At 35.3% G+C, this 144,179-nt stretch overlaps 8 protein-coding genes and 2 long non-coding RNA genes across 13 annotated transcripts; 4 read left to right on the plus strand and 6 right to left on the minus strand.

Annotated features, from left to right (window-relative positions):
- Positions 1-8,108: 8,108 nt before the first annotated feature.
- LOC149966309 (exportin-6-like) lies at positions 8,109-17,920 on the minus strand. The gene is made up of 23 exons (XM_090152790.1): positions 17,703-17,920; positions 17,517-17,560; positions 17,364-17,454; positions 17,181-17,293; positions 16,902-17,099; positions 16,559-16,844; positions 16,268-16,488; positions 15,892-16,109; positions 15,689-15,815; positions 15,530-15,627; positions 15,361-15,469; positions 15,198-15,290; positions 14,029-14,360; positions 13,668-13,965; positions 13,416-13,605; positions 12,876-13,031; positions 12,701-12,815; positions 12,577-12,636; positions 12,404-12,515; positions 12,162-12,320; positions 11,949-12,047; positions 11,647-11,877; positions 8,109-9,804 (listed from the first exon to the last, which is right to left on the minus strand). Exons 2-23 carry the CDS (start codon positions 17,517-17,519, stop codon positions 9,703-9,705), a joined length of 3,411 nt encoding a protein of 1,136 aa, XP_090008916.1. The 5' UTR covers positions 17,520-17,560; positions 17,703-17,920; the 3' UTR covers positions 8,109-9,702.
- Positions 17,921-20,868: 2,948 nt separating this feature from the next.
- Positions 20,869-21,401, minus strand: LOC149966310 (uncharacterized). The gene is made up of 2 exons (XM_090171449.1): positions 21,132-21,401; positions 20,869-21,050 (listed from the first exon to the last, which is right to left on the minus strand). Exons 1-2 carry the CDS (start codon positions 21,361-21,363, stop codon positions 20,893-20,895), a joined length of 390 nt encoding a protein of 129 aa, XP_090027575.1. The 5' UTR covers positions 21,364-21,401; the 3' UTR covers positions 20,869-20,892.
- Positions 21,402-25,434: 4,033 nt separating this feature from the next.
- LOC149966311 (exportin-6-like) lies at positions 25,435-31,206 on the plus strand. The gene is made up of 19 exons (XM_090152802.1): positions 25,435-25,656; positions 25,799-25,842; positions 25,905-25,995; positions 26,066-26,178; positions 26,260-26,457; positions 26,515-26,800; positions 26,871-27,091; positions 27,250-27,467; positions 27,544-27,670; positions 27,732-27,829; positions 27,890-27,998; positions 28,069-28,161; positions 28,999-29,330; positions 29,394-29,691; positions 29,754-29,943; positions 30,558-30,713; positions 30,774-30,888; positions 30,953-31,012; positions 31,074-31,206. The coding sequence occupies exons 2-19, from the start codon at positions 25,840-25,842 to the stop codon at positions 31,126-31,128; spliced, it is 2,763 nt and encodes a 920-aa protein (XP_090008928.1). The 5' UTR covers positions 25,435-25,656; positions 25,799-25,839; the 3' UTR covers positions 31,129-31,206.
- Positions 31,207-32,510: 1,304 nt separating this feature from the next.
- LOC149966312 (uncharacterized) lies at positions 32,511-33,033 on the plus strand. Its single transcript, XR_016480288.1, has 3 exons — positions 32,511-32,750; positions 32,813-32,876; positions 32,944-33,033. It is a non-coding gene; the product is annotated as an uncharacterized LOC149966312 (long non-coding RNA).
- A 4,836-nt stretch (positions 33,034-37,869) lies between these two features.
- Positions 37,870-38,722, minus strand: LOC149966313 (uncharacterized). Its single transcript, XR_016480289.1, has 3 exons — positions 38,479-38,722; positions 38,267-38,418; positions 37,870-38,198 (listed from the first exon to the last, which is right to left on the minus strand). It is a non-coding gene; the product is annotated as an uncharacterized LOC149966313 (long non-coding RNA).
- Positions 38,723-53,202: 14,480 nt separating this feature from the next.
- Positions 53,203-102,025, plus strand: LOC149966314 (uncharacterized). Of its 3 annotated transcripts, none has more exons than XM_090171533.1 (3): positions 53,203-53,270; positions 92,621-92,860; positions 101,224-102,025. In XM_090171533.1, exons 2-3 carry the CDS (start codon positions 92,623-92,625, stop codon positions 101,760-101,762), a joined length of 777 nt encoding a protein of 258 aa, XP_090027659.1. In that variant the 5' UTR covers positions 53,203-53,270; positions 92,621-92,622; the 3' UTR covers positions 101,763-102,025. The 3 variants fall into 3 exon arrangements, with proteins under 3 accessions (XP_090027659.1, XP_090027667.1, XP_090027651.1); XM_090171541.1 differs by lacking the exon at positions 53,203-53,270 and adding an exon at positions 66,062-66,123; XM_090171525.1 differs by lacking the exon at positions 53,203-53,270 and adding an exon at positions 84,003-84,144.
- Positions 102,026-104,790: 2,765 nt separating this feature from the next.
- On the minus strand, positions 104,791-111,475 carry LOC149966315 (ADP-ribosylation factor 3-like; the record flags this gene model as incomplete). Its single annotated transcript, XM_090167523.1, has 6 exons — positions 104,791-106,186; positions 106,624-106,749; positions 107,987-108,171; positions 110,404-110,468; positions 110,581-110,666; positions 111,377-111,475. Coding segments are annotated over 6 exons (696 nt in total), but the record flags the coding sequence as incomplete, so codon positions are not given.
- LOC149966316 (NADH dehydrogenase [ubiquinone] 1 alpha subcomplex subunit 6-like) lies at positions 111,025-112,248 on the plus strand. The gene is made up of 4 exons (XM_090152842.1): positions 111,025-111,091; positions 111,605-111,745; positions 111,826-111,941; positions 112,011-112,248. The coding sequence occupies exons 2-4, from the start codon at positions 111,619-111,621 to the stop codon at positions 112,137-112,139; spliced, it is 372 nt and encodes a 123-aa protein (XP_090008968.1). The 5' UTR covers positions 111,025-111,091; positions 111,605-111,618; the 3' UTR covers positions 112,140-112,248.
- On the minus strand, positions 112,216-117,477 carry LOC149966317 (telomere length regulation protein TEL2 homolog). Its single transcript, XM_090152811.1, has 17 exons — positions 117,000-117,477; positions 116,724-116,936; positions 116,492-116,646; positions 116,277-116,424; positions 116,102-116,201; positions 115,963-116,037; positions 115,756-115,897; positions 115,357-115,687; positions 114,398-114,578; positions 114,140-114,328; positions 113,900-114,067; positions 113,743-113,834; positions 113,443-113,542; positions 113,304-113,368; positions 112,498-112,613; positions 112,345-112,427; positions 112,216-112,271 (listed from the first exon to the last, which is right to left on the minus strand). Exons 1-17 carry the CDS (start codon positions 117,356-117,358, stop codon positions 112,233-112,235), a joined length of 2,556 nt encoding a protein of 851 aa, XP_090008937.1. The 5' UTR covers positions 117,359-117,477; the 3' UTR covers positions 112,216-112,232.
- A 333-nt stretch (positions 117,478-117,810) lies between these two features.
- On the minus strand, positions 117,811-119,796 carry LOC149966318 (ADP ribosylation factor 4). 2 transcript variants are annotated; one of them, XM_090152830.1, is made up of 6 exons: positions 119,560-119,796; positions 119,194-119,274; positions 118,935-119,116; positions 118,388-118,513; positions 118,197-118,316; positions 117,811-118,110 (listed from the first exon to the last, which is right to left on the minus strand). In XM_090152830.1, exons 1-5 carry the CDS (start codon positions 119,624-119,626, stop codon positions 118,227-118,229), a joined length of 546 nt encoding a protein of 181 aa, XP_090008956.1. In that variant the 5' UTR covers positions 119,627-119,796; the 3' UTR covers positions 117,811-118,110; positions 118,197-118,226. The 2 variants fall into 2 exon arrangements, with proteins under 2 accessions (XP_090008956.1, XP_090008947.1); XM_090152821.1 differs by having other exon boundaries at positions 117,811-118,316; positions 119,560-119,795.
- Between the last annotated feature and the right edge of the window lie 24,383 nt (positions 119,797-144,179).

Below are 144,179 nucleotides of genomic sequence, written 5' to 3' on the forward strand. Positions count from 1 at the left end.
ATACGCTACCTACGATAGTCAACCGTTGGCGTATAATGGCGGTATCGGTCTAGCTGATTATGGTAATTTGGAGGTCACGGGAGGAACTAGTCTGTACGGCGAAGCTAGAGTGGCCCAGCCAGCCACCTTAGTCACCCACCAAGTACCGGGACACAACGTAGTGCATCAAACGTCCAGAGCCACTCTACATCTCAACAAAGAGGTTTTGAGTCAACCAACAGGCGGCGTTGGTATTTACGGAGGAGTGTCCGTCGAAAACCGACCAGGAGTAGTTGTTGAAAACGGAGGGGCTGCTAGTATTCTCACTGGAGGACAAGCCTACGCCGGAAGCTCTGGTTACCGACAAGTAGGCTATTCCATAACAGACGGCACCGTTACTCAGGAATTTAACGGCAGGGTTGGAGAAATACCAGCTGGACTGCGATCCGACAGCCTCGTACTTGGTGGTAGGGCTAATTACGGGCCAGCCCGAGGACCCAGAGGAGACGAAGGAGTTGCTATATCTACAATTAGCGGTCAGGCACGACCATCGGGGACGCCTCGATCGTACCAGCATTTTATACAATTAGTACCTCAAACTAAAGGAATTCCATCTCCCCCTCAACCCGGTACTCTGACCAATCGTCTTCAGAACGCGGTTGCCGGTTTGCAGGGCGATCTGAGAGCTCCCGTGATACCTTTATCCACCCCGGCGTTGGGTGGAGTCCGAGTTTTGGGAGGTTCGACTCTGTACGGCGAAGGAAGAATCAGAACAGCTCCAAGACCTGTTCCCTCCAAGATAGAACACCAACAACCCGATTTTGTGAGGCTCGTCGATGATGTTTTCGGAGAACCTAAATCCATACACCAACAAGTACCTATTTTGCCAACCGTTAACGTAGAACAAGAAGTTAAATCTATAAATTTGCAACAACCTAATGTTGTTCAGCCGATACGTTTCGAACAAGAAGTTAAATCTATTCATAAAGTTCAACCAGTTAAGTCAACTACCTATCAAACAACTTACGTTCAAGAACAACCCCGACTTATTCAGGCTCAACAACCTCAGGTTGTTCACATCCAACAACCGCAAGTTGTTCAACCGGTGCAGGAGATAAAATCCATCCACCAAACATACGTTCAAGAACAACCCCGAGTCATTCAGGCTCAACAACCCCAAGTCGTTCAACTTCATCAGCAAAAGATAGTTCAACCAGTGCAGGAGGTAAAATCGATTCACCAAACGTACGTTCAACAACCCCAAATAGTTATAGAACAACAAAAAATTGTTCAACCGGTTCGTTTCGAACAAGAGGCTAGACCAGTAGGAGTAAAATCCACAGCTTATCAAACGACCTACGCACAACAACAACCTCAAGTTATTCTTGAACAACAAAAAATTGTTCAACCGGTTCGTTTCGAACAAGAGGCTAGACCAGTAGGAGTAAAATCCACAGCTTATCAAACGACCTACGCACAACAACAACCTCAAGTTATTCTTGAACAACAAAAAATTGTACAGCCCCAAATCGTACTAGAACAAGAAGTGAAGTCCATACACAAGGAAGTTCGACCAGTTGGTGTTAAATCGACGGCGTATCAAACCACCTATGTCCAACAACAGCCACAAGTTCATCTTGAACAGCCGAAAATTGTTCAACCACTTCACTTAGAACAAGAAGTAAAATCTATACACAAAGAAGTTAGCCCAGTCGGGGTAAAATCAACAGCATACCAAACTACTTACGTTCAACAACAACCACAGGTTTTTCTAGAACAACAAAAGGTTGTTCAACCGATGCATTTGGAACAAGAAGTAAAATCTATACACAAAGAAGTTAGACCAGTCGGGGTAAAATCAACAGCATACCAAACTACTTACGTTGAACAACAACCACAGGTTTTTCTAGAACAACAAAAGGTTGTTCAACCCATTCATTTGGAACAAGAAGTAAAATCAATACATAAGCAACCTCAATTGGTTCAACAAATCCACGTCCCACAACCACAAATACCAGTAGTCCAACAAGTCCAAATTTCACAGCCAAAGGTTGTTCAACAGATTCACGTTCCACGACCAAAAGTAGTTCAACAAATCAACGTTCCACAGCCACAAATACCCGTAGTTCAACAAATCCACGTTCAACAACAACCTCGGTTTGTTCAACCGGTTAAATCAACTGCTTATCAAACAACGTACGTTCAACAACAACCTCAAATCATCGCTCAGCCTAAACCGAGAATTCCTCTGGTTCAAGTAAACGTACCGCGAGTACAACCGGTTCAGGAAGTTAAAAGTATCAACTTTGTCAACGAACATATCTCCCCGATGGCTTTCGATTTGGGTCAAAGACAAGAATACTACATGAAACAACAAGTACATCCAGCTTACGGCAGAATTAACTACGGCGAGCCAGCATTCCCCAGAGTCGTCCAACCGGTCAGACCAGCGGTTAGTTTACTACCTCAACCTCAAAAGGGAGACGAAGGCAACGCCCCGAAGCCCCGAGTCACCATCAACTTCAGGGAGCTTCCAATCGCTGTCAAATCTATCCACTCGCTGCCTCAACCGTCGCCGTTCCCGCCAAACATAGCACCTAATACGTACTACAGCTCAGTCCACGGTACCATCAGCCTACCAGGACCCAGAGTGGTCGAAACTGGAAGGGCTAATTACGGTCAGGTAAGATACACTCCTATCAAAACTCATCAACTAACCGAAGACGTGAAACTTTGCCTAACATGCTCGACTAAACCGATTACAATATACGACGCTTTCCAGGCAAGAGAAAAGGCAATACCATTCCAAGATATATCCGGTGGTCAGCAGCTGGAGCCACTCTACGGAGTCAAAATACCAACCGAGCCCATCACGCCCGTTACGGAGGTCAAAAGCATTCATCAGAAGACCGTAGTCCAGCAACCAATAGTTCAAGAAGTCAAGTCCATACATAAAGTACCAGTACCGGTTTCTCAAGTATACGTTCAAAGGGAACAGGTCCCAGTTGTACAACTGCCCAAATCGATTCACCAAGTACCACCACCCAGGCCAATTAGAATAGAACAACTGGTTCAAATAGCTCTTCCACCGCCACCGAGACCACAGTTCGTCCAAGTTCAACCACAACCTAAACCTAAAGTTTATACCGAGTACAAGTCGATTCAACAACCAGTTCACGTTGTTCAAAGATTACCCCCACCGCCTCCTAAGCAGATCGTGGTGCCGGTTCAGCCCGTAGTTCACGTGAAACAACAAGAACCGGTTGTGCACGTCAAGTCCATTCACAGGCCACCTCCTCCCCAACCCATAATTCACGTAAAACAACAAGAACCAGTTGTGCACGTCAAGTCCATTCACAGGCCACCTCCGCCCCAACCAATAGCTCTTGAAATACCAGTACGAAAACAAGTTCACCCACCACCTCCGCCAAAATCGATCGTTCAAGTTCATTTTCAGGCTCCTCAACAGGTTAGACCAAAAGTAATAGTACACACGCCAGCACCGCCTGTGGTGCAACCGGTTATAGTTCAAAGACCACCACCACCGGTTCAGCAAGTTATCATTCAAAGACCACCACCACCGGTTCAGCAAGTTATCATTCAAAGACCACCACCACCAGTTCAGCAAGTTATTGTTCAAAGGCCACCACCGGTTCAGCAAGTTATAGTTCAAAGACAACCAGTACCGATTCAAAAAATCGTACAGCCTGTTCAAGTAGAGGTACCGATACAAAGTCCTCAACCGGTTGTTCACGTTAAACAGCCGATTCAACCAATCCGAATCGACTATCAAAGGTTACCGCCTCCTCCAGTGCAACAAATTAAGGTATTACCTCCCCCACCGGTTCAACAAGTTAAAGTTGACTATCAAAGATTACCCCCGCCACCTGTTCAAGAAGTCAAAATTTTGGCCCCACCGCCAATTCAACAAGTCAAAGTAGTGCATCAACCGGTACAACTACCACCACCAGTTCAAGTTTATCAACCAGTTCGAATACAACAGTCAGTGAAATCGGTGCAGATTCAACAACCAGTCGTTCCTGTGAAAACAATAGAAGCTAGGCCTTTACCACCTAGACCGATCGAAATTGCCGTACCTGTTCCTCAACAAGTACAAATACCCGTTCAAAAATCGGTGCAAATAGTACAGGAAAAGATACCTGTTCAAATTCAAGAATTCCGTCCCCCACCGCCACCCGTTAAAATCCAAATTACTCCGCCAGTGAGACCGGTTGAAATAGTCCAAGTTAAAGAACCGGTTCAAATTAAATACCCGGCACCACCCCCGCAACAAATTCGAGTAGAGCTTCAAAGGATTCCTAAAATTAAAGAACAGGTAGTCGTGGAACCAGTCGTCGAAATACAAAAACCGGTTAGGAGGCTTCCACCACCACCCGTCAAAAGCGTACAATTCGTAGAACCTGTTAAATCTGTCGTTAGAGTACCAGAACCCCCGCCGGTCCCAGTTAAAACCGTTCAGGTCGTCGAACAAGTTAGATTACCAGTCCAAAAAATTAAATCGGTTCAAATAGAAGACCCACCGGTTTTGGTCCAACCACCACCGTCTCCCAAACAGGGCGGAAGAGCCAATTACGGTCCGGCGAGGGAAAGAAGACCCCGACCTCCGCAAAGATTAGAAGAACCGGAAGTTAGACCTGTCAGTTTAACCAATATCGAACGTGTACGGGCCAGACCAACCCCACCGGCTCCTTTAGCAGCCGGACCACAGGAACCAAGACAAAGAGGAAGGGAGAGGCCTCAATCCACGAGTTATATCTTCAGACAGCCACCATCCGGTCCAAAATCGGCTTACACCCAAGCCCCACCTGAAGAACTCCCGAAACCTGTTAACGAATTTGATAATATACCGGCCCCAGCGCCCAACACGGAGGGTGCAAGACCAGTCGGAGGTAGCGCTCTTTACGGAGAAGGTAGGATACGAGGACAGCCGGATAACGGCGACGGAGATGGTTCCCAGGGCCGACCGAAAATCAGGGTCAAATACGGGCAGCGATTGACAAACGCCGAATCAACCGTCGTCGATGGCAAGAAAGTAGTCAAGGTACAAGTACCCAGAGGGTCGTTAAGCGCCGACGTAGTTAGCGTGAAAACCGTCAAGACTTCGGCACCGGTACAAGTTGAAACTGTAGGAAATAGAGACGTTGTAGTTAAAACCATTCGTACCGAACCAGTTCAAGTACCTGTTGCGCGGGTTAAAACCGGTGGTAGATTAACGGAAGGTGGTAATCTCAAAACGGTCCAAAGAAGTCGCAAGAGACAGAGACAACGACAGAGGGTCGATGCCGAACTAATCAAGAGTCAAACATTACCTGCCGAACATAGAGGACAGGATGATCGTTTACAATCTGCACTAAACGAACGAGCGCGTTTGGATCAAGGCGAAATTGGAGTCAAATCGGTTCAAACTGGCAAATCAAGTGATCAAGACTTGCCCGTTTATCGAGAAACGGTCCGCGAAGCCGTAGTCGATGGATACAAATCGATTCAGAGGGAAAATGACGGGAAAACGAACCAAGGTGATAGCCGAAAAGGGTCCCAATCTGATTTGCGATCGACCAAAACGCGCCCTAGAGATCGCAGACCTTCTAATAGCGAAAGCAGTCTATTAAGAGACGACAATAATAGCCAAGGTCGAAGGGATGACCAAGGTCAAAGAGATGGGCAAGGTCGAAGAGATGGGCAAGGTCGAAGAGATGGGCAAGGTCGAAGGGATGACCAAGATCGAAGGGATGACCAAGGTCGAAGAGATGACCAAGGTCAAAGGGACGCTCAAAGAGACAGACCAAATCGTAGGCGACAAGAAGAACGCGGACAAAAATTACGCCAACCCATCGATCAACGCAAACTATTCGAAACGTCGGCCAGGGACGAACCCATAAGTAGCCGAGACAGACAGAGTGTCAAGATCAAGTCCTCTCAAGCGTCCAGCCAAGAAGCCGTCGCGATAAGCGACCAAGAGGCGACACAAACTAAAAGCGGCAAACGATCCAGGTCAAAGAAAAAGGGTAAGAACGACCTTCCGGACTCGGCTTGTACCAGACCGGGTCTTTTCAGACACCCGGACAATTGCAACAAATTCTACGAGTGTTTCTACGATAAGTGGCTGAACAAATTTACCTTGCACATGTTCGACTGCCCCATCAGGTTAGCGTTCGACGACAAGGTTTTCGGTTGCACCGAATTAGCCGCTAAAACCCCCTGTAAGACGAAGAAAACTACCAAGGAGGACTAAAAACTAACTAAATAAAACTCAATCTGATATGGGGAAGATAAAATGATAATTAGAGTGAATGAACTATTAGATTGTTAGAATATGTGATCTAGACGGACAGTATAAAGGGGTATACTCGCCGTAAGTTAGGAAAAATTCCAATCTTAAATTGCAACGTTTTTCTTTCCAATGGGAGTGAAAGAATTTAGAGAGGTAGATGGTAAAATCGCGTTTACGTCATTGCAACCGGCTAACGTTTTAAGAAAGGTTTTTTTCCTAATATTTCGAAATGTTAAATTTTCTATATTTTTTAACAATGTCAATAAGTAAAACCATGTTTCAAGATCTCGTATTCCCCCTGATATTTCCATTGGTTAAAATCGTAACAATGGTCAAGATTTGAAGTTAGCGAACGTGGTTGTTGAAATTAAATCTTACAAGGTTGGAAATAATTTTAAAACGAAATCAATGTACCTAAATAAACAAATATTTGGAGTGTTGTTATAGCCATAAAATAAAATCCCTTTCTAAGAAAAATAAAATGTATATATTCCGATAATCAAAAAGAATTAAGGATAGTGCCATTTTTTGTGTTTACATTTTTTCTCGATAAAGTTTAAATGTCTTACGTCTGTTTATCAAAGTTTTTGTTTTCTGTTTGTTGATATGCTCGGAAACCGAATTGTTTAAAAGTTTTATAATTTTGTTACGAGGGTCGCGGATTTACGGTTATATTTTGTAATTTTAAAAATTTAATTCCAAGCATTATCAATAAAAAGAAATTTATTTTTAAATATAGGTGCGTTATTATTTAATATATTAAGCTAGACGCTGCCGATATTAAGCTAGACGCGCCGAGATGGGCTAGACGCGCCAAGATGGGCTAGACGCGCCAAGATGGGCTAGACGCGCCAAGATTATGCTAGACGCGCCGAGATGGGCTAGACGCGCCGAGATGGGCTAGACGCGCCGAGATGGGCTAGACGCGCCGAGATGGGCTAGACGCGCCGAGATGGGCTAGACGCGCCGAGATGGGCTAGACGCGCCGAGATGGGCTAGACGCGCCAAGATGGGCTAGACGCGCCAAGATGGGCTAGACGCGCCGAGATTATGCTAGACGCGCCGAGATTATGCTAGACGCGCCGAGATTATGCTAGACGCGCCGAGATTATGCTAGACGCGGCGCGATTCAGCTAGACGCGTCAAGATTATGCTAGACGCGCCGAGATGGGCTAGACGCGCCAAGATGGGCTAGACGCGCCAAGATGGGCTAGACGCGCCAAGATGGGCTAGACGCGCCAAGATGGGCTAGACGCGCCAAGATGGGCTAGACGCGCCGAGATTATGCTAGACGCGCCGAGATTATGCTAGACGCGCCGAGATTATGCTAGACGCGCCGAGATTATGCTAGACGCGTCGTGATTAAGCTAGACGCGTCGTGATTAAGCTAGACGCGTCGTGATTAAGCTAGACGCGTCGTGATTAAGCTAGACGCGTCGTGATTAAGCTAGACGCGTCGTGATTAAGCTAGACGCGGCGCGATGAGCTAGACGCGAAGAGATGAGCTAGACGCGTCGAGATTATGCTAGACGCGGCGCGATTCAGCTAGACGCGCCAAGATTATGCTAGACGCGCCGAGATAACTAGGATAATTACAAACAATTAAGCTAGGTGCAATTATTAGGCTAGATAAGATTAAATATATTACAGCAAAAAGTATGCTTATTCAGTATTGTATAAAGTATCTGTAAAAAGAACTGAATATAGCTTTAAAAATCATAATTAATAATTATATAATTGAAGTTTAAAAAAAATTTAAGTACAAAAGTTTTTTACACAACTTAGGGGTGGTGAAAAATTTGTTTTAACAAGAAAAATCTCGGGAAGTTATATTTTTTCAATAAAAATTAAGCTCGCTGAAACCAAGTTTCGACTTTGATGAAAAATTATCAAACAAATTTTCTACAATCTTTTTTTTTATATATATAATATGTACAATAGCGAATTATTTTATATATTTACTAAGTCTTTATATATCGCTATATATAAATTAAAGAATATAGCGGAAGACCCAACTATTTACATTACAGAGAAAAAAACTTATCAATTACTTTAAATTAAAAAAAATACATTTGTCTTTAAACTTAATTTTATAGGGCAATTTAACTTGTACTTCTTACAAATTTTAGTTTACAGCAAAACATCTTAAGTCGCAGAAAAATACCGTTAAATGGTTGCTTAAATTAGGGGTTGTGGTCGAGAACTTCTAAATATTGGACAACACTAAGTACCACTTTCTATGTCGTTTCAAGGGAAAAGAACCTTGGTGGACCCACAGACCACCTACCCCAAGAAGGACTTGCATCAACCTCGAAAAAAAGTGTCTCGAAAGTTATGGCTTTTTTTACAGAAAACAAAAATAGCGCGTGAAAATCATTTATTTTACGAAATTAAAATAAAACTGGTAGTGCACGAGCCAACTTCTACAATATATTTTTATTGTCGTGCGTGCTTGTCTTTGTACGTTTAAAACTGCCTCTACTTGCCGTGAGATGGCGCGCGCTTCAAAAGGGGCGCATCATATTAACATATAAAAAAGGAAATTACTACCAGCAATACATGTCCCTCTTAGGGTCGGTGGTCTGTGGTGGGCCAGAGGTTTGTTGATTGATAATAGTAAGAAGTAACCAAAACTGAAGCAAAGTTATGATTCTTTTTGGTTACTTCTACAAGGTTACCATCTAAAAATGATGCATTTTAAGAGTGATTTTTTAAAATGAAGGAAAATATAGGGTAATTTCCGTTGAAATTACTGTAAATGTTAGAGCACATGCATTTAGAAGGGTATTTGTTTTAACAATTGCAGCAAGCGATAATTTCTTATAGGATCGAAAAAACATCAAGACATTGAAAATACTTAAAAAAAATTATAAATATGATCAAAAAATATCCATACTTCTCACTGCTATCTATCAACAAACTCTTTCATTTGTATTGCTTTAAAACTATTAAGAATCAAGCTAAAAGTTTAAACCAATCATGTAATATCACTTTCTTATATGGAAGATTTTGAGAATACAATAGCTGCTAAATATCAATAACAATTTTGATAAATTAATTGTATTTATAAATTTAAACTGTGGTCCTCCAAATTCAAAAAGAATTAACCGGCGTATATAAACTTTAATTTATGGTATAAATTTTTATTTAATTATAGCAACACTTAGGCTCTTAACATGCGCCGAAGAATTTTTCAATGTTTCCACTTAAGTCACCAAAAATCAGTTCAAATTGGCACTTTAACGTAGTCTCGCGATAATAGGCACTTCTTATATCAATTTTAAATAGTTATCGTTAAACCGCTCATTTCCTTGTTTTATTGAAAATCGCCACTGTGTTTCATTTATGAACAATTTTTTATCCAAATTTTACCAACCACGCATAGCACTAATTATTCCATCAACTTTTTTCGTAAAACACCACAATCTGGGCTATAGTCTTACGGATCCAGCTGGTAAGCTATTGTTGCACACTTGGTAATACCGCAAATCGTTTACCAGCCTACGGATGCTTTGCGTAAATGACGGCAAATCCTGGGAGCAAAAAAAAACAAAAACAAAGGGTAAAGAAAAGTTTCAAAAGTGTAAAAATTATTATATTTTTCAAAAGTAGACAATTTAACCTTGGACAAATAAACTACTGGACTGAATCACACGCAAAACCCCATTCTTGAAATGGAATTGCCAGCCAGTGCTTCTACCGAGATAATTGCTAAAGTTTTCTATCCGAATACAAAGCACATGCGTAAAAACTTTAGATGCCGAACTAACGCCATTCACTTATTATATTGCACACATGTTTAGGCCTAATATTTGTTAGGAAATATTTCCAGTCCAGATTCGGGTCCAGTAGTTTATTTGTTTAAGATAGAACTGAATTAAGAGTTTCAAAGAAAATTTAGCTCACAGAATAGGCTTTGTTTTGTGCGTTAATTAAAACCATAAGTCTATAATATTTTAAAAAGTGGTTTTTATTTTATAGGATTTTCAGAGCTCAAAATGGAGCAGAACACCATTCCATTTCGAAAAAGTTTTTCCTCATATCGTTCTGGTTCGTAAAGATTATTTTTTAATGCACAGCTCCCGTTTTTCAGAATAATCGGAAGCTTTGAAACACGTCCATTTCGAGCACTGGAGATTATGATTTTTAATTATTTTCAATTAATAGGTCTTTTATTGTGTAACTTAAGTGGTTTTAACTTATATTTATTTCTTTATACGCAAGTAGCCATCATAATTCCTTTATAATTTTTTTGCCTATAAAAGTATTTGCAAATTATTATTTTTTAAATCATTCAATTTGAATCAGACTACCATGATCAACGTCGAAAAGTTAAAAGATTGCCTGCGAGGTTATATTAAAGAGCATTTAAAATTTATCTACATAGATAAACTATACTTTAGTTACTGACTAGCAGGGTAGGTATTTTACTTCTGAGCCTCTTTGTTGGTCAGGTGATTTACAAAAATGATAATTATTAGGCATGTGCGAGTACTCGGCTCAAAGCTCGAAAAGTCTTGGTTGAAAAGCTTAAAAAGGGTTCGAGCCTCCAAACGAGGCCTAGGCTTAACTTTTGAGTATTCAAAACTATTATTATTATCAACGCACTACTTGCGATCTTTTAAAAATGGCGGGAAAAACTACTAAGAAAGTACCCTTTGGTCCCGCCTTAAGATGTCTTATTGGGTGATACAAGTCCTAGTTGTTTCTGATTGGTCACTGATTTTAAATGTAGAAAACAAAACCAAAACCATAAGTTACATAACAGTAGGCCAAAACTATTCCCTCGCTTTGGGACGAAAAAGTACACCTTTTACCCCAAACTACCTTGCTGTTTCCTAAAAATTACTCCAGAACTAGCGAATAGTTTTCGCCTATAGGGTGCCCTAGCTGTTTATTGTCAGTTGTTTGGAGGTTCATCAGTCCACTAATTTCTTGTTGTATTCAATTGTATGGCCAATTATTAATTTAGACTTCACAAATATGGCTTAAAATAAACGTAAAACCTCGGGCAGTTTTGAAAAATATTTTAACTTAATAAACCTAATTATTCAGAGCCTTTTTAAGCTAAATCTATGGAGTACTCAAAACCACCGTTTATAGAGCTAAGCCTAATTATTCGGGTACATGAAACCCCCTTTTTAAGCTAAGCCTAATAATTCGAGTACTGAAAACAACTTTTTAAGGTAAGCCTAAAAGCTCAAAAGTTCAATACTCGAAAAGTGAAATTTTTCATACTCGAAGCTCGGCTCGAAACCAAAAAATCAAGGCTCACACATACCTAATAATTGAGTCAAAATGCGACATAAGCATTATTTTTTCCAATTGTGGAAGCATTATAAATTAAATGACCAAATGACACTTTAAAGACTTACCATTTCCAATTTGAAGTTTCTTACTAAGATAGTGCGTTGATTATCATCCAAACCTTCACACACGCACAGAAACTGAGGCAGAAAAACACTGTAAAAGTTCTCAAAGTCAACAGAGGCCATGTTGTAGATAGTGATGCTAATTTCTTCTTGAAGTAAATCATGTGTCCGACACACCAAAGTTTGTAACAGAACATTCAGGAACTGATTCAACATGTAGCTTTTAAACAAACCCTGCACTCAAAAAAAAACAACAAAATGAAGTTGTTTCTGTAAGTAAACATTTAAAATGAAATGGAACACACCTTGTGATAAAGTTTCCATTTATCGTTGAGATTCTCTAATGCTTTTAAGTTATGACGATAAACGTTTATATCCGGTTGTAAGAAAGACTGGCCATAAGCCTAAATGAAACAATTTACAAATACAATCACTACATTTACATAATCACGTTACTTTTACATATACCCAAATTATAAATATTAACATCAATCTAAGGTAAGAAAAACTGTAATTACCTGCATAATTTTGGTTAATTCTTCCCCATTTTCGACCATTTCATTACCAGATTGCCCTAACGTATCAAGAACTCGATTTTTGAAGAAATGTTTCCAATTATGAAGCATTAATTGATACAAAAGCTCAAAAAGTGGCAATTTAACTTCGGGAGATGAACGCTGTATTTTTGAAACAGAAATAAAATATAATGAATCGCTACTCATTTGCATACAAGATAGAAATTAATCGAACTTTATCATACCTCCGCTATTATGGGGTAAATGTGGTTCATACAAAAAGTAATTGTGTTGGGTAGAAATGTCTTAAAAGCCGAGCATGGTTCTTGAACTACTTGTTGTAGCAACTTAAGAAATCTACAAAAATATTACATTCATTAAACTTCTATCTTATAAATAACTTTAAATAGAAATTTACTTTTCTACGAGTCGTGCACCAGCGCTTCCTTCATGTAAAATACACTGAACAAGCTGATCCCTGTAAAATTAAAATATTAAACTGGTAACAATAAAAAATAAATCATTACAATTAATTATCGTACCGTGTAAAAAGGTTTAAAAAATTCTGTACAGTTTGCTCAGCAAACTGAACTCCCATTTGGCCCCGAAAAACATCGAAAAGTGCCAGGAAAAATTCCATTATTACCTCCCCAATGTCTAAAATGGAACAGCATTGGTTAAAATTTGTTGAAAGGGTGTTTAAAATTGTATGTTTACCGGGTTGACTAAGATAAATAGGAAACAGAGTAACTATGTAGTAAACAACTTCTTGAATGGGTTGATAAGCTATCTGTTTTGTCCGGACAGTTGCCTCTTGCAAGTTTATGATTAGGTCCGTTAAAACACACATTGTCCATTTCATTATTGGTTTGGCTAAAACGAAAAAAAAAAAGCAAATCCTAATGGGCAAAGAGGTTATTATATTAAGGCAAAGACTTGCAAAGGCTTAAAAAATATGAGAAAAGGCTTAAAAAATATGAGAAAAGGCTTACAAAATATGAGCAAAGGCTTACAAAATATGAGCAAAGGCTTACAAAATATGAGCAAAGGCTTACAAAATATGAGCAAAGGCTTACAAAATATGAGCAAAGGCTTACAAAATATGAGCAAAGGCTTACAAAATATGAGCAAAGGCTTACAAAATATGAGCAAAGGCTTACAAAATATGAGCAAAGGCTTACAAAATATGAGCAAAGGCTTACAAAATATGAGCAAAGGCTTAAGTAACATGGGGCAAAGGCTATACATAGGGTTTACCTTGATCTTGTATCTCCTTATGGTCCCGCAGACCAGCTGTGGAACACACTCTTGTCATAGGGGCTGAGAGCGAAAGAATAAATATTTTGTAATGGTCGGAACGTTTTGCCCATTCTTGATCTGAATCAGAGACATTAGGCCATGGAAGAAGAAGTATATTTTCAAGAGACCTATATGCTAGAAGCTGAGCCTAGTAATAAACAAAGCATATGTAACAGCAAAATTAAGAAAAAAAACCTCCCATGTATTTACCTCTAAAGGCATACTATGAAGATCTCCCCTCGATGAAGATTCAAACAACTGATGTACAGGTTCCAAATTAAATAAAAAGGAAGGTCGGACGGTGGCCGTTAAGGAAAGGAACAAATGGGCTGCACTGTGGCGTATTTTCTCTGGAGTTTGATTGGCGAGATTAGGAACTGTAGCTTCAACTAAGGACGTAATGGATGTCGAAAATTCCTCTTTCTGGTGATTATTTTGTAGCGTTTCGCAATAATACTGGAATAACCAATGGCAGAAGGCTTTGATTGTAGCTAATGTTTGGGCATGACTAAAAATTTTTATAAAATTGTAATTTAGTTTAATACAAGAAAATACAGTCAAGTTAACTTACACTTCAATAAAATCTGCTTTGAGAACGGAATTGGCAGCAGTTTCAACTTCGTAAAGTTTCATTTTGTTGCTATACGAAGCAACATGGCATAGCCTTTTTAGCGTATCATGTATTGTGGTGAAATTTTTAAAGAATTCTTCGCCTATAAATAAATTGGCAAGCCTCCCGATTCCTTGTAATATGGAAGAAAGGTCTCTTAAGGAGCAATGAAGTCTTCTGCACTCGTTCTCAGCCGTCACTCTTAAATGACGATGTTCCAATTTGTTCTCATTGTTGCTGACAAAGTTCTCCAACCCCAAATAAATTTCCAAATTGGATTGGAAAACAGAAAACTACAAGAGTAACATTGTTATATGAAATCATCGAATATGCACTTCTACAATGACTAAAATTAGGCATGTGAGAGCCTTGATTTCTAGGTTTTGAGCCGAGCTTCGAGTATGAAAATTTTCACTTTTTCAAGTATCAAGCCGAGCTTTCGAACTTTTAGGCTTAGCTTAAAAAGTGGTTTCAAGTACTCGAATAATTAGGTTTAGCTTAAAAATGGGGTTTCAGGTACTCAAATAATTAGGCTTAGTTAAAACAGGGGTTTTAAATACTCGAATAATTAGGTTTAGCTCTATAAAGGGGGGTTTCGAGTACTCAATAATAGATTTAGCTTAAGAAGGCTCTGAATAATTGGGTTTATTAAGTTAAACATTTTTTAAAAATAAAGAATGTTTACTGCCCGAGGTTTTACGTTCATTTTAGGCCATATTTGTGAAGTCTTAATTAATAACTGGTCATACAAGTTATTACAACAAGAAAATAGTGGACTGATGAACCGAAAAACAACTGACAATAAACAGCTAGGGCACCCTATGTTATGTAACTTATGGTTTTGGTTTAGTTTTCTAATAATAATAGTTTTGAGTACCAAAAACTAAGCCTAGGACTCAATTTGAGGCTCGACAATTTTTGAGCTTTTCAGATTAAGGCGGCTGCACACATAAAGCTCGCAAGCGAATTTTGAGCGTGCACGCATGTGTTGTTTCAAAAACCAAGCTCGTGCACGAGCAAGTTAAGAGTGTGCGAAACTAGGATTTTTTCTAATTTCATGTCGCATTGCTTGCTTCGCGTCTCACGTGTGCCGCCGTCTTAAGGCCTAACTAAAATAAATTAAATTTTACCAAAATTCCAAATGTTTCTAATGGCATTAATTCCGCAACTTTCGCAATAGTTTCTAAGGAATGACGTAAGAACCTTTGCCATTCAGTTTCTGACTGTAAGAACAATTTTTTAGATGGATGAGGTTTGGTTCCTTTATCTAAAATTAATAACAACTGAACTTACATCATCATCTAAACTCTCATCATCAAGTTCTTCTAGACTAGTTTGATTAAACTTAAACTGCATTTTGGTTAAAATCTCCGTAACGAGTAGGTGTAAAGCATGCTTATACCTACATAATTAAAGAAAATATGATTAAAAAATTGGAAGTACAAAATACTGATAAATTTACCTTTCAACAATGTTATTTCTATTCTTGGATTGACTTGATAGATATTCTAGGAACGTACCCCAAATTTCTAAGCACGAGTAAAAACCATGCTGCGTAGGCTGAAAAACGATTTAATAATTACAATCTACATTAAAGTGAAATGCCATTAAATTTTATTACTTGATGAAATGTGTAATGAAATAATAACTCTAGGAACTCCAAGATTGGAAACTGAGTATTATTTTCAAATCTCGGTAGATGACCATTTACAAATAACCGAAGAAAGTCCGTAAACTTTTCTATATAGCTATAAAACAATACAAGTTAGGTCAATTATTCTTATAAAAATAGTAGAACAAAAACTGGAAAAGAATAAAAAATACTTTTCATCTAGAGACGCCAGTGAATTGGTACAGTTTGAGCTAGCAGATGCGCCACAAGACGAGGATGGAAGATCCTTCGTCACCCTCTGCAGAAGATGGAATGTGTACTGAAACATTTGAAGCATGAAATCTTCAAACTCAGCTGGAACGCAATTTTTTGACATGATTTCGTTGATACAGCCCATGGCTAATATCCCAAGTTGAGATTTATTCGTTACCTGAAAGAAAAATTAACAATACTCATGAAATACCAACGGATCCCTTTCAGAGATACTATTTTTGGATTACACATTGAAATGCACTATTCAAGTTAGCAACCAAAATAGCATAAGCCGTTTACCAGTCTGAGTTAAATGGTCTATTGAAAGATATTTACTTCGTGATGAGTTGCTACTGGATCACATCCAAAACTGGCAAAATGAAACACCGTTGTTAAGAGAGCCGGAGTTAAACTCGTGGACAGTGAAATCCAACTAAATAATTGGGCCAATGTATTCAAAGCTTGTACGCAAAGTTGGTGCGATTCTTGATCGAGAGGTGGTAAAGCTTCGAAAGGGCTTTTATTCGATGATTTGAACATGCTATGCAGAAAATCACCTTTTGAAAGAACACATTTAAATCTTATCATTTACGTTTTTACATTTTAAAGAGAAAAAAGGAAACTCACCAGTGTCAAGGGGAGAGGTACTAAACAGCGATAGTTGAGGAGAACCAATAGTTCCGTGAGTAGGAGAAGGAGGAGGCGTAGCGGTCACCAAATGCCGGTGTTTGTCAAGTATGTTTTCTAACAAACCTCCAATGATGTTTAAAACTGCAGGAACTTGATCAGAGAGTAGTTTCTGAAGTTCTTCTTTGCGGGAGTTTGATAAATTTTCCCGGGGAAACGCCAACTCTTCGGACGCAGTTTGAAGCAGCATTAGACCAAGAGATACGGTATCACTACTTTGTATTAACTAAATTATAACAAAAATTAGTACAATTTTGAAGATGATAAGCTTAGTTCCAAATACCTGTAATATATTTGTAAAAAAATCTGGATAAAAATGAGGCCAATCATTACGGCCAATATCAACGACTAACTTTCCCAATTTATTCCGTATAAAATTTGGCACTTGCTGGTGGTGAGTTAATAAAAATTTATATAATACAGTCCTAATTTCCGATTTTTCTTCACCAAGCATGCTTATCCATTGCTTGTTAATAAGAGTCTGCGTGTAACAAAATCAAAACATGCATTACAAACAAGGATTGATGTAAAATAAAATCTGTTTCTTTAAGGGTTAGCTTACTTCTAGAACTGTCAAACAGTACATCATCACAAATTCATTGTTAGTGTGCGATAGGAAGAATAAACAGTGTTTCCATGCACCTTGTTGTTGACTAAAATTATTCACTTGGTTTTCTGAAAATTATTGCCATCAAGATCACAGAAAAAAAACAAAATTAATTAAGTTCTAGTAAATAGTTCTAACCAATTTCTCTTTTGCGTTCATTTGACGTTCCTATTTCAAAGAACTCCGACATTAAGGCTTCTAGAGCCTTTAATAATTCTTCGTCGGATGCCTAAAAACATAAATTATCAATAATACAGCTTATTTAACAAGTGAAATGATTCTAAAACTTACCATTTTCACATTTACATCTGCTTTGGTGTAAAATGCACGAAATTCTGAAAGAATTATGAAACCTAATTTTATTATCAGACAATAAACCGGAGTTCATAATCTGTAATTTTCATAGATGGGATAGTTCGATTACTAAGGGAGAAAACTTGACACTTTTCAAGGCCAAGGCCTGATAATTTGTAATACCTTAAGCCTTGGTAGATCGTTGAAATATTCCGTTTAGTTAGCACATCAGAGGTTTGACATGGGTAATATTGATAAAAAAAATTACGTATGAATTAAGTTTAATAACTATAAGAATATTTAAGTGAAAAATTATTCTATTTTAACGCGAAATCATTGAAATATTAAGCAAAATGCAAAAACGATTTGAACAACGTAGCAACCACATGGATTCGAGTAATTTTTTGAAATTAATGCCACCGGTTCCCAAGAGATGGTGCCCAAAACATATACTGCCAGCGGTAAACTTTAAATTCTTTAACTACAACCACGGCCAACTTTGATCACGCGCTGTTTGCGCTACTACGGCCAACACATTCGTCGAAATTCCGCGAGCAAGGATTTTCCCCCTATAAACTGTACTATAATGTGTAGGAGTTCAGTGCCACGCTCGGTGGTTATATTGTCTTCAATGTAAAAACTATACTAAAAAAATAATCCGCTAGGGGCGCTGACGTCATACACATCTTTTGCTCATAGGTTAACACAGAAACCAGAGGTGGGCAAAAATAGTGAGCACTCGTTTTTGAAAATCCTGCAGTAATGAGCGAGCGCTTCAAATTCGAATTCCAGCTGCTCTTGTTCAGCGAGAGGGCTAAATTGAGCAGCCTCTGGGCGAGCGCCGAATAGTTCGCTCCGGCGTTGATGGCTGACGGCGCGCTGAGGGAGATTCCCCCCTCGACGGGTTAGTTCCCTCACTTTTAAGCGCTCACCGCGCGCTGAGCGAAATCTCCCGATCGTCGGAATAGCCCCCTCACTTTTAAGCGACGCGTTAGTACCCTCAGTAGAAAGCGCTGACGAAGCGTTGAGGGAAAATTACCGAGAGAAGGAATAGTTCGCTCAGATTTGAGCGCTAGCTACGCGCGGATTTTGATCACGGTGAGCGACGGTAAAGTTCGTTTACGCAAATCGCTCACAGCGCGGCGAGCAAAAATTTCAAAAATCAAACATTAAACTATTACTCGGCTATGGGTTTATTATTTACTTTTTTTATTAATAAAATGAAGGGTACTCTAAACGTCGGGAGTTAATGATATCTCCGATTGAATAAAATTCAAAGGTTCTTCCGAATTTATCCAACGATAAACTAGACTGCAAATATTCCGTTTAGTGTTAAAAGAGCTTTATTAAATATTAAAAGCCACAAATTATAACAATAGGCGCTGGTATACATTCTTTTGGTCTTGACAAACTTGGCAGGTGAAATGGGCTACGCGGTACGCGTTTCTTCATTTTTAGGGGATTGTGGCTCGCGCTACTTTAAAGGAAAATATTAGCGCGCTCTCAACTTAAATTAATGATCGGTACCATAAAAACAAGTGGACATTTACTAACCCCTAATCCAACTCATTTGTAAATCTCCAGAATTTAATAGACAGTTTTAGCAACTACCTACAGGGGCGGTGCCAGAAGATTCTTAGGTGTAGGCTAATAATGTTTATCATTTGTGGGCCCCCTGTTCCTCAATATTGGACTTATAATTCAATTTTGCAAATTCAGGTAATTTATTTATTATTTGATATTAGTGCGGTTTTTAAAATTTTACAGTATTAACTATCATCACATATTTTATTTGAATTTAAAAATCGACTTGATGTGGCCCCGTCAGATCGATTTGTGGGCCCCTATTTGAACACAAAAGTAGGCTATAGCTCGTGTTGCCTACCCCTAACGCCGCTCCTGACTACCTACACCGGGATTTTATTCACAGTGAACGACGACAGAGTTCGTTTACGGTAAATCGCGAAGAGCAAACATTTCAAAAATTAAACTTCACATTTGACGGTATGAACAAGTTAATAATAAGATTATTTTTAATGTATATGTAAAATATAATACAATATCTTTGCATATAACCATCTTCGATTTTGTCCATTGTTTATGACATCGACAAAAATAACCATATCATCAAATGATCAAGCTAATTGCGAAAATTCACGGTTTTTAAATAATAATTTTTTTCAGAAAAAAAGGGAGGGGTTGGAATTAATATAATGGCCAGCCTGTGCCAATATTAAAACTGTTTTAGTTCCAAATTGAGGTAACTCGATTTACGCGAATTTTATTTTTTGCCGTTTTTCAAACTTCCTTTACACTAAAAATATAAATATTACAAATAGCGGCCAATGTATAGTTACAAAGTTATCGATTATTTTCCATTTTTAAAAAGCATTACGTTATAATTTTTTTTCCAATTTAAATAATATTTTTTAGATACCTGGTTTTGAAACTAATAGCGTTCTTTTCGTTTTTATTTCACACCGAATTTTAGTAATAATAAAAATGTTTGAATAATTCTAATGTCTAGTTTGTGCGGGTAACAAAAATCAACAGTGAAGAAGCTGTCAACGATCACCGTCAAGCTCAGCATGTGGGGAGTGGGGACCCGCTGGCTGCCGGTGAGTATGAACAAGGAGGGAGGGGGTGGCATTACCAAGGTAACCTATTTAAAGTTACTATAGACAGTAGGCTATAATCACTATGCTGTAAACATCTGTGTCGCGCGAAAGCGATCCAAATGTAACGACTGACGATTACGATAAAAATTACATCATTCTTCCGAACTTCAAAAGGGCGTTATTTTATTTCTGGGGGGGGGGGATTTCTATTTGAACTTGTAATAACTTAAACACAAATATTTTCTTTACATTTTTCTGTTTTTATTGCTTACGATGTTACACTTTATATACAATATTGGAAGCATTTCAATATTTATTTAAATCTTCGCTCTTGCTTGATACCTACAAAGATTCTCAAAAAAAATTGTGTGGATCGTGTCATTTTCGCCTAATTTGGTTTGCACATGTTTCTTAACAATGAAACGAAACCAAAATTAGTTACAGACATACGCCAAACGAGGAGGCAATGAACACCGCTAATGCCCCACAATGGAACATTTTGAAAAAAAAAAGGATCCACCGTGGAACTTCGTATGTCATTAGAAAGTGTTCATCTTGTAAAATACGGAACAATTAAAACAGCGAATATATTTTAGTTTCAATAGTTCAGCATTTTAGAATCACACAGTCTAATGGTCTTTAGACCAAACGAAGGTGGTCCTTAAAAGGACCGTTTTGGTTTTAGCCAATTATTTGGCTTCTTCTGGTTTTTGAATTTTTGAGACCTTTACGCAAGAACAACCAGCTACAGCCACTTAGGGGGCTTTGTTGGCATTGTCCAACTGCTCCTTATACAACTGGAGTTCAAATTCCATTGCCCCGTTCTTTAACTTGGCATTCATCAGCTCGTCTGGCCTTTGGGCGAGTTCTTGTTCGTTACAGAAAATATCAAAATATTTTTCTGTAAATCGTCCTAAGAAATAAAAAAACAAAAATTATCAATAATTAGTAACAATAATAATAACTATATGTAAAACTAAGTTGCTGTATTTACGTTTTAGCGATCGGCTTTCAACTTGAAGCTTGAAAAGAGGGGGGGGGGGTGGAACCTCAACCCCTTTCCAAACTATCCCAATCGTTTCAATTTTGGGACCCGCAGGTGGAGTCCAGACACGAAGGCGTCTCTTTCGGCATCTTAACGAAAAGGCAAAGGTTGACCACTCATAGGAAACGTCTCTTAGTCGCAGCGGGACATGACTAACCAAATATTTCCCCGAAATAGGCATTCACTCGCTAATTTAGGCTTGACTTATAATATACATATATAAATATACTTTTCGCTAAACTGAACTCCCCCTAAAAATGAGTCGTATAGCTTTATAGATAGACTAGATCAAAACTAGCCCTTCTGAAACCGAAATAAGTATATAGGAAAACGGAGAAAACCATGTATATTCGGGCCGCGTCTACGGAACGTTAGCTCCAAAGTATATTTTTCTGGACTACGGATAGAATTAGACTAACATGAAAACGTTAATCAATAAAAATAAAAATACTACGTAATATCATAAATCCATAATTTAATGGAAATAATTCACTAAAAGCTATTTACAGAGTGACGTCATCACGGTAAAAAATCGCCCCTAGCGAGATGCTGATAAAGGGCACGTCATACACGAGAAGCCCTCTATATAGAGTGTCTCTTGTGGCTAGTTATCAGTAAACGTTTTGCATATAAAGAATAAGACGTGTCATACTTATGTAACAATATTATTAACTAATGGTATTATTAGCTATTTTTACTACATTTATTTACAATATTTATTTATTCTGTGTTACTATTTACTAAGTTGCGACTAATCGGGCCGATTAGATATTATTGAACCTTGGAATCTATAGCCGACATATTCAGACATTAGAATAATATTAGTTAATTCAAAAGCATTGAATTGGCGGCTTGGCCCGATTTATAAAATCCTATTTGGCTCTGCAAACCTTTTTTCGCACTTTGGGCTTTTTTTTTCCAACACTGCCCATTCCAGACAGCAAGGGCGCCACTTACTCGTTACTGCACCTGACAAAAATATTAAAATAGGGGGACAGTCGATGGAGGGTTTTTTCTATTTAGCATCGAACCCATTTTCTTCATTCTCGCAGTTTTCAATTTCAACAATAGCGTGTACTTCTTAACGTCATATGACGGGGGGTCAACGCCAGAATTCCGAACTGACGCCAATGAGTCGCCCCTACCTTGGGTCTTAGCCAATGCTAGGGCAATTTCGAAGTGTCCTAGCTATACTTATACCTCGCTTCGTAATCCTTTCTACAATAATAGTATAAATAGTAGGTTCCTTTCTCATTTCGTTACAGTTTCTTGTCGACTTTTCTCAAGTCTGCGTCTTTCGATTCGTATTTCGGTCCTTCCTTAGTTTAATTTTTTCGTGTTTTTTGCTTTAGCTGTTCATAATTTTTCTCGCCTTCGAAGTTTAATTTTTTCGAGTCCATAGTTTTGGAGTTATAGTACTTCGACTGTGGCTTGAGTTTTTTATTCAGTTTCAGGCTTTAAGTTCGCTTCCGTATTTTACAAGATGAACACTTTCTAATGACATACGAAGTTCCACGGTGGATCCTTTTTTTTTCAAAATGTTCCATTGCGGGGCATTAGCGGTGTTCATTGCCTCCTCGTTTGGCGTATGTCTGTAACTAATTTTGGTTTCGTTTCACTGTTAAGAAACATGTGCAAACAAAATTAGGCGAAAATGACACGATCCACACAATTTTTTTTGAGCATCTTTGTAGGTATCAAGCAAGAGCGAAGATTTAAATAAATATTGAAATGCTTCCAATATTGTATATAAAGTGTAACATCGTAAGCAATAAAAACAGAAAAATGTAAAGAAAATATTTGTGTGTAAGTTATTACAAGTTCAAATAGAAATCCCCCCCCCCCCCCAGAAATAAAATAACGCCCTTTTGAAGTTCGGAAGAATGATGTAATTTTTATCGTAATCGTCAGTCGTTACATTTGGATCGCTTTCGCGCGACACAGATGTTTACAGCATAGTGATTATAGCCTACTGTCTATAGTAACTTTAAATAGGTTACCTTGGTAATGCCACCCCCTCCCTCCTTGTTCATACTCACCGGCAGCCAGCGGGTCCCCACTCCCCACATGCTGAGCTTGACGGTGATCGTTGACAGCTTCTTCACTGTTGATTTTTGTTACCCGCACAAACTAGACATTAGAATTATTCAAACATTTTTATTATTACTAAAATTCGGTGTGAAATAAAAACGAAAAGAACGCTATTAGTTTCAAAACCAGGTATCTAAAAAATATTATTTAAATTGGAAAAAAAATTATAACGTAATGCTTTTTAAAAATGGAAAATAATCGATAACTTTGTAACTATACATTGGCCGCTATTTGTAATATTTATATTTTTAGTGTAAAGGAAGTTTGAAAAACGGCAAAAAATAAAATTCGCGTAAATCGAGTTACCTCAATTTGGAACTAAAACAGTTTTAATATTGGCACAGGCTGGCCATTATATTAATTCCAACCCCTCCCTTTTTTTCTGAAAAAAATTATTATTTAAAAACCGTGAATTTTCGCAATTAGCTTGATCATTTGATGATATGGTTATTTTTGTCGATGTCATAAACAATGGACAAAATCGAAGATGGTTATATGCAAAGATATTGTATTATATTTTACATATACATTAAAAATAATCTTATTATTAACTTGTTCATACCGTCAAATGTGAAGTTTAATTTTTGAAATGTTTGCTCTTCGCGATTTACCGTAAACGAACTCTGTCGTCGTTCACTGTGAATAAAATCCCGGTGTAGGTAGTCAGGAGCGGCGTTAGGGGTAGGCAACACGAGCTATAGCCTACTTTTGTGTTCAAATAGGGGCCCACAAATCGATCTGACGGGGCCACATCAAGTCGATTTTTAAATTCAAATAAAATATGTGATGATAGTTAATACTGTAAAATTTTAAAAACCGCACTAATATCAAATAATAAATAAATTACCTGAATTTGCAAAATTGAATTATAAGTCCAATATTGAGGAACAGGGGGCCCACAAATGATAAACATTATTAGCCTACACCTAAGAATCTTCTGGCACCGCCCCTGTAGGTAGTTGCTAAAACTGTCTATTAAATTCTGGAGATTTACAAATGAGTTGGATTAGGGGTTAGTAAATGTCCACTTGTTTTTATGGTACCGATCATTAATTTAAGTTGAGAGCGCGCTAATATTTTCCTTTAAAGTAGCGCGAGCCACAATCCCCTAAAAATGAAGAAACGCGTACCGCGTAGCCCATTTCACCTGCCAAGTTTGTCAAGACCAAAAGAATGTATACCAGCGCCTATTGTTATAATTTGTGGCTTTTAATATTTAATAAAGCTCTTTTAACACTAAACGGAATATTTGCAGTCTAGTTTATCGTTGGATAAATTCGGAAGAACCTTTGAATTTTATTCAATCGGAGATATCATTAACTCCCGACGTTTAGAGTACCCTTCATTTTATTAATAAAAAAAGTAAATAATAAACCCATAGCCGAGTAATAGTTTAATGTTTGATTTTTGAAATTTTTGCTCGCCGCGCTGTGAGCGATTTGCGTAAACGAACTTTACCGTCGCTCACCGTGATCAAAATCCGCGCGTAGCTAGCGCTCAAATCTGAGCGAACTATTCCTTCTCTCGGTAATTTTCCCTCAACGCTTCGTCAGCGCTTTCTACTGAGGGTACTAACGCGTCGCTTAAAAGTGAGGGGGCTATTCCGACGATCGGGAGATTTCGCTCAGCGCGCGGTGAGCGCTTAAAAGTGAGGGAACTAACCCGTCGAGGGGGGAATCTCCCTCAGCGCGCCGTCAGCCATCAACGCCGGAGCGAACTATTCGGCGCTCGCCCAGAGGCTGCTCAATTTAGCCCTCTCGCTGAACAAGAGCAGCTGGAATTCGAATTTGAAGCGCTCGCTCATTACTGCAGGATTTTCAAAAACGAGTGCTCACTATTTTTGCCCACCTCTGGTTTCTGTGTTAACCTATGAGCAAAAGATGTGTATGACGTCAGCGCCCCTAGCGGATTATTTTTTTAGTATAGTTTTTACATTGAAGACAATATAACCACCGAGCGTGGCACTGAACTCCTACACATTATAGTACAGTTTATAGGGGGAAAATCCTTGCTCGCGGAATTTCGACGAATGTGTTGGCCGTAGTAGCGCAAACAGCGCGTGATCAAAGTTGGCCGTGGTTGTAGTTAAAGAATTTAAAGTTTACCGCTGGCAGTATATGTTTTGGGCACCATCTCTTGGGAACCGGTGGCATTAATTTCAAAAAATTACTCGAATCCATGTGGTTGCTACGTTGTTCAAATCGTTTTTGCATTTTGCTTAATATTTCAATGATTTCGCGTTAAAATAGAATAATTTTTCACTTAAATATTCTTATAGTTATTAAACTTAATTCATACGTAATTTTTTTTATCAATATTACCCATGTCAAACCTCTGATGTGCTAACTAAACGGAATATTTCAACGATCTACCAAGGCTTAAGGTATTACAAATTATCAGGCCTTGGCCTTGAAAAGTGTCAAGTTTTCTCCCTTAGTAATCGAACTATCCCATCTATGAAAATTACAGATTATGAACTCCGGTTTATTGTCTGATAATAAAATTAGGTTTCATAATTCTTTCAGAATTTCGTGCATTTTACACCAAAGCAGATGTAAATGTGAAAATGGTAAGTTTTAGAATCATTTCACTTGTTAAATAAGCTGTATTATTGATAATTTATGTTTTTAGGCATCCGACGAAGAATTATTAAAGGCTCTAGAAGCCTTAATGTCGGAGTTCTTTGAAATAGGAACGTCAAATGAACGCAAAAGAGAAATTGGTTAGAACTATTTACTAGAACTTAATTAATTTTGTTTTTTTTCTGTGATCTTGATGGCAATAATTTTCAGAAAACCAAGTGAATAATTTTAGTCAACAACAAGGTGCATGGAAACACTGTTTATTCTTCCTATCGCACACTAACAATGAATTTGTGATGATGTACTGTTTGACAGTTCTAGAAGTAAGCTAACCCTTAAAGAAACAGATTTTATTTTACATCAATCCTTGTTTGTAATGCATGTTTTGATTTTGTTACACGCAGACTCTTATTAACAAGCAATGGATAAGCATGCTTGGTGAAGAAAAATCGGAAATTAGGACTGTATTATATAAATTTTTATTAACTCACCACCAGCAAGTGCCAAATTTTATACGGAATAAATTGGGAAAGTTAGTCGTTGATATTGGCCGTAATGATTGGCCTCATTTTTATCCAGATTTTTTTACAAATATATTACAGGTATTTGGAACTAAGCTTATCATCTTCAAAATTGTACTAATTTTTGTTATAATTTAGTTAATACAAAGTAGTGATACCGTATCTCTTGGTCTAATGCTGCTTCAAACTGCGTCCGAAGAGTTGGCGTTTCCCCGGGAAAATTTATCAAACTCCCGCAAAGAAGAACTTCAGAAACTACTCTCTGATCAAGTTCCTGCAGTTTTAAACATCATTGGAGGTTTGTTAGAAAACATACTTGACAAACACCGGCATTTGGTGACCGCTACGCCTCCTCCTTCTCCTACTCACGGAACTATTGGTTCTCCTCAACTATCGCTGTTTAGTACCTCTCCCCTTGACACTGGTGAGTTTCCTTTTTTCTCTTTAAAATGTAAAAACGTAAATGATAAGATTTAAATGTGTTCTTTCAAAAGGTGATTTTCTGCATAGCATGTTCAAATCATCGAATAAAAGCCCTTTCGAAGCTTTACCACCTCTCGATCAAGAATCGCACCAACTTTGCGTACAAGCTTTGAATACATTGGCCCAATTATTTAGTTGGATTTCACTGTCCACGAGTTTAACTCCGGCTCTCTTAACAACGGTGTTTCATTTTGCCAGTTTTGGATGTGATCCAGTAGCAACTCATCACGAAGTAAATATCTTTCAATAGACCATTTAACTCAGACTGGTAAACGGCTTATGCTATTTTGGTTGCTAACTTGAATAGTGCATTTCAATGTGTAATCCAAAAATAGTATCTCTGAAAGGGATCCGTTGGTATTTCATGAGTATTGTTAATTTTTCTTTCAGGTAACGAATAAATCTCAACTTGGGATATTAGCCATGGGCTGTATCAACGAAATCATGTCAAAAAATTGCGTTCCAGCTGAGTTTGAAGATTTCATGCTTCAAATGTTTCAGTACACATTCCATCTTCTGCAGAGGGTGACGAAGGATCTTCCATCCTCGTCTTGTGGCGCATCTGCTAGCTCAAACTGTACCAATTCACTGGCGTCTCTAGATGAAAAGTATTTTTTATTCTTTTCCAGTTTTTGTTCTACTATTTTTATAAGAATAATTGACCTAACTTGTATTGTTTTATAGCTATATAGAAAAGTTTACGGACTTTCTTCGGTTATTTGTAAATGGTCATCTACCGAGATTTGAAAATAATACTCAGTTTCCAATCTTGGAGTTCCTAGAGTTATTATTTCATTACACATTTCATCAAGTAATAAAATTTAATGGCATTTCACTTTAATGTAGATTGTAATTATTAAATCGTTTTTCAGCCTACGCAGCATGGTTTTTACTCGTGCTTAGAAATTTGGGGTACGTTCCTAGAATATCTATCAAGTCAATCCAAGAATAGAAATAACATTGTTGAAAGGTAAATTTATCAGTATTTTGTACTTCCAATTTTTTAATCATATTTTCTTTAATTATGTAGGTATAAGCATGCTTTACACCTACTCGTTACGGAGATTTTAACCAAAATGCAGTTTAAGTTTAATCAAACTAGTCTAGAAGAACTTGATGATGAGAGTTTAGATGATGATGTAAGTTCAGTTGTTATTAATTTTAGATAAAGGAACCAAACCTCATCCATCTAAAAAATTGTTCTTACAGTCAGAAACTGAATGGCAAAGGTTCTTACGTCATTCCTTAGAAACTATTGCGAAAGTTGCGGAATTAATGCCATTAGAAACATTTGGAATTTTGGTAAAATTTAATTTATTTTAGTTAGGCCTTAAGACGGCGGCACACGTGAGACGCGAAGCAAGCAATGCGACATGAAATTAGAAAAAATCCTAGTTTCGCACACTCTTAACTTGCTCGTGCACGAGCTTGGTTTTTGAAACAACACATGCGTGCACGCTCAAAATTCGCTTGCGAGCTTTATGTGTGCAGCCGCCTTAATCTGAAAAGCTCAAAAATTGTCGAGCCTCAAATTGAGTCCTAGGCTTAGTTTTTGGTACTCAAAACTATTATTATTAGAAAACTAAACCAAAACCATAAGTTACATAACATAGGGTGCCCTAGCTGTTTATTGTCAGTTGTTTTTCGGTTCATCAGTCCACTATTTTCTTGTTGTAATAACTTGTATGACCAGTTATTAATTAAGACTTCACAAATATGGCCTAAAATGAACGTAAAACCTCGGGCAGTAAACATTCTTTATTTTTAAAAAATGTTTAACTTAATAAACCCAATTATTCAGAGCCTTCTTAAGCTAAATCTATTATTGAGTACTCGAAACCCCCCTTTATAGAGCTAAACCTAATTATTCGAGTATTTAAAACCCCTGTTTTAACTAAGCCTAATTATTTGAGTACCTGAAACCCCATTTTTAAGCTAAACCTAATTATTCGAGTACTTGAAACCACTTTTTAAGCTAAGCCTAAAAGTTCGAAAGCTCGGCTTGATACTTGAAAAAGTGAAAATTTTCATACTCGAAGCTCGGCTCAAAACCTAGAAATCAAGGCTCTCACATGCCTAATTTTAGTCATTGTAGAAGTGCATATTCGATGATTTCATATAACAATGTTACTCTTGTAGTTTTCTGTTTTCCAATCCAATTTGGAAATTTATTTGGGGTTGGAGAACTTTGTCAGCAACAATGAGAACAAATTGGAACATCGTCATTTAAGAGTGACGGCTGAGAACGAGTGCAGAAGACTTCATTGCTCCTTAAGAGACCTTTCTTCCATATTACAAGGAATCGGGAGGCTTGCCAATTTATTTATAGGCGAAGAATTCTTTAAAAATTTCACCACAATACATGATACGCTAAAAAGGCTATGCCATGTTGCTTCGTATAGCAACAAAATGAAACTTTACGAAGTTGAAACTGCTGCCAATTCCGTTCTCAAAGCAGATTTTATTGAAGTGTAAGTTAACTTGACTGTATTTTCTTGTATTAAACTAAATTACAATTTTATAAAAATTTTTAGTCATGCCCAAACATTAGCTACAATCAAAGCCTTCTGCCATTGGTTATTCCAGTATTATTGCGAAACGTTACAAAATAATCACCAGAAAGAGGAATTTTCGACATCCATTACGTCCTTAGTTGAAGCTACAGTTCCTAATCTCGCCAATCAAACTCCAGAGAAAATACGCCACAGTGCAGCCCATTTGTTCCTTTCCTTAACGGCCACCGTCCGACCTTCCTTTTTATTTAATTTGGAACCTGTACATCAGTTGTTTGAATCTTCAACGAGGGGAGATCTTCATAGTATGCCTTTAGAGGTAAATACATGGGAGGTTTTTTTTCTTAATTTTGCTGTTACATATGCTTTGTTTATTACTAGGCTCAGCTTCTAGCATATAGGTCTCTTGAAAATATACTTCTTCTTCCATGGCCTAATGTCTCTGATTCAGATCAAGAATGGGCAAAACGTTCCGACCATTACAAAATATTTATTCTTTCGCTCTCAGCCCCTATGACAAGAGTGTGTTCCACAGCTGGTCTGCGGGACCATAAGGAGATACAAGATCAAGGTAAACCCTATGTATAGCCTTTGCCCCATGTTACTTAAGCCTTTGCTCATATTTTGTAAGCCTTTGCTCATATTTTGTAAGCCTTTGCTCATATTTTGTAAGCCTTTGCTCATATTTTGTAAGCCTTTGCTCATATTTTGTAAGCCTTTGCTCATATTTTGTAAGCCTTTGCTCATATTTTGTAAGCCTTTGCTCATATTTTGTAAGCCTTTTCTCATATTTTTTAAGCCTTTGCTCATATTTTGTAAGCCTTTGCTCATATTTTGTAAGTCTTTGCTCATATTTTGTAAGTCTTTGCTCATATTTTGTAAGCCTTTGCTCATATTTTGTAAGCCTTTGCTCATATTTTGTAAGCCTTTGCTCATATTTTGTAAGCCTTTGCTCATATTTTGTAAGCCTTTGCTCATATTTTGTAAGCCTTTGCTCATATTTTGTAAGCCTTTTCTCAAATTTTTTAAGCCTTTTCTCATATTTTTTAAGCCTTTTCTCATATTTTTTAAGCCTTTTCTCATATTTTTTAAGCCTTTTCTCATATTTTTTAAGCCTTTGCAAGTCTTTGCCTTAATATAATAACCTCTTTGCCCATTAGGATTTGCTTTTTTTTTTCGTTTTAGCCAAACCAATAATGAAATGGACAATGTGTGTTTTAACGGACCTAATCATAAACTTGCAAGAGGCAACTGTCCGGACAAAACAGATAGCTTATCAACCCATTCAAGAAGTTGTTTACTACATAGTTACTCTGTTTCCTATTTATCTTAGTCAACCCGGTAAACATACAATTTTAAACACCCTTTCAACAAATTTTAACCACTGCTGTTTCCTTTTAGACATTGGGGAGGTAATAATGGAATTTTTCCTGGCACTTTTCGATGTTTTTCGGGGCCAAATGGGAGTTCAGTTTGCTGAGCAAACTGTACAGAATTTTTTAAACCTTTTTACACGGTACGATAATTAATTGTAATGATTTATTTTTTATTGTTACCAGTTTAATATTTTAATTTTACAGGGATCAGCTTGTTCAGTGTATTTTACATGAAGGAAGCGCTGGTGCACGACTCGTAGAAAAGTAAATTTCTATTTAAAGTTATTTATAAGATATAAGTTTAATGAATGTAATATTTTTGTAGATTTCTTAAGTTGCTACAACAAGTAGTTTCGAAAAAAAAATTTAACTATAACTAATGACTTTCATCTAACAAGATATACTATCCGTTTTGAATTAGGAATGATAGTTCTATTTTTTATTAATGATTTGGATCGACAAGAAGTTAAAATAGTTACAAGTTTAGAGTAAGGAATACTAATTTTAAAAAAATAATTACAATAATTAAGATAAATATTTTTATTTAGTTGCAAATTATCTCCACCAAATTCGGATTTAAACGATCGATGGCGAATTTTACAACTACGACTCAAGGTATTTACAATATTTTTTTATTTATTTTTATTTTAAAAAATTAAATTTATTTTTTTTAAAAATAGGACTCAAATCTCATAATATTTTAATTTTGTGAATTAGACAATTTTTTATTTAAAGACTTTGTGTTTTTTTATTTTTTTATTGTTTTTTTTGTAAAGGTTAAACAATTTAAAATATGTTTTATATTTTTTATTTAAAATGTTTTCTTTTTAAAAAGTTTAAGTGTTTTTTAAATATGTTTTCAAAAATAACTAGCTTTATTAATTTAATTCAGGAGGTGGAGGCTCTTTTTAATACTTCATAATCTACTTTTTCTTTTTTAACTAGCTTTATTAATTTAATGTTGGGATTGGTACAAAGACCTTTTTTTTTCTATATTAAACATCCTTTGTTTTAATCTTTTTTATACAATACATTTTCAAGAAATTGTATTATTCTTATCTTTTTGTCATGTATCTAATTTTTTTGGTTAAATTAATTGGTTTATATAAATATTTTTTTTTGTTTTTATTAGTATTAGATTTTTTATATTTTCTTTTATTATTTTATTATTATTATTATTATTATTTAAAAAACTTCTTGAAAATTTATTGTTTACAACTGATGTAAACAAAGTTCATCTGGGATACAATCTATTGCTCATTTCGAACTACCCATTGGTCATTTATTAATCTTATTTTTTTGATTTTTTTCATGTCTTCTATATACTTTTTTATACTAATATCGTGTTTAAACTTTAATGTTTGATTTTCTTATATATGTTTATTTTAGTAATTAACTGAAATTTTATAAGTACATTTTGTACTAGGTTGTTTAAAAATTGAATATAATTGTTTTTTATTAAATTTAAAAAACTTGTTTAAGAAGGATAGGGATAATTAGTTAACCTTAGTTGTATTACAAAATTAATAATTATTCCCAAAGGCAATATTTTTAAATTTTTAAATATAGGTCAGGCTTAAATTATAAAATATCAATGTAAAGGATTTTTACCAGGAGAAATCTAGAATCAAGATGACTGGTGAATTATATCTAAAGTCTGTACTTTCTTTACCGCGATCGTTAAAATTTATCTCTCTTCGAGTAGTAAGAATGTATAATCTTTTTAAAAACAAACTATTTGTTTAGCTACGAAATTCTTCAATTATTTAGCAAATATATGCAGATGTTTTGTGGTGGAATCACAAGAATTTAAAACAGTTTGAGTCTGAACTTCACGTGTTAGATCAAATTCAACATATTGGCATTGTACAACATAACGTTCGAACTGTTTTAATTAATTCAAACATTCTCGAACTGTATACTTCCAAAGCGATTAAGACCAAAACCAGTGTTTTTATTCGGGCGATGTTAGAGCAACAAAAAAAGTTAAAGAATTCTTGTGGTAAATATTTTTAGATAATTTCGTTTTTAATAGATTAATTTATTTATATCTATAAATTCTAGCCCGAATTTCCAACCCGACATGTCGTTTTGTACCGAAGAGGAAAAATATCTTCTACGAATTGATGTAATTATAATTATTTTTAATTATACACTTAAAATATTTTTAACATTGTGTTTTTTATATTTTTTAGCCTTCAAATTATTTATACCCCCTTCTTTAATTCTTTATTATTTATTAATTTAATTTGTTAGATTATATTTTAGTTTTATTTGTAGTGTTTTTTGTGTTGTTAAGTGTTTAAAAAATATATTGTTTGAAATATAATAGTTATTAAATAATATAATAACTAATTGTGTTTTTGATTACTTTTACTAAAACTAACATTGTTTTAAAATAATAAATCTATTAAAATATTTGCGAAAAAAATGAAAAAAAACTTATTTATATTAATATAAATTTTAAAGTATTTTGGGTGCGATCAAAAGTTGCCAAGGCTATAAAACGAAGGTTTCCCTATCTCGCAATTAACTAATTAGCCTTTTAAACGGCTAAAAAACGATATCAAAAGTTAATTAACATAAGTAATCGGGGGGGGGGGGGTCACATATTACCGCCGATATCTCGGTCCGAGCTTGTCCGATCGTGTCCAAACTTGTTGGGGTGATAGACCGAGGCTTAGGGGTGGTGGACAGTGCTCTAGCATCGAGGTCAAAGATCATCTTCAAGGTGAAATTTAGAGTTAAAATTAAAATATGTTTTTTTAATTTTTTCAAGGTCAAAAATTGGTTTTTAGAAAAAATTTTGGGGTTGTTATGGCGGCCATCTTGGAAAAAATGGTTCATATTTAGTTATTCTCTACTCACAGCAGTGGGATTTGGAATGGATGCTATAGCAACTCCAGCCGACACCCTACCTATGAAGGTAAGGAGCCAAACCCTTTGGAGAGAGCTCCTAAAGGGGAACGACGAGCACACAGCAGGCCGCATAACCCGACACAGCTGGCACCGGAGATCCCGGTGGGAGTCCAAAAGGCCGGGAGATGGGTCCGCCGTGCCCTCATACGGAGGCTCGCCGCCCCACAGCAGGCTACCCAATCCGCCGAGGTGACCAGTTTGCCTGGACCCTCTCCGTTAGCCTGAACTGAATTTCAGTATCCAGCCCAAACCTGACCGAAGTCGGAGGTGGAGATAGGACCATTTGATCAGAGCTAACATCTCCCAGTGCGCCACCGCCCTTATGGGTCACAAGAGCCGGACCCCGACTCCCCATTAAAGCCACCAGTTATTGCACACTCTAACCCATTTAGGGCCGGGTGTATACACACACTAAAAATTTATTTAAAAAAATTTGTATACATAGAGGAGTTCCTCTGGGAGAGTTTCGTTTGGCCGACCACAAAATACACGTTACGCCGACTGTCCATTTGGCCAACTGCACATTTTTCCGACTGAGCAGTCGTTCAAAAGAGCAGTCGTTCAAATGAGCAGTCGGTCAAATGAGCAGTCGTTCAAATGAGCAGTCGTTCAAATGAGCAGTCGTTCAAATGAGCAGTCGGTCAAATGAGCAGTCGTTCAAATGAGCAGTCGTTCAAATGAGCAGTCGGCCAAGTGAGCAGTCGGTCAAATGAGCAGTCGGCCAAATGAGCAGTCGGCCAAATGAGCAGTCGGCCAAATGAGCAGTTGGCCAAATGAGCAGTCGGTCAAATGAGCAGTCGGTCAAATGAGCAGTCGGCCAAATGAGCAGTGGTTCAAATAAGCAGTCGTTCAAATGAGCAGTCGTTCAAATGAGCAGTCGGTCAAGTGAGCAGTCGGCCAAATGAGCAGTCGTTGAAATGAGCAGTGGTTCAAATAAGCAGTCGTTCAAATGAGCAGTCGGCCAAATGAGCAGTCGTTCAAATGAGCAGTCGGCCAAATGAGCAGTCGTTCAAATGAGCAGTCGTTCAAATGAGCAGTCGGCCAAATGAGCAGTCGGCCAAATGAGCAGTCGGCCAAATGAGCTGTCGGTCGAATTGATTAGTGAGCCCCCAGATTTAGATTAATTTTAGTAGTCAGAGCATTTATTTTGGTAGTCAAATGCCTTGACTAGTGCCTTATGTCCAACCCTGGCTGGAACTGTGACAGTCGTGGCTGGAACTGGCACAGGGTGTAATCGCAAAGGATGAATGGTAGGATCATTTCTAGTGCAAGACAAATCGAAAGTCCGTTCATATTCATATTCTAAAGCGCGGGAAATTTGAAATTAATTTTATTCCATGTCATTTAACCCATTTCTGTATTTGAACGAAATTAAATTGAAAATATTGGGTGTAAACTTATGATTTAAATTAAGTTGAAGAAATTGAAACAGATTTCAAAAACATCTCAATTTAAGCTGCCACGACTCTACGAATCGAATCGTACTAGAAGCGGACGAGACTCCAGAGAGTCCGAAGAAAAATGCCGCGAAAAGGGACGCAATTTCGCATAGCCGATCAAGAGCTGATCCAGGATCCGTAAAAGTTCTCATCGGAAACAATTACATCTGACAGATAACGAAGGGCACAAAAATTGAACGGCTTGGTACAGCTCTCGTTGCTCTCGAAAGCCTATTTGGTTGGACACTCCAAGGCCCGACTACAATAAGTTCCTCCGTCACTGTGAGAGTTTCAGTCACTCCAACGGAATATGAAGACATTTCCAAACCACTCGATAGTTTTTGGAGCCTCGAAGCATTTGGCGTCCACGATGAAGACGACCATTCTCCCTCAGGAAGTCAAGTTTTAGAAAAATTTAAGGCAACTACACACACCAAAACAACCGCTACAAAGTCGCCTTGCCCTGGAAAAATAATGTCGTTGATCTTGGAGACAATTACGCAATAGCTGCAAAACGCACCGCTAATCTCGTATCAAAACTGAGAAAAGATCCCGTTCAGCTTCTGGAATATAATCTTGGAGGAGAGAAGTATTCTGGAGTGGAAACGTCGGGCGCCACCTGCGGCTTTGTAAAATTCCCATCATGCTCTTTTTGGTCGGACGTCATCAAGCCAGAATGATGGCAGATAAAGCTGACGTTCGACCAAAAATCGGGGTAGTCTGGGTAATTCTAACAGCAATAGGCGGGAAAGTACGTTCTTATTACCGCTATGGGATTTTCCACTCCAGAATACTTCCCTACATAATGACATTATCTAGCAACAAATTGAAGATGGTTTTTTTTTTTATTCGTTTGTAACGTGTGGGACAATTCAGTCCTCTCGTCCATCTGATTAATCAGGGCGAGATATGTGTAACGGCCACGCCAACGGGGGGATACGTGGGGACAGGGGTAGGGACACCCGTGGCGGAAGTATTCCGACCACCCGTTGGGGGATTGGTGGTCGTCCTCACACGGCCATCCACAAACTCTGCCTCCCGGACGCCTGGGATTGCAGGAGTGAGCCACTACTCCCGGCAATTGAAGATGGTATCGTGGAACTCGTGAAGCCAGACTACAAGGCCAAGCCAGTATTTTACTTACCACACAGTCCGGTAAGTAGACACAAGAATTCGCATTGTCCATGACAGCTTTTTTCATTCCGCGGAACACGTCTCTCTAAATGACTGTGTAGAAGTTGGACCCCAGATGAATCCATCACATTAAGATTTTGGGGAAATCCCGTAGCATTCTCTGGAGATATCGCCAAGGCGTTTCTGCAGATAGAAGTCCGCGAAGAAGACCAGGATGCTCTAAGATTCTTGTGGATCGATGTCAACAACCCGAAAGAAAGCTCTACCTTTCAAGGATATCGCACTGCCGTGCAAAGCACAAAAGCATTAACGACCAAATTTTCGATTTACAGATTTTGGTTTTATTTCGCCTTATTTTATACGTTAATTTCAATTTTGAACTAATTTTCGAATTTAAAATTTTTGTTCTTAGAGAAATGACTTGTTTCAAAACGCATTATTTTAGGTTTTTGCGTTATTTTCAAACCAAAATTTTCTTTAAAAGTCAAATCAAAACGCAATTTTTTTCGCGTTTTAAGACATGGTTTTAAAGGGCAACGCAAGTGACCATGCAGGGGGGTAAATTATTTTATAGATAAAAAGAACGACTGCGCATGCGCTATCTGCCATAGCCTTTCCCTCTGTCAAAAAAGCAGAACCATATTTGCCGAATTTATTTTGTATAAATGCGCCTCTCGCGGTTTTTACGCAAAATCCATGCATTCTTTAGTCGCGAAAATGGCCGAGGTAAGTGAAGTCTCCGTGCTTACCAACAAATCGGATCCTAAACTTCTACAAAATAAATGTAATAAAAAAAGATAAATATTCTGTCGGGGTATAATGATAGGGAAATTGTTAAGTGAGGCTAGCGGCAGAGATATACCGCGTCCAAGGCCTAATGTTTCAACCTCCATAATTGAAAATATTCAATTGGTAAATAATTTTTTCAAAAACATTGTTAAATCGAAAATATCAAAGTCCAACTCTCGGAAACTAACCCAGTTCTTTTCTCCATAATAAATAAATTAAGCTAGGCCTAAATTCGCGAATGAGAGTGAAATTGCGCCACGTGTCTACACCAAGGAGAATAAGGCTTTCGCGCTGTATAAAATCATCCTTGGAAAACCTACTTACGGCTTGTTGAAGAAAATATAGTTCCCCCCCTGCATGACCACTTGCGTTGCCCTTTAATGATATTTCTGAAATATCGTTTGGCCTCTAAATTGTTTAGTACCAGAATATAATTTGAGTTGAAAAATCCAAGTCTTCTATATAAACTTGAAAGAAGTAAGTTGGGGTATCTTAAGGCAAAGAAAGTTTGAATTTCGCGGGTTTTCTCCATATTTTGGTGTAGGGGTGCGGGAGATCAAGGTTTGATCACTTAGTTTCGTTTGCCGAATTGAATTAAAACACGTTCGTAAGAGATTAAAAGTCTTTATTTCAACCAGCCGATTATATACAATAGAGTCGCGACCTTCCGATAGCACGATGCCAGTCTGGACCCAAAGTAGAAGTGACACCCGGTCTCCTGAAAACGCTCCTTATATTGTCTCAGAAAGCCCGCCGTTGTCGACCCTTGAGCTCGAGATAAGACGCCCGTCGTAGCAATGGTGGCGCCATCTCTCCATTCCTCCTGTGATAAAACAAAAAAATTTGTGCAAAGTCGTGCTCAGGGTTTTTATAAATCTGATCCCACCAGTGACGTCATTTCTGCTTTGAGACTTCCACGTTGGAAGGACTCCCTCATTGCCAGGTTCATATGCGATCGTTTACCTACAAATGAAAGACTATATAATATAAATTTGCGATCTTCCAACATATGCTCAAGCTGTTCTTCTGATAAGGTGCAGTCTGTGGATCATCTTCTTTTCACTTGTGAGAGTGGTAAAAAAATTCGACCTAGGCTTCTGGGTTCTCTAGTCACCGGCAAATATGATACAAATAGAAATGGTGTAAAAAAATCAGTTCAGCATGGAGACCTGGCGATTATTAACGATCTTTGTGACATTTTTAAAGTGGCGAAAATCAATTAATGTTAAGTTCCTACCTTTGTTTTGCCTAGTTTTTTAATTGGCTGTCATTTGATTTCGTCTGTTGTCAGTTTTTCTATTTTGGTTTTTGTTTTTTAATTTTTCCTCTTCTTTGTTCTGGTGCTAAGTCCTTTTATGTAATTTTGGAGTGTGTGGTGCGAAGACCCCGCTGTCATAGGCACCAAATAAATATCTTTCTTATTTTGAAAAAAAAATAAACAAAACCCACCGAGGCTTCCCGTAATAGCTCCCCGTTACATTGGTTTTGGTCGTTAATGCTTTTGTGCTTTGCACGGCAGCGCATCACTCGCGTACCTTTCGGGGTGACGTCAAGTCCGTTTCTCCTGGCAGCCACCGTTCGTCTCCACGCCCAGAAATACATCGACAGCAAGCCTAAAGCAAGCGCACTTCTCGACAAGTCACTCTACGTTGATGACTTGATTTCTGGCGCCCGTAACGACGAAAAGGCACTCTAATTAATACCAGACTGCGATGAAATCTTACAGGTAGCCAGCAAGCAGAAAAGGGCAAAGTAACACCAAAACCCCGAAGTTACGAAGTCTATTAACTGAAAACATCCCTGAAGTCACTATCAATTAAGAGCTTGCGTCGTTCTCGCCATCTAAAGTCTTGGGACTATCCTGGGATAGTTTCAACGACGTTTTCGTATTCGAGGTCGAGAAGCTGATGACTTATGTTGCTCGGTTCTTTAACCCCCTTGGACTAATCACACCTTAATTAATTTTCAGACAACTCTGGAAAACCGAAAAGGAAGAATTGCCACAGAATCTGAAAGAGACGTTTGAAGATTGGTACTGCGAACTCAAAGTCCCACGATTTTACTACCATGAGAATCAATATGTCAACCTCAAGTGTAGAGCTTCACTGCTTTACAGACGCCAGCCCCAAAGCATTCACCGTAGTAGTTTATCTTCGTTACCAAACAGGTGATGGAAAATACAGAGTGTCGTTAATCATATCTAAATCAAGAGTCTATTCCACGCTTGGAGCTTATGGGCGCACTCTTACGTGCTAAATTAACAAACCACGTCATGAATACTTTGGATAACAAGCCAGCCATCGTCTACATGTGTACCGATTCTAGTATCACCTTGGGATGGATTCAAGGCTCTCCAAAGAGGTGGCTAACAGAGTATTAGCGACCCAAACAATTGACTTCATTGAAAGGGCTCGGAGAACCAGACTGACCTTCCGTCGAGTGGCAGCAAATGGAGCAAGCTAATCACTGATCCAGTTGGTGGCAAGGGCCGAAATTCCTTAGGGAACCATTAGAAATTAGCACCCCGTCTACGATTGAAGACAAGGTCTTTTGCAAAGTCGAGAACGAAACATTAAAATCAGATAAATCTGTCACCGTTGCAATCGACGCAAAATCTGAAGAACGTCTGATAAACATTGAGCTTTTCAGTTCGCTGAAGAAACTTTACCGAGTAGTCACACGCCTGCTACGTATTGCAAACAATTTCAAGAATAATTCCGTAAAACGTACTGGAGATATCTATATGGTTCGAAAAACGCAAGAGAAGCAATTTCCAGATGAAATTCGCCATTTAAAAAACGAGAAGATGATACAAAAGGTATCGAAAATTCGTTTGTTAAACCCTCGACTAGATAAAAACGGACTCCTTGGCCTCGGAGGACTCCGAGCTAATCATTCAAGACGCCCATGAATAAGTCATACACGGAGGAGTCGTCGTTACCACGGTCGTGATCCGAACTAAGTTTTGTCTGATCCAAGCGCGTTGGTTTACCAAGTCGGTTTTCGGACAATGATCCATTTGCAACTATTTTCGCGTTTCTAAGTCGGACGCAATCATGGCCCCTTTACCGGAAATTCGCACCACTCGAGCTCGTTCGTTTCAAATCTGTGGAATTGATCTCTTAAAGTGTTGGTTGCCCGAAATTTTAGCTATGGCTAGTTAATGATTCATTAGAAAGAGCAAACATTTTGTAGCGAGTACAGAAAATTTCATCAAAATCGGTTAAGTGGTCTTTGAATTATTATAAAAAGAAGTCGAAATGGTGGAAATCGAGTTTTTCGGCGAATTTCCAGACTTCTAAAATTATTCTCGGCACCCATGACGTCAGAAAATGCGAAGCGTATCATTGGCTAATTGTCTGTGATACATTTCTTTACATCTGGGATTAAAAGCGGGTTGATTTAACACCCAGGAAAAAGTGCTACGCAGTAGTAATTGAAATAGGCATACCCAAGCCTACGTAGTAGAAAAACGATATGAAACCGAAGGCTCCTTGTAAATTCATCTAAAACGTCGGGTCGCGTGCGCGTAATTTTTTTTAATTCGATAATAAGCCTAATATCATGATTAAAAACCTTTGGTTTGAAAACTTCTACAAGTAAACAGAATCAATCCACTTCAGTTCCTTCTATTTTAGGAATAAAAATAAAGCTTTGATTTGCCCCAAATTGCTCGTGCTACGGAGGAGAAAATTCGCCGAAAATTTCAGGATTTTGGGAAGCGAAAAAGGTCAGTTTCGGACTCAAAGTTAATACACTTAGGCTTGGAAATTTGTTTCGACAATGACATTTTTGGAAAGAGAACGTCCTGGGCTTCAAAACAAGCCCGCATTCATCCGTTTTTATTACTATCGATTTTTCGTGCAACCAACACTTTAACCCCTTTATTTGATAGCGACGGAAGCACACTGTCCTACATTTCAGAAACTCATTATCTCCAAAAAGCTGTTTTCGAGAAAAATCGCTTTTTGTGATATTTATAAAAAATAAGAAAATTAAACTAACTAGAAATGATTAAATTAATTGATTTGGGGTATTTTTTAACGAAGATTCCGAATATGACATTACCAGTGACTTAAATTACTTGAATGTTTGAATAATGCGACATAATGCGTTTGAACGTTACCAAAAGAACAAAATACTGCGCAGAAACGCATTATAAACACATAATGCGTTTCTGCGCAGTAAATTCCAACTCCTGAGTCAAACAGAAACGCATTAAATTCAATTTGTTGCATTTCTAATTATAATCGGACGATTCCACAAAAATCGTGTTTGTCAGAGTACCTAGGCTTACTTATAAGTTAATTTTAAAGGAAAATAATCAAAATAATTAGTAAAGAATAACTAAGTAAAGTCACTATCTTAACATTATAATTATCATAAGTTAAATAAGTAGTAAAGAATAACTGGAGTAAAGTAACTATTATCTTAACATTATATATTATCATAACTTAATTAAAAAAAAATATTTAATGATATTATCATAAGTTAATTATAAATAAGCTAAGTATTAAAATAAAAAAATGAAAACATTTTATTTGTTAAAATAAATATTCTTAAATAAAGAACATTTTGTTCACAGCATAAAAACTATTATAACTAATTTACATTATAACATAACATTCTATATAACGTTCTATTCTTCGGCCAATCCACGACTCTTTAGTAAGTCATCGCTATTGTTGTTTTCTGGCAGCTCCATCCAAAAAAATCTATGAATCACGGGGATTCGACAAATAATTTCCTCAATTAGTTTAGCTTTCTTGGAAGGATTAATTGCCCATTGAAAAGTAGTCGGAAATGAACGAAAAACATTTAAATATGACGTTTGCGTGAAGTTCCATCCCTTTGGCCCAAGTATGCCCCCACTAGCGCAGGTATGCCCATTGAAAAGTACTCGGAAATGAAGTTAAAACAATTTATTATCAAGTTTTATTATTGAAATTAAATTAAATCATTTTAAAGTAATTTAAACTGAATAAAAATGTCGGTAAAATGGATAAAGATTCAAAACCTTGCGCGAAAATGAAGCTAAAACGCTTTGTATAAGCTGGTCAAGTTCGCTCTTATCTTAGCTACTCCCACGATAAATTGCACTAAAGAATTGTGGGTACTATATTCCCCATGTTAAAGCTGTATACAATTTAAGCGCGCGCTCTAAAAATGACGTGAAAAATCGTGAGCGCGAGTTTTGAAATTATGTAAAGACAGGCATCATTTCAATATCACGTGTTATTTTATCCATTGAATTGTAACTTAAGCCTAACAATGGGTAACATCAGATTGTACGGTGCTTAGCTGTTTACTCCGAGAGACGGTAGGTGGCGATAGTAAAACTTAGGATCGATAGTCACTTAGCGCGTGAAATTTTAAAGGATGCTTTATACTATGGTTCCATAAGGAAAACGTCTCCAACATGGCCAATAAAGCGGTCTGATAACTTGGGTTCATTTACTTCTGCGAACACGCTAAGTAAGCTGCAGCTTAGGGCCTCATGCTGGAAGGGGTCTCCAAATGTTCGATTTCATAAATATTCTAAATCCCTTTAAAATTAAGGAAATGGGCGAAATTCAGCCAATGACCATGCTAACTCTGAATTTGTCAAACAAACGTCTAATATCCTTGACTTGCCGCCGTTGATACAGACATACAGTATAACTTTTAATAAAACAAGTTCACAGAGGCGCCCGCCAAGTGTTAGTGCTCTTTATTTAGTCCGTGTCAAAAATCAAAATACATTCTTCTTTCCCGCGTATGATCGTTTCGTCTGGAGCATCGTCTGCATCGAGCGCGTGGAGGTGCCCCTCTCTACTCTTGCCACGGTTTATATATTTACACAGGTTAGACTTGTCGCGCTCCGGGAGGGGCCACTTAAAGGGAGTAGAGCCCTCCTTGTTTGGTAGGGTGCGCCATAGCTTCTCTCTTTTCTCGCTCATATAGTTTGTCAACCCCATAAAAGCACGAGGAATTCAATGTTATTCGTCAAATCGTCATTGATCTGGAAGTTATAAAGAAAATACGTGTATGGCATACTTACGAGTAATTATGTTACATATGGTGATAGTTAATAAGCCACTTTCTTCAGGTGCTATGCGAAGTTGCTAAACAAACACTTTAAGCAAGATAACTTTCCGTGTAAGATTGATAAATCCTTTCCTCCACAGCTCCACTTAGAGATAAGAGTATTTGAACGAGGAACCTGAAATATGAAGGGAAAAAAATATTTTTTTACCACAACCCTAATTGGGGATTTGAATCTATTGGTTTCAAGTCGAACGTAGGCCTCAACCGCCGCATTATTGTCCATTATGGTAAATTTTTGTAACTAATAAATTATATATTTCATAAATTAATCTTGATTTCATAGAAAATGTTTCTGGATAAGCCTCGACAATTATGAACTACGTTTACAGTATATTAGTTTATGAATTTAATTTCGAATAACGTTAATAGCACAATTTTACCCAAACGTAAATAATTCTAAATAGGATTGTGTGTAAAAACATGGACCAAGAATCTAAGGGGACTCACTGTTCAGGCTTTAAAAAGCACGCGTTAATTCTGGAAATAGGAAACACCACTATTAAATTGTTATTGCTTGCTTATTAAGTCAATGTGGTTGGAAATGTATTAAAAACGTTAACTTAAATATGAAAATTATATTTATCATATTAGGAGAAAATCAACAGTGGCTGGAATCAAGGATCCTATACGTTAGAAGGATATGAGGCGAGGGACGAAAAATGGCAGCGCCGTCGGTGGGTCATGCGCGATAGAGAATCCGTCTTTAGATTCCATCAAGGACAAAACATGGAGGAAGCGCCGCCAAAATTTGTCCTTGAGGGAATAGAAACAAGACGTCCCACGTTTAGAGGCTCTCTTAATATCGACGGCGCTGCCGGCGTTTTGAAAACACGGGCTGGCCGGAGGGCTACCTATCCTTCTAACATATAGGATCCTTGCTGGAATCATTTTTCGTTTTAGTCTCAGTCTATAAAAAATTACAGGAAAATTAATAGGCTAAAAATACCAAATTATAATATTCAAATATCTAAATAAACGATTTTTCTATTATTGACTTAAAAGAAATGCTTAATACCTTGAGGCTGGTCAACGCTAAAAATCTAAATCATTTGCGTTTTGTGGTGACAAGTTTGCGCCGACAAGGTCACAATTCTTCCACACTGTTAGAAAACATTGAGCAGATGTAATCCAACTTTGCACGCTTCTGACTAAATCTACTAAGAATAAAAAAATGACCTGCCAATTTGTACTCGTCACATGCCAAATCTTCACAGATCCTAAAATGTCAATTAATGTTTTCTGTGCGATAAATCTACTTCCTTGGTCAGGCGACTGTCAAGAGAGAGCGAAGTAGGATCACTATAACCAAGAACCGATTTACGCAAGGAAAAACCTGGGACTAGTTTTTAGCTTCGGTGATATGCTGTAATATCTTAAGGATTTGGGTACATTTGTTCGAATTTCATTCGTCCGAACGGTGATACAAATGTCCGAATGCCGGAAAACAGGATCGTATGTCCGAAAACGTATTTCATTTGCCCGAAAATTTATCACAACTTTTGTTGGTGATTTAGTCGTTCAATTGATGTTAACTTTACTGGCGAATTTCATTGGTTCGAATAATCGTTTGTCCGTTTTTTTCGAACATTAGGAATTGGTTGTTTTTTTTTTAATATTGTTAATATAAGAAAATAGTAACATTAAAAGCCTAGTATTTCTTCTGCCTGTTTTCCTTTACGTTTTCTTCCTGCCGCGCAAATATCCTGGTGGTAGGCCAACCGCAGAACAAGCTGGCCTACCACCAGGATATTTTCTCGGCGGGAATAAAACTTAAAGGAAAACCGGCACAAGAAATACTAGGCCTTTAACGTGAACCTAACCTAAAATATCCACAACATTCAACGCAATGAAGTAAAATATACAATATATAGATATAAGAAAATAGTAACAATAACGTGAACCTAACCTAACCTAACCTAACCTAAAATCGAGCCTAAAATATCCACAACATTCAACGCAATTCCGACAAAAACAGCAATAAGAAATACTAATTTATCTACAGAATTCGGACAAGTGATGCTACCGATTCGGACGAATGAAACAAACAAGTTGTCCAATTCGAACAATTGAAACATTTGTTATTTCGGCGGTTCGGACGAATGAAATTCGAACATTTGTTCCACCGTTCGGACGATTGAAATTCGAACAAATGTACCTACCCCATCTTGAGACATTTTTCGGAAGTACTATTATATTAATTAATTATTATAATTATATTATTTTTTATTAAATACGTTATATTTTATAATATTTGCATTTCGCGTACAATTTAATTTATATTTATTTATTAATTATTTCGTAGTTTTTTTATTTTTAAAGTACTTTTTATCGTCCTAATACTACGTTTATGCGCACATAGCATAAATTAGTTTGTCGTGTTCATATGAATAGCAACATTTCGAATAATATTACGAGGTCTTGTGCCTAGAGACTATGAACATGTGTCTTTAAAATTTGGTCTCGTTTTTGTTCAGAATTACCTGATTTTCATCTCAGTCTTAGAATAATTATAGACCAAAGTTGGTAGTTTTTGTAAAAACTTGGTCATTATTTGTTTAACCTAAGGAAACATCATGTTCAAAATTCGACATTTAGCAAATTTGTTAGTTGTTCGATTTTCCAATCGAAATCTAATCAATCTTAGGAGGCTTTCTATTCAAAGTTGGCATCATTTTGATCAAAGCTGGTTGTTAATAAGTTCTAAGTTCACCCATTTAATATTTAAATTTTAGCATTTTAATTGATGTGCACTTAGATAATTAATTGAAATTTTGCAGAATAAGTCGAAAGTTTGTACTGTCTGAGTCATAATTTTGCACATGATTTTACGCAAAATTGTTCACCTTTTCTAACAGTGCAATGCTTTCGAGAAAAAAATACCATTATATTTACTTATTTAGTAATGATTAATTATATTTACTAATTAAGTAATGATTAATTTTACTTACTAATTAAGTAATGATTAATTTTACTAACTAATTAAGTAATGATTAATTTTACTAACTAATTAAGTAATGATTAATTTTACTTACTAATTAAGTAATGATTAATTTTACTTACTAATTAAGTAATGATGAATTTCATTTATTTATTAAGTAATTATGAATTATATTTTATAATTCTGTAATGATTAACTATATTTACTAATTAAATAATGATTAATTATATTTACTAATTAAAAAAGGATAATTATATTTACTAATTAAATAATGATTAATTATGTTTACTAATTAGGCATAAATGATTATTTATATTTACTAATTAGGCATAAATGATTATTTATATTTATGAATTAGGCATAAATGATTATTTATATTTACTAATTAGGCATAAATGATTATTAATATTTACTAATTAGGCATAAATGATTATTTATATTTACTAATTAGGCATAAATGATTATTTATATTTACTAATTAGGCATAAATGATTATTTATATTTACTAATTAGGCATAAATGATTATTTATATTTACTAATTAGGCATAAATTATTATTTATATTTACTAATTAGGCATAAATGATTATTTATATTTACTAATTAGGCACAAATGATTATTATATTTACTAATTAGGCATACATGATTATTTATATTTACTAATTAGGCATAAATTATTAATTATGTTTAGTAATTAGGCATAAATTATTAATTATGTTTACTAATTAGGCATAAATGATTATTTATATTTACTAGGATGATAAAATACGCGAAAAAGTAGATTAGTCCATAATTAGTCTAACTTAACTTAACTTAATTTATATTTACTAATTAGGCATAAATGATTATTTATATTGACTAATTAGGCATAAATGATTATATTTACTAATTAGGCATAAATGATTATATTTACTAATTAGGCATAAATGATTATATTTACTAATTAGGCATAAATGATTATATTTACTAATTAGGCATAAATGATTATATTTACTAATTAGGCATAAATGATTATATTTACTAATTAGGCATAAATGATTATATTTACTAATTAGGCATAAATGATTATATTTACTAATTAGGTATAAATGTTTAATTATATTTCCTAATTAGGTATAAATGTTTAATTATATTTACTAATTAGGTATAAATGATTAATTATATTTACTAATTAGGTATAAATCAGGGTTCGTAAAAATGCTTGCCGCACTGGGTATTTTTTTTTAATTATATTTAATAATTAACTATAAACGATTACTTATATTTAATAATTAACTATAAACTATTACTTATATTTAATAATTAAGTATAAACGATTAATTATATTTACTAATTAAGTTTAAATGATTAATTATATTTACTAATTAAGTTTAAATGATTAATTATATTTACTAATGATGTGTAATTTTACTTCATTTTATTTTAACAAATTTGCTAAAAAAATAGGATAAAAATACATTATGATTATGTAGTACCATTTCAGAATTAAAAGAAACTACAGGATTACTGGAAGCCGTGCACCCGGGGTTTGCCAAATTCGTTGAATTTTTAAGAGAAATAAACAGTTTGAATGTTTAAGTATTTGCGTTGTAATTGATGACTTGGAACCACGCCCAACAACGGTTCTGTGAATGTCTACTTTGTCGAATAAAACTTATGCATTATATCTTTTGGAATTATATATACTAAGAAAATTATTTTTTGGTACAACAAAACAGAATGGAGAATAATTTTATAAGCCGGCAGACTGAAGCTGAGTAGATTCTAGATGCCTCGTCACAGTTATCTATTTTATACCCCGATTAAATTATTTTTGTTTTTTAATTTTAATTACTGATTATTTTAATTTGCTTCAATAAGATTATAGATCTACTAAACGTATAACTCAGCTAGGTGATTTACAATGCAGTCCATAGGTGGCTCCTTTTAATTTAACATTGCGTATATACTAATCTCCACCACTCTCCCCCTATTCGGCTTTCCGTTGCTACGCAACTCGTTTTGAAAATTTTAATGTTTAGGCTTAGTTTCTCTATTCGGTGTTATAGTCGCGAGCCAGATTTCCCGCACGGTACTGACGAGTCCCAAATAGGACGAAACCGGTCTACCGTTGGAATTTCTGGCTATTTTATTTAATTTCATTTAGTTTTTGACTCGAAGATCTATTTGGTCCGAGTTTCGCGTATTTTTGTTCGCTCGAAGACCTATCGGTACGAGCTATTAGTAAGTTTTTAAATTTCTTCAAATTTGTAGGGTTTAGCTTTATTATCCCTTTTCATAATGGACTTTTCTACTTATTCGCTAATATATAATTCTTCAGATATATGAAAATGATGACCCGCACGCATGCGCATTTATGATTTTTATGTTTTTATTTTATGAAACATGGCTGCCCTTCAAAACATATTCACGAAAGGATCTTAGTCATTGATCTCTTATATTTGTTTGTACTCTTCAATGGATTATCGACAATTATTTTCGATAAATTGAAATAGACAGAAAAGCATCATGTATCAAAATAGTTAAACGTTAATAGTTGCTTTACTCTACAATTCATTTTGCCTAACGACGAGATAAAGATGCCGAAGATGAAAACGTTCAATGGTAGCACTATTGTAAACTTAAAATGTTTCGTTATCTGCAACAGTTTCCGGGCTTTCATTGAAAGATGTATTTCGGTTTACATACTGCCACTCTGTTGCCGTTTAGTGCAATCTTCCAGCTGCTAACTGCCATTTTGTTCTGACCACACGTAATTTTTTTCAGCAGCATCATAATCAGATTAAACGAATTTTTTAAGCATATGCGGATAACAGTTACCTGGTTCACAGAAAACTGAATAAAAACCAAAGTATGAAGATTTGGGTACATTTGTTCGAATTTCATTCGTCCGAACGGTGGTACAAATGTCCGAATGCCGGAAAACAGGATCGTATGTCCGTAAACGTATTTCATTTGCCCGAAAAATGTATCACAACTTTTGTTGGTGATTTAGTCGTTCAATTTATGTTAACTTTACTGGCGAATTTCATTTGTTCGAATATTCGTTTGTCCGTTTTTTCGAACATTAGGAATTGGTTGTTTTTTTTTTTAATATTGTTAATATAAGAAAATAGTAACATTAAAGGCCTAGTATTTCTTCTGCCTGTTTTCCTTTAAGTTTTCTTCCTGCCGCGCAAATATCCTGGTGGTAGGCCAACCGCAGAACAAGCTGGCCTACCACCAGGATATTTGCTCGGCGGGAAGAAAACTTAAAGGAAAACAGGCAGAAGAAATACTAGGCCTTTAACGTGAACCTTACCTAAAATATCCACAACATTCAACGCAATGAAGTAAAATATACAATATATAGATATAGCAGCAATTAAGAAAAAACAACTTGAACAAACAACAATATTTACAATGTAGTTTTTTATTTTTAATTCTTTAACTAAAAAAAATCCGGACCAAAAAAAACAGCAATAAGAAATACTAATTTAGCGACAGAATTCGGACAAGTGATGCTACCGATTCGGACGAATGAAACAAACAAGTTGTCCAATTCGAACAATTGAAACATTTGTTATTTCGGCGGTTCGGACGAATGAAATTCGAACATTTGTTCCACCGTTCGGACGATTGAAATTCGAACATTTGTTCCACCGTTCGGACGATTGAAATTCGAACATTTGTTCCACCGTTCGGACGATTGAAATTCGAACATTTGTTCCACCGTTCGGACGATTGAAATTCGAACAAATGTGTCCTACCCCCGTATGAAGAGTACTAATTTTTATGTTGAATTTTCCATAATTTTTTACCTGATGTATCAGATTAAAATAAAAGTAAAAGTTTCGTTTGCTTCGAGTGGGATTAGTTTCTTATATTTAATTACAGTATTTTCCAATCACCAGTCAGATGGTTTACCTACACGAAAAGAATATTTTTCAATATATAGGAGTATTATAAATATAATAATAATACAACATTGCTATATCGATTATTCATTGCGTACAAAGGTTTGTTGTAGAAAATATAACTGATAAATGGGTAGGGTTTCAAACTCGTATCTAAATAATTGCAATACGAAGAAAACTTTCAGCTCTTTATAGCAACTGTAGGATGATTGTAGGAATTTTAGAAAATCAGTACCGTACGATAATTATCGTAAACGACGATAATTTCTAGCAAATTTTGGTGATGTACTATAAAGTACGCATTTTTCGATAATTCAGCTTGCAAGTACGATAATGTACGGTAATTTTTAAATTGGCTGAAAACCAGTTAAAAATTGACTTTTAAACAAATTTTCAATCGGTGTTATTAAAATAAATTATTTCACAATTTTAACCTCAGTATTTTACACAAAATTCCAGGCGTACGATAATTTATTTCTGAAATCGATAATTTTATGGCTCTGGTGCGATAATTTGAGTTTCAGTAACTGGCAACACTGACTGAGGGGTGACACTGGGTGAAAACTCGGAACAACTCCTTCTGCGTTGAGTTTGCAAGTTCTCTCCCCACTCATTAAAGGGATTTTTCCCCGAGTTCTTCGATTTCCCCTTCCATAAAAACTTGTAGGGGTTAACGGTGATAGTGAGTGTAGGGAGCTGTTGGCTCGCGTGGCATGAAGGGCTTGCCACCACCCTCCTACGCGTTGTACCCCGGCCACCTGAATTAATGGCTTTAAAAGTCGCTTGATGACTTGGGCCTAAGGTGGTGCCTACAAATAAAACCCTACAGTTTTCAAGAAATCCGAAATCCCGCCTGGATTTCTTCAAATCTTAATTCAATCCAACACAAACTTCCGAAATCTGACAAGAAATAAAATCTGACGAGCAATCCTGAATTCCAACGAAAAATCCCGAAATCTAACGAGAATTCCCGAAATCCGTCGAAAAATCCCAAAATCCAACGATAAATCCCAAAATCCAACGATAAATCCCGAAAACCGACGATAAATCCCAAAATCCAACGAGAATTCCCGAAATCCGTCGAAAAATCCCGAAATCCAACGATAAATCCCGAAATCCGACGAGAAATCCTGAATTCCAACGAAAAATCCCGAAATCCAACAAGCAATCCCGAAAAACGACGAGAAATTCGGAAATCCGACGACAAATCTAGAAATCCCGAAATCCGACGATAAATCTCGAAATCCGGCACAAAAGTGAAGAAATCCAAAATTCAACAAGAAATCTTGATATCCATCTTAATATCCCGGATTTAAAAATCCCGTACACATTTTTGTTGAATGTTCGACCCCTCGTCCTCTGCTAAATGAGCGAGAATGACTGAAATCGACATCAATTTACAAAATGAATTCAAATTAATTTCGGGTTACACTATGTAGTTTGCATTTTGACACCGATCCACTGATTTGATAATATCTGAGCGTCAATACGGATAATCTGATCTATCGCAATTATATCCTCGGTTCAGAGTCTTTACAGTTAGGTTTTCGGGTCGAAAAGCACCAACCCTGTACAAAATCAGGTGCAGCTGTTTATCCAGACGGGTCTTTTTCACTCAACGAGTTATTAACCACTGGAATGAGCTCCCCTCTGCCGTCCAAACTAAATCCTCGGTTGGTTCTTTTAAATCACGTTTGGACAAGTTTCGGGGCTGGACCTTCTAGTCATTCCCCATTTCCCCCTTGTAAATATCTGAATTAGTTTTATATTATTGTATAGTGTGTTGTATTATTTACCGCTTAATCTCTTTAGCTTCCCCAATTCACCTGTTCTTGTCGGTACAAAATGTTTATACTGTTCCGCTTAGTTTTCTTATTATCCGTATTATTTACCGTCTCATCAACCCCTTTCCCCCTTTGTTTTTACCTCTCCGAGGGGACTTTGTACCCTAGGAGGGGTTATACAACCACCGTGTCTGTCTGTCTGTCTGTGGGTCTGTCTGGGCTGCGAACGCGTTCGCATTTTCGGGGCAAAGGGTAATCATTGCGTACCCAGTTTCTTGCAGGGAAAAGGTTTTTCCAAAAGCGCCCTCTTTTTGTCATTGGGTGTAGTATAACTTTTTAATCGGCCGGGATTTGAACCCGAGCCCTCTTGCACGACAGGTGAGCGCTCTACCGCAGAACCACGGATACAGTTACGCTTCACTGAAAATTAAAAACTCTTCCGAGGAGAGGTATATTTTGGCTTGCCAACTTGTTTTTTATCTAAATATCTGTCTTGTGTTGGTAATCTTGTTTTGTATTATTTTGTTTTATGTTAATATTGTTTTTGAATGCTTGGTGTACGTAATATAAGTGCGTACTCAGGAGCCCAATAAGTATTATTATTATTATTATACTTCAGATAACGCAACTGTTATGTTGGAAGCGCTAGCTGCTATGGCTCGAAATTAAGTTTATTGTATACGCACTCAAATATAAATTCTACGCGTATATATATGAATATCTCTGAGAATACTTACTCTTGAGCTCTCGCGGGTAATCCTATATCCTACAATATATCATATAATCTATATATTATTTAGTATACTTTAAATGAACAATCATTAAAAACCTTTACCTCATTATTGGTATTTGAAATACCAATATATATCAAAACCAATATTTTTTTCTTTCAGACAAACTAATCATAAGGTACGTTGTTTTGAAATGATTGCGTAGAATACTAATGTTAGCGAGGTTAATCTTCAGACGTTTGGCAATTAACTTACAACGCTTTAACAGCACTTCCAAGTTAACTGGACGGAACGTCTCGAATGGTCAATTTGTCGGCTGTATTGTAGCGATACTTGACCTCTTTTTTCGAGTAAGCGCGTTATTTAAGCAGTAGTCTATCGATCATAACTGCGGTTAATGGCTTTTGAGTGGGGTGGAGAAGGGGGGCTGCGATATTAACCAATGAAACGGGATAATTTTGAAATCCACAACTTGGGACGATTTTGGGGGGTATAGTCGAAGTTAGCGTGTTTACCTTTTCATATTTATTTCCCTTATGGGCGAACGAGTGTTGTCTATAATCCTTCTTTATTTTAAGATTTTTATCAGTTCAGCTTTTACGTACTTGGGCCTTGGTCCAAGAAACTTTATAACCCTCTCTGTACTATATAACTGGCTCTTTATTTTCTATTTCTCCTCGTTCTCGCGAAGCAGTCTAATTCATTTTGGATGTAAGAGACATATTTATAGCTAGCTGCTATAAACTTTGATTTTGAGCGCTTTCAAAAGTCCGGCGACTAAGGATTCGAAGGCCTTAAGTTATCAGTAAGTGTTTTTAATTTTACGCGCGTATTACGCTGGTTTGCTTGTTTGTGTTACTGACGTCAAAGTGAAAATAATTGTAAACAAACGGCTCGCCAAACGAATTTATTATTAGCCACCCAAAACCGAAATTCTTTATTTTTGTCACAGAAAGAAAATTTCTTTAGAACCTTCGCAAAAATTAGGACAGAACTTTTATATTTTTTATTCATTTTTTTTTAAAGTAATCTCCTTAGTTATTTAAAAAAACGGATGTTATAATGTATAAATATTATATTATATGGTCAATTTAAAGAAAAATATTATAATATATTGGCAATCTAAAGTAAAATTTTATTGAGATATTGGTAATCTAAAGTTAAATATTATTGAGATATTGGTAATATAAAGTAAAATTTTATTGAGATATTGGTAATCTAAAGTTAAATATTATTGAGATATTGGTAATATAAAGTAAAATTTTATTGAGATATTGGTAATCTAAAGTTAAATATTATTGAGATATTGGTAATATAAAGTAAAATTTTATTGAGATATTGGTAATCTAAAGTTAAATATTATTGAGATATTGGTAATATAAAGTAAAATTTTATTGAGATATTGGTAATCTTAAGTAAAATATTATTGAAAAATTGTCAATCTTAAGTAAAATTTTATTGAGATATTCCTAATCTTAAGTAAAATATTATTGAAATATTGGTAATCTTAAGTAAAATATTATTGAAATATTGGAAATCTAAAGTAAAATATTATTGAGATATTGGTAATCTAAAGTAAAATTTTATTGAGATATTGGTAATCTTAAGAAAAATATTATTGAATTATTGGCAATTTAATTAAGTAAAATATTATTGAATTATTGGCAATTTAATTAAGTAAAATATTATTGAATGATTGGCAATTTAATTAAGTAAAATATGATTGAATTATTGGCAATTTAATTAAGTAAAATATTATTGAATGATTGGCAATTTAATTAAGTAAAATATTATTGAATTATTGGCAATAAAATTAAGTAAAATATTATTGAATTATTGGCAATTTAAAGTAAAATATTATAGAAGTATTGGTAATCTTAAGTAAAATATTATTGAAATATTGGAAATATAAAGTAAAATATTATTGAGATATTGGTAATCTAAAGTAAATTTTTTTGAGATAGTGGTAATCTTAAGAAAAATATTATTGAATTATTGACAATTTAATTAAGTAAAATATTATTGAATTATTGGCAATTTAATTAAGTAAAATATTATTGAATTATTGGCAATTTAATTAAGTAAAATATTATTGAATTATTGGCAATTTAATTAAGTAAAATATTATTGAATTATTGGCAATAAAATTAAGTAAAATATTATTGAATTATTGGCAATTTAATTAAGTAAAATATTATTGAATGATTGGCAATTTAATTAAGTAAAATATGATTGAATTATTGGCAATTTAATTAAGTAAAATATTATTGAAATATTGGCAATCTAAGGTAAAATATTCTGAAATATTGTCAGTTTAAAGAAAAATATTAATGAAATATTGTCAATTTAAAGTAAAATATTATTGAATTATTGGAAATTTAATTAAGTAAAATATTATTGAAATATTGTCAATCTAAAGTAAATTATCATTGAAATATTGTCAAATATTGGTTCGTATAGTTTCGGGTTTGATTGGTTTTTTGGAAGAAGATATATTTTTCGTTATTTAACAACTCATGTTCTAAATGGAAAAATCGCGTGTAAAAATCAGATTGAAAAGATATCGTAGAGATTAAACCCCTTAGATTAGAAATAAACGTGAAGAGACAACGTGTACGCGTAACACCTGGTGCAAAGACAAAGTCTATACGTTCGTCTTCCGGTTCTTCGTTAGCCTTAATCTCTGACTATAATTTTCCTATACTTTTTCCATTACAAGCCCGCCGACCTCTAGCAAATCGGATAACACTTTGCCCAGTCTCATTATGTTCCAGGATTCAAAAGAATGTGTAAAAATTACCCTTTATTATTTTTTGGACAATTATTTAGAATATGTCATGTGTCATCATAGGGTGATCATTGCCCTTTGACTGTACAAAAGTAATCACCAATTTGGTATTGTCAGAAGTATCTAGCTAAAGCAGCGTCGTGTCGTTTCGGTTATGTTGGTCGCGTCGGTTCGTTCATTTCACTGTTCAGAAAGGAACCAACCTTGCTCAGTAATAACGGCGGAAAAATTGAAATAATTTTTTATCCCCCTCTGATTGGTTATAGTATTTCGATGGTTCTAAAGGTCGCCACTACCTAGAGTCAGCGCTGATGAGGCATAAGGTTAATTGTCTGCTATGATCTTTTTGAGCTTTAAACCCAGACGCTATCTAGGCAGTCGGCAACGAAATGAAAAAATGTAAACGACACGCGCGAAAATTTAAAGTCTCTGTTGAGAAGTCTGAACGGTGTAAGAAATGGAAAGAACCGACACGATCGACGCAAACGTCATATTTTCACATAGTCTGAACGCTGCTTAACGTTACTCGCTTGAAATATGTAACTTCGAAGGCCGTGGTTGATGTTTCAAAATGTGTTTCCTAAGAACAATATGATTTAAAAATAATGAAATATCTCTACGCAGTTTAATTTCTACATTTTACAACGTTAGGAGAAGTAATTTCAGGAAACTATAGAGGTATACACTTGGAATGTCTAAGGTTCGATTGGGACGGTGATACGAAAGCGCGTCGAGAAAAAGGCGGGGCTTAACTACGTCAAGCGTAAGACGTAACGCGACATTTCAAATTCATTGGCTCGAGGTTTGACGCGAAAAGAATGCGTCGTCATGGTAACAAAAAGGCGATCTTCCCGCGCAAAATAGGCTTATAAAACAATGGATTTAAAAACCTCAATTTGTTATCGTACTTAATATTTTAAAGTAATTATAATGCTCTTCGCGAAAGAAGTGTATTGATACCTAATTTCAGGTATTTGTATGGTTATAAAAGAGATAATCAGTTAAGCTAATAATATAATAACCATGACTAGGCTTAATGGCGAGTTTTCGTCGAATGAGGGTAGCGAGGCGCGAGTGTTTTTCTCGTGAGTTTTCCCGCTTTCAGACACGCCCATTTCTACGAGCTTCATCACGGCCGTAAAAATCTTCCGCAGACATTCCAAGTGTATACCTATATAGTTTCCTGGTAATAACTAGAGGTCGGCGGAACAAATAAATTAACCGCAAAAATTTCAATTAATCATTAAAATTAGTATTATTTGTTTTATACGAATAAATTATACGAATAAACAACGATTTAACATGCAAAATTAATCATTTTTTCGAATATTTCTGAATAATTCTCGGTTATGGATAAATATAAACAATCGTATAATTTCTTATTCAAACGCCGACCTCTAGTAATAACTGTTGTACATATTAAGCCATGATGCGGTTTGTTGAAAACAACGCATCGATTTTAAACTGAGATGTTTCATTTTCATACTTTGCATATATTAGCAAAGGTGTACTCAGTTTCATATACTTAAAATCGATCTGCACTAAGTTTGGTCTTAGCCAACTTGTTAAAATGGGAAAACAAAATCACGTGACTACCAAACCACGTGACTACCATATCACAGCCAACTTCGATTCGGTAACTCGAAGTTGGCTGTGTTACCGTGTTACCGTGCGACGGTAAAGAAAAAAATTATTCCTTCCAGATACTGCAGACAGCTAATTTTAACTAAAACCTTACTATTACAAAATGCTTTAATTATAATAATTATTAGACAATTTAGATGAATCTATCAAAATTTAAACCACCATTAGCAAAATAAAATTAATAACGGTTCGTATTTCTTAGGATAGATGGCGCTGCAGTTCTCTACTGTTAATTGGCGCAACAAAACTATTTAAGCTAGGAGGATGGAAATACGCAGTATTATATTCCTAGATTTAAGGGGAAGCATTTTAGACTATTCGTACTAATGAAAATCAACAGATGGCGCTGACCGTTACACCTTTCGCGGGCGTTCCAATCTTACTACGCCATCTATAAAACCGATATATTTAAATTTATTAAATGACGAAAAAATACACAGAATTCTTTAATTCTTCCTTTGATTCGTATTTATAAAAATACATTAACTTAATAATAAAATAATACTTTTGTTTTATTATTATAATATTTTAAACTTTCAGTCGCATTTAATATAACCAGATAGAATGATTGTGAAAAACGTTTTCCTCCTCTTTTTAATAGATTTAAAAAAAAAGTTTGTGTAAAAACGGCCAACTCTGTCAACACGAAAAGCACGTCCGCCCATTGAGCGGACTTTGTCCTTTTAGATTTTCCAAAAATAATGTACATTGAATGGTAATTTCGATGTTAATGGATAATAAAGCCATCGAGCTCGGAGCCGAGGGACATTACGCGGGCTATTTTATCTTAATCAAAGAACGGGATTTGACCATCGCGTGACTACCGGACACGGCCAGGTCCAGGTGCTTTCAGTTCGAAACAAACACCGAGTGGTCATCTATCCAGGCAATTTCGAAACGGATACGGGGCAAAGGACGAAGGGTACGAGTATCGCAGTCGATTGACCGTTGGCTGACCAATATTGGGAAGAAGGTTCGTTTTAATGGTCAGCGTGTTGCGCGTCGGACCCGGCTTCAGGGTCGCGAAGGGGAGTGGATGATATTTCCGAATGTATTGATCCAAATGGTTGTTTTTTTTTTGCTTTTTTATGGGATGGATGTTCAGTACTATAGATATCTATTTGCGAACATCGGCCAATGTAAAACTCTCCTAAGTGGCTACCTTATTGGTTTATTTTACCTCTTTTTGCGTATCTGTGAAATAAAATTTGGAAAATTGCTAAAGTAATATTGGATATTGATATTTAATTATTACAGCGAAGTTTAGCAAGCCGACTACATAAATCTTCGGTTTACTCTGTCTTTCACTGGAAGTAGGCTTACTGCAATACACGTGTGCCATGCAGTCAGCCTACTTCCAGTGAAAGACAGAGTAAACCGAAGATTTATGTAGTCGGCCTTTAAGGGGGAAGACTACAGTGGCCATTGTCTACTTTCGCGCTATTTCAAGCTGAACTCTTTTAATTTTGTATTTTAACTTATAAAATTAATATTTAAGTGTAGAACAGCCTCTTGTTTAGTGATTAAAATAATTTTGACAATTTTAAATTTAAAAGTAATTAAGTTATTACGTTTTAATTCAAATTGGGCAAGCGCCCAAACTACCTTTTAGTTAGGACCTTATATCTCGTTAACTATTAATATTAAAATTATCAAAATTATTTTAAGCACTAGAGGAAGAATCAACCTAATAAGAAAAATATAACTCAATTATGTAATTGTTAAAACAGAAACGTTCAGCTTGAACGAAAAAGAGGCTTTTACTGTATTCTCCCCCCTTAAGTTAAGTTTCAAGTTAGCTTGACCAAACGTAAGGAAAACGTTTCTAGGCGTTTAGGATACCCAACCTCATTATTGCCTGAACTACATACTATCAAGGGCAGAGATTTTTCAACCCCCGCCCCCCCCCCGAAAATATATTACGACAATTAAAATAAATAACTCTGATTTAAGTTAAATCAGAAGTAAATGAACCGAAGTTATCAAACTGCTATAATCTCCATGTTGGAGGCGTTTTCCTTATGAAGTTACATTTTGACCTCGAATTTGAAATTTTGCACGCTCCTAGGCCGAAAAAAAAGTTTAGGTTTTTATGAAACTATTTTTTATACATAGAAATAGCTATACCCAAGTGCAATTTATCGCGTCAAAAGGCGGGGATGGAAATTAGCTTTTATTTGACTCGATTTTCTCATCATTTTCATAAGGAAAACCGCCTCCGATTCTGAGCGCTATTTCGATAACTTCGGTTCATTTACTTCTGATTACATATATTGTCTGACACCAACGATAATATAGAACTTTGTAACCAGTCCCAGATTTGAATTCTAAGAGCTTTCGGATTGACGGTTTTGTAACGAATTGTCCTTCATAAGTTGATGTATTGACCTATCACGTGCATCTTTGATGACGTCAGATTTAGGGAACCAATGAGATACTGGGCTGATTTGATCTCTTTTGGGGGGATGGAGCTTACATCGTTATTATCCCTTGATCTAGCCAAGGACAGTAGATACAGGGACGAGAAAGCAGGAAAAAAATTCAATTTTAAACGTCTTCATATTCACCGGGAGTTAGATGTAAAAAAACCGCGGCCATTGTTAAGACGTGGTTCACCATGGACAGTATTATTGTAGTTAGTTTTTACCATTTTGATGTTAAAGGGAATATAACCTGCAAAGCAATCTTTACGGAAGACCCCTTCAATTTTTCAAACGTCCCTGTACAGTGGCGCCAAACATTTTTAAAGCCAAAGGCAAGAGCGGCCAGAGCTGCAAGCGTTGGTGTTCCACACCAAATACCTGAGGTTATATTCCCTTTAAATTAAAAATAAAACTACGAGCGTAAATAAAAAATGCCCATTTGTTTTGAACACAACAGCCGTAGTCACCACAGCCGTTCAAAACTGACATGTGATCTCGTTCACGAGATCCTGAATTAACGGTCACGATCAGTTAAATGTGGAATTCGTAGTCATTAATTGAAATCCTAGACAGATAAGGTGATCCGACACACAGATTCGCTAACATAATCGTCTGCTATAAAAGCTAATTTTACGAACAGTGGTTCTAAAGTCAAGTTGCCAACTGCGGTTTTTATTTAGATAGTTACCGTGATATTCATCATGTCAGACACTAGTGATAAGACATATGATGATACAAACAACAAGAGATCATATTCAAATGAATTTGAAAAACAATTGCTAGTCACTCTAGTAAAAGATAACAAAGGTAAGGAAATTCACTACCTAGGCCTTGGCCGTAATAGCAAAGTTATAAAATCCTAAAGGAAAGATCTGGGTTGTAACTTTTTTCGCCATTATGGTAATAAATAATACCTAAATAATAAATGCAATTGGAAGTGTCCTGGGTGCTATCCAGGGTAAATTGACGCGTAGGGGCCATGTATAAAATATAAAAATTTATTTTGCTGTAATAGATATAAACAAAATTTCAATTGCATTTAGTAATTTTTTTTCATGAATCTTTTAAATGCCGAAAGTAATTTTTCCAACGAGAACATGTCCTGTAATTAAACTAATATTATCAAACTACGTTTTGGTGCCTTACCTTACATAATTCAGCTATATTCGCATTAATAACTGTTTAATATTCTTCCAGCCATTATAGAGAACCAGAAAACCAACGCGGTTAGTGTCAACCAAAAGGAGAAAGTTTGGGATAAAATAACAGTAAATTTTCATAACACTCCAGGAATTCAGTTTGCCAGAATATAATTTAAAATAGTTATATGAATATTATTTAAAATAGTTATATGAATATTATTTAAAATAGTTATATGAATATTATTTAAAATAGTTATATGAATATTATTTAAAATAGTTATATGAATATTATTTAAAATAGTTATATGAATATTATTTAAAATAGTTATATGAATATTATTTAAAATAGTTATATGAATATTATTTAAAATAGTTATATGAATATTATTTAAAATAGTTATATGAATATTATTTAAAATAGTTATATGAATATTATTTAAAATAGTTATATGAATATTATTTAAAATAGTTATATGAATATTATTAAAAATAGTTATATGGCTATAATAAATTATATTCATATAGCTATTATAAATTATATTCATATAGCTATTTTAAATTATATTCATATAGCTATTTTAAATTATATTCATATAGCTATTATAAATTATATTCATATAGCTATTATAAAATATATTCATATAGCTATTATAAATACTATTCATGAAGCTATTATAAATTATATTCATATAGCTATTATAAATTATATTATAAATCACCACATTCTATTTGAAATGTTCCTGTTGCGTAGAATCGTAATGCAATAAGCACTTGAAGCGACGGAGATAATGCGTTGTTTCTGTCAGTGGCGTATTCTATCCTAGGCCTAACCATTTCTACTATTTGAACTACAGTATCTTTTGTTAAACGATAACGCTGTAGAAATTCATAATCGTCTAAATAATTAAGATCATTGCGTTTATTGTTAAAAATCCTTCTAGGCCGCCTAATCACTTCGATTTCATCTAAATTGTCAAAAAGATCGAGCTCTTCTAAGTTCTAACCCCCAATTCAATAGACCGTCCGCCATTTTACTTCCTATTTTCTAGTGTGAAGAAAGTGATTTTGATCGTAATCCGCCAAATTCGGAGGTTTAACTAGTGGGTCAATATTTCGACATTGATCTGTGAACCGAGACACTTTTTACGCTGATGACTACGAAATTAGCAGTAGCCCTCAAATTTGACCGTGATCTGAGAATTTTTACATGATCCGCTATGTGATTCGAGTTGGTGACTATGGCTGTTAAGCCTCGTCAAGAACCGCTAAAATTAGGTGACCGCCATTTTTTTGTTTACAACTAACTCTCCTCGCGTTTAGGTCGTTTTAGGTGATATATTCCAACAGAGGCCGCCAATACACTTTCTCGTCCCTGTATTTACTGTCCTTGATCTAGCTATGAACCTCGCAATATCCACGGAAATTTCATTATCAATGTAAATTAAGATTTTAATTTTTCTTTGGGAGCTTCGGTGATGTGGTTGTAGCCGTGTGAGTGCTCTTATTTAAGAATAGCGAAGCTAAGACTGACGCCATCTATCGACCAGTGAATGAAGCTCCGTGAATGTTTTTTGTCGTCCTAGACAACATTGATTTCGCTTATAGATTAGCTTTTAATGGCCCATATTTCACTGGAACGCCGTATATAGCTCAATAGGCGCTTAAATAAAACATCTTCCCCGAAATTGCCAAGAAGTAATATTTCCGACAGCCAGGACTCACAAGTTACTATTTATATAGTGCTTGTTGAAATATTAGAAGCTGGAGACTTGTCTCGAACATGCCAAAAAAGTTACCTGGTTAAAAGGAAACACTTGTTGCATACCGTACTGCAAAAGTAATACGTTTAGTTCTAAAGGAATTAGTTTTCATCTTTTTCCGAAAGATAATTTTATACGAAATGAATTAACTCTGCCTCCATGAGAAGCCTTAAAATTGCCCGGTAATAAAAATATATTCCGTATAATTTTAATTATTTATACCATAAGAGGATGATAATAATAATAATATTATCTTCTTATACTTAATTTTTGTAACATTTTATATTTTACCTTAAAATATATTATCGAAAATTAACATTAGTATGTTCCTTAAACACGTGAGCCGACGCGTTTCTTATCTGACGCAAAATTCTCATGAGGGCAAAAACGCGTCTCCAATTGGCTTAAATATGACTTTTTGGCTAGCCATTCTAACCGTTTAACCAACCGACCGGAAATAGTTCCTTCCCAGATGAATTTGGAGAGGGGAGTAGAAACCGAGTATCTTTTATTGAAGCGTCCATTTGTCCCACATATAGGTGGCCTCGGAATATTTGTCGTTAATCCGTGGTTCGTGATATGGATGTCTTAGGGTAACTCTCAACTGCCCGGAAGTAGAGCTATCCAACAATGACACGAACTCGCTTATAGGACCATTTTCTTTTTGGAAAATCAAACACTATTTTTAAATATTTTATCTCTAACCATAAGCACTTATTTTACACATTTTCTAAATAATAATAAGGGTTGTATTTGTCGTAATGCACCAGGGTTTAAAAAACCCGGGTTTTTTTAAAAACACCCAGCCCATTGGGCTTTTTTGGGTTTTATTGGGTTTTTTGGGTTTTTTAGGGTTTTTTACCTAAAATGATACCCTAAATCGATGATTTACTTCATTTTTATTTTTTATTTTCAATTTAGCACTACTTATTTATCGCTCTTATTCTTATCTTTCGTAGACGTAAAGTATCGTCTGCTCCATGTTCTGCTAAATATTTATTTAAAGTTGCAGAAGTTTAAAACTTACTGTTTAGTTAACACTGTTAACTTGCTACTGTTAGATTAGTGTTTACCAAAACACTGGTAATGTATTTTGTGTAAATACGTTTTATAAAAAAGCAATATTTTTGTATTATTATAGAATTTAAAGAATTAAAGTTTAATTTTTTAAATTCTTTAATATAGTTTAATATAGTTTAATTATTAAACAATAAATTTAAACTTTTTTCGTCATTTTTGAAACTATTTAAGGTGGGTTTTTTTAAGTGGGCTTTATTGTGGGTTTTTTAAGGTGGGTCCAACCCAAAATAACCCGTGGGTTTTTTTGGGTGGGTTTTATAAATTCGAACCCTGTAATGCACACTAGAGATTTTGTAGATATTCAGGGGGCGTACCGAAGGTGGTGAAATTCGGGGGAGGAGATTGCTTGAAAAAATGGTTCTTGAAAACAGGTAGGCAAAAACGTACCTCAAATTGCCAACTGACCAAATTTATAAATAATAAATAGTGGGGTGGCGGAGTGGTAGCACTTTTACCTTACAGCAATATGGGCACAGGGTGAAAACTCGGAACTACTTTGACCAAAAGTGCATAAGACCCAAAAGTGTGTCAGAACGGTACAGTAGTTAATGAGAGTTTGTCGCAAAGTAAAACAGGGAAACGAAGGGGGTCGGAAAATACGTCATCAAAATCGAGGTACTCCAGCGCCGCCGAGTGAGGCGTTTTAGAACGTATGTCTACGGGCGAGTAAATCGAAGAGAGAAAATCACGCCAGACTATAGACTAAATATACAATTTTTCCAACTAGTAGGTTATGTAGTCTAAAGTGTGACTAGGTCTCACTAGAAATTTTAATAGGCGCGAAGGTACAGCTGACACACTTTTGGGTCTTAGGCAACTTTTGCTTTGACGTAGAGTTTGCAAGTGGTTAAAGCGGGGTTACCCCTTTTAATAAAACCTTGCTGAGGTTATCGGTAATAGTTAGGGTATGAAAGGCTGGCTACCACTAATTGTAACCCGGCCACCGGATTTCAAAAGCATTAATAGTCGCTAGATACCAAGGGTATTAGCCTAAAAAATATATTTATAGACAAAAACATTATCTTATAGACGAGGGGCAGGTCACTTCCTTGATTAACGACGCACCCCTCAAAAGATTAAATCCGATTTAATCGAAATTATTTTGATTAAATCACGTTTAATCATGATTAGAATGTTTAAATCAGTTTAAAAAATTATATCGTGATTAGTATGATTTAATCGTACCTTAGTTTTGATTTAATGATAAATTCTCTATTCAACCGATTATATTGATTAAATCGTGATTAAAATGATTAAATCGTGATTAAAATGATTAAATCGTGATTAAAATGATTAAATCTACTTAAAATGATTAAATCTACTTAAAATGATTAAATCTACTTAAAATGATTAAATCTACTTAAAATGATTAAATCTACTTAAAATGATTAAATCTACTTAAAATGATTAAATCTACTTAAAATGATTAAATCTACTTAAAATGATTAAATCTACTTAAAATGATTAAATCTACTTAAAATGATTAAATCTACTTAAAATGATTAAATCTACTTAAAATGATTAAATCTACTTAAAATGATTAAATCTACTTAAAATGATTAAATCTACTTAAAATGATTAAATCTACTTAAAATGATTAAATCTACTTAAAATGATTAAATCTACTTAAAATGATTAAATCTACTTAAAATGATTAAATCTACTTAAAATGATTAAATCTACTTAAAATGATTAAATCTACTTAAAATGATTAAATCTACTTAAAATGATTAAATCTACTTAAAATGATTAAATCTACTTAAAATGATTAAATCTACTTAAAATGATTAAATCTACTTAAAATGATTAAATCTACTTAAAATGATTAAATCTACTTAAAATGATTAAATCTACTTAAAATTATTAAATCTTGATTAGATTTTCTAATCTTGATTAGATTTTCTAATCTTGATTAGATTTTCTAATCTTGATTAGATTTTCTAATCTTGATTAGATTTTCTAATCTTGATTAGATTTTCTAATCTTGATTAGATTTTCTAATCTTGATTAGATTTTCTAATCTTGATTAGATTTTCTAATCTTGATTAGATTTTCTAATCTTGATTAGATTTTCTAATCTTGATTAGATTTTCTAATCTTGATTAGATTTTCTAATCTTGATTAGATTTTCTAATCTTGATTACCCTGATTTCATCACGATTACCCTGATTTAATCATTTTACTATGATTAAGACGCACCCTCGCTTATAGACTTCAAAATTTAAATATTTTTTCTAAATGTCGAAATTATTAACTTTGAATGAGGAAGATATGAACCACCATGCACCAACGTAAATGTTAACGAATGGCATTAATATTCTGTACAAGAATAACTCGATGCACGCCCTCGAGAGATACCGCGCTTAGAAAACGCGTCCATCAAAAATGTATGTATTTCCCGGTATATAGCTAGGTACTGGTCAATAAATCTTTTTTTTTGGTCCGGCGCGTGTGGTCAACTTTATCCGTAAGACGGAACGGGTCAATGAGACGACAGACCGAAATAGAGCCACTGTCCAGCGTCGTTTTAATATTGCGGACAAAAGATTTATAGCAAAAGCGGCTAAGCCTCGGTCTCTCGCGGCGAGTGCTGGTCAAGCGGCCGAAACGACCGCTGGCTGGACGAGAAAATGACACCGATTAAAGCCGCTGATCAACAGTGGCTAATTGGGGGTCGTTACTATGCGTGTCGCCGGACGACAGAAGGCCTACGAAATCCCTTTCTGCCATCCGGAGCTCAGCGTCGAAGCCATCCATCAAGAGAATCGCCGTGAAGAAGAACTGTATCGCAGTACCGATTACATTCACGTTCCCGGATTGGGTGAGCCACAGTTTTCACGTGTCTGTTCTCGTTGTGTTTTTGGTCGTTGAAAGGTTTCTGCTTAATTAAACCACTCATTAAGTCATTAAGAATACATTTCCATATCCATATTTCATACGTAGTTTAATGACCATTTCCGAATTAAGATGGCGACACTAGGGGTACTGTCGAGCTTATAATAGATAGGCTAATCTGTATTATATATATTATTCAAGACATTTTTTATTTTATTTTATTTATATTTAGATTTATTACTGGATTTTAAAATAATCTAAATTACTTTAAAATAAATTTAAGAGTAATTAGTAGAAGATAAATTTAAGCTAAATGTGTTTAAAATAAATTTAAGAGTAATTAGTAGAAGATAAATTTAAACTAAATTATTTTGAAATAAATTTAAGTTCAATTATTTGACCATAAATTTAAGCTAAATGAGTTTAAAATACATTTAAGAGTAATTAGTAGAAGATAAATTTAAGCTAAATGTGTTTAAAATAAAATAAATTTAAGAGTAATCAGTAAAAGATAAATTGAAGCTAAATTATTTTGAAAAAAATTTAAGTTCAATTATTTGACCATAAATTTAAGCTAAATGAGTTTAAAATACATTTAAGAGTAATTAGTAGAAGATAAATTTAAGCTAAATGTGTTTAAAATAAATTTAAGAGAAATAATAGAAGCTAAATTTAAGCTAAATGAGAACGAGTAAGCTAAATAAGAACGAGTAAGCTAAATAAGAACGAGTAAGCTAAATAAGAACGTGTAAGCTAAATAAGAACGAGTAAGCTAAATAAGAACGAGTAAGCTAAATAAGAACGAGTAAGCTAAATAAGAACGAGTAAGCTAAATAAGTAATAAATCTACGTAACATTGGCTTTCTTGATTTGATGTTGCTGCTGCGTCATGGGTGACGTGTCGATGACGTTTTACTACGAAATGCCCTGGGCATAAAGAGTAAATTTGACGAGGCACCCTGTTTTAAAGCGTAAACTGAACTGAACTGAACTGAACTTCTACTTATTTCGTGACGAATGAGCTACATAAAAACAAGTTCAACAAGCGTAGTTTATTTTACAGAAAGGCCTATTGGGTATTAGCCAATGTTATGAAATTGGAAATTAGATAATATTATAAAATTTTATGTTACCTAATTTTACGTAATTGGTAGTTTAAAATTAGCTAATTTTAGGTTTATTAAGATGAACTAATTTTAGGTAGTTTAATATTAACTAATTTTAGGTAGTTTAATATTAACTAATTTTAGGTAGTTTAATATTAACTAATGTTAGATAGTTCAGGATTATTAATCTTGGATAGTTCAGGATTATTAATCTTGGATAGTTCAGGATTATTAATCTTGGATAGTGTAGAATTAACTAATTTATATAGTGAAGGATTATCTAATTTTGGATAGTATAGAATTAACTAATTTTGGATAGTATATAATTAACTAATTTTGGATAGTATAGAATTAACTAATTTTGGATAGTGTAGGTTCTACTAATTTTATTTAGTGTAGCTACTAATTTTATATAGTATAGGTTCTACTAATTTTATATAGTATAGGTTCTACTAATTTTATATAGTATAGGTTCTACTAATTTTATATAGTATAGGTTCTACTAATTTTATATAGTATAGGTTCTACTAATTTTATATAGTACAGGTTCTACTAATTTTATATAGTATAGGTTCTACTAATTTTATATAGTATAGGTTCTACTAATTTTATATAGTATAGGTTCTACTAATTTTATATAGTATAGGTTCTACTAATTTTATATAGTATAGGTTCTACTAATTTTATATAGTATAGGTTCTACTAATTTTATATAGTGTAGAATTAACTAATTTTATATAGTGTAGAATTAACTAATTTTATATAGTGTAGAATTAACTAATTTTATATAGTGTAGAATTAATTAATTTTATATAGTGTAGAATTAACTAATTTACATAGAGAAGGATTAACTAATTTCAGATAGTTTAGAACCAATTAATTTTAGATAGTGTAGGTTCAACTAATTTTAGATAGTTTAGAACCAACTAATTTAAAATAGTTTAGGATTAAGTAATTTAAAATACTTTATGATTCACTAATTTAAAATAGTTTAGGATTAACTAATTTAAAATAGTTTAGGATTAACTAATTTAAAATAGTTTAGGATTAACTAATTTAAAATAGTTTAGATTCACTAATTTAAAATAGTTTAGGATTAACTAATTTAAAATAGTTTAGGATTCACTAATTTAAAATAGTTTAGGATTCACTAATTTAAAATAGTTTTGGATTCACTAATTTAAAATAGTTTAGGATTCACTAATTTAAAATAGTTCAGGATTCACTAATTTAAAATTGTTCAGAATTCAATAATTTAAAATAGTTTAGGATTCACTGATTTAAAATAGTTCAGGATTCACTATTTTAAAATTGTTTAGGATTCACTAATTTAAAATTGTTTAAGATTCACTAATTTAAAATTGTTTAAGATTCACTATTTTAAAATTGTTTAAGAATCACTAATTTAAAATTGTTTAGGATTCACTAATTTAAAATAGTTTAGGATTAACTAATTTAAAATAGTTTAGGATTAACTAATTTAAAATTGTTCAGGATTCCCTAATTTAAAATTGTTCAGGATTCCCTAATTTAAAATAGTTTACGATTCACTAATTTAAAATAGTTTAGGATTCACTAATTTAAAATAGTTTAGGATTCACTAATTTAAAATAGTTTAGGATTCACTAATTTAAAATAGTTTAGGATTCACTAATTTAAAATAGTTTAGGATTCACTAATTTAAAATAGTTTAGGATTAACTAATTTAAAATAGTTCAGGATTCACTAATTTAAAATTGTTCAGAATTCACTAATTTAAAATAGTTTAGGATTCAATAATTTTGAATTGTTTATTATTCACTAATTTAAAATAGTTTAGGATTCAATAATTTAAAATTGTTTAAGATTCACTATTTTAAAATTGTTTAAGAATCACAAATTTAAAATTGTTTAGGATTCACTAACTTAAAATTGTTCAGAATTCACTAATTTTCGATAGTGTAGAGTTAACTAAATTTTAAGTTATTGTTTATAAGAGGTGTATTATCCCAGACGGCTGAATACCTTTAATAACGTCGTGCTTTACTGTCTATCGATTTTCACTATTTTTCGAAACCTTTTACAAAATAATTTTACATTCCGTCGATAAGAGATCCATTTATTTCGTTACGGAAGATTACGAAAACTCTGAACAATTTCAGCGTTAAATAATGTACGTGAAAATTAGATTGAAACACGGGAAAGAAAAGAGCGTCTACATTGTTTCACTGCACGCGAGTATACAAATGCACGCTAGTACACCTGTACCAAAAATCTATAACCCCATAAACATAGCTGGTCCAAATAATAATAAACAACAACTTTTACGCCAGTTTTGAAAAATTTAATAAAATCATACTTTTATTTAAAATAATGATCATCGTTTAGTTAAAATTAATCCATAGAAATATTTAAAAAAATTAACGCTTAAATATGTAATTTAATTTTTTTATATAAGCTTATATTACCAGTTGATCAAGGTATACTCTTAATTTTCTTACGGAACAAATTCAGGTCGCGGTTAAAAAAGACAATAACTCAATATATTGAGGTGAGGAATAACTCCCATCACGGCGCCTTTAATATAACTGTCAGCTAACGTACGCTAATAAGAAAAGAATAAGTGGCCGGCTGGGAAACAGTTTTGTGTACAAAATGCCAGCCAGATCCGTCGTCATGGCGACGAAAAACAAAATCTATTCCGCAACACGCTTTAGTGGGAAATGATATAAGAGTTTTTGGGACGACATAAACATTCAAATATTTCATATAAATGAAAATCACGTGACACCCGACCGACCAATGGCGGATCGACTTTGTCACAATGAGCAACAAGTTGTCAGGGTAAATTTGACAATAATATACAAATGTTTTAATCCATATTAAATACACCACACAACCCTGAATTAAACATAGTAACGGGGCACTTGTAAGCTGACCAGTTGTTGAAACGCTAAAGAAAAGTCTCCCTCATTTAGCGTAGTAGTAACGTCATAAATTAAATTAATTTATTTTGGGCCCCTTGTTCGAAGAAATCATGAAAATTACTTATCGATTAAGGTGCGTGTTCCAGTTTCTTAATTTTTTGTTTATTTTATCCACGTTTTTGTATTCCCCCCCGTTTCTTAAAAATTCTTAAACATATGTGTTATTCTACCCCCTTTAACTCTTTCCAATCTCTAAAAGATTGTTTTTTTCTATCACCCTCTATCTTCCCCCAATCTCTTGAAGATTTTTAGAGATCTGTGTTTTTCATTCCCCCATTCAAACTTTCTCTAATTTCTTAAAGATTATTAGAGATCTATGTTTTCTTAAAGATTATTAGAGATCTATGTTTTCTTAAAGATTATTAGAGATCTATGTTTTCTTAAAGATTATTAGAGATCTATGTTTTCTTAAAGATTATTAGAGATGATTTGTTTTTCTTAAAGATTACTAGAATCTGTGTTTTTCATAAAGATTATTAGAGATCTTGGCTTTTCTTAAAGACTGTTAGAGATCGGTGCTTTTCTTAAAAATTATTCGAAATCAGTGCTTTTCTTAAAGTTTATTAGAGATCTTTTTTCTTAAAGATTTTTAGAGATCTGTGCTTTTCTTAAAGTTTATTAGAGATCTTTTTTCTTAAAGTTTATTAGAGATCTTTTTTCTTAAAGATTTTTAGAGATCTGTGCTTTTCTTAAAGTTTATTAGAGATCTTTTTTCTTAAAGTTTATTAGAGATCTTTTTTCTTAAAGATTTTTAGAGATCTGTGCTTTTCTTAAAGTTTATTAGAGATCTTTTTTCTTAAAGTTTATTAGAGATCTTTTTTCTTAAAGATTTTTAGAGATCTGTGCTTTTCTTAAAGTTTATTAGAGATCTTTTTTCTTAAAGATTTTTAGAGATCTGTGCTTTTCTTAAAGTTTATTAGAGATCTTTTTTCTTAAAGATTTTTAGAGATCTGTGCTTTTCTTAAAGTTTATTAGAGATCTTTTTTCTTAAAGATTTTTAGAGATCTGTGCTTTTCTTAAAGTTTAATAGAGATCTTTTTTCTTAAAGTTTATTAGAGATCTTTTTTCTTAAAGTTTATTAGAGATCTTTTTCTTAAAGATTTTTAGAGATCTGTGCTTTTCTTAAAGTTTATTAGAGATCTTTTTTCTTAAAGTTTATTAGAGATCTTTTTTCTTAAAGATTTTTAGAGATCTGTGCTTTTCTTAAAGTTTATTAGAGATCTTTTTTCTTAAAGTTTATTAGAGATCTTTTTTCTTAAAGTTTATTAGAGATCTTTTTTCTTAAAGATTTTTAGAGATCTGTGCTTTTCTTAAAGTTTATTAGAGATCTTTTTTCTTAAAGTTTATTAGAGATCTTTTTTCTTAAAGATTTTTAGAGATCTGTGCTTTTCTTAAAGTTTATTAGAGATCTTTTTTCTTAAAGATTTTTAGAGATCTGTGCTTTTCTTAAAGTTTATTAGAGATCTTTTTTCTTAAAGATTTTTAGAGATCTGTGCTTTTCTTAAAGTTTATTAGAGATCTTTTTTCTTAAAGTTTATTAGAGATCTTTTTTCTTAAAGATTTTTAGAGATCTGTGCTTTTCTTAAAGTTTATTAGAGATCTTTTTTCTTAAAGTTTATTAGAGATCTTTTTTCTTAAAGATTTTTAGAGATCTGTGCTTTTCTTAAAGTTTATTAGAGATCTTTTTTCTTAAAGTTTATTAGAGATCTTTTTTCTTAAAGATTTTTAGAGATCTGTGCTTTTCTTAAAGTTTATTAGAGATCTTTTTTCTTAAAGTTTATTAGAGATCTTTTTTCTTAAAGATTTTTAGAGATCTGTGCTTTTCTTAAAGTTTATTAGAGATCTTTTTTCTTAAAGTTTATTAGAGATCTTTTTTCTTAAAGATTTTTAGAGATCTGTGCTTTTCTTAAAGTTTATTAGAGATCTTTTTTCTTAAAGTTTATTAGAGATCTTTTTTCTTAAAGATTTTTAGAGATCTGTGCTTTTCTTAAAGTTTATTAGATAACTTTATCTTTTCTTAAAGTTTATTAGATAACTTTATCTTTTCTTAAAGTTTATTAGATAACTTTATCTTTTCTTAAAGTTTATTAGATAACTTTATCTTTTCTTAAAGTTTATTAGATAACTTTATCTTTTCTTAAAGTTTATTAGATAACTTTATCTTTTCTTAAAGTTTATTAGATAACTTTATCTTTTCTTAAAGTTTATTAGATAACTTTATCTTTTCTTAAAGATTATTAGAATCTGTGTTTTTCTTAAAGATTATTAGAAATCTGTGTTTTTCTTAAAGATTATTAGAAATCTTTGCTTTTCTTAAAGATTATTAGAAATCTTTGCTTTTCTTAAAGATTATTAGAAATCTTTGCTTTTCTTAAAGATTATTAGAAATCTTTGCTTTTCTTAAAGATTATTAGAAATCTTTGCTTTTATTAAAGCTATCGTCATCTACCTACGATTTAATACCATAGACTAAAAAAAGATCCAGAAAGGAGACAATAAATAGTCTTTTATGTGGTCGATCTCGAGTCGAGCATTCATTATGTCACTTTTGGGTAATACCGACTTATAGCCAATAAGCTCGCGAGCCGGCTCGTGAGCCAATATGGCTCGATTGCTATTGGCTCGGCTCGGCTCGGCCAAAAAAAGCTCGCCCGTTTCATTACTGAGCCGCCGTTGACTCGAGCTCGTGAACAGTCCTATTAAAAAGTTCCCAGGAATTGTGGAGTTAGTAGAACTTAACGTGCTACACAATAATTTAAACAATTCTGCCTGAATTTCAAATAGGTCTTCCCACTTCCGTACCTCGTGATCGCAGATCCAACGAATGATAACTTGGCATTTTCCGAAATTCAATTGATTCGCCTTTCACAACTTTGTTAGATTTCGAAAATTACTCGCCAAAGAAAGCCTGACGCACGCGAAATTTTCCTTAAGCACTATTTCGTCTTAACATTTCAAATATATGTTATGACCAGATGATTATCTTCGCACGCTAAGTACTGAAGGTTTCCGAGAAAATCATTTTATTATAACGCTAATGGAGCGGGAAGAACATTGTCCCTTCTCACGTTGTTGTTTGTTAAGTTAACATAGTGATGTCTAAAACAAGACGTACGACGGTCGGAATACCCACAATCCTTCTAATGTGTTAAGTTTGTTTGAGCTATTCACAACAACCTGCAACGCCGGTATCACAACCAATATATATTCACGGCCACACATATTTGTATTTACACTTATTTGTTACGTCTAGTCATACTTTGAAAGCATCGAAGATTCCTTCGATCAGTGTCACTCTTATTTTTTACTTCTGATCACACTTATTTGTTACTACTAGTCAGCCGTTGACTGTCACACTTATTTTTTCTGGTTATATGACAAAGACTAGCTCGATCAGATTCATACTTATTTGTTACTTCTGATGACACTTATATGTTACGTTGAGTGTCAGACTTATTACTTCTAGTCATACGCCGAAGACTATGTCGATCAGTATCAGACTTAATTGTTACTTCTGGTCATACGTTGAAAACGCGGCGCACTCTGAACGGCCTTGAAAAACGCTAGAGGTAAACGGGCGCGTAGACCTCTATAAACACGCTGATTTACAATGTTGGAAATTGCGGGGGTCCGTATACGCTGCCCAAAAAACCGAACGTATTTGCAACTCTAGGTTATATGTAAACCACAGTTATTAAAAAATATAACTTTCATGAAAATCGGACTTAAATTAAGAAACTGTATGTAGATTTCTAGGCGAAAATATAAAAACACGAAAATTGGGGTCCCGTAAATTACCCTGAAAACTATACTTAATTTTAATATTTACTGATATAACCGAAGTTGTAGGTCCGCTGAATCCTAACCTATCCAATAATATTTTTTTAACGTTATCGGACTTAATTTTAAATAAAATATCTACCACATAAAGCGAAACCACTGAAAAAAGTAAATTGGGCAAATGCCCAACTTCTTGGGCTCCGATTTGAAAACTTTATGAATGGCTATCAATGGCGATGTATGTACATTCGAACGAGATATCATTGACTTTTCTAGCCCTAACCGTTGAAGAGATATGCGCGACACGGCGGCATCGGCGGCAACGGCATCGGCATCGGCTACACTGTACGTTAATACACACAAATCCTTAGGATTGTGTGTAAAACCATCAGCCACATCGAGACGAAAATCTGCCGCTATAAGCATTCCTGCTTAGGCATAAAGGTCGATTTTCCTCCGCCACAGAGAAGGGGGAAGGAAAACGTATACGGGCGGGGGGGAGAAAATTTCCGAATTTTCCACTTCCGACGGCGGCAGCAGGCGCCAAAGCATCTAACCAATGAAAACTGTATGCAACAAAATGCACGACTCTAGACGGGTTGCGTTCTCCTTGCGTGGAGTGCTGTGTTTGTTGCTCCTACGTTTCAGGGAATCAATTAGATGCCGGGATGATTTGATGTATATAACCCATAAAAATTGGTAAATTTCAAAATCTAATTGAAATATTAATTTTCCTTTGTAAGTATATAGAAATAAGTACATTCTTGATAAAGTTACAGGGCGACTTGAACATTTGATATATTTGAGTTGTTTCAAGTATCACGTTGAACCTCCTATCAACTTCAATTATGAATTATTTCATGTAGATATTCAGATCAACATTTACTTTAATTAGTAAGAAAAGTTCTTTTGGTTGTTTTACGAATCATTAATTTTCTTGAAATGGAATATTAATATGGAAACTTGCAAATTATGGCCATAGTTAAGTCCACCGGTGCAAGTTTATAAATTATTTATATATTTACCGCTTGACCAAAATAGCACGCGATAATGGCCAGCCGGGCCGAACATTTGGTGTCGGACCAAAAAGGCTACAGTTACTCTTTTCCATGACGATTTTTGAATTAAAGGTAACTCTTAAAATGGTTTCAGTTGTGGTAGTTAAAAAAAGCCCCACCAGTTCAAACGCCTATAAGAGTAGGTAAAATCAAAGATCCTATATGTTAGAAGGATATGAGGCGAGGGACGAAAAATGGCAGCACCGTCGGTGGGTCATGCGCGATAGAGAATCCGTCTTTAGACTCCGTCAAGGACAAAACATGGAGGAAGCGCCTCCAAAATTTGTCCTTGAGGGAATAGAAACAAGACGTCCCACGTTTAGAGGCTCTCTTAATATCGACGGCATGGCCAGCGTTTTAGAAACACAGGCTGGCCAGAGGGCTACCTATCCTTCTAACATATAGGATCCTTGGTAAAATACGGCCCCACCAGTTCAACCGCCCATGCAAGTAAGTTAAAAACGACCCAACCAGATCAAACGCCCATAAGAGTAGGTTAAAAACGGCCCCACCAGTTCAAACACCCATACAAGTAAGTTAAAAACTACCCAATCAGATCAAACGCCCATAAGAGTAGGTCACAAATTACCCAACCAGATTAAACGCCCATAAGAGTATGATAAAAACGACCCAACTAGATCAAACACCCATAAGAGTAGGTTAAAAACGGCCCCACCAGTTCAAACACCCATACGAGTAAGTTAAAAACTACCCAATCAGATCAAACGCCCATAAGAGTAGGTCAAAAATGACCCAACCAGATTAAACGCCCATAAGAGTATGTTAAAAACGACCCAACCAGATCAAACGCCCATAAGAGTAGGTTAAAAACGACCCAACCAGATCAAACGCCCATAAGAGTAGGTCAAAAATGACCCAACCAGTTCAACCGCCCATACAAGTAAGTTAAAAACGACCCAACCAGATCAAACGCCCATAAGAGTAGGTTAAAAACGACCCAACCAGTTCAAACGCCCATAAGAGCTAGTAGGTTAAAAACGACCCAACCAGTTCAAACAGCCATAAGAGTAGGTTCAAAACGACCCAACCAGTTCAAACGCCCATAAGAGCTAGTAGGTTAAAAATGACCCAACCAGTTCAAACGTCCATAAGAGCTAGTAGGTTAAAAATGACCCAACCAGTTCAAACACCAATAAGAGTAGGTTAAAAACGACCCAACCAGTTCAAACGCCCATAAGAGCTAGTAGGTTAAAAACAACCCAACCAGTTCAAACGACCATAAGAGTAGGTTAAAAACGACCCAACCAGTTCAAACGCCCATAAGAGCTAGTAGGTTAAAAACAACCCAACCAGTTCAAACGACCATAAGAGTAGGTTAAAAACGACCCAACCAGTTCAAACGCCCCTAAGAGTAGGTTAAAAACGGCAACACCAGTTCAAACGCCCATACAAGTAAGTTAAAAACTACCCAATCAGATCAAACGCCCATAAGAGTAGGTCAAAAATGACCCAACCAGTTCAAACACCCATAAGATTAGGTTAAAAACGACCCAACCAGTTCAAACTCCCATAAGAGCTAGTAGGTTAAAAACGACCCACCCAGTTCAAACACCCATAAGATTAGGTTAAAAACGACCCAACCAGTTCAAACTCCCATAAGAGCTAGTAGGTTAAAAACGACCCACCCAGTTCAAACACCCATAAGAGTAGGTTAAAAACGGCAACACCAGTTCAAACGCCCATACAAGTAAGTTAAAAACTACCCAATCAGATCAAACGCCCATAAGAGTAGGTCAAAAATGACCCAACCAGTTCAAACACCCATAAGATTAGGTTAAAAACGACCCAACCAGTTCAAACTCCCATAAGAGCTAGTAGGTTAAAAACGACCCACCCAGTTCAAACACCCATAAGAGTAGGTTAAAAACGAGCCAACCAGTTCAAACGCCCATAAGAGCTAGTAGGTTAAAAACAACCCAACCAGATCAAACGCCCATAAGAGTAGGTTAAAAACGACCCAACCAGCTCAAGTACCCGTAAGAATTGGGGTTAAATTCCACCAACTATAAACCGCCCAGAGCCCCAGATATCAAGAAACTTAAATTTCGAAAACTGTTCAATAATTAGAAACGTGTAAAAAGTTATTTATCGTCAAAATCACGTATTTGTGTCAATCAACTATGAGTAGAGCTCCCATTTGCTTTCCGTGAGTGTTAAAGCTAGGATGAAGAAGAGGCTACTACATAACAGTGTGTGTGTATTTAATAGAACGTACTTAGCTTAGTGAGACCGTAAGAATGTAGTTGCCCCTCTCTCAAACATAGCGCCATCTAGTATCGATTCTAAGAAAAAGTTCACATTAACTCTTAATTTAAATAATGTAACTTCCAGTTCAAACGCCCATAAGAGCTAGTAGGTTAAAAACGAGCCAACCAGTTCAAACGTCCATAAGAGCTAGTAGGTTAAAAACGACCCAACCAGTTCAAACACCCATAAGAGTAGGTTAAAAACGGCCCCACCAGTTCAAACTCCCATACAAGTAAGTTAAAAACTACCCAATCAGAACAAACGCCCATAAGAGTAGGTCAAAAATGACCCAACCAGATCAAACGCCCATAAGAGTAGGTTAAAAACGACCCAACAGTTCAAACGCCCATAAGAGCTAGTAGGTTAAAAACGACCCAACCAGTTCAAACACCAATAAGAGTAGGTTAAAAACGGCCCCACCAGTTCAAACACCCATACAAGTAAGTTAAAAACTACCCAATCAGATCAAACACCCATAAGAGTAGGTTAAAAACGACCCAACCAGTTCAAACGCCCATAAGAGCTAGTAGGTTAAAAACAACCCAACCAGATCAAACGCTCATAAGAATAGGTTAAAAACGACCCAACCAGTTCAAACACCCATAAGAGTAGGTTAAAAACGGCCCCACCAGTTCAAACGCCCATACAAGTAAGATAAAAACTACCCAATCAGATCAAACGCCCATAAGAGTAGGTCAAAATTGACCCAACCAGTTCAACCGCCCATACAAGTAATTTAAAAACGACCCAACCAGATCAAACGCCCATAAGAGTAGGTTAAAAATGACCCAATCAGTTCAAACGCCCATAAGAGTAGGTTAAAAACGACCCAACCAGTTCAAACGCCCATAAGAGCTAGTAGGTTAAAAACGACCCAACCAGTTCAAACACCCATAAGAGTAGGTTAAAAACGACCCAACCAGTTCAAACGCCCATAAGAGCTAGTAGGTTAAAAACAACCCAACCAGATCAAACGCTCATAAGAATAGGTTAAAAACGACCCAACCAGTTCAAACACCCATAAGAGTAGGTTAAAAACAACCCAACCAGATCAAACGCTCATAAGAATAGGTTAAAAACGACCCAACCAGTTCAAACACCCATAAGAGTAGGTTAAAAACAACCCAACCAGATCAAACGCCCATAAGAGTAGGTTAAAAACGACCCAACCAGCTCAAGTACCCGTAAGAATTGGGGTTAAATTCCACCAACTATAAACCGCCCAGAGCCCCAGATATCAAGAAACTTAAATTTCGAAAACTGTCCAATAATTAGAAACGTGTAAAAAGTTATTTATCGTCAAAATCACGTATTTGTGTCAATCAACTATGAGTAGAGCTCCCATTTGCTTTCCGTGAGTGTTAAAGCTAGGATGAAGAAGAGGCTACTACATAACAGTGTGTGTGTATTTAATAGAACGTACTTAGCTTAGTGAGACCGTAAGAATGTAGTTGCTCCTCTCTCAAACATAGCGCCATCTAGTATCGATTCTAAGAAAAAGTTCACATTAACTCTTAATTTAAATAATGTAACTTCCAGTTCAAACGCCCATAAGAGCTAGTAGGTTAAAAACGAGCCAACCAGTTCAAACGTCCATAAGAGCTAGTAGGTTAAAAACGACCCAACCAGTTCAAACACCCATAAGAGTAGGTTAAAAACGGCCCCACCAGTTCAAACGCCCATACAAGTAAGTTAAAAACTACCCAATCAGAACAAACGCCCATAAGAGTAGGTCAAAAATGACCCAACCAGATCAAACGCCCATAAGAGTAGGTTAAAAACGACCCAACAGTTCAAACGCCCATAAGAGCTAGTAGGTTAAAAACGACCCAACCAGTTCAAACACCAATAAGAGTAGGTTAAAAACGGCCCCACCAGTTCAAACACCCATACAAGTAAGTTAAAAACTACCCAATCAGATCAAACACCCATAAGAGTAGGTTAAAAACGACCTAACCAGTTCAAACGCCCATAAGAGCTAGTAGGTTAAAAACAACCCAACCAGATCAAACGCTCATAAGAATAGGTTAAAAACGACCCAACCAGTTCAAACACCCATAAGAGTAGGTTAAAAACGGCCCCACCAGTTCAAACGCCCATACAAGTAAGATAAAAACTACCCAATCAGATCAAACGCCCATAAGAGTAGGTCAAAATTGACCCAACCAGTTCAACCGCCCATACAAGTAATTTAAAAACGACCCAACCAGATCAAACGCCCATAAGAGTAGTTTAAAAACGACCCAACCAGTTCAAACGCCCATAAGAGCTAGTAGGTTAAAAACGACCCAACCAGTTCAAACACCCATAAGAGTAGGTTAAAAACGACCCAACCAGTTCAAACGCCCATAAGAGCTAGTAGGTTAAAAACAACCCAACCAGATCAAACGCTCATAAGAATAGGTTAAAAACGACCCAACCAGTTCAAACACCCATAAGAGTAGGTTAAAAACAACCCAACCAGATCAAACGCTCATAAGAATAGGTTAAAAACGACCCAACCAGTTCAAACACCCATAAGAGTAGGTTAAAAACAACCCAACCAGATCAAACGCTCATAAGAGTAGGTTAAAAACGACCCAACCAGCTCAAGTACCCGTAAGAATTGGGGTTAAATTCCACCAATTATAAACCGCCCAGAGCCCCAGATATCAAGAAACTTTTGATTTCGAAAACTGTACAATAATAAGAAACTTGTAAAAAGTTATTTAAAATCACGTATTTGTGTCAATCAACTATGAGTAGAGCTCCCATTTGCTTTCCGTGAGTGTTAAAGCTAGGATGAAGAAGAGGCTACTACATAACAGTGTGTGTGTATTTAATAGAACGTACTTAGCTTAGTGAGAACGTAAGAATGTAGTTGCTCCTCTCTCAAACATAGCGCCATCTAGTATCGATTGTAAGAAAAAGTTCACATTAACTCTTAATTTAAATAATGTAACTTCCATAAAAGCTTAATTAGTGATTTAGTTAATTAGTTGTAAATAGCGAATTAGTTTCTCAGGTATTGTACCAAGAACAATACTTTAAAAGAAATCCACGACAGATGACGCTACCGTTTCTTTTTGTATTGCATTTGTCGGTCTGACCAAGGTAGAATTTCTTACCTCACTAAACATGTTGAATGGTAACCTTGATATTTATTATATGGGGATGGAAGGTCACGTAGTCAAGGCCATTAAGTGAAATTTAATTAAATATTTTAGTATCGCTAGGAAAAACAAATATAAAATTTAATTTGTGTCAACAAAACGCCAAAAATAGTAAAAAATTTAGCTTCTGAAATTCGTGTAATTTTTGCCTTGTAAAACATATTTTGTCTTAAAACGACTTCAAAGCTTTAAAGTCGTATTTCTCAAAACTTACTTAAATTTCAAGTTTCAATATTGATATTTTATATTTTCAGAGTTAGAAGATTTAGAAATTTCCGGAAATATTGTCGGTGTAAAAGTCAGTAGTTATTTCGTAAAAACTTTAAACGCACTAAGATTTACCATTCAATTCAATTTGAACTTTAAATAAATGCATTAAGGGCTCTCTCGAATTTGAACCAAATGAAATGTCGTGGAAATTCAGGTGTTTATGTATGTTGAGCCGATCCACGGCCGTCATGGTCTAGCGTTCTCCCCACCACGAAAGGCGGAACGAAACAAGTCAACCCCCGCGTGGTTCAATGTAAGGGGAGGATCATACTGGTAGACCGCGGGGTGCTACACTAAAAATCGTCTGAATATAGGCCTTCTCCAACAGCGCAAATAAATACATTCTTGGTATAAATAAATACTTGTTTGGAATATATAAATACATTTTTGGTAGATATAAATAAATACTTGTTTGTAATATATAAATAAATAGTTGTTTGGAATATATAAATACATTTTTGGTAGATATAAATAAATACATTTTTGGTAGATATAAATAAATACATTTTTGGTAGATATAAATAAATACGTGTTTGGAATATATAAATACATTTTTGGTAGATATAAATAAATACATTTTTGGTAGATATAAATAAATACGTGTTTGGAATATATAAATACATTTTTGGTAGATATAAATAAGTACGTTCTTGGTAGAAATAAATAAATACGTTCGTGGTAGAAATAAATAAATACGTTCTTGGTAGAAATAACTAAATACGTTCTTGGTAGAAATAAATAAATACGTTCTTGGTAGAAATAAATAAATACGTTCTTGGTAGAAATAAATAAATACGTTCTTGGTAGAAATATATAAATACGTTCTTGGTAGAAATATATAAATACGTTCTTGGTAGAAATAACTAAATACGTTCTTGGTAGAAATAACTAAATACGTTCTTGGTAGAAATAACTAAATACGTTTTTGGTAGAAATAACTAAATACGTTTTTGGTAGAAATAACTAAATACGTTCTTGGTAGAAATAAATTCGTCCTAAATAAAACATTTCTTGGAATACGTTCCTCGTATAAACAAATACGTTCTTGGAATACGTTATTCGTATAAACAAATACGTTCTTGGAATACGTTATTCGTATAAACAAATACGTTCTTGGAATACGTTCCTCGTATAAACAAATACGTTATTCGTATAAACAAATACGTTCTTGGAATACGTTCCTCGTATAAACAAATACGTTATTCGTATAAACAAATACGTTCTTGGAATACGTTCCTCGTATAAACAAATACGTTCTTGGAATACGTTCCTCGTATAAACAAATACGTTCTTGGAATACGTTCCTCGTATAAACAAATACGTTCTTGGAATACGTTCCTCGTATAAACAAATACGTTCTTGGAATACGTTCCTCGTATAAACAAATACGTTCTTGGAATACGTTATTCGTATGAACAAATACGTTCTTGGAATACGTTATTCGTATGAACAAATACGTTCTTGGAATACGTTATTCGTATGAACAAATACGTTCTTGGAATACGTTATTCATATAAACTAACATATATTTTGGAATACGTTCCTGGTCTAAACAAATACATTTTTGAAATACAAAATAAGTTCTTGGAATACGTTCCTCGTATAAACAAATACGTTCTTGGAATACGTTATTCGTATGAACAAATACGTTCTTGGAATACGTTATTCGTATGAACAAATACGTTCTTGGAATACGTTATTCATATAAACTAACATATATTTTGGAATACGTTCCTGGTCGAAACAAATACATTTTTGAAATACAAAATAAGTTCTTGGAATACGATCCTGGTCTAAACAAATATATATTTGATATAAATAAATACGTTCTTGGAATACGTTCCTGGTATAAACAAATATATATTTTGGAAAACGTTCCTGGTATAAACAAATCCATTTTTGATATAAATAAATACGTTCTTGGAATACGTTCCTGATATAAATAAATTTATATTTTGGAATACGTTCCTGGTATAAAACAGTATATATTTTGGAATATACGCGCAGCAGAGGTGAAAATGGGGAAAAAGTTGAGCTCTAAATATAATAATTGTGATAAGGGCCTTGTTATTAGAGATAGCAATGAATCTATTGGATTCTTCGCAAAAACTACTTTAATGGAGAGCGTGGTGCCATCTATTAATGACCAAGGAAGCTAAAATTCAAAATAGCGAAACGATAACGTCGTCAGAGAACCATTGTAGAGTATTATAATTAGAAAACTTATATTGGATTTATTGGCCTTTAACCTAAATTATATATATCCCATATAGAATATAGGTAGTTTAAAATTACTATAATTTAATTAATTGTCAAATTTAAAAACGAGTCAATCAACGCGAGGTATACTTTTATGTCCCGTCAAAATGTAGCTTAAGTATCTTGTTTTTATTTCGACGTTAGCGACATCTGTGGAAAAAAAGAGCTACTGCACGTCGAGCCGACACTTGCTTTAATCAATACATTCTTAAGCCTGGTTTTCTATATTTTCTAGTTTTACCGCCTTTTCCCGTGGTTCTGGCGCACAGGAACACGACTGTACACACTTATAAAATTTAACCTTTTTTGAGGGGCGTTGGGCTGGACCAGTCAGCAAGCGTTATGCCGTCATGTGGCAGACGCAAAAATTCTTAAGCCTACTTTTAAAGACTTTCAAAATCGCTCCTTATATCACGTGGCAGAGAAACGCTTGCTGATTAGTCGAACTCAAAGAGCTTCAAAAACCGGGAAAATAAAGTAGAGATATTTCAACATTTTTTTCTCCGTTTTCTCGTTTACCGGCAGCGCTGACGGTGGAAAAATCTTAGGTGGCGAAAACGGGCTATTTCCCTACCGCGACGAGCTTATTTGTTATTCAAACCTATTTCGCGAATTAAAGCGAGATACAGAGGTGAGAGTACAGAGGCGTGACGAAGAATTAAGGATTGAGTTTGTGGAAAATCGAAGAGGCGACGCAATTCATTTCTTGAATCTTTCTTCCCCCTTTCATTCCGGTGGTTAACTACTTTTCGTGATTAGTGTAGGCCAAGAGGTTGTCTGGAAATATCCAGAGGGGACAGAAGTGAAATGTTCGGACACGGAAAGGGGATGAAATTACCAAAGAGTCCAGAGGCGGAATAACAACGATTGCACAGAGTAGTGGACAGCGGTCGAACACCGGCCGTCGAGTCCGACGCGACGGCAAAACGTACGAAACTTCGTCGTAGGATTTACACGCGATTTGTAAATTAATTAGTTGTTGTATTAGTCAATAATTGATAAAAACGCGTCCTCAGAAATGGATTTGTCTTCGGCCGGTTTTGGACACTATTGGTTTTTTGGACGGGCCAAGTTTGGATAACGGACTAAGATAAACAACATTATGTACACTGAAAAAGATCCGCTAGCGCCCGATGAGAGGAAGACAGGTAACTCAAATTTCGCAACTCAAATTATATACAGTCAAATTGAAATTGACTAGACTAAAGCCACGTTCACACTATGCACTTTGGAAACGTTTTGAAATGGTTTCGAAAGATCAAATTCAACATTTTCGGAGTCAACTGTATTAATAGCCATACGATAAATACATTCGACACCAAAATTTTACAATTTGATAATTCGAAACTGTTTTAAAACGTTTCCAAAGTGTCTAGTTACTAGACTCTAGTATGAACGCGGCTTATGTGTTGTTAATTTTCCCGAAAAATAAAATTCGATAAAATTCCTAGAAAATTTTCCAAATCGCGGAAAATTTTCCGCAAATCGGAAAAATAAAAAATTGAAACATAAATTACTTCTTAAGGGTTTTTAATTTTTTTAAAACTTTTTATCGATATTAAATGTCTAATAACAGTAAACATACTACAAAACATTAATAGCGTTAATCAGTTTAAAACTAGTCTAGAGGTTTAGTTTTACTTTAGATTCGAAAACACGAGGCGAAAACGCCGCTTTATTTAAATTTGGAAACAATATTAGACTAATCATGCATGGATTAAACACTAATGTTTAATCCATGAATCATGGAATTAAAACTTTTTTTCGGAAAAATACGGAAATGTTTCCGACTTACAGCACTAAAATTGACCATTTCGAGTTCTCGGCAATTTTTCCGACTTACAGCACTAAAATTGACCATTTCGAGTTCTCGGCAATTTTTCCGACTTACAGCACTAAAATTGACCATTTCGAGTTCTCGGCAATTTTTCCGACTTACAGCAATAAAATTGACCATTTCGAGTTCTCGGCAATTTTTCCGACTTACAGCACTAAAATTGACCATTTCGAGTTCTCGGCAATTTTTCCGACTTACAGCACTAAAATTGACCATTTCGAGTTCTCGGCAATTTTTCCGACTTACAGCACTAAAATTGACCATTTCGAGTTCTCGGCGATTTTTCCGACTTACAGCACTAAAATTGACCATTTCGAGTTCTCGGCAATTTTTCCGACTTACAGCACTAAAATTGACCATTTCGAGTTCTCGGCAATTTTTCCGACTTACAGCACTAAAATTGACCATTTCGAGTTCTCGGCAATTTTCCCGACTTCCAGCACTAAAATTGACCATTTCGAGTTCTCGACAATTTTTCCGACTTACAGCACTAAAATTGACCATTTCGAGTTCTCGGCAATTTTTCCGACTTACAGCACTAAAATTGACCATTTCGAGTTCTCGGCAATTTTTCCGACTTACAGCACTAAAATTGACCATTTCGAGTTCTCGGCAATTTTTCCGACTTACAGCACTAAAATTGACCATTTCGAGTTCTCGGCAATTTTTCCGACTTACAGCACTAAAATTGACCATTTCGAGTTCTCGGCAATTTTTCCGACTTACAGCACTAAAATTGACCATTTCGAGTTCTCGGCAATTTTTCCGACTTACAGCACTAAAATTGACCATTTCGAGTTCTCGGAAATTTTTCCGACTTACAGCACTAAAATTGACCATTTCGAGTTCTCGGAAATTTTTCCAATTTTCCCAATTTTGGGTTTTCTAATTCGTTTCATTTCATTAAAGTTACCGCATAATTTTTTTAATGAAAATTGCCTTGACATTTAATTAAACTCATTAGAGAGGCCAGATTTTTTAATGAAACGGGCGTTGATGTTTAATTAAACTCATTACACGGACCAGATATTTTTTAATTAAAGGGGCATTTTGAGTTTAATTAAACTTATTACACTAACTAGATATTTTTTTAATGAAAGGGACCTTTAGAGTTTAACTAAACTCATTATAGTGAACAGATAATTTTTTAATGAAACGGGCCTTTAAGTTTTATTAAGCTCATTACCAAATATTGATCTAAAAAGGTTAAAATTACTTCCGTCAGGAATCCATACCTCTACTTGGAATGCTTATCGCGGCAGATTTTCGTCTCGATGTGGCTGACGGTTTTTTTGACGTCACTTTGTTAACTTAACAAACAACAACGCGAGAGGGGAGCGCGCGCAGAAGGGATTTTTTGACCAAAGCCGTCAGTGTGATATTACCACACGCGATACGCCAGAATAAGCATTCCAAGTAGAGGTATGGATTCCTGCTTCCCTACACGTCCACATAAATCTATCAACAGACCATTTGATTGTTGTTTCGCAGCTCTAGCACTATTTACGTACAAATCACAGGGTGGTCATAATGCATTTTGGAAATGCAAAATGAAAAATACCATTTTGCATTTTGAGTTAGTAAAAGTATTTTACATTTTGCATTTTGTGGGTTTGATATGTGGAAAAAAAATTTCAAAATGCTTTTACAAAATGTTTTTACTCTGGTACCATTATCGCGGCTCTTGTAGAGAAAGTTGGTCTGCTATTTATTCTCAAGTAATCAGTAAATTAATAATAATAATTAATTAGTAATTAATTATTAATAATTTCCCACTAACTGTCGTAACTACCACTGTTAGTGGTAAAAGTAAACAGCGTGCATTTGTAAAAACATTTTGTATTTTTATTTTGAGCTGCAAAAACATTTTACATTTAGAAAAATCAATGTTTAAATTGCATTTTGTATTTTGCATTTTGAGTTACGGAGAAAGTATTTTGAATTTTGAAAAAAAAAAATCATTTTGAACAAATATCATTTACACGATAAAATACAACTCTTTTGATATAATGTTATCAGAATTGTAAAATATATGTCTTAGGAAAGCAATGTTATTTTAGGTCATTGAAATGAAAGGTGTACCTTCGCAAGTTCGAGGCACTTTACAATAATACGACCTAAAATTGCCCGCCTAACTCTAATATAAAAAAATAAATTAAAATTACAATAGTGTTCAGCTCATATTTTTCAGAAATATGAAGATAATCAGATCAGGCTAATATCTTATCCTCCACCCGCCTAGCAGTCTGACCTCAAATTGTATTTAATTCATATTCATTACCCTAAATAACTGATTTGAATTGATCTGCTTTAGTTCATCTCATCAGATTCAGTTAGCTAAACAGATATAAAATCTTCCAGAAAGCAAATACAAATGATTACTTTTTCGGCACGCAATTTTTTAGTTACGAAACTTATTTTCAATAAAAAATATAAATTAAAATGTTATACTTTCGATATTACCAAAACCGTTTTTAGCTTTTGATAAGAACGAGCAGCCGGCAATAGTTCCATGACGTTGGCAATTTGTTTAAGGGTTAGTTATAAAGAGCATAAAAATTAAAAAATATATATTTATTCTGTGTTATTTATGAACAATTTTATATTTAACAGAAAAGAAGGTAGACTTATGTTTAGATAAGTGGTACCATAAGTGTATAATATTGTTACGTAAGTGTGACACTTACTGAGAGCTATTCACAAGACAGACTGCATTACGGGCTTTGTCACTGTTTTGAGTCCGCTTGCTAACGCGTCACGCGTAGCCTTTGACAGCGCCTCGCTAGGGGGATATTATCTTCTTGAGAAGACGTCACTCCGTTACTAGCTCTCAGTAAAATATTCCCTAAAGTTACAAACTTATGGGAAAATATTATAGACTTATGGTGGTACCCTTAATCACTCGAAAGTCTATAATGATCTAAGACGGTTACTTACGTATAAGGTAAATAAAGAAAAATTAAAAACCACTTTGTTTACGTAATACAAATTTTAATTAAAAACAAATTAAAATCGACTGTCGATTTTAATTTGTTTTTAATTAAAATTTGTATTACGTAAACAAAGTGGTTTTTAATTTTTCTTTATTTACTCGAAAGTCTATTCCAAAAATAACATCACGAACCTTTTTGAGAGTTTGAATACTACTTTTACAAGCATCATTTTCCAGCTTTTAGCCACTGACGCACTTAGTTCTAAAAGCACTACTAACGTAGTTACACACGCTATGTTCTCATTTTACAATTAATATAATAGTTAAGTGTATTATTTTGTCAAAACAACAAGCTTTCAAACGCTAGTGCAGGATCGATATTATTTTTAAATCGATCTATATTTTATGTTATAATCGAGTATAATATATATTTTATAATTATCCCCTGTATCAAAGTTCGTGAAATGAAACTATAAACATAATCAATGTTAAAATCGTTTCAAAGCGTAAATTTTAAATGCCATGTTCATTTTTCTTTTTTTATCTTTCATTTTAATGTTTGGTGTCTAAGGCCTTTTGGCCGACACCATAAGTTGTTATCGAAAAAAAAGTTACAATTTTCGGTATCCTTAAAAGCAGTGGCGTCACCAGGATTTCAAAACTGGCGGCGCTTAAAGGCCGACTACATAATTATTCGGTTTACTCTGTCTTTCACTGAAAGTTGGCTCGCTGCAAGACACATGTGCTATGCAAGCAACCGACTATAAAAGTTAAATAAACAACACCTTATGCTTAAGTGGATTTCACACGCAAATTTTTTTCATAAACATTTAGAAGCGTGGTAATTGAGATCAGGAATACACGCAAGCATTTCTTGTTAAGTTAACTTCATAAAATACCAAGAACCGTAAAAAGCAAAGTTCCGTTTTTATGTAGTTCTACCTCAAATGCCGCCATCTATAGGCGCTTAAATAAAACATCTTCCCAGAAATTGCCAAGAAGTAATATTTCCGACAGCCAGGACTCATAAGTTACTATTTATGTAGTGCTTGTTGAAATATTAGAAAGCTGGGAACGTTTCTCGAACATAACATCGGTTTTTTGCTAAGCCTTAACATGCCAAAAAAGTTACCTGGTTAAAAGGAAACACTTGTTGCATACCGTACTGCAAAAGTAATACGTTTAGTTCTAAAGGAATTAGTTTTCATCTTTTTCCGAAAGATAATTTTATACGAAATGAATTAACTCTGCCTCCATGAGAAGCCCTAAAATTGCCCGGCAATATAAAAATATTCCGTATAATTTTAATTATTTATACCATAAGAGGATGATAATAATAATAATATTATCTTCTTATACTTAGTTTTAGTAACATTATATATTTAACCTTAAAATATATTATCGAAAATTAACATGTTCCTTATACACGTGAGCCGACGCGTTTCTTATCTGACGCAAAATTCTCATGAGGGCAAAAACGCGTCTCCAATTGGCTTAAATATGACTTTTTGGCTAGCCATTCTAACCGTTTAACCGACCGACCGGAAATAGTTCCTTCCCAGAGGAATTTGGAGAGAGGAGTAAAAACCGAGTATCTTTTATTGAAGCGTCCATTGAGCAAAATCGAAAGTATTAATAAGGCAAAGGGGTAAGTTAAAATTATTAACCATGGATAAAATGATAAAATTAATATAAATGGTTTAGAACATTGATTGAAAATTAAAAAAAATTGCTAGCTTTCGAGTTCAAAATGTGTACGGGAATTTGAAATCCGGGATTTTACTCAGGATTTCAAGATTTCTTGTTGTATTTCGGATTTCTTAACTTTTGTCCCGGATTTCGGGATTTTTAATCTGATTTCATGATTTCTCGTCGGATTTAGGGATTTCTGGCCAGATTTCGAGATTTCGCGTCGGATCTCTAGATTTCTTGCAGGATTTCGAAATTTCGCATCGGATCTCTGGATTCCTTGCAGGATTTCGAAATTTCGCATCGGATCTCTGGATTCCTTGCAGGATTTCGTGATTTAAGGCGGGTTTTAACCAAAACGACACAACGGTGAACGTCGACGCAAAAAGATGGCATTAGGCCTAACGGCAATTTTTGCGTCGATGCTCACCGTCGTGTCGTTTTTTACCTAGTGAAAACCGACCTTAAGCGTCAGATTTCTGCTTTTTTTGGCGGATTTCGAGATATCAAAAAAATCACCGGATTTTGAAGAAATCCAGCTGGATTTCGCATTTCTTGGAAAGTGTACTGTGTAAGGGATTTCTTTGAATTTTCGACCCCTTCGGTTCAAGACCCCTTTTCAAGCTACTGTCTTGATTGAGTTACAAATTTGGAATGAACCGAAATTTAAAATTTCTTATTTACATTGCTCTTATCTATACGTATTTTTTAATTTGGTAACATTTTTTAGTTCCCCCAATTGTTCTAATCGGATTTCACGATTTCTCGTCCAATTTCTGAATTTCTCGATTTATCGTCGGATTTCTGGATTTCTTGCCGGGTTTAGAGATTCAGCGTTAGTTTTCTGGATATCTTGCCGGATTTCGAGATTCAGCGTCAGATTTCTGGATTTCTTGCCGGATTTCGAGATTCAGCGTCAGATTTCTGGATTTCTTGCCGGATTTCGAGATTAAGCGACAGGTTTCTGGATTTATTGCCGGATTTCGAGGTTTAGCGTCAGATTTCTGGATTTCTTGCCGGATTTCGAGATTTTTAAAAAAATTACCGGATTTCTTGCCGGATTTCGAGATTTTCAAAAAAATTACCGGATTTTGAAGAAATCCAGGCTGGATTTCGGATTTCTTGGTTCAAGACCCCCTTTCAAGCTACTGTCTGGAATAAGTTAGCAATTTTGAATTAACTGAAATTTAAAATTACATATTTGGTAAAATGTTTAAATTTCCCAAATATTTTATACAAATCTTACCCTTATTCAATTTCCGTTCCTTTTTAATGGCTACAGCTTAGTTAAATTGCCTTTTAAGATAATGAGATGATCTCCCGATAATGTGTCCGTTGACTAGGTCTATTTTATGACCTTTAGTGTTCCATAAATGACTCGCGATTCCTTTTCTGTTATTTCCTGATTTTATACATTTTACTTGTTCATCTATTATAAACCTAAATTTCAGTTTGGTCTCACCTATATAAGACACAATTTATTTTGTAAATACTACGCGTTTCATTGTTTTCATAAATTTTCGGTTTATTTTTGATGTTGCTGCTGCGTCACGGGTGACGTATTAATGACGTTTTATTACGGAAAGCCCTGTAACAGGGTTGGACATAAGGATATTTTTTAGTAGTCAGCCTGACTAGTGAGCCTCCTATCTTAATTTATTTTAGTCACTGGCTAGTGGGGGTAAAAATGGGGGTATAAAAACCAGAAGGACAGCCAACATTTTGCTTTACCCGTCAGAATTAAAAAAGGAGTTTATTATCACTTAATTGAGTTACCTTAATTTGGTCGATCGCAATTTTTTTAAATTAAATGGGGTTGATGAATGATGAATTTGTGATACGCCATATTCGCCTTTATTTATGCATATTTAGTTCAATTTTTCTCTGGTCAAATTTACTAGTGAGCCCTAAGATTTCGATTAATTTTAGTAGTCAGAGCACTTGTTTTAGTAGTCAGAGCATTTATTTTAGTAGTCAAATGCCAGGACTAGTGCCTTATGTCCAACCCTGGCTCTGGACATAAGAGTAAATTTGACGAGTCACCCTGCTTTTTAGCAAAAACTGAACTGAACTTCTACGTATTTCGTGACGAATGAGCTACATAAAAATAAATTTAGCAAGCGTAGCTTATTTTATAGAAAGGCCTATTGGAATGCGCTGAGTTGTAATTTAATTAATTTTCAGAGTGCCGTTGGTTTTTGATATATCGACAGTTTAATTCGTCTTTAATTAAAATAAAATCTCAGAGTTTTCGGAGGTCACGTGTGGTAAGAGGGTAAACGCTTCGCTACAAAATCTTCAATTTTTAATATTTAGGCTTAGTTTCTCTTTTCGGTGTTATAGTCGCGAGCCAGATTTCTCGCACGGTACTGACGAGTCCCAAATAGGACGAAACCGGTCTACCGTTGGAAGTTCTGGCTATTTTATTTAATTTAATTTAGTTTTTCACTCGAAGATCTATTTGGTCCGAGTTTCGCGTCTTTTGGTTTGCTCGAAGACCTATCGGTACGAGCTATTTGTAAGTTTTTAATTTTCTTCAAATTTGTTTAGGGTTTAGCTTTTTTATCCCTTTTCATAATGGACTAATATACTTATTCGCAAATTTTTTCATCCTTCAATTAGAATGCTCTCAGAATTCGAATCTAGGGTACGGAGTTCTATATTATCTTTGACTAGGCCTAACCAGGAATCCATACCTATACTCGGAATGCTTATCCTGCCGTATCGCGTGTGGTAAGAACACTCTGACGGCTTTGGCCCCGCCTACGATATAAAAAATCCCCTCTGCATGCGCGCGCTCCCCTTTCACGTTGTTGTTTGTTAAACCTAGGAGCAACAAAGGGGTGTTGTGTTTGTTGCTCCTAGGTTAATCTAATAGTTACGTCAAAGAAACCGTCAGCCACACCGGGACGAAAATCTGCCGCGATAAGCATTCCAAGTAGAGGTATGGATTCATGGCCTAATGGATATTTTTGCTCACCGTTTGGCGTTTTTACCCTAGGGAAAATCAGCCTTAGCGCCGGAGCTATAAGCTGTAGTTCGAAGTTCTTCCTTGCGTAACTCAGTTCTTGAAAATACAATGAATTCTTTAATAATATTTATTTTACGCAATGCCAGGTGTTAGGAAATTTTATAGATTTCTGAAATACTTTTCCGTTGTTTTCAGGCATGTTTTCGCTACTGTTCCGTCGACGGCTGGATTTTGGCGAGGATAGAGGTCAGCGCAGGGACATCACGCCCTTGGAACTGGAAATGTACAAGAGGGCGCTGCGCAGAGAACTCCAAGACAAGAGGAAACACGCCGCCACCTGCGCCACCCTCGTCTGCATCTTAGTCTGCGGCTCGCTACTGGTGGGGTTGGGTACAGCCCTCACGTGCAGCGGAATCTTCGTTCCCCACCTAAAAGGTGAACTGACTCGAGTCAAATAGGCGCTTCAATTAGCGACCGAAAACTATCGCTACGCCCCCTTTGGTTCACCATTGAAGAATCGAATAGATTCATTGCCATCTCTAATAACAAGGGCCTGTTGCCTTATCATGACGCAGGCAGGCTTGGAAATAAGTGGTGGTCACTGGGTCAAAGACCAGTTTATTAATTGCTCGGACCAGTTTTTTTATTCAAAAGCTAGGGGTTCACTGGTCTAGTGTCCAGTTTATTAATTTAAAATTATCTACCGTATTATTCACAACTGGTCTACGTGACCACTTAAATAATTCAAGAGTTGGGAGTCACTGGCCAAATAGACCAGTTTAGAAATAAACCTTATTTCCAAGCCTGGACGCAGGTGGCAATGATAGAGCCGACAAATAGATTGAATTTCCAAGACAGTTTGTTCAACCACGGCCAACTTTGACACTCGCGCAATAGCGGCCAGCCCATTCACCGAAATTCCATAAACCACTAAACTACTCTAAAAATAATTTTCCGCTGGGGGCGCTCAACGCCGAGAGATATTTTTGTTAGCAGGTTAACATAGACACTTCAACGAATGGGTTGGCCGCTATTGCGTGAGTGTCAAAGTTGGCCGTGGTTTAACTTAGGGTGGGATCGACTTATTAAACTTCTTAAAGGAACATAAAAATAACGTAAATTACATCCAAATTTTTTAATAATGCAACAGACTGTTAGGCCATATTCTTAAAGCTTAAACCAAGAAACACAGGGACGTCTCGCTCATAGCATACCCAACGCTTTATTTTTCGGCGGGGCTTTGTTGCGGCTGCGGTAGGGAGAGGGGGGGGGTTAGGTGATACAGATAGTCAATAGGCGCCATCCATGAGAGATCAAAATAACTTGAAAAAAATTAGTCAGCTAACGTCGTAAGAGTTACATATTTTTAAATTATTTTATATTTTTTTAATATTTTAGGGACACAAATATTAAAAAACATAAAAGAAATTTCGTTTTTTGGAGCCACGCTGTTGCAGGCCACGTGCTGACAGATTGTAGGGCTGTGCACGTGACTCAAATAGCCTTTAAAAATTGACTCACTTTCGCTACTAGCGACATCGCGCGAGATTAATAGGAAATAGGCAGCCGCAACGAAGCTTCGTGCGCGAAATATCTACCGTGCGACGTCCCTGTGTTTCTTGGACTAAGCTTAAAGACTTCCCGTTGCCTAGGCAACTGAGTCCATAATCGCCGAACTAAAATGCCAGAAATAATTAAATTGTAGCGCGTGCACGGGCCTTTATAATAACGTAGGCAACGGTTTCTCAATGTGAAATCTATTTCCTCAACCGAAACGAATGATATTTCGTACGTAGTTATAGTGAAAGAGGTGATTACTTAGGATTTGCGGGCTATACACCGATTAAGACAGTCAGCGGCGGAAATAACGTACTCGCAAAGGCAGCGGACCACCGAAGAACATGGGGTCTGGGTCCGATGGCCCGAAGACCAACCGATCGAATGGGGGTCCAACGGACCGAAGTCCATCCAATCGAAGGAAAGCACTAACCGACCGAAAATTTAAAAATTCCTTTTTTATGAGTTAATTGCAGAAGGTTTCAACGGACCGAAATATATATTTTTAAAAAGCTGAAAAAAAAATCACTTTCGTGGACTAAGTACACTTTAAAAAAAAACTACTTTTAAAAAGTATATATTAAGGAGCTCATAATTATCGTTATCTGCAGAATGGATTCGACCGAAATCCAATTCGTTGGAAAACGATTTAACATTGAGTTCCAATCGATCGAAAATACCCCAATTGTGTGGTTTACAGCCCAATTTTGCACCTTTATATATTTTTTTAGTAGATCGAATTAAGGTTTTTTTTATAGATATATATAAGTCACGGACGTATCCAACGGTGCCTACGCGCCTTCGGCGCGCGTATATACCCTAACCTTTGCGCGCTCCGCGCGCTTACCTAACCTAACCTAACCTAACCTAACCTAACCTGACCTAATCCGAACTAATCTAATCTAAAACGTTTTTCGCATACCCTGCTATATCTCGGGGCAGAAGTAAAAAACAAAACAGTAAACTTGAACAGTAAAAAAGTTATTTTAATTTTTATTTAACGATATACAACTTTTCGGTCAGTTGAAACCTTTTCCCTTTTGTTGCTATAAAAAACGTATGTTAAATTTCGGTCGGTTGGTCCTTTTTTTCGGGCCGTGTGTTTTCGATCCGTTGGACCCCTTCGATCGGTTGGTCTTCGGCCCATCGGACCTACCCCGAACAGGGGCCCCCAAAAAGGGTTTCGCAGGGGTGGTGCTAAGACCAGAAGTTACGCTTCACACATTGTTCGTCCATGCTCCAACGTTTTCCTTTCCCCACTCGTGACCTCAACCTAGTCCTAACCATGGGCCAAATAATGATAAATCCAGGACATGACTCTGGTACCTTCACGCGTACTAAATCAGTCGTTCACCACAAGATACAGGTGGCCATTTTAGTAGGGGGGAAAGGGAGCAAATAAAATAAATGGGGAGCAAAATCAAGCAGAAATTTCCGGTTTCCCGAACGCCATCTTGTGTTGATTAACGGAATTCGGAAATAAGTGGCGGTTGTAATTCGAAAATCCTGCCATATTCGGCCCCTCATTTTTAGATTAATTTTAACGATTCTAGGAAGGTTAGTGTTTAATATTATATAATGGAAAAGTTACAAATTTTAAAAATTTCTAAATTTGGTTTTTACAATAAATAACTCAAATGAACAAAATTATTACTTATTGGTCGAATTCGGGTCATCTTGGATAAATGCTAGTAATTTTATTCGCATTTGCCCAAATTGATTCGCAATAACCTAAATTTCGCTTTATTTACCCCAATTTTCCTTTATTGGCCCAAACTTATCCGCCTTAACCCCATTTATTCGGATTTACCTACATTTATTCACATTAACCAATTTATTCGCAACAACCCAAAAATTTCCAATATTTACCCAAATTTCCCTATATTTACCCATTTGAACTTATACGCATTTAACCAATTTATTCGCGTTTTCTCGATTCTATTCGCATTTAGCCAAGTTGCATTGTATTTTCGTAATTTATTTGCATTTCCTCACATTTCCCTGCTTTTACCCAATGTTTTTGCATTTACCCAATTTAGTTTCAATCAGCCCAATTTTTAATTTCACCAAAATGTCCCAATACTTATACCTCGCATATTTACCTCAATTTATCATTATGTATCACATAATAATAATTCGTTTTTACTCAAAGTTAGTAGAATTTACCCAAAATGACACGAATTCGACTAATAATTCTTAATTTTGTTCATTTGAGTAATTTATTGTAAAAACCAAATTTTTTAATTATTTAAAATTAGTGATTTTTCCTATGTTGAATCCCGTAAAGAAAATTACAAATTGAGTTGTCAAAAACAATTTCGGTTGCCATGGCAAAACGAAATCCCATTGAAAATTTTCAATGTGAAATCAACACACCCAAAACCCTGACCATCTCGGATTTTGGTGAAATTTTTCATATAGATAGTGTCTAGGGATTTCAAGCGAAATGCAAAGTTTTATTGAATTATCTCAAACGGTTTTCAAAATATGGCGGTTAAAAATTTTCAAAAAATGGCCAAAATCTAATCCCCATTGCAGCTATTCTAATTAAGCTACAGAGTTGCGAATGATGTCGTTGTACTCAGCTTTGTATGCACTTTCCAACCATATACACCATATGTACATTTAAAAAAAAATATTTTTCAAATTTCAAATTATTATTTGAATTTGATTTTTTTTTAAAAGTGTGTCATCAAAATTAAAAAACAATACAGTGAATAGTTTGTATCTACGTTAAATGATTGACCAAATTTCAAAGTGGGAGGTTCATGATAGCCTTTAATATGTATCATATATTCATATATAATAAATACATAAGTAGACAAAACGCTATGTTACCTATGGCTATAGTCTTTGTCGGGGTCGGTCTGGCAGCCCTTTATAACCGCCCTATACTGTGTATCAAATAAACTTCACTCTGAATTTATATTGCCGAATGTAACGTTTCTTACATCTCTTATGATACATTTCACGTCTGAAACGTGTCTCGAGGGCCCGAGAGAGAGAAATTTTGGGGGTTGGCTCTTCGAATTTCTTCCCCCAAAAAACCTGTACCATATTTGTTCAAGGTCAGTTTCAGATCCAAGGGTAGAGTTTCGTTCAATAAACGCCCCTTTAGTTGCCGTCTTGACCACTCGGTGGCGCCTCCGCCGAAATATTTTCAAAATTTTTCTCTTTGGAGTTTGCTCGCTATACAAGCTCTGACGTCACGAAACCCAGACTAAGATACCCGACCGAGACCCGGAATTTGTATACTTAGAGAGAATGATCCACTTATGATATAATGTATACAGGATGTCCACTAAAAATGACCCAGAGTATATAATTGAAAAGCTATTTTTCCGGGGAATTTGATATTTTCAGATCGCATATTACGCGCAGGGGGTCATGCAAATTGGTTAATAGGAAGCTAAGAAAACTAACACCAAAACCAGAAGGTCATGAATACAAATGTTCAATGACTAATTACCAACATTAAAATGTATTTCAATTAAGCTCAGATTAGGTCGGTTGAAATAAATTTGGATCTAAAAAGTGATGGCGAACACTTTTCGAACCAACCTTCCAAACTTAACGGTTTTCGAGATACATTTTGAATGACCTTGAAGACATGGTTCAAGGTAAACCGAATTTTAATAGCATAAGCTATTCTTTATTTAGCACCACAGTTACAATGCTACAAGAACATTTAAGGCAAAGTGGACAAACAATCGGCTAGGGAGGCACCCGGAGTGAACGTGTTCAAAACTGATGCAGCGTTACCTCTTTGGACAGCAATCGCGATTCTCTGCATAAGTGGGGTAGCGCCATCTATATTTTATAAAGTTGTGGGGTGGCGGAGTGGTTAGCACTTTCGCCTCGCAGCAAGAGGAGCCGGGTTCGATCCCAGCTTGTGGCACTGGGTGAAAACTCGGAACAACTCCTTCCGCGTTGAGTTTGCAAGTTCTCTCCCCGCTGGTTTAAGGGGTTTTCCCCCAAGCTCTTCGGTTTCCCCTTCCATAAAAGCTTGTTGAGGTTAACGGTAATAGTTAGTGTAGGGAGCTGTTGGCTCGATCTTGCAGGGCTTGCCACCACCCTCCTACGCAGTGTAACCCTGCCACCTGAATTAAAGGCTTCAAAAGTCGCTTGATGACTTAGGCCTAAGGTAGTGCCTTGGGTATTAGCCTAGCTGATTATTATTGATTATTATAATATTTTTACTAGAGTGAATTTATCCTCAAAATGTTGATAACGTAGCACAAGTACTTTCTAAATGATAAACACTTAATTATTGTGATCTCTTGGACATTTTTATTTATGGCCTGCTTGTTTTGGTGTTTATTTTCTTGGGTTCCTATTGGGAAATTTACATCGGTTCAGAGTCACTTGGGCATAAAATGCGATGCCGCACAACTTTCTAATTGAAACTCAACGGTTCTCAAGTCAGTTTGGTAGACGAGTTTTGGGAGCTGAAATTTTCAAACTTAAGACCCTTAACCACGATAAGGTTGTCTAACAAATTCCAGTACTCTAACAAGAGTACTTTTAAAGTTATCAGTTGAACATCGTCTTTAACACGTTATCAACTTAACGGCCTTCTTGATTTTGGCCTAACATTGCTCAACTTCCTATTTCGCAAATCAGAGCGAGTCAAAGCTAGTTAGCCATAAAATGAGACGGGGAACACTTTTCTAATTGGAACCAACTTCGTAGCTTTTACGGTTCTCAAGTTAATTTTCGAATGACCTTGAAGACATGGTTCAAGGTCATTGACATTTTCATAATTGGTTGACCCCCTGAGCGCTCTATAACAACATAAAATTTCAAAATCGTAGCTAAAACACATTTTGAGATATTCACCCTGGTCCATTTTTTTGTTAACACCCTGTATTGTCGAGTTGACTGCGCTACGTGTGTTACATAAATGCGTTAAATAAAAAATTAAATAAATACATATTTCACAGTGTTACACATGTTAGATAATAACGTTAAATTTAATATTAAATATTAAATAAATTTTGCATATTATAATATACATTGTCGATTTCACATTTAGAAGAACAGCCAATTAGAATACATCAAAATCTTTGTTCGGCATTAGAACATTGTTCTGAGAGTTCATGAACTTTGAGCAGTTAGTTTCAAAGAAGTCGACACTCTTACTTAAACTATTACATTTGTCTTGTATTCTTTTAATAGGGTTTACACCTTTATTTAAAGTATAAAAACAAGAAACATTTCTAGTTTTTCTCTGAGGAATTTTTAGTTTAACTTTTTCGAGTAGATTCGCACAGTCAATTTTGTTGGTAAGAATTTTATTTAAAAATAAAGCGTCGCGTTTAAAAAAACGATTATAAATTGTTTGTTATTTTAAGTTATTTAAGGTCTCCACATAGTTAAATGACATAGGTTTTTGAAAATAATGACAATATAAGTGAATAAATTTTCTCTGAATTCCCTCGATTATTGCGAGGAGATAATTACTACAACCTTCCCAGATTTGATGGCAATATTCTATTTTACTGCGAACCAAGCTAACATCGAGAATAACGAACACGGTTTTGGATTTTAGATTTCTTGCTATTTTACAAATTGCGTAAATGATCCGATAGCAGTCCCCTTTCAGTTTATTGATATAATTCGCGTAGAACATTTTCGAATCGAAAAGTATACCTACATGTAGGTCACTAGTGCTATTAGTACGAGTAAGGACAGTGTCGTTAATCTTGTAGTCAAACAATATACTATTAAATTTTTTAGTATACCAGATAACTTTAGTCTTTTCAGGATTTAACGGTAAACCATTCTCAGTGCTCCAGTTATCAAGTTGGGATATATCGTTTTCTAAAAATTTACAATCAATGGGTTGAACAATATCTCTATATAGCTTATTATCATCAGCGTAAGTTTTTAAGTTAGAGTCGTTTTTGATAGAGAAACGCGGGTCATTAACAAATATACTAAATAACAAGGGGCCTAAGGCAGAGCCCCGAGGGACACCTATGTTAGAAATGTAGCTCACATTCATGACTTCGTTATTTATTTTTAATATATTTTTTCTGTTCTTAAGGTAACTATTTAACCACTTCAAAACATTACCACCCATATATGTACACATGCGTAGTAAACATATTATATGTAAATATTATATATGTATACATGCGTATATGTAAACATATGTAAATATTATATATGTACACATGCGTATATGTAAACATATATGTACACATGCGTATATGTAAACATATTATATGTACACATGCGTATATGTAAACATATTATATGTAAATATTATATATGTACACATGCGCATATGTAAACATATTATATGTAAATATTATATATGTACGCATGAGTATATGGATACATAATATTTATATATGTAAATATTATATATGTACACATGCGCATATGTAAACATATTATATGTAAATATTATATATGTACACATGAGTATATGGATACATAATATTTATATATGTAAATATTATATATGTACACATGCGTATATGGATACATAATATTTATATATGTGCATATATGTATTTATTATATATGAATATATGTATACATATTAATGGCTATCATTTTTTAAAAACCCTTTTTTTTAAATAATGTTTAACTATGAACCCATGAACCTCCCACTTTGAAATTTGGTCAATAATTTAACGTAGATACAAACTATTCACTGTATTTTTTAATTTTGATGACGCACTTTTTAAAAAAAAATCAAATTCAAACAATAATTTGAAATTTGAAAAATATTTTTTTTAAATGTACATATGGTGTATATCGTTGGAAAGGGCATACATAGCTGAGTAAAATGACACCATTCGCAACTATGTAGCTTAATTAGAACAGCTGCTATAGGGGATTAGAAAATATACCAGTCATGTGATTTTGGCCATTTTTTTAAAATTTTTAACAGTCATATTTTGAAAACCGTGAGATAATTCAATACAACTTTGCATTTTTCTTGAAATCCCTAGACTATCTATATGCAAAATTTCACCAAAATCCGAGATGGTCATGTTTTTGGGCGTGTTGATTTCACATGGAATGCCCCTTAGGGGATTTTCTTATACTAGATCCCCGAGTTTGAATCACCTCGGGTCGTAACCTTGTAACTAGGTATAAATAAATAAATATAATTATTATTAATCATAAATTAAATAATAATTATTAAACCCAGTAATACTAATAATAATAAACCGAATCTGATTCTATGCCTTTGAACTGAAAGAATATAATTTTGTTTGCAGGTAACCCGACACCGTGGCTAGTAACCGGGCCTACCTGCATCGTAATCGGAATACTAGTGCTGTTGTTATCGGTGGAAATCATTATAAAGAAAAAGAAAGTGGCCATCGACGACCTTTCGTCGGGAAGAAAGAAAACGTCCTCCTCGGACACGCAGGTCAAACAGGTCAAAGCCCTTCCCATCTGGAGGGGGATGGACAAAGCCAAGAGCACGGGAAACCAGGGCACGTTGCCGCCATTACCCGAAGACTCGTCCGAAGAGGCGTCCGATAGGCCTTTGATGGTCGTCGCCGAATGCCAAGGCCCGAGCACTTCGTCTTACGCGTCCACGTCGGGCTCTTCGTCCCTAAATTCCAGTCCCTTGACGCCCTTAGAAGCCGGCCGTTCTCAGTCCATGATGTTGTTGGACCCGGCTAAACTGGAAAGGAAATTTAGCAGGAGTATGCATAGCGAAATGGACGGCCATACGAGTACCAGCGATCTGCTGAGTACGGCCAGTTCGAGCAGCACGAGTTGCGAAACGAAAGAGTCAACCCTTTGACAGCGGCTGGACGGGGTCTTTCTCGATTCAAACATATCAGAAATTTGCTAACCTTAAAACGTTGAAACTATCAAACCGGCCTTTGTGATAACGAAACAAAAACCGATCAAAATCGTACCACGGATTAACAAACTGAGACGTAAATATTTTAATTGCTACCAGTAAATCTCGCATAAATTATACATTTTGTAAGTATGAAATTGGTATAAAATAGACTAGGCCGATAGCGTAGAGTTATATAGAAATATTTTGTCTAAATATAACCAAAAGAACCGAGCCACGAACAATATTTTACGTAAATTGGAAAAATGACAATTTCTTGTGCAAGTAGCGTGAGTGGATTTATGTTAAATCTACTTTAATAAAAAAAACGCGTTTTCAAAGGCACCCCGTTTCGCACAGATATACCGATTTTATCGTGAAAATAAAAGACTTTTATACAACAACGACTCGATATTTTAACGATTTAGAAGGTTGAAATTTAGTTAAATTTAAAAAAAAATATTTTCGTATTGAAACCAAACGGCTTAGGTTCCTACACAGACACGAAAGCGGGAAAAGTTAAAATTTGGTAAGGCGACACTCAATAGGCGAAAGCTATTCGCTAGTTTTGGAGTGATTTTTTAGGAAATAGCGAGCAACTGTTATTGCATGGAAGAAGCTGGTAGTTTGGGGTCGCTCTAGTCTACAACTATCGGTTCAAATAGTTTCACTTGTCCTACTAAAGGTTACTAAAGAAGAAGCTTATTCTGAATTTAAAAATACCAACAACCAAAAGTCTTTATTCGTTTTAGATTTACCCTGTCTATAGACGCGACTAAATACGAAGTTTACAACTTTCGAGCCATGTTAAAAACATTTTTCTATTAAAATTTCTTTTGCATTTCACAATTTGAAAAATGGGGCCCTCCAGAATCTTGGGACCCTAGGGCAGTGCCCTTTTTGCCCAATGGGAAATACGTCACTGCTCCAAAGGTTTGAGTTGCCTTAGAGAGATCGGGAAGCCCGTACTAGTTCGGAGGAATACAATTTTCTATTCCAGGATGCGTAGTCTTCACAGGAACATTTTATAGAATGTTCCCGGTCTTCATCTTCCTAGGTGGAAACGGGACTGAAAATCAAGGAACTTTATTAAAGTACGCCTGGCGCCACCTATGAACGACTGCGGGAACTTTTTATATTGAAAATAAAATTCCTTCCTAGGTTACCATCTGACATGATCTGAGTCTTGTGACGATTCTTTTATTTATAAAATAGAATGTTCTTTGGAAAAGCACAATTCATGTCTTAATAATTTAATTGTTTTAATAAAATTAATTTAACTAAAGTAGTATAATATTATATATATTATTAATTTATTATACTACTTAAGCTAAATGAATTAAATATAATAAATATGAAATAATAATCGGTTAATAATCAAAGAATCATGAAGCAAAAAGTAAGAATCACTTGGCTATTGGCCTTGAAACAAGATAAGTTTGGTCAATTTTTTCCTAATTGATTCTTTGTTCATTTTCTCATTTAGGGCTCTGGCAACTTTTCTTAACCCAATATTTGTAAAAATGTTAATGATGTTTTTAACAAGGTAGTTTAAATGGTATCTCCAGACGAATTCTTGATTAAACATGTGCTCGGTTAAATCTTTGAAATGTCTTAGGCATCAGGCATCGTCTTACAAGCGTTTCAATTCTGAGTGGAATATTTTGGTAATTATAAACAAATTAAATTAAAAACTAACTTTCTATAGTTTTTTTAATAATTTTTGGCATAAAATCGTCATATAATGGGTAGGAAATTTGCGATTTCCTGTTGTAAAAACAACGGGAGAAACAAAATCGTTTCTTGACATAAGTATTAACTACATAAGCATAACAAAACAATAGAAAGTTAGTTTTTAATTTAATTCGTTTAAAATTACCAAAAGATTTCCAAGTAAAAACACAGTTTTGTTAAAAAAATAGGCTTGAAGCCATTGGAAAACCAGAATGGCTACCAAAAGAAACGGATCATTTTGGAAAAAACACTACCATTAAACTACTTACTAACACAGCAACACCTACACTTTTACGAAAATCACTTAAATCAGCTTCTAGAATTGTACTATTATAGAAAATAAATCATAAAGGGTTTATTTAGTTAATTAAGCTTAATGTTAAATTTATGTGATTTTGAAGGAATTGTTTCACAGTTTAAATCTACCTATAAGAGATCTTTTATGGCAAAGCCAGAGGCTTCCAGCTGTTCCAATGTCGTAGCCCTAGACAATACAAAAGTTCCTAACTTATGCGAAGCTACTAATAATTTTCTACACAAGTATACGACCTAATATGATGAAGCACTTACCAATGAAATTGAAGACGATGATAATGCTGATTTTTAATTTTATTTTGATGGATCAAACCTGTTCAGAGACAATATTATTCATTATGTTGTTGGCTTTGTTGTAAGGAAACTGCGAAAATGTCACCAAAGCAAGGCAGCATTAGAAGAAAACGCAAATGACAATAGAAGTTTTCATGACAATTGCGTTTCATCCGTGATCGTGGTGGGTTGATACATCCGTCTAAGGATATAATAAAGATCATTGAACAATATCTTTTATTGGCCCATGATTGAACTCTCAGGGAAATGCATCCGAAGTCTAAACCTTGAGAGATGTGGCGGTTCAATAAAAAATACTCCACTCAGAATTGAAACGCTTGTAAGACGATGTCTGATGCAAGAAGACATTTTCAAAGATTTAACCGAGCACATGTTTGATCAAGAATTTGGCTGGAACCACCATTTACACTACCTTGTCAAAAACAGCATTAACATTTTTACAAATATTAGGTTAAAAAGTTGCCAAGACCCTTAATGAGCAAATGAAGAGGGAATCAATTTGGAAAAAATGGACCAAACTCATCCTGTTGTTGTGATACTTACTTTTCTCTTCGTGATTCTTTGATTATGAACCGATTATTAAATCATATTTATTATGTTTAATTATATATATTATACTACTCTAGTTAAATGTATTTTATTAAAACAAGAAATGTGCTTTCCAAAGAACATTCTATTTTATAAATAAAAGAAGCGTCACAAGACTCAGATGGTAACCTTGGAAGGTATTTTATTTTCAATATAAAAAGTTCCTGCAGTCGTTCATAGGTGGCGCCAGGCGTACTTTGATAAAGTTCCACTAATGGTAAGCTGAAAGCCTATGGAGGAAATCCGGTCTGGGGCTCTATATTATTATAAACTCAATGTCCCAAACCGACATAGCGGCCAGCCCATTCGCTGAAGTTAATCTACGAACAGAAATATATCTCGGCGTCGAGCGCCCCTAGCGGAAAATTATTTTTAGAGTAGTTTTTGCATTGAAGCCAATATAAAAACGAGCGTGGCGCGCTGAACGCCAATAGTTTATATCGGGAAAATCCTTGTTCATGGAATTTCGGCGAATGGGTTGGCTGCTATTGCGCGAGTGTCAAAGTTGGCCGTGGTTAAGCAGATCGTTATTTTAGAGGCTTTTAGAGTGAATAGGGCGTCATTCTGGTTTCCCAAACCGACAAAAATCGACACGTTTTTAAAACCAATAATAATAATAATAATAATTTATTGGTACCGTAAGTTAAAGCAACTATCGGCTCTATCATTGCCACCTGTATTATGAAAAGGCCCCTGTTATTAGAGATGGCCATGAATCTATCAAAATTTTCGAAAAAAAAGACTTTCGTGGAGAGCGTGGAGCCATCTATTAATGGGAACGGAAGCTAAAATTCAAAATAGCGAAACAATAACGTCGTCAGAGAGCCATTATAGGGTATTATATTTAGACCACTTTTACTCTGCTTAGTGAACTTCAACCTAAATTATATATCCCATATAAAATATATTGGAAACAATTACTATAATTGAAGTTATTGACAAATTTACAAACGAGCCAATCAACGCGAAGCATACTTTTATGCCCCGCCTTTTGAGTCAAAATGTAGCTTCAGCATCTTGTTTTTAATTCGATGCTAGCGACATCTGTTGAAAAAAGAGCTACTTCACCCAGAGCCGACACTTGCTTTAAAATAATTATACGACTTTATATATTTAATTAGGATATAAAAATAGATTACGACAACGGTACAATTACGTATTTTTGTTTTTTTTTCTCTATATAAATAGAATGTATAGCACAATTAACATATCACATCTTTTAAATATGGCCTTGCTTTTTTGTACTGTTTTTGGGATGAAAATAGCATCTTTCTAGCGTCCGCTATTACCGCCAGAAAAACAAGCCAAAATAAACCTCATTGCGTAATACTCGAATTCACAGTACGAAGCCTGATATCGTTTGATTGTGATTTTTCAAACTCGTTGCATACCCAGGCTAAGCCTTCGTTGATTCCTCGTCCTTCCTTAGCACTCGTTGCTTGGATATGCCACTATTCAAACAAGTAGTTTAAAATCCAGAAATAAACGAAACGATTTTGAACAAAATCCGTTTTTATCATAGCTAGAGGAAACGTATATAAAGGTCTAGATAAAATATTTCAAAGGGAGTGAATACGGAGGTGACAGCTAGCAGAAACGCGTAATTTCTGCAGGCTATCCTTATAAGGCGCTATCTATGGCTAAGAAAGCTCGTGCTATCGTCGCGAGAGCCATTGTCTCCTGCTTAAAAATTATACTAAAAGTCACCAACAGATGGTGTCTAAAGACTACGGCCTGCGGAAAGGTCAAGCGCTTAGTACTAAAATGCTAAGAGAGCTCGCGCTCTTGGTCACGTGCCTTCCTCGGTGTCAATTCCGTATTTTATGTTAGGCTTCCCCCGAAATTTATCTAGACCTTTATATACATTTCTTATATCTATGGTTTTTACCCTGTGTCCTTTAACATCGTTTAGGCCTAATTTCTCCGCTATCTCGATAGGGCTCATGACATTTGGAAGGTCTTGCTTATTAGCGAAGATGATAAAAATAGCGTCTCGTAGCATTTCATCAGATAACTATATCAAAATAATTTAAAACATTAATATTAAAGAGAGATTGCTAACATTAGATAGATTCAGGAAATTAAAGGTATAAACACTTGGTAGGAAATAGACGCTTAAATCTTGGATAAAAAAAATAGTAGTTCCTACCTGGATATATCACACTAGCGTTCCGCGTGCATTTCCTAAGTGTTTGTTAATGGTTCTGACTTGTAGAAGTCTACGTGTTACGGGAGTTTCGGAAATTCCGCTAACTTCGCCGAAGCGGCGCTGCTGTCGCAAAAGCCATTTGCTGGTCAGGTTTTTGTTCAAGTGATATATCCAGATAGGAACTACTATTATTAATCCAAGCTTAAATCATGGGCCCATGCTTAAATAAAACATCTTCAAGGAAATCGCCAAGAAGTAATATTTCCGAGAGCCCAGACTTGTAAGTTACTGTTTCTTGGCGACCGAAAACTATCGCTGCGCCCCTTTTGGTTCACCTATATAGGTAGCAAAGCAGATGTTATTTGATTTTCCTCATCGTTATTCGTAAATTTGAATTTGTAAATAATGGTATTCAAATTTTAATATAATTTTTGCATCGTTTGCTTATCTTTTAATAAGTTTATTTAAGAAAAAACGTTTTTATGAATTTTTAATTTGTCTGTAGCAGACACTAGATCATACTAGCTACCTCGGATAAGCTAACGTCGTTACGCCCATTGAGTTGGGAATATTAATCTAGAGATCCAATCAAATCTGCTCCCCGCGAAACAATTTTTCGAAAATTACGATTGTGTCATCTCCTCTAAAATGACGAGAAAACGTTATCATATGACCCGTGGCGCCATCCATTATTTTTGAAAAAAAAATATTTTTGCCGGAAAACGCGTCTTATTTGAACGAACCATTGAGAGATAGACGGCGCCACGGGTAGAATGATAAGGTTTTCTCGTCATTCGGGAGCAGACGGCAGTATTCTTATTTTTTAAAAACTTGTTTCGCGAAATACTGAAATCCAACGTTTTGATTGGACCTCTAGATTAATATTCCCAACTCAATGGTTACGCCACATGGACTCGATTGAATGTAGCGCTTGTTGAGAACGTTGTGTTTTTGCTAAGCCTTACTATGTCGAAAAAAGCTACCGTACATGTAAACCACGCTTGTTTTGATGGGAATCATCAAGGCCACCACACTCCACCTGAGATATTCCAAGTGTATGCACATATAAGTTCCTGATAGGGCGTTTTTAAATTTAACGTACCAGTCTGTTATGAAGTTCGTACCGGTCCTCGTCAATTCTTTCTCTATCACTGCTGTCGACTACGTATATGACAATTTTTACATTTGGATAGTAATGTCTTTTCAATGGTCTAATTTTATCTCCACCACCAACATCCCAAAACGTTAATAGAAAGTTCTTATATTCAATCTCCTCCACGTTAAAACCTAAAGAAAGAATTTGTCAACCGTAATGGCCGCGTGGATTAATTACGAACAGCGATATTCCACTCTCTTCAAATTACCAAGGTGGTGCAAAAACGTTTGTTGATGGCGTTCTAGCGGCAAAAATCAAATGAAAAACCAAATCTGGGCATGCGCGAAAAAGGGGGTACACGGTAGGAAGGAACTCGCAAAAATTTGCTCCGATCTCGATCCGTTGATGTGTCGAAATTCGCAGATCGATTTTGAGCGATCTCGGAGCACCCGAGAGCGGGAAATGGAACGCGCTAATCTTGATCGGAGCATATCTGTGCACGCAAATGGAACATTAGGTGGTTTTTTTTCGCCTGTCCTAGGTTTTTTGAGCAGGTTAAAAAGTGTAGACATATGACGTCATTTTACTTCAATTCTGTCTTGACGATAAAAACTATTTGGAGTAAGAAGGGAGTAGTTAAAGGTTAAAGGTTATTTATAAAAAGCTTACCCGCCATGTTTTCGTGAAACGAAATTTAAGCAGACGACAAAGCTAGATTACTCCCTCTACACCTCCTTTCGAGGAGGAGTAAAAAGTGTAACCTTAGAGCTCTGGAACAAGCGAACAAAATTCGGGACAGGGTAAATTTTACCCCGAGAACAGGCGAATAAAAAGTCTTAGGCTAAAAAGTTTACACTTTTTGTCCCTGGACAAGCGAAAAAAAAACACCTATAATATGTTGATCAGAGCGATCTAGAGCGCTCGAGAGTAGTTAAATTGAAAACGCTATCCAGGATTTGTATGTACTGAGTCCACATAACTCTCCAAACATTAGGCTTAGAAGGGCCAGGGATATCTCAATCGAAAGGAAATATCATGTCCTCGGTAGCCCGTCATGAATTTTTGGAGATCTAGGGCCAACAATTGTTTGTCATTTGCCCATTTTAGTGCTATATGGCGATATTCGACTTTTAATCTACATAATCTTTTTGAATAAAGACCGACTTGGTTGAAAATTATATTTTTAGTTAGTGCTGATCATTTTGGAACTACTTAAGAAATTTTAATTTTAAATGAGATTTCTGGTCAATTCGTAGGACCCCACACCCCGTGTACGCACTATTGTGATATTCGAATTTCGTGCCTATTGATACAGGCGCCATCTAACTGCCAAAAACATTGAGTGCATACATGGTGCATATAACGCGTTCACGTGTCTCTACCTTATTTCCAAAACCAGGTAACTTGAAAAAATCGGTTTGTCTAAACATTTATTTAAATTAACATGTTCGCCTTTCGCTACCTTATTTCCAAAAGCAGGTAACTCGAAAATTTCATTTTCGATAAAATTGCTCTTGGGTTTAAGTTAATACACAAGATAATTCAAAAGTAGTTCAAATTTTAATTTAATATTTAAAATATATTTAATACATCGGGGGATTGTGTGTATTTAAATGTACGTTACATCTTTTTTCATTACTTTTCAACTCGAAAATTAAGGGGTCGAATATTCGAAGCATGTTCCATTTCTTTCTCAATCGAAGTTAAATCAATGGACGTTATTCCTATTTATTCCAAGTGGCGGATTTTGGAAGCTGATAATCAGAATTGGGGAAGCAGACGAAATTTTATCAGTGTTTCCATGCATTTGTTTCTTCTAATTTATTTATTGAACACTAAAAAATATACAGCAACCATATGTTTCGCAAACAATGAATATACAGATTTTCCAAGCATCTTTTGATGTAAAAGAACGATAAGCGCATAGAAACCCTGTTAAATATCGTCTGCTTCCCCAATTCTATACATCAGCTTACAATATCCACCGCTTCAAGCAGTCTCATATGGACAGCAATACTAGATTAATTCCATGCGCCGTTTTTCCCCGCTTGCATATGGTTTAACATTTTCTTTCCGCTGGAGCGCCATTAGTAGACATTTTAGGGTTTAATAATCAGTGATGGCACGGCCAACTTTGATCTCTCGCGCTACAGCGGCCGACCCATTCCCCTAAACTGTACTATAACATGTAGAAGTTCAGCGCCACGCTCGTTTTTGTATTGGCTTCAATGCAAAAACTATTCTAAAAATTATATTCCGCCAGGGGCGCTCAAACCATACACATCTTTTGCTCATAGGTTAACATAGAAACTTCAACGAATGGGTTGGCCGCTGTAGCGCGAACAGCGCGTGATCAAATTTGGTCGTGGTGATGGTAGTTGGTAATCAACGTGATAATGATTAGTACCTATGGTATGTATTACTTCTATAAAATGGCCCAACTTCAATCGATAAAGAATGGTCGTTTTTCCGGAACCGTCCAGCCCGTCTAAAAGTAAAAATTACGAAAAAGATCTGATTTACTTTCAGTTAGGTTCCAAGCCACTTTCAAACTGTAACTGTCGTATGGTAACACTGCAATTTATCTTCTCTTTACTTACCCATAAAAATACGGATTGGTTTTTTTCCAATCGTCAAAATACTGGAAACACTTTGGCCCATAATGATTAGAGCTAACGGCTACAAACTAAATGGTAAAAATATTGTATTTCAAACATAATTCTTTATTTTATCTGACACAAACGTCGCGATAGGATATATATATATAACGCCGAAAATTTGCGTCATCCTTAACCTCGTATTTTTTTTCGCGTTATCGCGAATGAGGTATGAAACAGCGTTGCCAGGTTCCGATTATGTATTAAAATTATCAAGTGAAAAAGGCTATAGTACTCGTACGTTTTGGGAAAAATAAACGGGAAATTTAAATTTTGTTGAAATATTGGCGTTACACTTTGGGAAGTTTACGTACTAAATTTTGTTTTAAATGGTTAAATGGCCCCAACTTTTAACCTGTACGATAATTTATCGTTAGTCTGGCAACCCTGGACTAAGAACATGGATATTTAGTAAGGTGCGTTCATGGAAGCAAGAGTACACGCTACAATAACGGTAGGACAACATATTCTTCGACACAAAAGTTACCCCAAAATCGAAGATTTAATATTGAGTCTCGAATATCTCGGATTTGAAAACGAAATAAAATAATTAACTGTATAAATGTGCAAAGATAATCATCCTAAATAACATTCGTTAATGCAATTAAAAATAAAACCATTTAGTAGACTATATTTATTTTGTCCTAAACGGTGTTGGGGTTTCTTGATGTAACAAAATTAAGGCTCGAAATGTCATGGTTTGTCTACACTGGTAGGATGAGAAATGCCTCAAAATTACCTTGTAACCGCAACTAAAATGCCAATTTATAAAATTGACATTGGAATGCCACCCAATAATGAATTCGTAAAAATCCCAATTCTCAGTTTGAGGGACGATCTTTACCTACGATTTATTCAAAATCGGGATTAGTTAATATCATCTTTGGTTAGACACAAAAGCAGAAATTTAAACCAAATCAAGCTGGCAGCGACACCTCGCCGTAGTTAAAAATATTTTTTAATGCAGATATTATTGCGAAAATGGCGTCCCAAGTAGTCAGAGCTATTCCTCGTCAAGTAAAACCTGTATTATCTATTGATAAATTAGAAGCTAAAAGGAGAGTTTTCAATTTGTACAAAGCGTGGTATCGTCAAATCCCATACATAAGTAATTATTAGTTTCTTTAATGAAAATTCATCTAAATTTAAGAACCTACCATTAAGCCTTGGTCGTTAACCTTCCTTAAGTTCAAGAGTACGATGTGCCGATTACAGTAGATAAAGGAAGGTCTAAACTGCGAGAAGTCTTCTTGAAAAACAAACATGTTCGAGATATAAGAGCTATTGATATGCTGGTTATTAAAGTCAGTTAATTTTAACTTGAATTTTTAACCTATAACTTTAAATTTAACATCCAAATCTATATCATTCAGGGACAAATGGAACTGGTGGAGACTGTGAAGCGTTGGAAACAGAATTGCCATCTCATGACATATTTCGAAGAAACAGTGAACCCAAAACCAAAGGACTTCATGTCCAAGTTCTTGCAGGGCCAAGATTAGACACTTTAAATTATAAACTGAAACCCAAATGGTAATTACTATTTAGTAAAAAGGTATGGAAATAACCACTTGTTCGTAGCGTTGTAAATAAATTTATTTGTTCTGAGAATCCTCTAAATTAAATGATACCTCCTATAAACAAGATAAACCTTGTTTGTAAATGCATGTACTATTCATCATAATAGTACCAATCTATATCAAGTACCTCTTGAATGGTCTTGGCCATCAAGGCTGATACTTGCGCTGCTATTTTACGGCAGTCTGTATCGCAATCTTTAGTTAATACATCTAAAATTAGTCAAAGAAAATTTACATTACGACTAACAGTTATTTGTATTAGAAATGTGTGGAAACTTACCTTGCAACCACGACTGATATTCAAACAACTCCGATTGAAATTCTAAAACCAATAACCCTGCAGGGACATTCAATAAAACCATCGATAGAGCAAAGAGCAATGATTGTCTAACGAACCTAGGGAAAGTGAAAGACCATTAAGATAATGAACAATGTATTTTCTCAATTTAAAATTTCTTAAAAAGTCCAAAGATAAAGGCTAGCTAACAAGTTAAAAAAATTAGTAAAAGAAGCATACGTATTGTAGTTTAATCCATCTGCAGAAAAACTGATCTAAATATTGCCGAAATTGTTATATTACGAATCTTCTTTTGCTACGAATATAACAATTTCCGAGATATAGCAATCCGTTTTTCTGCAGATGGATTTTACTTAAGAATAGTTCTATATTTTTTGGAGATAAATCTATCATACATACTCTTGAATTTGTTCAAAGCACTTTTTTGATTTGTTTTAATTTCATAAGAATGGTGCAAGATAAAGATATGCAGTTTTTTTATAGGTGAACTAAACCTGATCACACATTTTAATTTAGACCCTTTAAAATTGGCTGTTTAAATAGCACTTTAGCCATCGTTTATGGTGCCTAATAGTTTCAACTTTAAAACAAACTCGTTAATTTGTTTCATATTTTGCAGTCGAGATTATGTTTAGAAACATACAAGTTTTTACTCTATCTGGTTCCGTAAATTATTTGAGTCTAACACAATACAGTGTAATGTTGAGGGAGTTCTTACACCATGTGGTGGGATAATATATCACTAAAAATTGTAAGGTTTCAGCTTAAACTAAGAAAACAAATCTTACACTTCAACATGGTATCTAAAGATCCATAAAAACTCCAATAAATGTTTTGCCAACTTTTTCACAACCTATGAATTTTAAAATAATATTTAGGACAAATTCAAATACATGGACAGCAATAACTTAAGAAGAATAAACTCACCAATGAATTTGATGCAGAATTAATAAAAATGCCAAGGGTGTATATTAATCGTGCTAATAAATAACTATCATCGCCTAACAGATCAAACGAGTTTTGTTTACTGTTGGGAAGGGAACCACATACATGAATTAAATCATACAAATTTATAAATTGAAAAAACTGAAAAATATCATGCATGTCCAATTTTAATTTTTTTTGGGATAATTTTGACACAAAAATGTTCAATGTCGTCTAAAGTATAATAATAAAAAAAAATCGGACACGCTTTTGGTGTGTTGATATTCACCCAAAAAAACTTACCTATCATAATTGGTTAAAAGAGGGAAGAAAAAAGATCCAGCTACTTTTGAAAATTGATTTTCAACTTCTATCGGAGGTTCAACACAACGACCCTGGAGACGTGATAAATAATATTAAGCATACTAAACTTTTGACAGAATTAACCATTGAAACTTACTTTACTTATAATTCTGGTTTTGTTTTCAATTCTCTTCCTTAAAACTTCTTTCCAACTAGATGGTTGCGACTCGCTAGCCTCAACTCTCCCTAATTGCATATTTCGTTCTATTGGTTTGGCAGATATGTTTTGAATTCCTGATAATTGTTGACTCGCTGCAGCCATAACCTATGGGGAAAAATCATCGATATTTATGTACTAGGGTACAAAAAAAACGCTGTGAATTATATAAAAACACACCTCTAACATGTCCAAGCGTTGCCTTATGGAGTAATTACGATCGTAAAATTGAGCAGTCATATACTTTGACACTTCTTCGGGGCTGTTGACAAGTATGGCAACCAAGGCTTTAAACCTCCATGGAACAAACTGATCGCAGGCAAAGTTATTATCTAAATGGAGAAGAACTTTCGCTATTTCTTCAGAAATCTAAGACATCGAAAACAAGTTAGCATTTTGTTACAGATTTAAGAATAAAATTAGAATAAGTTATCATACTTCTTTAGCAGAGGTTGGTTGTCTTTTAATCAACTGTTCAGCACATTCCAAACAAGATTGTGTCCATTCCGGCTTTGTGTGATCTATGAGACCTTGAAAGCAATCTCGTATATAGAGTGGAGTTGAAGAACTAGGCAGCTCGGTATCATCCGTTAAATCATACGGCTCCAAGTCATCATCACTTATAAAAGTAATGATAAGTCAATATGAGAATAAAATTAATTTCTACTAAGGGAGAATGACAGTCATGGTTGAATTTTTAGGGTGGGGGTAAGGAAAAACGTATCCCCCATGTGCTTCAATACCGTTGGAGCACGCAGTTTTCGGGTACCACCAGGGCCGTAACCAAGGGGGAGGGGGGGGGGGGGGGTTGGGCCGTGACCACCATGAAACGTATGGTTGTATATACATTTTTTTTATTTGTTTCCATTGCGTGCCCCCCCTGAAATAAAATCCTGGTTACGGTGCTGGGTACCACCACTAAGACAAGGGGCTAGTCACTCCTCGTAATCGGTGTACAAGCCCGTATCTTTGACTGTGCTAATGAGAGTCTGTAACTTTATCAGTGTTGGGTATGCGCAAGATATCAGTCAGATTTAGGAGCAACGATATAAGTTACATTAAGTCATTCCCCCCCCCCCAAGTATAAATAAATACAATTTTGATGGGAATTTCATGAATTTGACAATATCTTAACCATTATTTTTTTGTTATCTTAATGGCAATTTTTATAACTGCACCATCTATACGTATTTTTAGGAACCTCAATTGTTATAAATAGGGATGCACAAACATTATGGACCTATATATCGTCCGATATTAACAGCCACGAATAGCCGACATATCAGCTGTACCCATATTGGTGCATTCCTAATTATAGAGCCTAGTACTAAATAAAAACCGGGCTGTAGTCACTGTTTAGAAATAAACCTCATTTAATAGGCCATAATTGCAATTACCTATCAATATCTTGTTTTGCAAGGTTATCAGTGGTTACAGGTTCAGAAGTACTCTCAGAGATGGAAATATCAGCTGGGCTTTGGATATTTGGAATGTTTTTGGAGGGACTTGATTCTTCTGGTTCAACTTCCTTTGGTTCTTCAGGTATTTTGGTAAATGCGAGTAGGGCCTTCACTTCATCTGTCTCCTCATATTCAAACTCCAATTTTGGACCATCTGGTTCCAAAATGGACATGTACAACTGACCTATAACCATTCCTTGGACCCGTATCGGTTCTGATGAGTTACTGATATGCATTTGAACGCCTCTCATGACCCAAGTAAGGTACCCTACCAAAGATTATGTGTCGATTTAAGTACTATTCCAAATCAAACACCAAATTTCTATAAGATTATACCTTGTTTATATGACCTAAAATCAATATTCTTTAAGTAACCTGCGCACATGACCAAGGCTGCTGTCCAGGCAAAGTTTTGCTCGTAAGATAAGTAACGCAATGATGTTGCATCCGACCAGGATTGCAGAACATGAGATATTAACTATAATATAATAATTTTTATTAGTATCTTCTTAAGATGTTCGTCGAAGTAAAAAATCTATAGACCTCTAAAAATAATTTATGATCTTCTTGAATTTCGTCTTCGGCTAAATATCCAATACAATTTCGAAGTATTCTAGTCTGTAATCAATGTTTTCCATTAGCAGAACAATTATTAAATAACTTCGTAAGGCTCAAAACCTACATTTTCAGATTGTCTAATCAAAATAAATTTCTGGCTGATGAGGAACTTTAAAGTTTGTTTCACTAGTCTCTCGCCGATGAAGTACTTAACATAGCCATACCTTATAAAAAAAGATAAAATTTATTTAAAATTGGTTGAACCAAGTCAATTCAAGATTAAAAAAGGCAACAATTACCAAGGAATGTTATTCAATAGCGGCCTCAAAACATTTTCTAAACACCTGTCTTGGACGCCGACAAACAAGCGACTAGAAGCTTTCCTCCAAATGAAGTTACTTTTGCATTCATTCAAAATTTTGGGGGTGATTATTTCAAATATTAAATCTATAAATATAAATTAAACTGAAATGGGTAGAGTTTCAGTTAAAAATACAAAGCTTTAAGTATTAACCTGCATAGCCAGTCAAACACAAACGTCCTAAAAACTGGCTCATAAATTCCAAAGAAGCATTACGATTATGAGATAGCTCCTCGCAAACTTGAGCCAATGTGATTATTATTGCATCCGAACACAAGGTACCATAGCTCGTTTTATCGAATGGTGCACTATCAATTAAATATTTTTAATAAACTGAAACCAAGATAGTTTAATAAATGAGGCTCAAAATAAGAATTGTATTTACCCAACTATTCCTGATAATTTATTTGCTACGCGATCTGGTAATGAAACTAAAAAACTTATGAGATGAGTCCACATCGGATTAGGAACTTTTTTACTAATACTGCTAGAATCAGCCACTGCTAAATACGACTGATCAAACATCATTTCTCTAAAACTATGGCCTGCAACAAATTTCTTCAGAATAGATAAAATAACATCTTGCTTAACACTTGGGCTAGAAATTAACGGTTTGATTACATATAACTCTAATATTACATATGCATCTATCAATACATACCTGGTGGTCTCCAGCGCACGACACAGTGCTGACAAAGCTTCAGCATGGCAACCGTGAGTAAAAATACCCTGGTAGACTTCTATCTTCCAAGTTAAATCGAACGTGTCATGCTGTATGGCTTTTAAAAGTCGCGTTAGCAATCTTTCAAACAAATTTATGACGTTTTCACGCACCGCCTCTTCGCAATATCTAAGCTTGCCATTTAATGGCAAACAGCTATTTAAATTCTTTAGTATCTCCCACGGAATCTCTGTTAAGCCTTGGTCCCCGTTAGACAGGTTATCGAGAGGCCTAGATTTTCTTTCCAACGCCAGAAATATTTCGTCCAATTGAACGAGGTATTGAAAAACACTTTCCATTTTAACATTAAAAATAAATTACCTAATAAAACACTATTTAACTTACGGCGTCTTTTTGTTAGACAAAAAGCACGCCGACTACTCGAGTCGTAGCTGACGAAATGGAAAGTGAAAGGAAAATTTCCGATTACGGAGAAAACAAAGAGGGTAGGAAGAATCACACCCCCAAATCCAACCTATCGCGTCGTATCGTCCGAGGATCAATTCGTCGTTGATTGGTTGAAGCGACAACAGAGAAAATATTTCAACAGAAAGCGAAATTTTTCCAAATTACTTTTCTTTCAAAATTTGTAGCCCCTAGCCCCAGAGCCCTTCAGCCTCCCGGGCATAGTTATTTTTCGGGTCAAATGTTGACCGTCAAAAATGTCAAGGTTGAAAGAAGTTGGTTAAGACCAAAAATTTAAAACTCTTCGGCTTTAAAATGTATTTGCCAGAATTAAAAATTTCATAAATTTTACAAAATGGGAAATAAAGTCGACTTTATTTGTATTGTAGAGCGAAAAAACTATATATCAATGATTACTGGATTAGATTCACACATTTAATTACAAAAAGGGAGAAAATAGCTGATATAAAATCCTTATGACAAGGTAATTTTTTTTGTTTGCCAGAAAAAAAAACAAAAACCATATAATTTGGTATCATTTAACTGTTTGTTCTCTATAAATAAGAATTTTGGTGGGAAAAGAGTTCTAAACTGGCTCACATAGGAAAATAAAACAGGTGCTTAAAATAACGTGTTGAACGAATATCTAGAGGTTAGAGACATAAAAATAAAAAAGGTAGGAAAATAAGATGATACATCACAGTTTTCCAACTAGAACTCGCGCCTGCTCACCGTTTAATATTTAAATTTCGCCACTTCTTTCTATTTAATCTTTGCTAACTCATTTGACAACCAATCTAAGCCTTCGTAAAGTCCTTGGCCTTGCGTTGCACACGTAGCTTGGATATACCACTTTTACAATTATTAAGAAAAATAGGTTAAAAATCAGTATGAAAATTTACAATTTCACTAAAGTAGTTTACCCTTCGATTTCGTAGCTGATTGAGTCCCAATTTTTCCGTTAATTCGGCGGCATTCATCGCATTTGGAAGGTCTTGTTTATTCGCAAATAACAGAAGTACAGCGTCTCGAAGTTCATCCTCATTTAACTATGGAAAATCAATATACACTTCGAAGTTTGTAAACATAGTTTAACAGATGCTTGAAATTATTCCATTAAGAGCCAATTTAGTTATCAGAAAAACTTAGATACACAATTGGAGTAAATTTCATTACAAGGGTTAATCTATAAAATGGCTTCATAAGTTAGTTGTTAAACTGACTACGAATTTATAACTCAGTTAAGAGAAATGATTAGCCATATTAATAATTAAAAATACCTAATTACGTTCATATATAAGTTTAAATAATCTTAATTGATTATTACATTTGTCAAATTTTCACCAATGAATTTCTAAAAAGTTATTTATAACTCAGTAGCTACTTGGTCCCCCTCCCGCCTTAAGATCTTAAGGGTAAGCCAAGGCCTTTTAGATCAGTGAGAGTTTATAAAGACTAAGATAGTTTTACCATTTTTTGAAGTTCATCTTGGGCCTCTGGAATTCTTTCTCTATCATTGCTATCAACTACAAATATGAGCCCCTGCGTGTTTTGGAAATAATGTCTCCAAAGAGGTCGAATTTTGTCCTGTCCACCGACATCCCAAACAGTAAAACAGATATTTTTATATTCAACGGTTTCCACATTAAAGCCTTTTATAATAACAAAAAAAAGGTTTAAATGCTAAGTCTAAATAAGCAGTTATAAATTGTTTTAAAGTGAATGTTACCTATAGTTGGAATTGTGGTAACGATTTCTCCTAACTTTAATTTATAAAGAATAGTGGTTTTCCCCGCAGCATCAAGACCAACTAAACCAAAGATTAAAGATTATTAGTTTGCTTTAATTTGTCTTAAGGAAAAATCAAAACATGTATGCAAGATAATTAATACTACAGACTTATAATTTACTTTAAGTAAATATTTAATTGATTGATTTAAATTGCCCTCATGTTTGGTTAGTGATGCCATTTCAAAAACAGTAAATATTCGAAAGTAAAAAACATTGAAAGTTAAAATTAATCCCCTTAAGCCTTTGTGAAATTTTTTCACAATAGAAGTAATTCAACTGACAGTATTATTATTTCTATTCTTACCCATAAGAATTCGAACTTGTTTTTTGCCAAATAAACGAGTTAAAATACTGGATATAGTTAAGCCCATATTGATTAAGGCTTACAGTGATTTAATTAAACTTAATCTACAGAATAACTTGTGAAATATTCAAATTAAAGGCCTACACAAAATTTTAACTCTGACGACACAACGTAATTACGAATAAGTTTCTGGCACACGCAGTCCTCCACTACCGGCCCGCCTGTTTGCCACGTAATTTTTCAATTCGCTTTTATCGTCCCTAGGTGGTGCTAGCAGAGTACTTAGTCGTAACCATGACTATTCGAGACCGAAAGGTTCGTAATCGTGCAGGAGTGTAGATGGCGTAACGGCGATAGCTTCTCCAAGATAGGGCCTATGATCTAGCGTCTGCTACACACAAATTAAAAAGTCATAAGAACGTTTGTTATTAAATAACCTTATCAAAATATAAGCAAACGATGCAAAAATTATATTAAAATGCAAGTACGAATAATTATAAAGTCAAATTTCCGAATAACGATGAGGAAAAACTAATAGCGTCTGCCAGTGCTTCCACTTCCAAAAGATCATTTTACCCAGACATAAGCTGAAAAATACCCACTTTTACCCATTCCAAATTTAAAAAATACCCTTAAAATTCCCACAAGAATCAAACAATAAAATATCTCACTTTTACCCATTTTAAATTTAAAAATACTCTGAAAATTCCCATAAAAAACACCGATTTAAAAAATGTAGTTAAATTATCACCGTTTTTTCTTTAATTTTTACAAAGAAAAAGACACTCATATTAATGGTAGGTATGCAATTCGCTTACTAAGGGACGAAAACAATATTTATGTCTAGTCCAATCGGCAAAGCTGACAACAGAGAAAGAACCTAAAAGGTTTTCCACTTACGGCCAACTTAGTTACATTTTGTCAAAAAGGGAAATTATATTTCATGGTAGATTATTTTCAAAATTTTTAAATACCCTTAAATTTCCCATGAAATGTTCGAAATACCCTCATTTTACCCATTACCCTCAATCTCGAAAAAAAATCCCTCTCGAGGTCAATTTTACGCGAAAAAGGGTAAAATACCCTCAAAGTGGAAGCACTGGCCACTACTTATCTACAATGGCGAACCAAAGGGGGCGTAGCGATAGTTTTCGGTCGCGAATATATTTCTGAATGTCGGTCTGTCTGTCTGTCTATGTGTTTTTCTGTCTCGCTAGTTGTAGGCGTCCACACCGTTCCACCTATCGCACCCAAACTTCGCACCGTTGTTCTTATTGGTGAAAGGAAGCGAATCGCATCGGTGTTAGTGGGCGTTCGCCCCAATTAATCACCCGAAATTTGTTCTCATGATCTGTTGATGCTTTTGGTCTGCGCTTCGCCTGATGCTATTAAAGGGAATGTTCTCCACTTCTCCTCAGGATAAAAGTTATCTCCTGCTATGCGTCGTACTATCTAATATATCTATTTCTAAAAGTTTGTCTGTCTTTCTCCTTATAGGCATCCGCCCCTTTTGCCCTAGAACGGCCAAATTGACCACATTTGTTCATAATTAGGAAAGTAAGCGAATCGCACTATTTTTGTGTGCTCTCCTAACCTGTGGTTCGCGGGCCATGTCATTCTGTCTGTCCATGGTCTGTCGGTCTAATATATTTCTAAAAGTTTGTCTGTCGATCTCGCTATAGGCGTCCGTACCCTTTGCCCTAGAAACCCAAATTGGGCACATTTGTGGTCCACGGCTCCAAAAGTGACATAGTTACCAAAAGTGTGTCAATCGGACCTATTTAGAATGAATGTTACGAGCGAAATACAAGTTGGGATGGGAGAAGGGAAAGTATTCCTTGGGGAGGGAAGGAAGTTAAAACCCACAAATTAGCCTCCTAGTGAGGAACGGAGGAACTAAGTAGCACTGGTCAAAGTTAGTGTATTTTTTTATTTTTCGTCGTTCAGTGGAGATGCTATCGCCATCTACCTACGATATAATAATAATAATAATAATAATAATAATAATCAGCTAGGCTAATACCTTAGGCCTAAGTCATCAAGCGACTTTTGAAGCCATTAATTCAGGTGGCCGGGTGACAATGGATATAATACCATAGACTAAAAAAAGATCCAGAAAAGCGACAATAAATAGTCTTTTATGTGGTGGATCTCGAGTCGAGCATTCATTAAACCTTTAGCATACGAAAGTACAGGGATTGGCACACTTTTGGTAATTAAGTCACTTTTGGGTATACCGCTTCGCGGGCCCCCACGATCATGCTTTATCAACTCCCGGGAGCTGAAGTTCCGAAGGCATGGTTTCCGCTCTCTCTCCCATGCTTTAATTTTCAGGGGTTCAAAGAGAAAAGTAAATTGTTATTATCACATTTGATGCCTACACTTATGGGTTGTGTTTTTTATGTATTCGAGTGTTTTCGGATGATGTACACAATTCTTAGCTTGCTCGTGAGTGTGGCTTGTGTTCGTTGCCCTGGTAACCCGTGACATTGAGACGCCAATGATGGTCACGTTATTATTTCGCAGGATCGTGTGGCGTTTAACCTCGCGATCTGTGACGTGAGACTAATGTCATGGTGGCCGTTTCACGGCGGAGCTTAGCTATGACGTAAGACCACGACGCTACGAGCAAGCATCCAATATTTATAAAGTAATTTTTGCGTCCCATTCGAAGCTTGCTCGTGGGTGTGGCTCATAGATATAAGAAATGTATATAAAGGTCTAGATAAATTTCGGGGCGTCTAAGCCTAACATAAAATACGGAATTGACACCTAGCAGACACCGAGGAAGGCACGTGACCAAGAGCGCGAGCTCTCTTAGCATTTTAGTACTAAGTGCTTGACCTTTCCGCAGGTCTTAGTCTTTAGACACCATCTGTTGGTGACTTTTAGTATAATTTTTAAGCAGGAGACGATGGCTCTCGCGACGATAGCACGAGCTTTCTTACCGATAGATAGCGTCTTATAAGGATAGCCTGCAGAAATTACGCGTTTCTGCTAGCTGTCACCTCCGTATTCACTCCCTTTGAAATATTTTATCTAGACCTTTATATACGTTTCCTATATCTATGGTGTGGCTTTTGTTCGTTGCCATGGTAACGCGTGTAGGTCAGCCATGACATTGAGACGCCAATGATGGTCACGTGATTATTTTGCAGGATCGTGTGGCGTTTAACCTCGTGATCTGTGACGTGAAACTAATGTCATGGCGGCCGTTTCACGGCGGAGCTTAGTTATGCCTACGGCGCAGTGGTGTAGTCCTAAAATAAAAAGAACCGGGGCGCTACCTGGGTACAGCCAACTTCGATTTTTAGTGTGTTCGAAGCTGGCCGTACCTAAGTAACGATTTGAAATTGTTATGGTATTTTTCTGCCGGCAAAATTTATTATAAATTCACACACCCTTTATTCCAGAAAAATGATATACGAAATAGAAGCAAGGCGCGCCCTGGCAAGTTTAAAAAAAGAGGCAGGGCCCGCCCTGGCAAAATGGAAAAGCCAAGGCGGGGCGGGGCCCTGCCTTTGAAAAAAGCACCGGGGCGACGCCCTGCCCCGCCCTGGCCCGACTACACCACTGCTACGGCGCTAAGAGTAAGATAATGAGAGGCCGACCGAAGGGTGGGCTACTCAGTAGCTAAGCTAGTTATGTAAAAAGCCGATCACTGTTAAATCCAGCATTATAGAAATTTTTTATCATATATAAATTTAGTTAATTAGCTGGGTCTCCATTAAAAAAATTATGCATTGAATTATTGAGTTGAGCTTGAACTGTTATTTGTTTTAATTTCTGGAATGTGAATGGTGGGAATTTCTTCCTTAGTTGGAGATCTTTCACTTATTTTGTTTTTCTTCAGAGGAGATTCTAGATTTTCTTTTCCAATATTTTCCACTACAGGCTTTTTCTTAGGAGAGATGAGTTTTGTAGACTCTTTGGACTTTTCCATGATACTCTTTCGTAACGCTTTTTTAGCTTTGAGGGCTTGTTTAAGCATTCGGCTTATTAAAAGTTTTTGCATTGCCTCCGATACATTTTGTAAGCTTGAGCAAATCGTGTGAAGTAGGCGTCTAAGTTCTTGATCCCTTATTTCTTCTTTTAAATTTTATGTACATCTTTTAAAAATTCATCTCTTGTTGTGTTTTAAAATTAATTTTTTTTAGCTATATCTAGAAGATATAGAACAAGTTCTTCTCTATCAATATTTAAGCTTGTAAGAAATTCTTTTTTTTTTCAAGCGAATCGCAAATTTTTGTTCATTAAGCTTCATGAAAGTATACTGTAGACAACGGTATAAAGCACCTAAATAAGTATTATCATAAATAAAAGCAATACCAAATAATTTAAAATAACGAACAAAATAATTACCTTTTAAGATGAAACACATGGCTGTTCAAGTTTGCTTAGACCAGAGAGCCGAATTTAATTTGGTGCTTCTAAAGTCTATCTTTTAACTCCGCCTCTTTAGGGAGGTTACAAAAGCTTCATACCGGAAACCGACCTGGCCTGTTATTTCGATCACGTGGTTTTAAGAGCGACACTTCGACCCCCACTTGCCGCTCCCTATCTAAATTATCTCTGATTCTTCTGACTAAACATTAAATGCATCTGGCCTCGAAGTAAAATCTAGACGCCTCCGCCTTTTCGCTGCTTAAGCCGGGCGTTATTAAATAACTAGCCGAGAAGCCCGCCCGTAGCTAGTTGTGTGTTTCGAGGCACTCCACCCCAGTAAGACCCCATGCCAGAAATACCGGGGTACCCTTTTCCGCCCGCAAATATAACAAAAAAACTCGCCTTTCTCTCTCGTCCCAAACTCCCCAGTAAGGCACCCCTCCCCCTTTTCCCCATGCCAGAATTACCAGAGAGTTGCCAGATGTACGATCCGGATCGCATTTGTACGATAATTGAACCCGCGGTACGATATACGATCCGAAGGCAAAAATATGATTTTACGATCCAAAGTACGATCCGTGTAAAAACTGTTTTCTTTAGGGCGAAAACCTTTATATATCTCTAAATATTGCATCTTTATCAAAGGTTATCTCCCAGATTCCAGACTCCCACTTCCAAACACGCTCTTCCGGTTTGTTGGGGGAGTGATAACTGTCGCCACGAATCGGAAATATTCACAAAATATTTTCTCACGTGAATTTTCGTACATAAAAGTGAGTTAAATTATACGTCATAATAGGTTTAACCTAGGAGCAACAAACACAACACCCCACACAAAAAGCACGCAACCCGTCAAAAGTCGTGCACTTTTTTGCGTACAGTTTTCATTGGTTAGACGCGTTAGCGCCTCCTGCCGTCAGAAGGGGAAAATTCGGAAAATGTCTTCTCCCCCGCCCGTAAAACGTTCAGCGTAAAGGCGCGTCCAATGAAATTTGTACAAAACACAGTGTTAGCCTGATTAAAGGCTAGCTGCCATCTCCTTCTGTTTGTAACTCCTAGGTTTAACAAACTGTTTTTTTTTAATCTTTATATATCTTTTGGGCTTAAGTGACTGGTTTTCAGTCGTACGATCCTTCTTAATCTGGTACGATCCAAATCGAAACTCGGTACGATAATCCAGCTTTTGGAATCTGGCAACCCTGGCGCGAGGATACTTTGCATTCCTGTTCTGTGGGAGCGGCGGTGGCGACGGCGTCGGGGCGGAGTTGCCAGATTAATTTTAAGGATCGCGCACACTCAAAAACACTCAAAATTAAGAAACTAGCCCAAAAGCTTTCCCAAACAAATATTGTTCGCACTTCGATACAGCCCAATTGCAGTCCTAGGAAATCGCTGTTACCTGATGATTAAAGCAATGAACTACGAAGGCCTTTGTCAGTGGTATCAGGGAAGTATACTATATAGCCTTTTGAACGATAATTCAAAAAATAAACAAACTTATAGCAGTTTTTCGTCGTTTTTTTCCCTCTTTTATTGTTCATCAAACCTATTGCGAACATTCCCCTTTTATGATAGTCCTTTTTAGCTTTTCTAGTCCCCCCCCCCTCCTTTTTGTCGCGTGTTATCGTCTCGCGCCTCGCGTCTTTAATATCTTTAAACATTTTCAAATTGTCGGTTAGTCTTAATTAAGTTTTTCGCCTTGAAGGCCTATCGGCCGAAGTACCGCATATTTTCCCCCAATAAAGCTTAGTTTTCTCCCCCACTTCTTGGTCTCTTTACTTTACTCCTTGCTTTTAACTATCCGTCTATCGGGAAAAAATAGGCCTAACCCTAACAGCGACTGCGCAAGTGCGAAGCTTCTGGAGCGCAAAAATTCTGAACCCAAGTTCTGGAAGGGGAATTTAATTTTAATCAGACCTCGTTTGGTGCTGCCATCACTCAGAGGAATTTGAAACCAGCAATTTTTTACATTATTTAACCTTGACGACTAGATGTCTTAAAAATCGTACGTCAGACTAACAAGGAGACTACCCGAGGTGTTACACACCGATTTTGTTCAAACTCGGGGGATTGGTAGACCTTCATGTAACTTGAAAAACCCTAAAGGGATTTTATTCAATGGGCAACGGTTTTGCCATGGCAACGAAAAATGTTTTTGACAACATAAAATAACCTGGGATTTTGACCGATTTCCCTGTGAAAAAAATTAAAAAAATTGATAAAAATGTGACCAATTTTGATTTTTTTCGTCAATTTTTTTTTCGTCTGTCTGTCTGTCTGTGTGCAAAGGTTAATCAATGTACGCAATGTCTCTGCAGTTTTTCGTAGTGTTGGCCAAACCACCGTGTGACGGTGAGCGTTAACGGATTATTTTGCGGGTGGGTTTGGTTTGGATGGCTCACCGTCGTGACGGTTTTAATTCAGTTTGATTGGGTAATGTTACTGTAATGTTGAGTTCGTGTTATGACGGTTGTGGGTGTTGAGTTCGTGTTATGACGGTTGTGGGTGTGGAGTTTGTTGTGTTTGTGTTATGATGGTTGTGGATGTTGAGTTCGTGTTATGACGGTTGTGGGTGCTGAGTTTGTTTGGTTTGTGTTAGATTGGTTGTGTATGTTGAGTCTGTTTTGTATGGGCGTTTTCTCTCCAACTTCTTCTTAATGACTTTGGGACGGACCGAGTGCTGAGTGTTATGCAACCTCTCAACGTCCAATGGCAGGGTTTCCACCAATTGTACACGGTATTCGTTATAGTATCAATTTGCGATTTATTGGCGCCGGCCAGGAATCGAACCCGAGTCTGCTTCGTGCAAGAGATTTACTCTAACCACTTAGCCACCAACGCTTGTTAATTTACGGTGTTTTTCTAAAAAACAGATTTGGCGAATGTTAGGTACTATAATTTATTCTACATCATTTTAAATATTAATAAATTATATTAATCTTATATTTAATGAAATATTTATAAATTATATTAATCTTAAATGAAAAGAGACTTAAAACGGTTTTAAAATTCACAATTTATTTATTTTCATTTAGTTTTTCACAATGTGCTTCTCTTCACTTCTATATTAATCTTATATTTAATTAAATTTTTATAAATTATATTAATTTTATATTTAATTAAATATTTACAGATTATATAAATCTTATATTTAATTAAATATTTTAGTATTTTAATGTAAAATTTGATCGTGATCAGGAATTGAACTCGGGTCGCATTGTAACAATGCGGATAGTTCATCGCCGAGCCATTGACTTCCTTAAGGAAAATATTAAAACCATTATAATAAGGCGGGTTTTTTTACTAAACGGATTAATACAATATCTGTATATATTGTTTATTGAACTTTGTTTGTTTATTCTTTGGTACGGTTTTTTTTTGTTAAATTCTTAACAAAATTTCGTTAAAACACAAAAAGTAGTTCATTGTTACCTTTTAATAACGCTTAGAAAAAGGATAATTATTCAAAACTCCCGCGGAAATTAAATCAAAGTAATAATATAGCGCCACCGTGTGGATAACTATCAATCAAACCGGGTAAAAAATGTAATCTCTTCAATTTTTCGAACTTTAGTCAAATCTCGACGGGTAAAAAACAAACACAAAATAAAAGTATATAAGGCCGTTGCCGTCAATATAGAAGATCTATTCTTTCTTAGTTCTTGGCTGTCAGACGAACTAATACAGGACGGGGTCCTGGTGTCGGTCAAAGGTTATGACGAACTTTGCGGTTGTAATTAGTATGTTCGGTCTTCGGTCAAGAAAAGAGTTAAATTGTGTTTTGCGTTTGGAACGTGAGTGAATGGACTTAAGTGTATGAACAGTGCGTGTTTAAGACTGAAAGTGTTAAAGTAATTGTGAACTAACTCAAGTCCGATGTAAGATAAAATTGATTGTTATTATTTTTACCTCTCCGAGGGGACTTTGTACCCTAGGAGGGGTTATACAACCACCGTGTCCGTCTGTCTGTCTGTGGGTCTGTCTGTCAGGCCTGCGAACGCGTTCGCATTTTCGGGGCAAAGGGTAATCATTGCGAACGCAGTTTCTTGGATCACTGCGTACGCAGTCGAATAACCGTTTTAGCAGTTTAAAGGTTGGCAAAACCACCGTGTGACGGTAAGCGTTAACGGCTAAATTTGCTATTACGTTGCGTTTGGTTGCATTTGTTTTTCGTTAACGCTCACCGTCGTGCCAGTTGTTATGGGTGCGTTCTCTCCAACTCCTTCTTATTGACTTTGGGACGGACCGAGTGCTGAGTGTTATGGCAACCTCTCAACGTCCAATGGCAGGGTTTCCACCAATTGTTCACGGTACTCGTCTTAGTATCAATTTGCGATCGCATCGGGCGGGTTTCGAAAAATTCTAATTTAGCGTTTTCTCTATTGATTAAAAACAAATGCGCCACCCAGGTTTCGAACCCAGGCCGTTCGGCTTGGCAGTCGAGCGCTCTACCACAGAACCACCGACGCTTATTACGCTTCATTGAAAATTAGACCTTCAGCTTTATCGGAAGCGTATTTAATAGAGTATGAAATTTTGGTTTAATTGAAATAGAACAAGATTTCGTGTAAGATTTAAATTATTACATCGAAGAAATTCTAATTTAGCGATTTCTCTATTGATTAAAAACAAATGCACCACCCAGGTTTGGAACCCGGTCCGTTTAGTCAGGCAATCGAGCGCTCTACCACAGAACCAACGATAACTCCTTAGCTATACTGTAAATAAGACACTTATCGTAAGCATAATAGTTAATAAAGTCTTGAATTTTTTTACGAATGAAATTTTGAAGACCTAATCTTTTTTTTTTAAAGATTTTTTCTTTTATTATTTGACGTTTTATTTTTGCTGTTGTATATTTGTTTTATCTTTTATTCTTTTAAAATTATTTACTTCTTCCGCGAAATGGTTCATTTTTTGGAGGAACCTTTTTGTCACTTATTTTTTGTCTATTAATGTTTTGATAACATTTACGTTTTCGGAAGGGATCATTTTTGATGGAACCTTCAAAGTGTATACGTCGTATTTTTAAGCTCCGCGGTTTGATTATAACTGGGTCGAAAGTTCGTAATTTATTAATGCGTATTATTATCGACTTAAAATTTGTGATACTGTGGTATTATTGCGGTGGTGTTGTTTACCGTGCGGGATCCATTTTATGTCGCCAAAAACATTTTTCGTTGCCATGGCAAACCCGTTGCCCATTGAATAAAATCCCTTTAGAGTTTTTCAAGTTACATGAAGGTCTACCAATCCCCCGAGTTTGAACAAAATCGGTGTGTAACACCTCGGGTAGTCTCCTTGTAAGTCCTACCTACCAAGAACCTTGCAATCCCCGGTTCTGGGCTTAGGTACGTACCGTCTGTGCTAGAGGTATCGCAGAATCACCTCCACCTTTTGTTATCCAAAGTATCACCGAAATTGGGTACCTTCGCAAATGCGCAGAGTGAGTTTTAATTTAGCCAAGGTTCAACTCTGTGGTAGAATTCTTCCTGATGATTAATGCGCTGAAATAGGCACAATCCAACAAGATCAGGAACATTGTCATTTGTTCCAATTCAAAATCCACTGTAGTCCAGGTCAAAGGGTTCACTACTGACGTACAGGTGGCCATGTACATGGTGTTACGAATAAGAGTACCGAAACCTTTATACTGTATACGAGTTTAAAATTTCAAATGAACCATGGTCCTAAATAGCACCGTTTCAGAGTTACGAGCTCTCAAAAATCGGTCTAAAAAACATCGAAATCAACGCATATGTGAAATCTGTATTCGTCCTTGACCCCAATTGTTTTCATAAATTAATCGGTTATTTTTTAGCGATAAAGTGATAAATAGATTGTCGAATATCAAAAGATCATGTAGAGATCGTTCCGAAGTATGCACCGCCAGATTTTGAACTTACTCAAATTTAAGCTGGAAAAATTAACTAATTAACACCATTACTAAGGACACATAATGAAATTGTTATCTTTTTTAATAAATTATTTACAACAACTGTTCAAAAATCAAAATGGCCAACTTGGGCCTTAATACACAAAAACAACGTCGTAAAATTGAATGACGAACGTTTTCAAAGATTTCTGATGTATTACGACTAGTCTCACATCCATCAATAATGCGCTGCCGTAAGTCGTCGACATCTCGGACTCGAGGGTTGGAGAGGCCAGTTTCTCGTAATCACCGGTCCAGTGCGAAACGTTCCAAGTAGAAGGAAAGTGATGGCGAGACGCCACTCCCGGGTTCGGGTTTGGGTTCGGGATCGAAATCCGGGATTTAAGGGGTGAAATGGGGGTAAAATCGTCGAAAAGTCAATGTATTTATGATATTTCTCGCGACGATTTGTTTTTACGTATATCAACATATTATGTCCAGGCCAACTTGTTCATTTATCTACGCTTATCTCGAAAGATACTTGAACGTATATCTTATCAAGTTTTATCGTACGGAATTAGTTGAAATGATGTAAAAATTGATAACCTAGGCGACGCGTGCGCAGATTACCCGGGGGACGCGGTTAATTTGAATTTAAGAGTGTTTTGACGTCATGGAATATTCGTTGTTAAAGTAGAATGGAAATATTTTTAAACTTCATTTTAATATCATTGTAGTACGCTTGGCACTTGAACCTATCTCACGAGTATTTCTTAAAACGAATATCTCGATCGCGTTTTATCGTACGAAATAAGTGGAAATTATGTAAGTTGTATGATACTTGATAACCTAGGCAGGAAGATAGCGCGCGCGTGCGCGGATTACCTGGGAGGCGCGGATTGCCCGGGCGCGCGGTTAATTTGAATTTAAAACATGGATTCCCTCTCCGAAATAATTCATGTACCCAAAATTGGACCGCAAGTTTTTTTTCTTTTTAGGGGAATCTCTATGGGAGTTTAACATTACAATAAAGCTAATAGGTCCAGTTTGGGGTACTTTTGGTCCGAAATGGGGTACATAGGGCCGAAAATGATGACTTTGGTCGTTTTTAGGGTACTTTTGGTCTAATTTGGTCCATTTTTTGGTACATCAGAAAAGCAGTTGGAAAAACGAAGAGCCTTATTTTTTTTCCACCCATCTCCAAACTTCAAAAATGTATTGCTTTAATTTATTTATCGCTTCCGTAGGTATAAAATAAGATAAAAACCACTTACCTATATTTTAATTACGGTAAATTAAAAATACTTAATTAGTGTACTAAGTTACGTTTAAAAGAACCTTTTGTAACAATTCCAATATGTAAATATAGGTAAAAGGATTGAAAAAATACTTAAAGTAAGTGGTTTTACTGATAAACTCTAAAGGAATTTAACTTTGAAGGGTATCTTAGATTATTGTTTTTAATTTTGTTCAAGTTGAAAACGTATTAAGAGTCCTTCAAAGTACTATAAAAGGATTTTATTTACGAATTAAATTCATATTTTCTTCAAACTTTCAATTCGCTTTTATTACTATTTAAATACGGTGAAATATAATTCTTATACACAAATATAGTCAGAAAGATACTATAAAACACTAAAATTAAAATTAAATTAAATTTGTGTGGATAAGATTTGTAAATATCATTTTGAAACTAATAACTTTCATGCGAGCTCTGTTATTGAGATTGTTATTCAATAAAGCAATTCTTTGGGTAGTGGGGAGGTTTTCCGGGAATTTTCCCGCATACGAGTGCGTTTACCGCGTATATTTCCGTATAAGGGCGTTTTCCGCGAATGAGCACGTTTTTCGACACACCAGCGCGTTTTCCGCGTAGTTTTCCGAATTGGGGATCTTGTTTCTTGGTATGTTGATGAAAACTGAGAAACATTTGGGATATACTGATAAAATATTTCTCTTATTGACGGGAATTCTCGTCACTGCTTATCGAATGTATAACACCTTTTAAGGAAAATAAATTTTTGAGACAAGGCTGCCATCTATAGAAGCGTTTTACAGTTCATTTAAAAATCTATTTTTTTTTAAATCATCATCTCGTTCGTAATTGCCTTTCTATCTCTTCAATTTTAAAAGTATCCTAATTAATTCTATATTTTTAACATTAACAAGTCTCCAAATTATACCAACTTTTAACCAATTTTCCCCAATTGTACTAATTTTTAACAGAATTTCCTAAATTATTCTAATTTTACCATAAGCCAACTTAATTTCAAAACTATTGTCTATTTATGAAAATTGAGTTTTGTACGTTTCATTTTTATCTCTAAAATGGGTGATTTGTAGGAAATTTATATTATTTTTATTGCCTTTACGATATTTCAAGTTAATTTATAAAATTTATAAATGAGTTTAATTAAATTAATAATTAAGTTTCGTTCGTATATTGAATCGGTATTTATTTATAATAATTTTTTCACGTAGATTAAATTTTTATCCCCCACACTCTCGATCCAGCTCCCTACTATACGTGTCCATTTATGATATCAAAATTGAACCGTCATGAATAATCCATATGAACATAAACGACGCGGGCGTCTTGAAGTCCAAGTTTCGTTTCCACTGAAATAGAAACAACAAGAGGAAAGGGTCTTTCTGGTGACCTAACTTTTAACATTGCTGGACGTTTTATATTTATTGTGTTCTGTTACTTATAGTCATATGGATTTCCATTCATTCGAGGAAGTTAGTGAAATAGTGGAAGAGTATAATAGGACGTGGTTAGATATGCAAGAAATAAAAGTGCATTTGGACGAAATAAAAAAGCATTTAAAAAAGTGGGAATTGAAGTTAGAAGAAGCTTGTCAAAGGGAAATTGTACTGAGAAATAAAGTTAAAGATATAAAAACAAATACAATTGGATTGAAAATATTGAAAGATAGTTGGAAGGGAGCAGAGAAGTAAAGGGATAATATTGTATGTCATTGATTGGCTTAAGACCTGTTAAATAAAATATAAAATAAAATATGAAATAAAATAAAATATAAAATAAAATATGAAATAAAATAAAATATAAAATAAAATATAAAATAAAATATGAAATAAAATATGAAATAAAATAAAATATAAAATAAAATATGAAATAAAATAAAATATAAATTGAAATAAAATATAAAAAAAATATTAAAATATTAAAATTACTAATTTTTAACAGAATTTCCTAAATTATTCTAATTTTTACCATAAGCCAACTTAATTTTAAAACTATTGTCTATTTATGAAAATTAAGTTTTGTAGATATTTTGAATCGTTTCATTTTTATCTTTAAAATGGGCGATTTGTAATAAATTTATATTATTTTTATCGGATTTACGATATTTCAAGTTAATTTATTGAAGAAAATATTAATTTAGTTTGTAAATTAATCTGTCCATAGCCATTTGGAGATAATTTCTACACAAATTTACAATATTTATAATTTTTCCAAAGGTACGAAACTATGATTAAGAGATAAGTTAGTTGTATATAAAACAGTTCTGAATAGAAAATTAAAATAAATAATAATGTTTTTAATATCTGTTTAATAAATAATATTTATAGTAATTAAAGGTGGCAGATGTATTCGCAAACAACCAGTGTACTTTTTATCAAATATTATAAACGATTTAAGCAGCGTGCCTATATTATTCTGTCTGCGTATCTAATTTTTTTTAAATTTAATTTCCATCTGTATGCATTTGGATAGAGCATACCTTCGTTTATCGGAGTGAAGACCGTGTGGTACAGCTTAAATTTGCTTTAATTACCCTGAAATGATAAGATTACGATTATTCGTTCTACAGCTGAACAGAAAATGACATAGCGAACGAATTTTCCAGATTTCTTTTGAACCTCCATCCGTAAATGGTACAAGAAAAACCTCGTCCTTCACCATAAGAAAGAAAAATGGGGAATAGGATTTAGTTTTGGTTATCGTTTTTGTTCGTACTGTAATAGCAACAATACTAAGATGACTTTTCGATAAAGGATTAGTTTTGCAGAACTTTTTATATTATCGCGTTTTGATCCTTATTACCGTATGGATTTCAACACAATTGAAGAATATAAAACACAATGCAAATAATTTAATTCTTTTAACTGATAATACTGATTTGAAAACCTTGATGTAATTTTATTTATAAGCTGTGGGTTTTTATGCTATATAATTTCAAATGCAGGTATTGTTTAAAGTACAAATGCATAATTTAATGTATCAGGTTTTGAATTTTTGTGTTTATTGATAATATAAATACCGATAACATTATGGAACTAAATATTACATTTATGTATTGGTGAGCTTTAAAGGTTCTTGGATATTTTTAACTAAGAACCCTATGTAAATAATGTAACCATATTAATAGTTAATTAATAAATTATAAAAATAATAACGCTTTCTATGCTTTAAGAAATATGTTTACTTTCTTCATATATTAAGCTATTTCAAATACCATAATGGGTTCAAGTACATACCATAAATATAATATAGCAATTAAAATTTTAATAACACATGATACTTTTAGTATTTCGTTTATTATTTTCCATTGCCGCCGTTAGATGTCACCAAAGCATCTATTTAAATAAATTTATCCCTTGTTAAAAAAAACTTTGTTTTCTAGATTTGAGGTTTGCTTTTAAGCATCACTGTAATTAAGAAAGAAATATAATAACATAATGCAACTAATTTTTTTTTACCTGAGTGTAATACCTTGATATATTGTTTAACTTCTTTCATTTTTAAAAATGTAATTGCTTGACTTAAATAAAGCGTGAAAATTATTAGTTTCAAATGATATTTACAAATCTTATCCACTCTAAAGTCCATTTTTCAGGTATTAGCAGTGGCGTCGCTAGGGTGTTTTAGGCGGCGCTTGAGCCACCTGTAAAATTTCTGAAGCGCCACCTAAAATTTCTGAAAAGCGCCTCCTAAAATTCAGAATTTTTACAATTTACTTGGCGAAATGTTTCTTCGAACTTAAAAATGGGATGGCCCTGACCAGCGCTTACGGCTTAAGCGCCACCAGTTTGGAAATCCTGGTGACGCCACTGGGTATTAGTAAGTATTTCATACAAACTAACTTCTAAGTTTGAAAAAAAAAATATGGATTTAGTACGTAAATAAAATCCTTTTAAAGTACTTTGAAGGACTCTTTATACGTTTTGAACTTGAATAAAATTAAAAACAATAATCTAAGATACCCTTTAAAGTTAAATTCCTTTAGAGTTTATCAGTAAAACCACTTACTTTAAGTATTTTTTAATCCGTTCGGTCTAATAGTAGATTACGCACCTATAATCCATGATGTTTTCATTTAAATTCAAATTATAACGAATTGAAAGTTTGAAGAAAATATTAATTTAGTTTGTAAATTAAATCCTTTTATAGTACTTTGAAGGGCTCTTAATACGTTTTGAACTTCCAAAATAAATTAATGTACTAAGTTACGTTTAGTTGCATAATGTTATCGGTATTTATATTATCAATAAACACAAAAATACAAAACCTGATACATTAAATTATGCATTTGTACTTTAAACAATACCTGCATTTGAAATTATATAGCATAAAAACCCACAGCTTATAAATAAAATTACATCAAGGTTTTCAAATCAGTATTATCAGTTAAAAGAATTAAATTATTTGCATTGTGTTTTATATTCTTCAATTGTGTTGAAATCCATACGGTAATAAGGATCAAAACGCGATAATATAAAAAGTTCTGCAAAACTAATCCTTTATCGAAAAGTCATCTTAGTATTGTTGCTATTACAGTACGAACAAAACGATAACCAAAACTAAATCCTATTCCCCATTTTTCTTTCTTATGGTGAAGGACGAGGTTTTTCTTGTAACTTTTTACGGATGGAGGTTCAAAAGAAATCTGGAAAATTCGTTCGCTATGTCATTTTCTGTTCAGCTGTAGAACGATAATCGTAATCTTATCATTTCAGGGTAATTAAAGCAAATTTAAGCTGTACCACACGGTCTTCACTCCGATAAACGAAGGTATGCTCTATCCAAATGCATACAGATGGAAATTAAATTTAAAAAAATTAGATACGCAGACAGAATAATATAGGCACGCTGCTTAAATCGTTTATAATATTTGATAAAAAGTACACTGGTTGTTTGCGAAAACATCTGCCACCTTTAATTACTATAAATATTATTTATTAAACAGATATTAAAAACAGTATTATTTATTTTAATTTTCTATTCAGAACTGTTTTATATACAACTAACTTATCTCTTAATCATAGTTTCGTACCTTTGGAAAAATTATAAATATTGTAAATTTGTGTAGAAATTATCTCCAAATGGCTATGGACAGATTAATTTACAAACTAAATTAATATTTTCTTCAATAAATTAACTTGAAATATCGTAAAGCCGATAAAAATAATATAAATTTATTACAAATCGCCCATTTTAGAGATAAAAATGAAACGATTCAAAATATCTACAAAACTTAATTTTCATAAATAGACAATAGTTTTAAAATTAAGTTGGCTTATGGTAAAAATTAGAATAATTTAGGAAATTCTGTTAAAAATTAGTAATTTTAATAATTTAATATTTTTTTTTATATTTTATTTCATTTTATTTTATTTTATTTTATATTTTATTTTATTTCATATTTTATTTCATATTTTATTTTATTTCATATTTTATTTTATATTTTATTTTATTTCATATTTTATTTTATATTTTATTTTATTTCATATTTTATTTTATATTTTATTTAACAGGTCTTAAGCCAATCAATGGCATACAATATTATCCCTTTACTTCTCTGCTCCCTTCCAACTATCTTGCAATATTTTCAATCCAATTGTATTTGGTTTTATATCTTTAACTTGATTTCTCAGTACAATTTCCCTTTGACAAGCTTCTTCTAACTTCAATTCCCACTTTTTTAAATGCTTTTTTATTTCGTCCAAATGCACTTTTATTTCTTGCATATCTAACCACGTCCTATTATACTCTTCCACTATTTCACTAACTTCCTCGAATGAATGGAAATCCATATGACTATAAGTAACAGAACACAATAAATATAAAACGTCCAGCAATGTTAAAAGTTAGGTCACCAGAAAGACCCTTTCCTCTTGTTGTTTCTATTTCAGTGGAAACGAAACTTGGACTTCAAGACGCCCGCGTCTTTTACGTTTATATGGATTATTCATGACGGTTCAATTTTGATATTATAAATGGACACGTATAGTAGGGAGCTGGAAGTTAAAGCAATAAATTTTTGGAGTTTGGAGATGGGTGGAAAAAAAAATAAGGCTCTTCGTTTTTCCAACTGCTTTTCTGATGTACCCAAAAATGGACCAAATTAGACCAAAAGTACCCTAAAAACGACCAAAGTCATCATTTTCGGCCCTATGTACCCCATTTCGGACCAAAAGTACCCCAAACTGGACCTATTAGCTTTATTGTAATGTTAAACTCCCATAGAGATTCCCCTAAAAAGAAAAAAAACTTGCGGTCCAATTTTGGGTACATGAATTATTTCGGAGAGGGAATCCATGTTTTAAATTCAAATTAACCGCGCGCCCGGGCAATCCGCGCCTCCCAGGTAATCCGCGCCTCCCAGGTAATCCGCGCACGCGCGCGCTATCTTCCTGCCTAGGTTATCAAGTATCATACAACTTACATAATTTCCACTTATTTCGTACGATAAAACGCGATCGAGATATTCGTTTTAAGAAATACTCGTGAGATAGGTTCAAGTGCCAAGCGTACTACAATGATATTAAAATGAAGTTTAAAAATATTTCCATTCTACTTTAACAACGAATATTCCATGACGTCAAAACACTCTTAAATTCAAATTAACCGCGTCCCCCGGGTAATCTGCGCACGCGTCGCCTAGGTTATCAATTTTTACATCATTTCAAGTAATTCCGTACGATAAAGCTTGATAAGATATATGTTCAAGTGTCTTTCGAGATAAGCGTAGATAAATAAACAAGTTGGGCCTGAACACAATATGTTGATATACGAAAAAACCAATCGTCGCGAGAAATATCATAAATACATTGACTTTTTGACGATTTTACCCCCATTTCACCCCTTAAATCCCGGATTTCGATCCCGAACCCAAACCCGAACCCGGGAGTGGCGTCTCGCCATCACTTTCCTTCTACTGTTCCACTTGATGTAGAAGAACCGGTAATTCATTTAATTTCAAACTACGTTTAAACTTTCCGCTTTAAAAAACCGTTCGTCTGGAAAGTTTCAGGTACTGACAATTTTCGACGATGAGCCAAGTACAAATACATGTACTCGTCAAGTTGGAACAGGCCCATCTCTACCATTGGGCTAGGTAGGGCTAAGCCCTAGGGCGTCGAGCTCCGGTAGGGCGCCGTTTGGTCCTTAATATTTTTTCTATAATTTAATTGTAATGACCCGGCCATATGAAAAAGAGTGCCTGATGTTATAAGCCCAGGGGTGCCTGAAAGGTAAAGACGGCCCTGAGTTGGAAGGCAGCTGGGCGTAAATCACGTAATGGTGTGCATAATTCTACATGGGCATCGTTATCACCCTTACCACCTTCGAAAAGTCCAAGCCTTAAACGTAGCCGACTATCCTCGCCGTATCAACTTCTGCCAGTGGTTTGTGGACAGAGCACAGGACGATCCGCAGTTCCCAAGTATCATCCTAGCACGCGATGAGGCCGTTTTCTCCCGAGATGGTATTTTCAATTTGGACAATAACAAAAGTCACGGAACTGTTGTCGCATCGCACCAACAGTCTCAACATCTGGTATGCCATTGTTGGAGACAATTTAGTGGGACCCTACTTCCTTCCGCCCAGCCCAGATGGAGAGTAGTTACTAGAATTTCTTTAACGAGCCTTACCAGAGCTACTGGAGGAAGTTCGTTAGCGACTAGACAGCAAATGTGGTTCTTGGACGAAGGAGCGCCACCACATTTCAGCCGCGCCGTAAGAGATCATCTTGATGTGACCTTTCCTTTGAGATGGTTAGGACTAAAAGGAGCCATTCCATGGCCGGCCCGATCTCCCGATTTGAACCCATGCCATTTTTATCTTTGGGGACCTCTCAAAGACTTAGTTTAAAAAACAGAAGTCCGAGATCTCGTGTTATTCACCAATACGCATATAAGAAGGGAGAAGACCATTTTACAGGGGTACCGCCAATGTGTGTACATTTTTAATAATATACTTGTTACTAGATGGCGCCATCAGTTTACAACCCGAATTAACAAAAATGATAAAACCCACAAAAGTCTAATTTAAATTGTGGATACTTAAAAGCTGAAATTTTGTATAACTATATTTTCAAAAATATTTTATATAAACTTTCAGCTTGAAATAGCACTTAAATAATATATATTTTTTTAATTTTGCGCCAAAATATCTACGCTGGTGTCATCTAGTGTAGAAATACGAAATTAAAATTTTATACTCTATGGCGGTTTCTAAAGGTTTGTTTCCCTGTATGTAATATGAGAATTGTTTTATTGATGGATGTGACACTATTCGTAATACATCAGAAATCCAGCTTAAATTTAGTTAGTTCAAAATCTGGCGGTGCATACTTCGGAACGACTCTTAATGATCTTTTGATATTCGACAATCTGTTTATCAATTTATCGCTTGAAACAACCGATAAATTTATGAAAACAATTAGGGTCAAGGAAGCATAAAGATTTCACATTTGCGTTATTTCGATGTTTTTAGGCCGATTTTTGAAGCTCGTAGTTCTGAAAATGGGCTTTTAAGGACCGTGATTCATTTGACATTATAAACTCGTAGGGACCCATAGAATAAAATATAAAAGTTTCGGTACTCTTATTTGCAACACCCGGTGCTAAGACTATACTGTTGTTGTTGTCGTCCCCATTTGCAACACTTTCCATATCTTTTTATTCCATAAACATATCGATACCATTTTATATTGTGTTTGAAAGTTGTTTGATGGCGAAATCTCTGACGAAATCGCGAAATCTTATGAAATCACGAAATCTTTGACGAAATCGCAAAATCTCTGACGAAATCACGAAATCTCTGACGAAATCGCGAAATCTTATGAAATCACGAAATCTCTTGACGAAATCGCAAAATCTCTAACGAAATCACAGAGATTTCGAAATCCCGTACGATTTTTTTTGGTAATGTCCGACCCCTCGGTTTTCCTCTACCCGCCAAACCAAGTTTTGCTGGTTAAAAGTAGTTAGTGGCGATTTGTCAGCCCCTTTCATCCGACCCCCATTAAACACTTTTTAAAAAAATACGCAGTCTTATAATTTTGAATACTTGCTAATTTACCAAAACCAAAATTTGTTAAATTTAGGTCAGAGTCGGAAGATCTTCCACAGTATTTTGATCGCAAATATATTGTGTTTGAAAGTTGTTTGATGGCTCTTCTTTCAACCTGCTTCATTTGCAAACTCCCTTCAATTGCCTCGATTAAACGTATTCTGGGAACTATGGTAACTATCGAATCTAACAGTAGCCCCGCCAAGAATTTTCTGCACGTAGGCCCAGCCTGATTTAGAGGCCTCATCTATAATGTTTTTTTCAAAAATTTCCTGACTTGTAAGGATTGTTTTTAAAATTTTTATTTTTACATTATTTCTAAAAGTTTCCCCTGCAATGGATTTTTTATAGGCATTTTAATCAAGGAATGACATTCGTCGATTAGATTTTTCCGAGGCGCAGGTCACTTCCATTTTGGCTGCGTCTTAATCATAGTAAAATGATTAAATCAGGGTGATCGTCATTAAATGAGGGTAATCAAGATTAAATCAGGGTAATCAAGATTAAAAAATCTAATCAAGATTTAATCAATCTGATGTGTTTGTTCTTGTTAATTAAAGTTTTAAGTAAGAGTACCGAACATGTCGGCAGTCGGTAGACCACTGTTTAGGTGGTCATAAAACTAGAGCTCCCTCAGCTTCCCCACCCAGTGGCGCCCCCTGGCTATTATAGTTCATAACATCACCTCTTTTTTAAATAGACTGATTATAGTGTCTTTTAACTACATTCACGATTAAACATTTCAGTTCATAAATTAAGTCTTTTAATTGATTTACGTCTTCGACTGGATCTTCGTACGTGTGGTCTGTGTTTACTCGACTGAGGCTCTTTGTCGAAATATTGTCTAATAAGTATCCTTGATCGGGCTCCTTCTGATGATGTGGCTACACTAGGAATTAAGATGCTTGTGGTAGGCTGTTGCTCTGGTCTCCAGTCTTGTCGTGGTAATAAGATAGGATTGCGACTCGGTGATCGACTTGGTGATGATTTGCTACTCCAGCTTGGAGATTCATTGTCAGGACTCAGGATTGGTGGTTGCTGATGACTCTGGATCGGTGGTTGTTGATGACTCTGGATCGGTGGTTGTTGATGACTCTGGATCAGTGGTTGTAATACTGATCTGTACCCTGCATCTGGATTTGGATTCATTTTACTGGCTCCAGTAATTGTTGATGTCTCAGACACGGTTGGTTTTAATAACTTATCACTCCTTAGTCTCAATTGGTTCTGATGTTTTCTAATAATACCTCTCCCAATATCAATCCCATACATCATATTTCCGATAGATTTTTTACAGTTCCCTCTATCCAATTTTCTCCCTTACCATAATTTTTTTACAAAGACTTTTTGATAAGGATGAAACTTACAGGTAACATCACTAATTTTTACTAATGGTTTTATAGCTATTATTATTTACTTCTAGCATTTCAATTATAGGTTTATCGATGTTGATATTCTCATTACCTCTCTCCTCTTTAAAGTTCGTTGGATGGACCATGTCAAGTTTGTTGCGGATTTCTCTTCCAAACATGATTTCCGCTGGAGATTTACCACTAATTTGCGGAGTGCGGCGATAGTTTATGAGAAATCATGCTAGTCTTACGTCGAGAGATCCATTTGAGAATTTTTTTATACCTTCGTCAATGACGTCAATGGCAGAGTTAGAAGTACCATCTATTTTTTTTTAATGATGTCTTCACGGTACGCACCACCCTTTCAGCCTGACCATTTGAAGCAGGGTGATACGGTGCAATGGTCAAATGCTTGAAGCCGTTATTCTGCGTGAAGATTTGGAACTCGTTACTTGTGAAACAAGTGGCATTTTCACTCACCAGGGTGTTCATAATTCCATAACGTGCCAAATTTTGTCGTAAGAATGTGATGGTTGTTGAAGTGACTCCGATTTCCATCCATTTCGAGGTAGAGTCCACTAATATTAATAAATATTTCCCATTTACCGGTCCGGCAAAGTCTATATGGACACGAGTCCACGGTTGGATCTCCTCGGGCCACTTCAAGTATTCAGTCTTTGGCATGGTTGCATTTTGCTGACAACTTGAACATGCTCTAATTCTATCCTCAATGTTGGTGTTCAATTCTGGCCACCAAACCTTGCTCCTGGCTAATCGCTTTGTTTGCACCATTCCCTGGAGTGAACTATGCAGTTCATCCAGAATAACTTCTTGGCAAGTTTTCGGTATGACCACCCGATCGGTAACTAATAAGACTCCTTCATGAATAGTCAAGTCATATCTTCTCTTCCAGTATGGCTTGAAATGTTCTTCTAATTTGTTTGGCCACCCTTGTTGAACAAATTTGTAGATTTGCTTCAAAATATGGTCTTTTGCTGTTTCTTCAGCTACTTGTATCGAGTCGAGAGGTCCTTGATTGAGTTGGCTAATTGCGAAGACATACTCGGATGGTATTGGTGGTGTTATTAGTTTTGATAATAAAGGTAAACGACTTAAGTCCATCGGCGTTAGAATGATTTATACCTTTCTTATATCTAATTTCATAGCTGTACGCTCCTAATGTTAACCATTCTTATTTGCAATACACATCAATAGTTTACCTTCAGCTGTCGACCATTCTTTCCCCAGTCTCTTTGCAGATGACACAAAAATTATCAAAATTCTTAGTACAAACACATCTAACGCCAAGCTACAACAGGATATCTCTAAAGTTGAATCTTGGCAAAAAATTCCGGTTTATCCTTCAACACCTTAAAATCCAATGTGTCTTGAAAAAGACTGTTTGTAATAGCTTACTAGTCTTGAAAAAGACTGTTTGTAATAGCTTACTAGTCTTGAAAAAGACTGTTTGTAATAGCTTACTAGTCTTGAAAAAGACTGTTTGTAATAGCTTACTAGTCTTGAAAAAGACTGTTTGTAATAGCTTACTAGTCTTGAAAAAGACTGTTTGTAATAGCTTACTAGTCTTGAAAAAGACTGTTTGTAATAGCTTACTAGTCTTGAAAAAGACTGTTTGTAATAGCTTAGTAGTCTTGAAAAAGGAAATCCGCGACTTTTGACGGGTTGCGTTATCCTTTGGTCGGGTGCTGTGTTTGTTGCTCCTCACCGACACCACGGCAAACAGGTGTCAGGTGCACCTTTCGGCCTAGCATGTAGTATTTCAGTCGATTCAAAAGATCAGTTTTTAAGGGAAAAATCTGGAATCGCGGTCATTCTTTCTAACCCTCTTGAAATTGGCAAAGAAACCTGATTTCTAAATAAGCATTTTTAGAAGGCCCAAATGTAAAAATCTTACGAACTGAAAGTTTATTTCGATTTTGGAGGCCCAATCATAGCCACCTTCTTAAAAATTTGGAGGCCCCCAAGTAGGCCTACACCTTTTCAACGTAGGCACGTGCCTACTTGTGCCTATTGCTGGCGGGGAGCCTGGAATCTAAATGTACTAACAATCACGTAAGAACTTGGAACAGCCAACCAATGAGTGGATTGATGCCCTTTGTAGATTTATTTGCTTTTTTTTCTGGAAATCTCTCAACTCCTGTTATTAACATGTTCAAATTTATAGAAATTCCATTAGTTTCATCTCGAACCTTCTTCAAAATGCAAAAATTTTACCTCTACCCAATTAGCATTATGTTACTTTTCAAACAAGAAGAAAACAAAACTATGATCAAATGCACATCTTTTTGTAACTGTATTTTTAATTTTGAACTATCTTCGTTTTTATCTACTTTTACCGTATTCATATGTATTTTTCCTTTAAGTGTTTGATTGGCCTCAATAGCTTTAGCAAACTCGTTAAGTATATTATTTTGAAGAGATGTTGGAATAGTATTCTTATTTCGGTCTAGATCACCCTCGTAACGTTTGGATGGAATTTCAATTTTAATATAATCCCATTGATTTTCTTCGGGTGAAATAGCATCTGACACGTGCCCTACTTGGAAATGCGAATACTCCTTTGTTATATTTGAATAAGTTTCAGGAAGAATTATCTCTGCTAATGCACAAACCCATTTTTCATTATTAAAATTTAAAGGTTTTGATAACTGTACTTTAAAGG

This window comes from Leiobunum rupestre, chromosome 1 (assembly GCF_980474605.1).
Source record: "Leiobunum rupestre chromosome 1, qqLeiRupe1.1.hap1, whole genome shotgun sequence".
In the NCBI taxonomy this organism is placed as follows: Eukaryota; Metazoa; Arthropoda; class Arachnida; order Opiliones; family Sclerosomatidae; genus Leiobunum; species Leiobunum rupestre.

Coding starts and splice junctions, on each gene's coding strand:
- LOC149966311 (XM_090152802.1), top strand. Junction 26,801..26,870: donor TACCTCTCCCCTTGACACTG/GTGAGTTTCCTT, acceptor TTCTTTCAAAAG/GTGATTTTCTGCATAGCATG. Junction 29,944..30,557: donor TAAGGAGATACAAGATCAAG/GTAAACCCTATG, acceptor TTTTCGTTTTAG/CCAAACCAATAATGAAATGG.
- LOC149966316 (XM_090152842.1), top strand. CDS start 111,619: ATGGCGTCCCAAGTAGTCAGAGCTATTCCTCGTCAAGTAAAACCTGTA. Junction 111,746..111,825: donor TCGTCAAATCCCATACATAA/GTAATTATTAGT, acceptor ACCTTCCTTAAG/TTCAAGAGTACGATGTGCCG. Junction 111,942..112,010: donor TTGATATGCTGGTTATTAAA/GTCAGTTAATTT, acceptor TATATCATTCAG/GGACAAATGGAACTGGTGGA.
- LOC149966318 (XM_090152830.1), bottom strand. CDS start 119,626: ATGGGCTTAACTATATCCAGTATTTTAACTCGTTTATTTGGCAAAAAA. Junction 119,117..119,193: donor TACCACAATTCCAACTATAG/GTAACATTCACT, acceptor TTATTATAAAAG/GCTTTAATGTGGAAACCGTT. Junction 118,514..118,934: donor AAGATGAACTTCAAAAAATG/GTAAAACTATCT, acceptor GATTTTCCATAG/TTAAATGAGGATGAACTTCG.
- LOC149966310 (XM_090171449.1), bottom strand. CDS start 21,363: ATGCCTATTTCGGGGAAATATTTGGTTAGTCATGTCCCGCTGCGACTA. Junction 21,051..21,131: donor TGAAAGCCGATCGCTAAAAC/GTAAATACAGCA, acceptor TTTATTTCTTAG/GACGATTTACAGAAAAATAT.
- LOC149966314 (XM_090171525.1), top strand. CDS start 84,099: ATGTACACTGAAAAAGATCCGCTAGCGCCCGATGAGAGGAAGACAG. Junction 84,145..92,620: donor GCCCGATGAGAGGAAGACAG/GTAACTCAAATT, acceptor CGTTGTTTTCAG/GCATGTTTTCGCTACTGTTC. Junction 92,861..101,223: donor CTTCGTTCCCCACCTAAAAG/GTGAACTGACTC, acceptor TTTTGTTTGCAG/GTAACCCGACACCGTGGCTA.
- LOC149966317 (XM_090152811.1), bottom strand. CDS start 117,358: ATGGAAAGTGTTTTTCAATACCTCGTTCAATTGGACGAAATATTTCTG. Junction 114,068..114,139: donor AACGCTTGGACATGTTAGAG/GTGTGTTTTTAT, acceptor TTTTCCCCATAG/GTTATGGCTGCAGCGAGTCA. Junction 113,835..113,899: donor AAACCAGAATTATAAGTAAA/GTAAGTTTCAAT, acceptor TCACGTCTCCAG/GGTCGTTGTGTTGAACCTCC.
- LOC149966309 (XM_090152790.1), bottom strand. Junction 17,100..17,180: donor ACTGTTTGACAGTTCTAGAA/GTAAGCTAACCC, acceptor TGTTACACGCAG/ACTCTTATTAACAAGCAATG. Junction 13,966..14,028: donor AAAGCAGATTTTATTGAAGT/GTAAGTTAACTT, acceptor AAAAATTTTTAG/TCATGCCCAAACATTAGCTA.